Source organism: Astatotilapia calliptera, chromosome 11, assembly GCF_900246225.1.
Source record: "Astatotilapia calliptera chromosome 11, fAstCal1.2, whole genome shotgun sequence".
In the NCBI taxonomy this organism is placed as follows: Eukaryota; Metazoa; Chordata; class Actinopteri; order Cichliformes; family Cichlidae; genus Astatotilapia; species Astatotilapia calliptera.
Window position 1 is genome coordinate 19,122,285 of NC_039312.1, and position 129,230 is coordinate 19,251,514.

Here is a 129,230-nt window from a genome sequence, read left to right on the forward strand (position 1 = left end):
AGATACACTATACTGTAGGCCTTTATTATTATGATAACGCTGCATCTAATTATGCAAATTCAGATCATTAATATGCATGAGCCTTGCTGCCGCCAGGGAGGAGCCTGGAACAGACACAACAATGAAACGGCAAAATAAACTGAATCTATGAATTTAAAAAAAGGATTATTTACACCCATCTGTCTGCTTACTGTGCCTACTGTACAAGAAACGTATGTGACCCATTAAAAAAAATCTCTGTTGCTCTGTTAGGTTTTTTGTTTGTTTGTTTTTATTTAGTTTTTTTAATTCTATGCAATTCATAGACACACAGCCTGATTTTATGCTGTGATTTAATGGAGCTGTATTAATCTTATATTTTAAAATGTCCTTTGTGTGCCATTTGCACGTTTACAGCGCTCCGCTGTTGCGCTGATGCACAGGAAAGCTTTAAAAGAATGAATTGCATTTTAAGATATTGTTCCACAAAGGATAATTTCACATCATCTTCCTTCTCATAAACTGCTGTATACTAACAGGGTGTTAACCTCTAATTAATTTTCGCAAGAAACGCCTGAAGAAGAAACCACTCAATTTAAAAATTCTTCCCAGGGCTGTTTCTTGAAATAGGAAGAAGTTTTTACTGAATGTGACTGATTAAATAAGCATTTAAAATGCAGAAATATCTAAAGAGAAAAGCACAATTGTAGCTTTTCTCTCTTTTCTCTCCTTTGTTCTGCGTTTAAAAACACCTTCAAACGCAGCACACTTTAATGACTTGTTATATATTTAAGTCCCAGCAATTATTTATATAAATTTGTAAAAATGATCTGAAGGAAAATGACAGTCAGAGCTGGAAAGAAAATCAGAAGAAAAGCTGATTTTCTCAGTATGTCTAAAAAAACAAAACTATGTTATTCATGTTTTTTTCCACATAAATACATCTGTACAATAAGAGCACGCAGCCGCTGCTGTTAAACGATGATGAAAATGCAATATGACACTTCCTGTCTGCTCACTGTCCCTGATATACAGTACAGGTGCATCTACACGCAGTAAAAACTGGGTGAGCCATCACGGTGCATTTGGATATAGCACACAGAATTAAGCTGAAACGAATCCATGAATAAATATCGAAGTCCTCAGAGGATCATTAACACCTGTCTGCCTGCTCACAGCCACTACTGTATGCTAATATGTTGTACATTTATGACCTGCTAGTAGTGTTTAAAAGTGGAATAATGAAACTCGGGTGTATTGTGAAGCTGCAGAGACGGGATAAAAAAAAAGTCTGAAGATTATTTCTAGTTAAATCCAGTCAAAAACGGTGACCAAAAGTCACCGTTACATTAAAAATTTATAGACTGAATCTATGAATAAATATATCCCCTCAGTAGATTGTAATGATCACATTTTCCTGTATTTTTTAAGGAGAAGAGAAGAGAACAGAAAAAGGAAGGAAAACAGTGGAAAACAAAGACAAACAAACACAAACATATCCCGCGGCCATATTTAAATGACAGTTTAATCACAATCAAAACCAACAGTTTCATCAAGAGGTGTTTTGATGAAACATGTGAATTAAAAGTATGAAAACCCAAATAAACAAAGCAGGCAAACAAACAACATTTGTCAGATTATTATCATTCTTCTGGGAGAAATAATTGGGTGTAGTGGGTGTCAAAGTCGCGGTTCAACCCCCCCGCACGCTGTCTGATATTGGCTGTAAATTTACATTAATGAGTAGAACATTCTCAGAAGAAACCAAGCCAAGCGCATCAAATCAGTTTACGCATATTCTTCAGAAACACAGAGCTGAAATAGCTGAAATCTTGACATTCATATTTTCTTATTTTCCAGGTTAAGTGAAAAGTATAAATCCTTAATGAGACAAGTTAATTTACCTCAGAACAAATTCTGAAGGAAGAAAGACGGCCTTTCAAGTATGACGAAACTATCGAGTTAAACTATGTGAGAGAGTAAGCGTGTGCTTTGGTTGTTTTAATGAGCATCTGTCAACAGACATGATAACCACGGTTACACCCGGGGTGATTTTCAGCCCACATTCGCAGCCACCCTCAGGCTCTACAGAGGGGTCAACATCTGGACTGAAAGAAAACAGCCCTCACACCCTGCAACACTTCTATCACTGTCATCATTAAAAATTTCTGCCAGGGTGCTCTCATTTTGTCTGAAGCATTGGTCAGTTATGTTGGTATAGTTCATATTAAACGGTTTTGCCAAATGCTCTTTTGACCGTCCGGCTTATGTTTGTTTTGTCAGACTGAAAAGAGCGTACTGCTTTAGGGAGGGGATTTTGGTGAATGGTACATAGACCTAGACTAAGCAAACGTATTAGAGAGAAGGATTGTGGTACTAAACGGTCCCTCAACCAAGTGTAAGTTGCTTAAAGCTTCAATAATGCTTTAGAAGCTATCACAACAAAACAAAGACATTATGCACTTTATTAATTCTGCTGTGCTGCTCCTGGGTTCGACTCTCTTTTGCCTTCAGAAATGCTTCAAGTCTTCATAACACAGACAAGGTGCTGAAAGCATTCCTCAGAGATTTTGCTTCATGTGATAGCATCACACAGTTGCTACAGATTTGTCAGCTGAACATCCATGATGAAAATCTCCTGTTCCGCGACATCTCAAAGATCTTCTATTGGAGCTATGGAGTCATTACAGTACACTGAAACCAATGTCATGTTCAAGAATCCAGTTCGACAGGATTTGAGGTTTGTGGTGGTGTTAAATCCTGGAAGCAGTGATCTGGAGATATTGTGGTCATAAAGGGATAGACACGGTCAGCAACCACACCCTGGTCAGTCGTGGCATTTAAGCAGTGCTTAAACTTCAGCAGGTCTTCTAGGCCGCGTGATTGGCTGATTAGATATTTGTATTAACAAGCAGTTAAACAGTGTACCTAATAAAGTGGCTGATGATTATATATGACTTGTATAAATTATCATTCATGTAGAGCATCACCCTGATTAGATTATGTAGGATATGTTCTACGATGCATCTGAAGTTGCAGGTTGCAGACAGGTTGTGCCTGATCATGAAGCTCAGCTGTCACAGTTGAAAGCAGCAGATAGAATTCACCAAACCATCAGCCAGACCCAAATGGGAGTGACAAAAAACACCCAGTGCATGTCTTTGGACTGTTGGAGGAAGCCAAAGTTACATAAAGATCAGGGTTTGGGTTCTTTACCTACATTATTTACCCACAAGCCATTATAGCTGGATGACACTAGCATGGATATTGCTTTTAAAGTCCAAAAGGAATATGTTGTCAGTGAATAGCGAAGTCTCTGATGCACTTGAAACTCTCTCAACACGTTAATTAACAACATTTCCTCATTATGTTAAAAGGAAACAGAATCAAGTTTCAATATAATGACGTGCTCTTCGGGGAAATACACTGAACACCATTTGTTGCAACTAGAAAGTCTGTGATGAGTAAGGATATTCTTTGAAGAGGCTGGCAAAACCATGGGAGCAGCACTTTAGCTATCAGTGCCTATAAGATGGTGTTTTTATATTTTTTTAGACTGAGTCACCTCTCAGCATTTCATGACTCCAAACTGTCACAAAAGCTGACTGAAGATGTTAGTTCAGAGACACCACTGACATCTCAGTTCTTCGGTGGCTGTTATATTTAATGTTATAATTAGTTAAGTTCCTCTTTTGATGACATGGTTATGTTTTGAGCTGTATGCGGATAAAAACTGAGTTATCCCAGATAAACACATATGATGTGTCACTTGTGCTAATCTGTACTTTCTGACAAAGTCCCCCTTTTTGTGATGTTGTGTGCATGTGTGAACACTTCATATAAAACCTGTGTGTGTGTGTATCAGTGGATTTGTTGGAAAATGAGGGTTGTGTTTGTTTGGACACCTGTGTGGCCGGTTCTAGCTAAAGCCCCTGGAGATAGAAATGGATGCTATATGTCCCTCTGTGTGTATGTGCATGTGTGTGTCATGGGGGCAGGGTAATGTGCGGTGGTTCATGTGTGTAAATGCTGTAGTTTGTGTTTCCATTGGTCCATTAAAGTGAGCAACACAGGATGTCTGTCAGTTTGAAACATCGCAGGGGACGGTGTGTGTTATCCCAAAGGTATGTGTGCCTGCGTGGTGCACAGAAGCGTGACTGAGCCAGAGGCAAAGGAAGGTCACCTCACGTGCACAGCTCTGTGAAACAGCGCCTGGCGACTGTGCACGAGAAGCCAAGCACCAGCAGTCTCCCAAGGACAACAAAGTGCTTATCCAGGAGAAATAAAGAGGAAGGCTGTAGAGCTCTCAGATCACTCACACACACACACACACACACACACACACACACACACACACACACACACACACACACACACACACACACACACACACACAGTCAAATAATTGTTGCAAAGGCCTTATAGTGTTTGCCTTGGGTAACTTTGGTGTAACATTTCACATTAAGCATGCAAGATGTTACCATGTATAAAATCAACATTAAATTACTATTTCTACTTACACAAAATCATTTCAGATTTCTTCTTCAATTCTTTATCTAAGCAGGACGCTGAGCTATAAACAGTATAACTGAGTCCATTCAGTAAAATAGGACAGCCCTTTATTTCTTGTGTATAATGTCATCCACAGTGTGGCACCACATTTCAGGATGACTGGATGATATTTTTCATGGTGAGGTACTGTTTGGACAGCATCAGGTGGTATTTTTCCTTTAGCCTTTTATTATGAAATACATTGTTTTTGTCCTTCGTATTAGACACAGAAAAATAACACCATAGCTTTCTTTTACTTTCTTTATCTTTCCTTTACCTAAAGGAAAAATTGGATTTGATTTACAGCAAAGAGGAAGTACACCAACAAGTACAGCTAGCTGGAAAAGTGGCTACGGTAGCCATTGGAGTTACAGCAGCTAAAACTGTCTTGTGTGTACAGATAATGAGCATTTTATTGAACATAATATCCACATAGCAGTTCATAATACATGGGAATTAATCTCAGTGCCTGTATCTTAGTTGTTCAATTAATTCTTTGAATTCTTTGATTCTAAAACATACAGAGAACACAAGCCAAAAGCTAACTGTGGCTCAGCTAGTCTGAGGTGTTCAATGGATTAATCTTAAAACTAGGACCAGACATTCATTTCAATTCAATTTTGTTTATACAGCGCCAAATCACGACAGCAGTCGCCTTTATATTGTTAGATAAAGATGCTGCAATAATATCCCAACAATGAGATGACCTGCTATCAGACAGCACTTGGCAACAGTGGGGAAAAAACTCATTTTAACAACACTTGAGCAATGTGCACATGATGTCACGAGAAACCAATGCGATGCTAAACCAGAATAACATAACAGGGTAACCATCTATCTATTCTATTAGTTATGCTGCATTTTGCAGTTTGATGTGTACATATATCTTCTTTCCTTGTTGATGTAGCAATTTCTCAGAGAAACCTTGGCTGAAGCAACAAAACATTCTGTGGACTCGGGTCGGGAAGCATGCCTACTCCATGGTCTAATAATCTTGGATCTTGATGTTGCAGACACATCTATATCTGACACCCATCTGTCCAGCTGCATTTGATCTTCCTGAAACATTGTGGCCACCATCAGAGTGACAGCTCCTGCTTGTACTTCAGGCTTACAGAGCCTGTCATTCTCTATCTGCTTATTTTCTGCTTTTTTATTTAAAAGAAGGGCAGGAAGATTGAGGTCATGGAGTTAGCCTGTATATTTGAAAATGTGTTTGTGAATGAAACAAATGTTTGCAGAGTTATGCAACAAACTTCCAGTAAAGATTAAAAACAGCAGTTGGCTGTGGTTATTTTAATTTGAACCATACTATTACAGAACAGAATGAATGAATTAATGCAAATCAGAACATGATGACATTTGACAGACACCAGTTAGGCCTCTATTAAGGCACTGAACCACAGGGCAGGGCAAAATCTTGAAATAGTACTGAAATATAAGCAAGTACAAAATGTCCAAACTATCTGATAGAGGACAAGCAAATTCAAAAGTCACATTTTACGGGTTATTGGTGAAATATATTTATTTTAAATAAAATAAAATCTTTTTCTTTTTCTTTCAGCTGCTCCTCATAGGGGTCACCAAAGTGGATACTCTACCTCCATCTCATCCCATCCCTTGCATTCTCCTCCGTCACATCAACACTCTGCATATCCTCCTTCAACACATCCAGAAACCTTCAGTCTCTCTTCCTCCTGCCTTGCAGCTCCATATTCAACATCTTTTGCTCAAGATATACGATTTGCCTTCTCTGTACTTTTCAATCAAGACTTTCAAAGCAAACGTCACATCTGTAGCGTTCTCTCTCAACATGACAGCGTACTGCTGTTCACTGATTGCCACCTCTCTTCTTAACCTGACTTTAACAACTCTTTCCCAGGTCTTCATGGTATGTTTCATCAGCTTTATCCCTCTATACTTATTTCATCACCTTTGTTCTTGAAAATCAGTGCCAGTACATGTTCCCTTTTCAATAGATAATTCCATACCTCCACAGGTTCATCATCTTTATCAACCATGTTTCCTCTTTTTGTCCTTTTCATACCTGACTGGCATTTTCTGATTCACTCTCTTTTCTCTCCCCTCTCTTTCATATTCATTTTGCCTTCACTCATTGGTACATTTCCATCCTTGGGTTAATCATTCTCGCCTGCTGCACATCCTTTCCAGCTTGATCCTAGTGTTCAGTTTCACATACAATTCACTATAAGCTGTGCCTTTTGGATGCATCAGCAGGGATGATGAGACAGAGTACCGGGCTGTGGTCGACTCCTTTGTCACGTGGTGTGAGCAGAATCATCTGCAGCTCAACGTGGCAAAGACCAAGGAACTGATCGTGGACTTCAGGAAGACCAGGAAACACTTGACCCCTGTTTCAATCCAGGGGGTCAGTGTTGACATTGTGGAGGACTATAAATACCTTGGAGTACACATGGACAATAAACTGGACTGGGCTAAAAACACCACAGCACTTTACAGGAAGGGCCAGAGTTGTCTCTATTTTTTGAGGCGACTGAGGTCCTTCAACATCTGCCAGAAAATGCTCAGGATTTTCTATGAGTCTGTTGTGGCCAGTGCGATACTCTATGCTGTTGCATGCTGGGGGAGCAGGCTGAGGGTCGCAGATGCCAACAGACTCAATAAACTAATCCGTAAGGCCAGTAATGTTGTGGGGATGGAGCTGGACTCCCTCAAGGTGGTGTCGGAGAGGCGGATGCTGTCCAAGATAAAAACAATGTTGGACAACACCTCCCACCCACTCCATGACATGCTGGTCAGTCACAGGAGCACAAGGTGTCTTACCCATCATAGGTTCCACAGCCCTCTACACTTTCTAAACTTATGCTCTATCTTATATACCATTTGTAAGTTATGCTAAGTTGGGAGTAATACTTCTTTATTGTATTTATTTTATTTATTGTCTTTATTTCTCTGTATTTTATTTTGTTTGTTGTCCTGGTTGGTCAGGGGTAACATCAGTAATACCAACACTGAATTAGCACTGAACTCCTCCTGTGGTTTTCCTGCTGCTAAAAACCTAAAAACGAAAACAGCAACAAAAAAAATAGACTGTGAGAAAAAGCTGTTTCCTTCCATGCAGTGTTTACCTCTGTCAAATTCTCCTCTCCAGCACATTCGATTTTTTATTTATATTTATTAAAAATTAAACCATACCGGAAAAAGATACATTTCTTGCAACATTTTCTACTTTTGACTCACTTCCATGCTCACAAGACTCAACAGATGAATAAATACTGTATAGTAAGCTATACAAGCCACAATTAAATAGATTATGGGTCAACAGTGAGCTTAGTCTTCATGTGACCATGGCCAGAGTTGTAAAAACCTTTCAGTCAAACAAAGAGAATCACATCTTAAAAGTACTTAAATTAAACCTGATTTGAAATTAGCTGCTGTGCACTTCGAGGTTGTCGTTTTGTAAAGTGTAGCCCACTTGCAGGAATGTGACCACAAGCATGTTTATCTTTTTCTCTGTCTTTTTTAGGAGACAGTCTTTGCACTGTGAGTTCAACCCCAACACCGAGTTTTCCTATAAAATCCACAGGGATCCGAGCGAGAACATTTGGTCCCATTGACCTGAACTGTGGTGTGTGCCATCATGCACCACTCACAGCACATTAAAAATTGAGTACGTGACAATTTTCTAGCTGTTTTTGGGCTTCCAGTCAACACTGGTCTAACCGACCCTACACACTTCAAAATATTAGCCTTTACATCACTTTTGGATAGACGTTGCATCTTACTCCTTTGGAAATCTTCAAAGCCACCTTCAGTTTCTTTTTGGTTTAGAGATGTGATGTCATTTCTTAAATTGCAAAAGATAGGCCTCGTGGCGAAGGGCAAATACAGAGAATTTTATCATATCTGGGGCCCCTTCGTAGACTATTGCAAGTCATTAAACGCTCTACTAGCTGATTAATATCATATCCCCCCCCCCTTTTTTTGTGTGTGTGTGTGTGTGTGTGTGTGTGTGTGTGTGTGTGTGTGTGTGTGTGTGTGTGTGTGTGTGTGTGTGTGTGTGTGTGTGTGTGTGTGTGTGTTTTGGGGTTTGTTGTTTGTTTTGGGTTTCTTATTAGGTTTTGTTTTGTTTGTTTGTTTTTTCAATTTCATTTAAGCGTGTGTGGGTGTGCCTGTATTATCGTATCTGTTCATGTAAGAAAAACTAAAAAAATATGTGAGGGGAACAGATTGTATTGTCATTGTAAACTAATGTACACTTGTCTCTCAATAAAAATATGAAAAAAAAATTGAGTACGTTTTTTTTTTTATCAGACCAACACAAAGGTTGCTCACCAACAGTCATACCTGCCAAATTTGGTTCCCTGCAACTACACTGTTGGCCCCAAGTGCATTGCAAAAGCTCAGCAGTAAGCAATGCAGCCTCAGAGGGATATAACCATGAAGGGGACAGTGCTGTTAAAGTCAGGTTTAGAATTCAATTCAGTTTTATTTATATAGCATCAAATCACCGAGAGAGTCACCTCAAGGTGCTTTATATTGTACAGTATCTACAAAACAAGTTTTTACTTGAATGGATGGTTGGACTTCAATTTAATTTTATTTATATAGCACCAAATATCAACAACAGTCAAGGTGCTTATATTGTAAGATAAAGACCCTACAATTATACACGGAAAACCACAACATTCAGATACCCACTAACAGCAGGCACTTGATGACAGTGGGAAGGAAAAACTCCCTGCAGAACCAGATTCAGGGAGGGGCAGCCGTTTGGAGGTGACGGGAGGAAGACAGGACAAAGTCACATACAGGGAGTGCAGAATTATTAGGCAAGTTGTATTTTTGAGGAATAATTTTATTATTGAACAACAACCATGTTCTCAATGAACCAAAAAAACTCATTAATATCAAAGCTGAATGTTCTTGGAAGTAGTTTTTAGTTTGTTTTTAGTTTTAGCTATTTTAGGGGGATATCTGTGTGTGCAGGTGACTATTACTGTGCATAATTATTAGGCAACTTAACAAAAAACAAATATATACCCATTTCAATTATTTATTTTTACCAGTGAAACCAATATAACATCTCCACATTCACAAATATACATTTCTGACATTCAAAAACAAAACAAAAACAAATCAGCGACCAATATAGCCACCTTTCTTTGCAAGGACTCTCAAAAGCCTGCCATCCATGGATTCTGTCAGTGTTTTGATCTGTTCACCATCAACATTGCGTGCAGCAGCAACCACAGCCTCCCAGACACTGTTCAGAGAGGTGTACTGTTGTCCCTCCTTGTAAATCTCACATTTGATGATGGACCACAGGTTCTCAATGGGGTTCAGATCAGGTGAACAAGGTGGCCATGTCATTAGTTTTTCTTCTTTTATACCCTTTCTTGCCAGCCACGCTGTGGAGTACTTGGACGCGTGTGATGGAGCATTGTCCTGCATGAAAATCATGTTTTTCTTGAAGGATGCAGACTTCTTCCTGTACCACTGCTTGAAGAAGGTGTCTTCCAGAAACTGGTAGTAGGACTGGGAGTTGAGCTTGACTCCATCCTCAACCCGAAAAGGCCCCACAAGCTCATCTTTGATGATACCAGCCCAAACCAGTACTCCACCTCCACCTTGCTGGCGTCTGAGTCGGACTGGAGCTCTCTGCCCTTTACCAATCCAGCCATGGGCCCATCCATCTGGCACATCAAGACTCACTCTCATTTGGAGTAAGACAACATGCATGAAGAGGATGATGTGGACAAAATACTCATTTGCCTAATAATTCTGCACTCCCTGTAGTGGAGGAGAGATAAAGATTAATAATGATTACATGCAGAGTGGTGTATAAACACACTATTTTGTTTATACCTGTAAAGTGCTATTTTTTTTTCTAAATGTCATCTTTCAGCTTTTTTCCACAAATAAAAACTGTGCGCAAAAGACCCGCAAACTCTATGTTTTCCAGTGTCCTTAATGTCTACTTGTCCTTGATTAACTGTGACATCATCCAACCTATTCATAAGAGCCAAGACAAAACAGCACAATTCATCTCGAACTCCTGCATTACCCATCATTTGCAGACGGACATTTAGTCAGGGATGTATCAGACCTCTTCACTTACCATACTTTGTCAGCGAGTATATCATATAACAACTTTCTATTTCTGTGCAGAACCTTGTTTTGTACAGTAAGTGGAGCTGTCCATTGCCCGCAACCCTCTTCACTCTCGTCTCTGCCATCGGTGGTTCAGCTGTTGTTTCTCATTATAAAAACCACCTTATTGTGTTTCCTATTATCCCAAGCTGCTCCGAGCAACCAGTATACTCTGTGCATCGAGGGTGTGAGTGTGTCTGTACAGTAGCTGCCAAATGGAGTCTTCATTTGCCTCCAACCTTCTCTCTCTCTCTCACTCTACTCAGGTGTTTGTCTCTTCTGTCCCCTCATTATAAAGCCACATCACCCCCATCTAACCCCTTTCTCCTTTACATCTCTCTCTCTCCTTTCTCCTTCGTCCTCTTCATTCCCTCTCCTTCCACTCATCTCTCACCCTCCTTTTTCTCTCCCCCCCTCCCCCCCCCTTCTCTTTACCTTTCTCTGACTCATTATCCAACAGCTTGAAGCAACCAGTCAGCCATATGTGAGTGAAAACTGCCACCTCACACTGTTAGCTTGTATTATATTGAGCCTTCTCTCTGCCTTTAACTTTGCCCGAAACCTTTGGCTATTTCTGTTCTTTTTAACAGTCAAACTAATTAACCGAGCAGCTCGCAGCCAGTTTCCAGCCGTGTGAATCTATCTCACAATTCTAGCTGGTTTTAAACTCGTGTTTGTGTGAAAATCCTTTCTCTATTATCCTTTTTTCTCCTTCTCAGTGTAGCCAATTAGTGAACAAAATCACCATCAATCTGGCTCACCGAAACCGTTGGCCACAAATCATAGGTGCCATTTTAAATTCATATGTCTCAAAGTAGTAAATTAAAATGATTATCTATCATTTAACAATGGAGCAAATGACTGCAGTGTGAAAGTTATTCGTTGTGGCACTCCCACAGAGAATTCTTTCCTTCTCTACCTTCGCAGCAGGTAGCAACTGGTGAGAGATCACAGTGAGACATTTAATGGTTTAAACATTTGGTATAAAGCAAAACCAGAGCCAAAAACAGTAAAAAATAAATAAATAAAAATCCTGGATTTGCATCTGTGAAGTCGTAAGAAAAAGTGCACAGAAAAAGTCTGCTTTAGCTGTTGGACAGATGTCCTCCCTTCTTACTCTAGAATACTTTGGTATGCAGAGGAGCTCATGGTCGACTCAATCACTGCAAGGTGACGTCCTGTGGATACAATGCAAGCTTTAATCATCAGCGCTCCGCCACCGTGCTTAACAGTTGGTATGAGGTGTTTGTGCTGATAGGCAAACATCTCTACTTTGTTCTCATCTGTCCAAAGAACATCATTGCATTATCAAATCAAATCAAATCACTTTTTTTGTTATTGTTTTGTTATTTGTTATTTTTGTTTGTCATTATGTGGTTTGTTCAGACACAACTTTGCAAACCTAAGCTGTGCTGGCATGTTCTTTTTAGAGAGAAAAGTGGGTTGTTCTGGTTCACCTTCAGTACCTTCAGTACGTTTTTAGTCTTTTTCTAACTGTACTGTCATTATCGCTACCTTTAACAAGTTAACTGAGGGCTGTATAGTCTGAGATGTTGCATTTGGGTTTTTTGCTGCTTCTCTGAGCATTGGGCGTTTACATCTTCAGTTATGCAGAAAATGTTACAGTTCAAACCAGAAAACCTAGATCACCAAGGATGTCCAGACCCTTCCTGTGAACAGTGCCTCTGCATTCAGGTTCAGAGACAGGACCTGGGACAGGGCTGACTTGAAAGTACACATCAGGAAGGCCTAAAAGGACTATAAGAGGATAACTGAAGACCACTTTGCTGACAATGCCCTCAGGTGGGCTTGGCATGGTACACAGAACATCATTAACCACAAGGAAAGCATTCCCACAGTCACCAACGTGGACACCACACAGGCAGAGGTGCTGAACCGCTTCTTACACTTTGAGTTTAAAAGACCCAACTCAGACACTCCATCCACCCACTTACTGCACACCCATAATCATTAAGTACTTTGAGAGGCTGGTATCAAATGACATCAAATCAGTATTCCACTGACTCTTGATCCACACTCATATTATGCCAACAAAGTGAAAAGACCCACAAAGGATGCCATCGCCACAGCTCTGCATTATCCCTTGAACTATCGGGAACATAGTATAAACTATGTGAGGTTGTTTTTATGTTGACTACAGCTCAGCATTTAACACAATCATCCCAGAGAGATGATCAGGAAGCTGTCTGACATTGGCCTCTCCTCTTATACCTGCTGCTGGGCCAAAGACCTTCTCACCAACCAAGTTTGACTCCCATCTCTCTTCCACCCTCACTATCAGCACTGGCTCCCCAGAGCACTGTGACTGACTGCCCCTCAGTCCATCCCACTAATGCCATTATTTAGTTTGCTGACAACACCACACTGGTGAGATTCATAAATTCATATTTATAATGCAATGACAATAAAGAAAGTCTAAATCTAAATTTGCTTCAGTTTCCCCTCCTGGGAAAACCGTGCTATTGTGTTAATGCACAGCTGAATAAACCAGACCAGCAAAACACCAAAACCTCCACTTTTGCAGAGATGACTACACTTTCTGATGTACATTTGATTAGCAGCACCTGGGTGTATTAGCTTAGGTTTTTGTATTTTATTTTTTCACAATACTGCAAAGGATGTTAGATGTCAAGCTATAAAGGCTTTTTTAGGGTCCCAGTTGGTTAATCAACATTTTATTTTATTTTATTTTTTTTATTTATTTATTTTTTTTTGCTAATGCACTATAATTATTTATGTACTGGAAAAGACAGTTTAAACAGATCTTGATCCATAGTTGATGAGAAAACAGAAATGCATCAGTGATTGTTTGACTCAGATATGAGAGATCTGTCCGCTGACAGAGTCACTCAAGTGAAACTGTCTTGCATCTCACTGCCACTCAGGTTAACAAGATGATTCTATTTCTTAAGCAAGCAAGTCAGCAGTCTTTGCAAAAGTCCTCTCCACAACGATGACAACGCTGTAATTCACTTCCTGTGTCCCAGAGGGTCAAGCGTGACTTGATCCAATCAGAAATCATGCCAATTAGACGCCTCAACTGGCACTTAATTACCACTCTGAAGAGGCTGATGGGCCATTAATTAGGAGGACATTAACAGGACTGATTGTTCATTAACAGCAGAGCATATTAGAGAAGATAAGACCCGATGTTGTAATGGACTCTGGTTGGGGAGGAGAGAAAGGCTGACGTTGCCTCCAATGGAATTAGGTGACCTGCTACGGTGGTCAACTCTGGGATAATAATGTTAGCAATGGCTATTTAAGGGAAATACCACTTAATTTTAATATTGGGACTATATCATTCATATTGCTGAGGTCTGTGTTAGTGCATATTCCCATCTCATAGATATAGGAGACACATTAACCCAACAAGTACTTGCAAGGCACTGGAGGTGGCTAATTACTTCAGGCTGTAAAGCTGTCACAAACACAACAGACCAGGAAAACATGAAGATGAATCAGAACAGTGGAGACATTAGATTTCTGTCAGAGCTGAGGAGGCATATTGTACACTGAAGATATGGGGAGTAGGGGTCCAAAGAAGGATGTTTGGGCCACAAAGTGAATCAGAAGATAAAGTAAGGCATATATTATTTCAAACACAAAATAAGAGAAAATGGAAGAGGGGTTTATTCATCAAAGCTAATGATCAGTACCAGGCTAGATCAGTAACTTGCTGCTATTGTAAGTGTACATTATATATGACTAAAAGAATATAACCAAAATTAATTGTTTGTTAAGTTCTATTTACCCACAACTTGCTTTTTGTTCCCCCCCCCCCCCCCCCCCCCCATAAATCAAATAGGTGTTAGCCTCTTCAATGCAAACCACAAGTGACTTTTGCAAACTTCTAGGGTTCAAAGCAATGACATAGATGTTTACTACTACCCATATGTCCCTGCCCGTTGGTACCAGAGGTTGGCAGCAGGTCGCTCACCTGTGTCTCTGCCTGTGTGACGGAGACTTTAATCAACACATATATTTGATTTGATTTGCCATTAAAATATGAACTGGCTACCACACCTTTTGTGCTGGCTGAATATCAGTACTCCTGGACTAGGATGTTCCCTCTGATTTGTTAAAGGGCAAGAAACACAAAAAACTCATCAGCTCAAAGTGGCAAACATCAGTATGGCACAAGACTTTGTAATCTAGAGAAAGAAAATGAAAAATCAATCCTACATTCTGTTTAAGTTAAAGAAGAAGACGTAAAGTAACTCACAGATGTTCTTAACCACGCATATCATGCTCTACCCACCAGGGGGCGTATTGATGCAGTGACATTAACGGTTTGATTTCGTTTGTCCTGATCTATCTTGGCCCGGTCTGTGTCAGTCCGCTGTAGAGGTTCCCTGGGGAAGGAATGTTCTAACATTTCTGACTCTTCATTTCACGCTTCATTTACCACCACAGTCTCCTAAAACACTAACTGTGGTGCATCTCTGTGTGTGTGTGTGTGTGTGTGTGTGTGTGTGTGTGTGTGTGTGTGTGTGTGTGTGTGTGTGTGTGTGTGTGTACTTGAGCTTGTTCTTTCTCTCCTTTTAAATACTCTTTGTCTTTCTCTTACTGTACATATGCAAACACACACACACCCATACGTACACACCATACATAAATATATATGGATGGACACACACTTTAAAGGGTAAATTTTAATTAGTGAATGAGAAACCAGCTTAGAGGAGCTGGAGTCAATAGGTACTGTGTTGTTCTCCAAGGGCAAGCAGAGCATAAGACAGAATGGGCCAGAGTTCTCTTTAATGCGCACTGATATTGATGGTTGAGAGGTTTAAACACACATTACACACAAATGCACACCCACTAAGTCTGTAACTGTTGTTTTACTTCTAAAGTGAATGCAATTATCTCTTTCCTCTCTCTGCGGTGTATCCAGTGTGTATGGCTATGGCTCGGAGACATGCAATAAAAGTGTGTCTCAGAATGTGTGTGTGTGTGTGTGTGTGTGTGTGCGAGAGAGAGAGAAGGGAGAGTTTTTATATTGGAGACACTGTATCTCATAAAGCCTCTGCAGTATCAATATCAGCTTCTTTCATACAGCCACAAAATAGAGAATTTTGCAGCTAAACGTTACTTTTTACTTTGAGTTAGTTTTTGCTACACGGAAACAATAACTGTGAGCGTACTGCTCCCATTTATGGATTCATTTGTATAGATCTGAGTGCATAATTGTGTGATAAAATCTTTGCACCCTTTGGAGAAACCGAATATTTCAGTACAGGCAAATCCTTCTGAGATTATTTTTCCAATTTGGCAGCAGAAATTTGCACAGTTTGGCTCAGACAGTGAACTGCCTTTTGGAGCTGAGCTGGTGGTAAAACATCAGATTTGGGACACAGGTTTGAAATTACACACACACACACACCTGAAAGCAGACAAATCTAGCCTTGATGTGTAATAGCTTTTAAGCACAGTGAGGCATTGAGTTGTGTCACCAGAAGCAATGTGAATGGATGGACACTATCATTACAAGCAAACACACACACACCACGCTTGGTTGGTATGAATAGATGGTCTGTCTCGGATTTGTGAGATTGGTTCCATCTGTTGTAGAGAAGGTTGTGGGGTCACACCCCGCCTATTACCTTTTTCTCTGTCCAATGACACTTTATTCACCCGACTATAGGTTTGGCAGTGTTCGATGGATGGAGCTAATCTGAGAAGGAGAAAGATGGGGAGGAGGGCAAGTAAAAGTAGATACAATATATGGACAGATGGATGAAAGTTACACATACAAACAGGACTGAGCCAGAGCCTTTCGATATAGGCAGTGCTTGCTAAGATTGAGAGAGAAAGAACAGCAGAAGGCATATCAATCAGAAACCCAAGAAGATTCGGCAGAGGAGAAAGAAGACGGGAAAGAAGTTGAGGAGAGATAGGAGCAGACAGGACACCAAAATGAAGAGGAGGAGAAGGACGGAGAGGAGACGGCGAATGTGGCCCACTGAAGGACAATCATTGTCTATCAGCATGAAGAATTGCCTTTCTTTCTGTCCCTTATGCCCACATGTGAGCGCACATACACACAGAGGGGAGCAAGCTGACCTGTGAGGGAGCACTGATTGAATCTTCAGTGGGATTAACAGGGATTTAGCCCAGTGTAATGATATCTGAACGAGTTGATTAGCTATCTGATGACACTGTCGTTTGACCTCTGCAGCACAAGAACACCTGGTAATTCATTGCATTCACTGAGGCTGCATTCAAACAAGGGGGTGAAAAATTGCTACCGTGGGCCTCCTTGAGGCAGCCATCAGGGCTTCTTCTTAGCTAAATGAACCATGAAACTGTGTCACTGTGTGGGCAGCCACAGCATGATCAGCTATGGTTAAAAATCTGTTTTCCCATGGTCTGTCCCTCTTAGGACAGTGCCAAATCACACAAGCAGTGGCAAAGGGCAAAGGCTTCCCAAGAAGGTGAATAAAATCCCCCCAAAAAACAAAAGAAATTTTGGTAATGATAAAAGGAATGCGCTGATGAGTGCTGCTGCTGTCTGCCTAGCCTGTTCTCATTCTCAGGACATGAAATATTGCCGTTTTACTGACCACAGATATAAACAAGGTGTCCTTTGGTGTCAGCTCCATAACACACCAGGTTTATGGCAGCAGTGAGAAGGGTCTCATTCCCAGCTCATCCCATATGTCAACTTGAAAAGGACCCTTTGGCATCACATTTAAAAGCATTGTGTAAGCTTTCAATGTGGAGGTCTAAATTATGATATTCAAAGTCATTTTTGGTCCTAACAGCTAACCAGCAAGGAAAATCGAAAGACAGTCCTGACTGAGAAACTTGTGACTTATTGCACCGGCACACCTAGAAATGTCCACCGTAGATTTTATTGCTCTTCGAAAGAGGACCATCATCTCTCTTTGTCCAATGCTGAGCAGCCAGTGCATCCAGGCACTGAATACTGTCTGTATATGTCTGCAACAGTAGTGGCATCTGACAGAACGGCAGAACTTAAGTTCACCAGTTAGCACATTATATCTGTTTATTCTTCCAAGACCAAAGCAAAGATGAAAAAATGTTCGTTTGGTTCTGATTATTATATGTGTGCTTATAGACACTAAACACTGACCCGTGAATCATTCGAGCATTAAAAAATGGACTTTTCTACTAGTACCTCATATGGTACTTTTCTATTCTACCTGAGCACTAAAAGGCTTGTGATACGACATGCTTAATTCACACAAGCACTTTTTTCCCTGTGCTTAAGAACTTTCTAACATTCACACTCAGAACCAGGCATCAGAAAGCAACTAACCTAACCAAAGATATTTGAGCTACAGCCACTTCAAGGGATGCATCAGTGTTGTGTCTACACATAACAGAAAATTTAGCAAAGAACCAACTTTAATTCCTCGCTTTGTTGTTAGCAGACGGTCACAAAAACCTAGTTTATTCCTATTTTTTACATTTAATGTATGAAAAATTCTAATAATAATACTGTTTGTTATAAAATGTTATAAAATATTATATAAAACAGCATTTTTGCACCAATAAGGTAATTTGCAAAGAGCTGTTAGCTGAAAACCTGGGATATCTCTGCATGGTGTCCAATATGGCCTTAAAGAAATTTGAGGAAATTGGACAAGTGGGGCAGATGAGCAGTATCAGAAAGCTATATTGCTGAGCAACAGGCGGGAAAATTCTCCATCATTATCCACAAGTTGTTATGTGAAAGACTAATAATCAGTTAATAATGCAGATCCATACATATGCAATAATACTAAGTGCAATAATCCTTTCTGTCATCGTTGTATTTTTACTCAGTTGTATATAGTATTTGTATTTGTATTCTATTTTTATCTTATTGTATATTTATTTTATTTTATTCTACTGTATATAGTATTTTTATTTTATTCTATTCTGTACAGTTGTGTACTGTATTTATTCTTATTGTATTCTAATTTTTGCCTCATAACTTTTGCACTGTCCACTCCTGCTGTGACAAAATAAATTTCCCACGTGTGGGACTAATAAAGGTTATCTTATCTTATCTTATCTTATCTTATCTTATCTTATCTTATCTTATCTTATCTTATCTTATCTTAGAATGTAAAAGATGTTTTAAAAGATGAGCACAGTAAATTACAAAATGAGAAGGATTTTGTAATCAGTAAGATGTGAAACTGGTGACTGAAACTATAACCTCATCATGAACGGTTTTTTATTGTCTCCCTGATTTCCAAATGTCTTTTTAGACCACAGTTCGTGCCTCCTAACCAGAAACAATGTAGTACATGTTAGCTTTATTTTTAGCTATGTCCATCTTTTTATACAATCTATACTTGATACGTGGGCATTTAAGAGTTTCACTGCATTTCAGATACATTCTTTTCACATTAAATCATCATCCCGAGGACAAGAAAGAGCTTCTATATATAATCTCAACAAGATCAAAAAGAGCGACTCTCGAACTGGAAGCCGTCTTCTTAGTGAAGAAAATCCATAAACAGACAAGAGAAATTAAATATTGCATTTACAGGAATGGTCCACAGGCAGCTTCATTTTCTGGTGTGTGTTGAACGCCAGCTGTGATGGAAAAAGAGGCCGTCCGCAGAGAGTTTGTCTGTCATCACCAGTCAGATCTTTCCAATCTGTTGTTTAGAACTTGATTTGGATTCAGTGGCACTACTCACATCTCTAACAGTGTGGTTACGTGAAGATTGAAACTAGAATTTAAGGACATTGGGAACGTCGCCCTTTTTAAGATCTATCCACATGTGATCAGCGTGAGAGCTGATTTCTAGAAGATACAAAAAAAATCAAAGCTATATTTTTCTTTAGTTGTTTTATCTCTGTAATTTTTTAGTACTTCAGCTCTACTAAATTATTTTGTCTGGAGAGAAGCTGTGGAATCAAAATGAATTATTTTCATCTTGAAATTTTCCAATAACAGTTGATCACTGTTATCGGCATGATATTTACCTTCATGCTGAATCTACTGTGAAACTGATATCCAATATAAACATTGTGCTTCAACAATAATTCAGGTGTTGAAGTAGCATCAAACGGATACAGACTGCTAAGTCTTTGTTTACAGGGAGTAAAAAAGTTCACTCTGCTACTTTTGCTGTTCCAATAGGTCAGAAACATAAATATGAAAGTTTCCCTGCTGACTCGGCAGGAGCTGAAGTTTGTCTATTGATCAGCCTACCAGAGCTGCTAGTCCATTTTTCTGACCTGGCATTTGAGACTAGCTCTCTTGAATTTTTCTTATATACTTTAAGATTGCAGATGAATAATGTAACATGACCGCTATCATTAGAGCTTTCCCTGTCTGTTGTGAAGGGCTTGCCCATGTGTCCACATAGTTCTGAGGGCTCCTCTCTGAATGTGAGAGCACAGGTGAAGCCAGTGAAGCTGTGAATCTGATCTGGTAATAAGTTCTGCAAACCTGGACATATGCGGTAACAACTATGTATCCGCTGAAGAGTTAAATGTCCCAAATGATGCTTTCCTTGCTTCATGTCCTGTTTACGTTCAATAGGCCCAATAACGTAGGCGAAAAGCTGCCCTGTAAAAAAAATTCCATGTGCTGGATGTGAAATAAATAAGTACAGCTCCACCACCACTAAAATGTGACACTGAAAAAAAACTGAGACAAACTGGATGAAAATAGACATAAAGATGATTTTAGATCATAGAGTGTGTCTCCACAGGGTATCAGAAACTTTCAGAAAACTGCAAAAGTTCAGCGAGGGAAGTACTAGAAAACAAAACCGACAGAGAAGTCACTCATTGACTTCAGCCGGTGTGTGTGTGTTCTCCAAAAACGCACATTTTATGCAGTGCAGCAGGTGCCAAATCCTCCATCAAAGCGAGATGAGCCTTTTTAGGCACATCACAATCAATTTCTTAATGACGGTTATTATATGATTGAGCTGTAGTCCTCGATTGCTTACATCCTTTGCCATGCCCATACTGAAATTAGTGATAATTATCATCAGCCTGTTTAAATCAGTGTGCTCGTGTTTATTAAAGTCTATTACATGCTTTAAGGTAATTATGGATTCTGTCTGCATGGCGGTCAGTGTAAGCTTTCACTCTGTTGTGTCTTTATTAGCCCAACTATAGCAGAAGTATTTCTAATTTTTCCTTATACTCTTCTTAAACTTGAATTTATGACGACCTCTCAGATGGTAGTGTTTATCCTCCACCACCACAGTGGCTGAATAAGTTCTCCTGCCGCAGTTCGACTTAACGAAGCCAAGGTTTTGCTCAGAAATGGACACCCTGCTGTGACATCCATGACTCATCATGGGACACAGACTTGGCAGAAAGGGCAGAGCTCTGGCGCACCCAAGTGGAGATGAACTGTGACTGCAAAGACAAGTGCACCACAAAACCTGCTGGTTTCCATTTCTGTTGCGTGAGATACGCTCACTTATGCATGCATATGTCACAAATATTCATATATAAGTCATGCAAAAAAGCCTCACATAGCATGTTTGAGGCCTTCTATAAATCCTAACTCTAAGCACAACATAATACTGTGTAGCTTCTGGCATGTGAGCGCAGCAAAGAGGGCCCGAAATGTAAATGCACACACGCATGGAGACACTCTGCTGGGCTGTGTGCTTGGGTAGTAGAAAGCTCTGATGACGTTCATTAATCACGGTGTTGAGGTTTTGATGCCACAGCAGGAACGGCTCATGGATAAACTATACTGCCTTCATCAGCTTCACTCCAGCCCAGAGCTGGAAGAACACTCAGCCACGAGTAAGACGAGTCTTTTGCAGAAGGACTGAAGCATTGTGTTTGTTTTTCTGGAACATACCACCCAGTGTGATAGTGTTATTGGTGTTTTAGCTGCTGTTAAACAGCAATGGTGATCTTACGAGAAATAATATATGCTTTATATACAGGTTTTAGCTGAACAGGCAGTAGTGGGATCCGTTTATCTGTATAGAATAGATATCAGCTTGTCCTTCATTGATAACACATGGTTTGTATTGGGCTTCAAGACTGAAGGGAGGATACAGGGTAAAGTGTAATTACACATCTTGAGCAAATTTAAAAAAAAAAAAAATTAAATTTAAAAATCAAGGAGGAACTGAAGGAAATTATTTATATTGTTGCACCTGTTTCGCTGTCTCAACAGGTTGGACTCACAGCTTAGTGGTTCTTGTCGTATTCACGTATCCTTATTTGTGCTGTTTAGCCTGTATTTTTATTATTTGCATAATAGGAATCCCTCTCATGAGAAACACAACAGAATTTATTCTTTAATTTTTCATAAAGCACCATGAAATATCTTATGAAAATGATTGTGGCTGCCTGCCAAGTGCGATTTCTAACTCAGGTAGAGGGGTAAATTGTACGTAAAATGCTGCTTGTGGAACCAACGCTATATTTTTGTAAATGATGCGTGAAATTAAGTCCATCTGATGATTTGCTGCTTATAAAAATATTGATTACACCTTTTTGGCTTCATCTCTCTTTGACTGTGTGACTATCCAAGATGTAAATGAAGATGTAAATTTACACAAATTTCATTTACGAGAGCGCGGGTGGAAAAGAGACTCAAACTTTAGTACCACATTCAAGCTAGTTTTAATAGGCACATTATGAAAAGTAACTGAGTCAATGAAAAAGATGGGGGGAAAAAAACAGGTTAAACATTGCTCTTCTACTCTTCATTTCCACCAATGAAAGCACAGATCATTATAACAAAGTGGAACACAGAAACTTGCGTGTAAACAGTTACTACAGCAGGGAGGAAGAAGGGAGACGTAATGGGAACATAACATTTACATTTGAGGAGATTTTTTTTTAACGAATAAGCAGAAGCACATCCTGTTGCTGACTTCTGAATGAACTTTTCCCACTGGCATATTTACAATGTAACATCCAGCTACTGACAGAAACATGCCTCATAAAAAGAATAAGCAATTGCCCAACACAATCTTTCTAGATGAAAGGAAAATCAATTTTGTTTAATTGATTTTGTCACATAGTAACAATTAAGATGTAGTTCACCCTGCTACTAACAACGGTGCAAACGGTTAGCTACAGTCAGCTTTTGATCTCCAGCAACTGTCTAGACTACCTGCTCTCCTCGCTGGCCTGACAGCTTCCTACGCTGACATGAGGTGAGTTCAGGTTTGAACCTGTTTTAGCTTTGAAGCCTTGCTCGACTGTCAGGGCACAATGCACGTTGCCTTTCGAAGAGCGAGATAGCCTGTAACAACATCAGTGGGCAGGAGACGGATGTAGGAGAACTCCTCAGAAGATGTGAAGCGCAGCTTTGTCTGTGGGTCTGTGTAGTTTGCCTGAGGAAAGACAAGAGAGATTACTCAGTGTGTTCTTTGTACAAGACTTGGCTAAAGTAATACTGTCCAACTTAAAACATTTTTTTTAGCAGAACGGTTACTCACAGGGAGTCCAGAGATGTCTGAGTATTTCTTGGCTGGTTTTAGGGATGGCGGAGCATCAATGTTGTAGTCTACAAACACAAAAGGGTCATAAGATGAACTACAAATTTGAAATGTACTGTTATCTGCACTATTTTCACAGAGAAGTGGCTTTTAAAGTCTCATCAGTCTCATTACTAATGCAGCAATTCTCAAACTACTGCATTAAAGATGAGAGTCGCTGCAGGTGGGATGCAGATGACTAGAGCAAAATACAGAGCAAATCTTTGTTGGACAAAACAAATCCTTTTTTTTGGGGGGGGGGGGGGGGGGGGGTAAGTGGTAATTTGTGCTTTTGCTTTAAAATGGCAAATCATTCTCTTTTTATTTAAAATGTCAGCTTTGTTAGTCACATTTTAAATACAAAAAAATGTGTTTTGGTATTAATTCACCACCATTTAATAAAATGGAAATGGAGCTGGAATTGTTTATAGCTGACAAATGCAAAAATGACTCCAGTTAAAAGAAGAAACTCACAGTTGGGATCATTGAGCTTCCAGGGTAAGGTACGCTCCAATGCCAGAATCTGTTTGAGGTTCTTCCAGGTCCGGTTCTTTTTGCCTGCTGCTGCTCCGCCAATTCCCGAATGCTGCCAAGATTAGAAAAGCGGAGGGAAAAAAGAAGGAGAATAAAAATTTAAGGAGAAACAAAGGAACAGGATGAACTCAGATTCATGCAGACATATGCACCCACCATGAATGTGTGGTCTTTAAATGGTGGAGGCTTTACAGTGGACTCTGTGATGGTGCTGGTTGGACCGCTGTCCGCCGATCCCACGGCCTTCACCTCAGCCACCGTCTCTACTGTTGTCATCTGATAAGACACAACAGTTAGATATACAGCAAACATGTTTGACTTAATTCACATGTTCAACATGTTATGCATAAATGGCAAAAGTTGGCTATACCCAGCTTAGACTGAAACCTCAGGTGCTTACAACAAGAAAAATAGTTTACAATCATACCTGAGCAGGAGTAACAATGCAAAAGAGAATTTGTTTTTTTAAAAAGAAAATACAAAATACAAACATAATCTATGACAAAAAAAAATTATATCAGGAATGTCTCAAAATCATTTTTACACAACTAAAACAAATGAATAAATCCAAAAGTCTAAAAAACTTTAATTCACTGAGAGTTGTTAAACATCAAATTTACTAGAAATGCACTAGTTGATTGGCCAGGGCCCAGGACTGGATGATTTCCAGTGGTTAAGGCCCTTTTCGATGACTGATCAGCCTCCCACATGACCAGTTGTGAGCCATGCGTGCACACACAGATACACACACACAAACTCTCTCAGCCACACAATGACATGTCGTTAGCGTGGAAGCTCCTCACTGTGATCGAGGACATGAAGATCACCAAAGTTAACCACAGGGGGACTAGTATGAAAATCCTCATAACAACAAACCTAATAACAGGTGTCAAAGCTCAGAGCCTTGGTATGTGCAAAAGACCAAATCAAGTATGAGCAAAATATAAAAAAATGAGAGAGGAAAGAGAAAACGGATGATGTCCTATTGCCTGGTAAACATGCTGGAAAATAAGAAAAGTACATAACACTGGTTTTGTCACATAAATCTGTTGCAGCCGCTTTCTTTGGTAAACTAAAATCTGTCAGGTAAAGCTTGGTCTGCATCAGCTCATTTTCCTGTTAATCATCTGTACCCGTTTCCAGCAGCAAAGCACTTTATTTTTCGTTGTGTGAGTGAGAGAAGATCCTGTAGCTTGCTGCCGTTTGGGGCAACTATAAACTTTAATCACTTCTCGTATTGTGAAAATAATATTTAGAAGAAAAGAAGACTTTAGTTTACATGTGCAGTCAATTATAGTTCTGAGAAGGAAAATCGGAGGTCACAATTTAAAAATTGGCAATCCGAGTCGGTGCATTTCTGCCTTTGAAGTTTGATCGTGCTGATTGTTGGTTTGTTTGTTTTTTTATGGACATATTTTTTATTATTACCTAACTCTTGGTGCGAGTTTTTGATAATGACAAAAAGACGTTGCAACACACCTGAGGTGTTTTACTGTGCCTCGGTTAGCTTTTACCTGTGCCTGGGTTGTTGCTGTAGTAACCACTGGCTGCCCTTTCTTCTTCTTGCTGCTGTTCCCGGTGATCTGCTGAGTGGCTGAAACAGCGGGACTGCCGGGACGTTTCTTCCCACGGAAAGCGGCGGTGCTGGCGGCTGGCGGGGGAGTCTTGACGGTTATAGGGATCTGAGTTGCCATAGGTGGTGATTCTGGAGCAAAGTACCTATAATATATAATTATAAATGTTGTTTTCTCCCTCGGCACTTAGCATGAGCCAACCACTATCCTGATCGTAAACAGCGTTTCACCCGGATGTGGAATCAATTCATTTCCGCCTACGTAAGCCGCTAAATAGTTGACATTAATATTTATTGATGATTATAAACTATACTGTGTTAACCACTAATTGTAAAAACATAACATATATATGTTATTAAAATTATATAAATAATATACAAATAAATATATATATTTATGTTACCTCCACCCTCCACATCTTCTTGAGCTCTTCTGTGAGCCCTTAGTACTTTTCCATCTCCTGGTGTTCCTTCTTCCTAAGGTTCCTCACGTCAAGTCAACTCAAAATTTATTTCTATAGCACATTTAAAAGACTAGTGTACATCAAAGTCCTTCACAATAAAACCGCAATGTGGGCAGAACAAGGAACAAATAGTTAAAATTACATTACATGGTGTAGTGCAGGCTGAATGAAAGTCAAACTAATTTGCATCGAAAGTGAACAGGTGAACGATTGAATTGATTCCGATGTACGGATATCAACTGGGAGATTATTCCAGAGTCTAGGGGCAGCAATGGCAAAAGCACGGTCACCTCTGGTTTTTAAACGAGAACTTGGTCGCATTAGGAGCAGTTGGCTGGAGGATCTAAGTGCTCTCTTTGGGTTGTACAGATCAAGGAGATCAGTTAGGTACCTAGGGGCCAGGTTATTCAGAATTTTAAAAGTGAGCAGAAGGATTTTGAAATCAATGCGATTCCTGGTGGCATAGCTACGTTTATCACTACGACTGTCTTCTTCTGCTTGTCCACCACTACTATATCTGGTTTGTTCGCCATCACCATTTTGTCCATCTGTATCTGGAACTCCCACAGGATCTTACCTCGGTCTCAGCTATCTTAGCTAGAACTTAGAACTTAGACTTCAAACTTTTTTTAATTGTCATTGTGCAGTTTCTGGCACAGCGAACTTGGATAACAGGACCACAAAGGTGCGAAAGTAAAGAAAACAATATACAAAGAAGAAGAAGCAATATATATGTATATGTGAGTAAACTATATACATGGTGTATGTGTAGAAACATTGAAACAGAAACATTGTGGGACTGTATACAAGGGGTCTGTGGTCATTTAGGATGGGGATGGTAATTCCACTGAGAAGGGGTGTCTCCCATTTTTACCTCGGGACTTCCAGGTCTACTCGGCACAGATGTTCTTGTATACTATCCCGGCCACTTGGTTCTGGCGTTCCATGTATGCCGTGCCTGCTATTTCTTGCACCCTGCTGTTATGTGCTGGATTGTCTCAGGGGCGTTTTTACACAGCCTGCCTGGGTCTTGCCTGATCGTACTTAGGGCTTGTTCCTGTGCTGCCATGATTAGCGCCTCTGTGCTGTCTTTCCGTCCAGCTGTGTTTAGCGACTGGTAGGATTTCTGGATGTCAGCCACTTCCTTCATCTGCTCGTGGTACATACCGTGCAGGGTCTTGTCCTTCCACGATGGTTCTTCTCCTTGCTCCTATTCTTTCTTGGGTTTCTGCTGATTGAGGTATCCACTAAGCACACGGCCTGTTGTGGCCGTCTTCCTGATGTACCCATGGATGTTTGTTGGATAGTGGTTCTGACACGCACTAGTCCTCTATGCCCTTTCTTTCTCTTATCATACAATTTCAGGGTGCTGGATTTGGGGTGAAACCATGGCCAGAAGCTTCCTTGACTTGATGTCACTGGCTTCTATCTCCTCCTTTGGCCAGCTTATCATCCCAGAAGGGTACCTGATTATCGGCAGGACATAGGTGTTAATGCCTTAATCTTGTTCTTTCCATTCCAGAACTTGCCTGACCCACTGCACGTATTTGGTGGTTCCGGCTTTTCTAGCAGCTTCTTCATGGTTCCCATTTGCCTGTAAGTTTCGCAGACCTCAATGTCTGCAATGTTGCCTATTGATAGTGCAATCCCCTCAGTTCTGACTACCTTTCTTCTCTTTGTTACCATCCGACTGCACTTCTCAAACCCCAATGACATTCCAATGTTGCTGCTGTACATCCTAGTGGTGTCGATGAGTGAATCAGTGTGTTGTTCATTCCTGGCAAACAGCTTGATGCCGTCCATGTAGGTGCCTGATAGTTGCTCCATTCCATAGTTTGTATCCTTAACCACTCGTGTCAATGATCTCACTGAGCTGGTTCAGAACAGAACAGAATATGCAGAACAGCAGAGGGGACGTGTCTTTGGTAGATCAATTGGCTTGAAGTTGGCCTCTAGTGTTGTTCACCACATCCCCATTGAGTTCCTGATGAAGGCTGTTGGGGTTCCTTTGATCTTGTATAGTTCTTTTATATATTTATTAACTCCAAAGCTGTCTAACTAATGTTTCCCCTTTTAAACATTGTAAGAGCCACTTTGCATTCAGTTGAGCAGCCACAGGTCCTGTATCTTTTTGCAGCGTCCTTGTTCTTTAATAATGTAGTTGTGCAAGATTTTGCATTTGTTTGTTCCCCTGAAAGCCTGTGTTCAAAAAATGTTTGCATTCTACAAGTACAACCACTGGATATAAGGTCACTGGTGACTCAGAGGCTCTTTCTGAAATGCATGGCCTCTGAAATAAGAACATGTATTACTTGAAAATATGTGAAGTTCCCATATAATCAACACTGACTTTTAGAGGATGGAAAAATGACAGTGTTCCCCTTGCTGTGGCCTACCTTCCATATATTCCACAGAAGGACTTTAAACGAATAATAAAACAAGCAGATTTTACTGTGACAACATCATAGAGCCACTGAAGCTGACGCTGAGAGGAGAGATTGATTCCACCAAGAACATTAAAAGCCTACAGATTTTATGGTCACGCTGCTAATCCCGAGGGGAAATATAGTGTGGCCACACTTCTGTACATGGACATGAAAACGACACAACAAGAGAACTGGAGTCTCATAAACCACTCACCAGGTCCTTGCTGTGTGTAGTTACAGTATTTATTGCTTCACCAGTGAGCTGCCCTAATGGATGACATCAAGCTTCAATCAGTATGAAGCTCCAGCATTTACTCCATTTAACCTGTGAGCCTCATCAAACTCTTTTATCATTTTGCATTGTAATAATTCAGTTCACATGTATTTTTGAAATTATGTAGAAAGGATTCTGGAATCATGAAACAAAATTTCTCATTTACTCAGAAAGTGTAATAGTTTTTAAAAAGCTATGGATCTGACAGGGGGGGGAAAAACCGAGACTGTAAGGTTCTCTGAATTAAGAATTTCAGTTTAATATTGTGCTTTCTGTGTTAGCCCTGTCATAGGCTGGCAACCTATCCCCCTGCCCTGTCAAGCTGCAGGTTCTAGCACCCCTGTGATTCTGTACTGGGAGAACAGATACCATGGATGGATGGATGGATGGATGCCTGCAAATTAGTAGAGACTCTGTTAGTCTCCGCTAAGTATAAGTATGAATCAGCCTATTTTATAAGATGGAAAAATGATAATGTGTCCCTTTTTGGGCCTTCTCTAAATTCAACTTAATTCCTTTGAAGGATTTTAAAATATTGCTCATTATTTTCAACCCTGTACTAAAAAGAGCAGTAGTAAATTATTAATATTGAACATTTTAATGTTAAACATTACAACTATTATCACAAAGGGATGTCAGTACTGTTGTCAGTGTTCTTCTTGAATGTAAGTTAACATATCCACTGTATCTGAAAGAAGCCAAGAAACAGAATGCGTTATTATTTGATTGTTAGACTTGACTCTCCTAAAACCAATACCACCTTCAATATAGCTGTCAGTAGGCTTAGCAGTGACAGAAAAAATCCTGTCAGTGGAACATTGCTGCCACCATGTGTTGTTCAGGAGGTACCACACAACTGGAGGCAAACCATAAAGAATCCCTATAAAAAGGGGTTATACTGAGTGAAAATACATACTGAAGGGCGGCCAGGTGCCCAGTATACGTGGGACTGTACAGCATCTTTAATCATTGTGCCCCTTTGCACTCATTGAAACAATGACCCTCATTTTTATTAGCTCTAACTTGCAAAAATACATTTATGAGTTGCATCCGAAACTCAACGGCTATTATCGCACAACAGTTGCTGAAATAACAGCTAATAGTTATTAGAGATGGACCGATCCGATATTACGTATCGGTATCGGTCCGATACTGACCTAAATTACTGGATCGGATATCGGAGAAAAATAAAAAATGTAATCCGATCCATTAAATATCACGAAAGCACCTCACAAAACTTGCAACACGCTGTAACTCACCTCAGAACGTTAGCACGTCAGAGCAGTATGCATCACGTGATAGAGCGGCTGTGGCATGCGGGACCTGTCGGTGGTCTGGATAGCATTTGGAGCTTCGCTAGCAACCCAGCATTTCATCTCCGACAAAGTTATCCCCGAGAGAAGTAAAGCAAGTGTGTAAGTCCATCTCTGAATGTAAAGCATTCCTGCGTTAAGCTTAACAAGCGATATATGGAGCGACTGCCTCTCCTGCTGCTACTTCAATCATGAAACTGCTTAACGATCAGCTGATCGGCTTTTCTGTCGCGAGTCCGTCTCTCTAGTTTGTTTTTGGCCCACTTTGCACCAGAAAGAGTAAACCAGCGGCTGAACAACAGCAGCACGTTTAAGCTTGATCAGCTATTGTTAGAATGTATTTAATATTACTTTCTACTCCAGGATCTTTTTCTACGTAGCTGACGCTGGTAACTGTGCAGGGGCGGATCTAGCAAAGTTTAGCCAGGGGGGCCGATAGGGCATTAACAGGGAAAAGGGGGCACAAAGACATACTTTTCTTTCTTATTCTCATTTAAAATGTCTAGCTTTTAATAAATAATTATCTGACACCCAAAGTTTTAATTTGATGTAAAATGAATAGAAGTCAATTACTGTATATAGTAACTATTAAGTCTAATATATATACCCTAGTAAGCTATAGTACTTTTTCCTTTGGGAAGGTATCATCTGTGCAGTCTGCAATTTTGTTGAAGAAAGATGTTGAATCTATTTAATATTTCTTGAAAAATAATTGATTTCTGTGCATTTTTTTTCACACTGCATCAAATTAAGGTTGATTACGTCGATTAAGCATCATGAGGTGGAGCGTGAGGGGTGGTTACCTATTTTTTATTTTTTTATTTTTGTTGTTGCTGGGAGTTGGAACCCTATTAGTTAGGTTGCTTAATATTTATGCTAAGTACTCTTTAAAATACCAGAATAGGGAGGATGGTGTAGGTTTAAGTTTATTAGATTGATCAGTATTGCTGAACTATGAAATCTTTTTTTTTGCATACAGGTATAACAGAATAGCTTTAGTGTAGTTGTTGTTTTAAACTTGAGTATGAACTTATACAAAATGCAGCAAGATATTTAAAAAAACAGTTTTGTTGATTAAAAAACACTATATCGGATTCATATCGGTATCGGCAGATATCCAAATTTATGATATCGGTATCGGTATCGGACATAAAAAAGTGGTATCGTGCCATCTCTAATAGTTATTGAATTATTGAATTAGAACCAAGGAATACACAAATGCACAAAGACACATGTACATACTTGTACATGTGTACGTAAGACCTTTAATGCAAATTTTAGGCTTTCTTGAATACTTCCTGTGGTTTCTTAGTGAAAGAGTTGGGAAAATTGCATTCAGATAAAATGCAGTACATTTGTTAAACCTTTAACTTGTATAATTTTGTTGTTTTGGGTTTTTTTAAGTTAGAGATTGGAGATTTTTCAGAATAGCTCTCAGCAATAGTAACATGTCCTATATTGCACCACATAAATAGTCTGTGGCCCACATTCAGTTTGTTGGTATCCGGTCACCCTATTTAAGGAAAGTTTCTTTTTTAGATTCTCAGTAGACTCAAATAATAATGCTGCAAAGGGTTACAGTGAGTTTTTCGTGACCTTGTTTCATTTTACTTTGGAGGCTTTGATTACACTATACAAACTCGTAATCTTTCCACACTCAGATGTTTTATTCTCTATTTGAGCTCCAGATATGTTCGTACAAATTTCCAAAGACAACAGTATTTCTTTCTTTCTTTTCTCTTTTTGGCAATAAGATTACATGAACTGTGGGACTAGACTTTCTCTTATTTCCTAAGAAATCCATAGTACTGCTTGCTTAACTTTTTCCTTCCTGCAAAGATTTCTGCACCAGCTTACAGCCTCTTATCTTGAGTCATAAGGTTCTGTGCTGCTATCTGCTCTCATTCTACAAATTACATACAAACATATAGGCTGATGTCTGTACAGATTATCAGGCATCTCAGTCATGGTATGTCCACAAGAGCTAGGTCAACCGCAACTGCTTTAGATCTCCAAGCAATCTAAGCCCATTTGCTCTTTATCATATAATGTGGTTTCCAGGCATTCTCCCTTGTGAAATGAAGCACTAACTGCTTGCAACCCCGTCACAGTATTCCACTGAAATTCCACAAGAAAGGAAATATATTTATGCAGCGGTTAAAGAAATCCAAAAATGTAATCGCCTTTACTTCCCATACATTTCATTGCCCCTCACATGTGCCTATCCAAGTGAGCATGGTAAAATAATAATAAATTTCTACTGAACAGTCAAGGGCACAATTTGACCCAACTCATTCAAGCAATTCTTATGAAATTTAGTTTATCACTATATGCTTATCATTCAGGGAGAATACACTGGGACATTGGGAACACTACATCAATGTTATTCACTTCACCTGATGGTGCTTTTAATTATGTTGCTGTTCAGTGTGTGTCTGCAGCCTGAACTGGTCTACAGTAATCTACTTGTTGATCAGAGCATTATGCCATGCCTTGGGAAGTACATGCTTGTGCTCTTGTCATTCAGTCACTGTGTTTTACACAAACACCTTTGAGGGGGAAGTGCCTCCAGCAAATCCATCATTCTGTGCTGGCCCACCAGGGAAGAACCTGTCAGCATTTAGCCAGCTTACACAACAAAGATCTACCACATCCAAATTCAACTCGGTGCCCTCCGAGCTGCTGGGAAGACCTTGATGAACTCAAGCTGTGTGTATGTATTTTAGACACACACAGAGGAAGACTGCTGCTGCTCAGCTACTTTTCTTTCCCCGTCCTCACTGTGACTGGAGGACGAGGCTCACCAGGGAAATGCTGATTCAGAAGGTCTTTCCAAATGCCTCATTCATTTTTCAGTACTGAGACACTGCTGCTGCCAGCTACATCAATAAAGTATATCTAGAGACTCTACTTAAGCTCAATTGCAAACATATATGAATGTTTTATGGCTCAAGTTATGAGATGTAGCTGTGGGGCACTGGACCTGCACAAGCTACTTCTAATGAACACATCACCTGCTGTATTTGGTCAAACAGTCGTCTGGAGCAGCAGGGCAGAACCACCAACATCAAAGTAAAAGATTTGGCACCAGCTGTCAAGCGTACAGCCTAAACTCACCTGGGTGCCACACAGAGCTCTTCTTTTCAACAAGGAAAGCTGTTTTCTGTTGCTCTCAAGTATCCTGTTGCTAAAAAAAAAACGAGAAAAAACAAAAGCTTTTATTGGGGATTTTCTGGTGGAAAAATGCACACATGCTGTGAGCAATTTTATAGAACGTTGTGTAAGCCAGTGAGGTAGCTCTCTGCTCTAGTGGCTCTGTGTGGTATGGGAGGCAAACATGTAAGCCGCAACCTGAAGCAAAACTTATTGATCTATGTAAGCAGGCCATTGACTGGTGCTGGGTGTGTGTCAATGTCTCTAATGGGAATGGATAGCGTTTGTGTGTGTTTGAGCACAAGCAGGCCTGTACGCCTGCCTGGATCCTTCCTAGCTTATGTGCATTTGTATATATTTGATTATCACTTAGATATGAATGAGCGCACGTGTTGAAGCAAAAAAAAAAATGTACAGTTGAAAAAAAGGCTGCTTTAACCATCATAAGATCCGCAAGATCACCGGCAACCTGTTGTAAAGGTAAAGGTAGGTTTTGTTTATGTTTACATCTAACTTTTAATGGATTTTTACCATTTGGCATACACAAATGGAAATCATATAAGAGAATAACTCTAAGAACCAAAATGCATGACTTAAGACTTAACTTAAAAGATAACATCTTCTACTTTGTGAAATGATGCTGGGTTAGGATACAATAATCAATGCATATGCAAAATCTCCAAAACTGGCCAATGTTGACTGTGGTATCAGTAGAAAACTGAATAAAACAAAACAAAACCACCCCCTTTCCCCCTTAGTTATACTTTGTATTGCATAAACAAATGCTTGCATTGCATTTAGTGTCATTCTAAGAGGTGCATCAGTGATATTTTAGCAGGTGACATTCTCCTTTCCTACTCCAAGGTTTGAGTTTAAAACAGCAGTGTCGTCCCCCCCCAATCCCACAGGCTTTAAGCTGGGGTTTTTTTGTTGGTTTATTTGCATCTCATGCTGATTCAGGCTATTTATCTGTTTGTTTTGTTTTGTTTTTTGGGTTTTTGGTTTTGTTTTGGGGTTTTTTTTTGGGGGGGGGGGGGGGTTGCACATGTGAGATTTAAATATAGAAAAGAAAAAATAACAAGATTGTAGGAACTTTTTGTAAATGCATAATGACTAACACAAGATGGCAAGCTTGTCCGGGGAAAATGCAAATAAGTTGAGCATGTGTGTGTGTGTATCACATATTTAATCATTCACTGTGCGCAATGCTGCTTTTTGAATACACCGTGCATGTCCTGACCTAGAAGTGCAGCTGTATTGCTATTCACATCTCATCAAGTCGAGGCAGAGTGTTTTCTGTCTGTGCAGGTAGAGCGATGACTCATAAAAATGAGACTCGGCTCCTCGCTGACTTCATTAAGTCCAACAGGAGTTTGGCACCCGCGCTGACACAAACCAATTTGCATGTGCAACCCTGAGAGAGTGGACCAACACCATATCTTGCACAACATATGTTGACCGCGGTGTATCTTTCAAAATTACACCCGTGTCTGCTTTGCCAATGTGAAACAGAATTTACCGTTGTAGGCAATGTGCGAGCAATAAATTGGTATGAGTTGAAGAAAATGAACTCACTGAGGCAGACAGCTAGCTCTGCCCAGCACTGGAAATGGTGTGAGCGCTCCCAACTGCTTCTCTTGTTCTGGTAATAAATTGTGACAAAAAAGGTTATGTTTTCAGTCAAGGCATCTAAACACTCTTGATGGAGCAGGTAATGGTGAGCAATACTGTTGACATCTTATTTATAGCTTCTTGTAACTGAGCGTGTCCCATTTCTCCCTTTTCCTTTTGCCAGAAAAGAAGCGCCCATTCACCTTTCTCTGCTTTTCCTTCTTTTTTCTGTGCAGCTTTTTATCCTCTCTATATAGCAATACATGAAAAGCCATTAGCTGGATCTGAGGTCTCACTGGATTGATGGTATGTGTGCAAGTAGTGGCCTATAAAAACAAGCTGAGGTAGCCCTCTTTTAAAATTACCTATTAGTGCTTCCCATCAGTTCATGACCAATTTGTTGTTTATTCCTATGTATTCATATAAAACTGTATATTTTATTAAAACTGTGACAGAAAGGATGAAAAATGTGAGTAAATGGCCTGATACAATATATTGCTTTCAGCAATATTTCCCAGTTGATATTAAACTTCCCTGCATCCTCAAGACACTATTAACTAACGTCCTGATGGAAGCAGCTTCTATTATTAGGGATAGATACGTTACGGATATATACTCACTGGTCATTTTCCTAATACCTATTTGGACCCTTTTTGCCTTCAGCGCTACTTTAATTCTTTGTGGCATAGACTCAACAAGGAGCTGGAAACACTCCTGTGTGATAGCATCGCACAGCTGCTGCAGGTTTGTTGGCTGCACGTCCATGATGTTAATTTCCTGTTCCATCACATCCCAAAGGTGCTCTCCTGGATTGAGATCTGGTGACTGTGGAGCCCATTTGAGTACAGTGAACTCACCACAGTGTTCAGGAAACCAGTGGGAGAGTTTGAGCTTTGTGACATGGCTCATTATCCTGCTGGAAGCAGCAATCAGAAGATTGGTACGCTGTGGTCATAAAGGGATGGAGGCAGTCAGCAGGCTATGGTGTTTAAGAAGTGCTCAGTTGGTGCTAAGGGGTCCAAAGTGTGCCAAGAAAATATCCTCCACAGCATTATCATCGCCATTCTTGTCTGACCTCTGGCATCAACAAAGGCATTTTCACCCGGAGAAAATGACTCACTGGATGTTTTCTCTTTCACACACCATTCTCTGTAAACCCTAGAGATGGTTGCAAAATCCCAGTAGATCAGCAGTTTCTGAAACAGTCAGACCACCTCCTCTGGCACCAACAATCACGTCACGTTCAAAGTCACTTAAATCAATTATTATTCCAAACTTTCTGCAAAGCTTTAGTTGAAAACAAAGGGCTTTCTGCATCTGCTTTAGGCTTTTGAATGTCTTGAATTTGGCTTACTAAATGTAAATGAACCCACCCAGTAAAAGATTAAAGAGCTTGTGCTGATGAACTAAGGGCTATAACAGTAAGTAAGGCAGGTTTTTAACATTGCAAAGTTTCAGAATGTATTTTTTCCCCTACTGATGAAACAGCAAAAAGGGTTTGCTTTTAAATTTTGCTCACCGACTGAAACCTAACTATGTAGATTTTGCATGTTCTCCCTGTGCCTGCATGGGTTGTCTTGCAGTCTGAAGTTGATTGCCTTTTCTCTGTTTTGGTCTTGTGACAGGTTGAGATAGGATCAATTGAGTTAAAAGAGCTGTTTTTTGAAGGAAACACAGTAGCTTTCCTGACAGGTGTGTTGCTTAAAGCTTCCTTCTTTGGTTAAAATAATAATGATAATAATAATAATTTAATTGAAATTTTAAAAAAAAAAAGTCCATGCCTTGCAGATTTACAATACTCAGTGCTTTCTGACTCCTGAGTTGGACATTAATTTCAAATGAGAAACAGACATTTACTTAGTTTTCTTCCTAAATATGAATATTTCCCACAAGGGAGCTGTAGGAAGGAGAGGGTCAGTTAATACCGTGTTACAAGTGTTGCAGTTCCAGAAGTTTTCACAGGAATCACCCCCTGCTCATTTATACCGCGTGGTTAATAATTATAGGCTCATTACAAGCACCATCTCACTGATCTGACTTTGGGCTTATTATTAAAATCATTATTACTATAATTATGACCTCTATAATGTTTGTTTTATAACACATCACTCACGTCACACGAGCTCCAAAATGCATCATTCACACTAACAAGTAGGTTTCAATCAATGAAAATATGCGTAAATAAATAGTGGTGATCAATGAACTGAAATTTTCTCTTTTTTGGACTGTGTAAAAATAAAAACAGGGATCAGTTACAGTATTTCTTCCGGGTTGTGATAGTCGAAGGAGGGATGAGCAGTGATGCTGCCTGTGTTTGCTCCGCACATCAGCAGCCCTGCTCCTCTCTCTCTCTTTCCCTCTCTCTCTCTCTCGCACAGACCCAGGCAGAGGTTGTACGTCCGCTCCGGGAGAGAGAGCTCACACCGCATAGCGCTACAGCCGCCTGACACCGACAGTCCTACCGCACGCTCTTTTCAAATGGATGTCTCCTCCGTTCACGCCTTTTGACACCGGAAGGTGCTCCTGTAGCTGCGTGAGAAACACCTCATCCCTTGCTTGTTTTCTTAGGTAACTGCCTTCTCTCGACGACACAGAGAGAGCCATACTCACCCCCCTTTTCTTTCCATCGTTAGCCCGCTAAGCTAGCTAGCCCGCTAACTTAGCGGCGATACTTTGTATCGAGTCGGTATCAGTTTTCTGCCTGCGGACTCTTTGCGCCACGGCTGATTGAGGTGACCAGTCACTCTAGGTAAGGTGAAAATACTTGTTTTAACACCAATTGCAGTGATTGTTGTTTCCTCTCTTAGCCACATAGTCATTTTTGGAGGGTTGCTTCTGCCCAGTGACCCCCCTACGGTTATCTGGTAGCAGGCAAGCAGCCGCCGTTATGGCAAAGCGGGGCTTGTTGACAGAAGCAGCCGAGCAACAGGGATGCGATGCGACTCTCCGCTTAAGGCACAGATTGCCACTTTGCTTTCAGGTGAATTAACCGGTAGATGCTGTTCCACAACCGCACCGAAACACGCCAAGTGAAGGGAAAGCTGCTTCCCTAATAACGGTGCTCATAAATACTTTTTTTCTATCCATCCCGCGTTAGCGTTCAACCGTGACTGTTGATTTGTAGCGCGAATGGGCCACTGCCGGGGTCAGTGCTATCGCACACTTGCCGCATTTGACTGCAGCGACTTGTTTCCCCCTACTAACGGTCAATTCAAATGAGTGCTAGTTATCAAGTTTTCCTGACTGCTCTGTGATCTCACCCAGTGAGATCAAAAGAAAGCGTCTGTTTAAAGTAGAGCATAATGGTTACAGTGGAATGTGTATCTGCTCTTCCTTTTGCTCTTTTCCTCCTTTCTGAACATTTTAATGCTTCATTGTTGCATCACAACCCGAAAAAGATGATGTGTAAACCCGGAATTTAACCTCTGATTGGTCTGTTGTTGTGCGCCTAATACAGGTCAGATGACTTTAGCTGGGAAAAGAGAAGAAAACTAGCCAGTGCAAATTTGAAGAGGTTAGTCACTTTGAATGTAACGCAGTCACTAAAAAGACTTTGTAAAGGGTTACTTAAAGCATGTGGGGCCTGATGTGTGCGTGTATGTATGAGTGAAAGAAGAGAGAATGTGCGGGCATTAACAATGCTGTAATTATCTCAGAGATAAGAAAATGGATCCACTATCAATCCTGCAAGACTCGGCAGCTCTGCACAGCAGAGCTGATGAAGCTGTAGGATTGACAGGGAACCAATTAAATTAATCTGTCATGTTCCTTAAAGGGAGAGAAAAGAGGAAGCATGTATTATTTATCCTCTCTCTCTCTCTCTCTCTCTCTCTCTCTCTCTCTCTCTCTGTGCGCGCGCGTGCGTGCGTGCGTGCGTGCACACACTCGTGTGGCATTGCCTGTAAGAGTGCAGATACGCTGTGTTGCTTAAGGGAAGCTGTGCGGTACCTTGTTCACTACCTGTAGCAGCGGTCCCATGGTGCAGGCGAGCTCAAGGCTTTGATCATTTTCAACAGGATTATCTGTGTGGTAGCGCTGACTACCAAATAGAAGAAGAAATAACCTGACCACATAGTGCTTGGCTTCCTTGAAATCTATATGGGAAGTTGAAGTTGTGGAATCATAACTGGGGTTTTGTGCCATGTTGAGGATCTTTGCCTCAGAGCTGGATATCTAAACTTAGGCTTGTGTTATAAGGCATGACTATCCAGCTCTGAAAGGAAATGAATCATGTTCCTCATTTCAAGGCTGTGGAGTCTGCATGATGTGTTTCCTGCCCTGTGTTGCATTGACTGTGTGTTCAGGCTGTAGCAGATTTGCATCCGTGTGTGTGTGCTTGTGTAACCATGTTTGTTATGGCTGACTTGAGAGTCTTTCAAACTGGGAACATTTTGGCCAATCTGTGGGACGTACAGCATTGGGAATATAACAAAAATAGTTTTTTAGTGAATGAGATTAATTGAGGAGGGGAAAAAGTGTGTGGGGAAAGTACGTCACTGTGGTTTTAAGTCATATAGTGAGTATGACTAAGTAATGAGTTGTGTATGTTTTTTCTGCAGGTGGATATAGTCATTGCAAAAGCATGTTTTTACAAAACATCTAAATTATAAGGGACAGTTACAAACAAAGTGTCTTAACCTTTTCCCTATTTTTAATCACAGTGAGAAATTAGTAGCTCACGTTTTCATTGGCTTTGCTGCTGAGTAAATAATCTGGAAAGTGAAGGCGAAAATCACTGCCGTCCTGTTTGCGTGTTTGCTAGTGTTTGTCATCAAGCGTGGCTGTGGCGCATTTATTACTCCGAGCTGCTCTGGAACAATAGCTCTATTCTGATCTGTGTCTCCGGAGGGAAGCAGCAGCATTCGGGGACCCTGGCGATCTGTGTGCCAGTGAGGCTTGGTTTGGGATTGGGTTTCCACAGCCACCTGGAGCTCAGAGCACAGGAATGCCATTGTTCCTACTTCCAGACTAAGACCGGATCGCACACATGCACATAAAGAGATACATGCGAGAGGACTCATACCAGCCTGCCTGTTCCCCCCCAAAACCTGGGTCACCCTGCTTTGTTACATTGGCATTACTCACATGCACAGCCACCATGACCTGGCAGTGGCTGCTGAGCGTGTGAGTGCTTTAAATATCAGTGAGCAAAATTTATTGCACTTCCACTCTTTGTGCGTTGTTCATCTTGCTTACCACCTAACATAGGCCTGCAAAGTAGGTGAGAAGTATTTAATAAAGTGTAACTAGAACTGAAGAAATTGCCCAGTTAATCATTTTGTTATTGCTTCTCACAAGTTGGCAGTCTTTTTGCCCGTCATTGCAAAATTCTGATAGCAGCTTCTCTAGTGTGCACAACTGGCAGCCAAATCTGTGTCGTCTTTGTATTTATTTATTTTAATTAACTTCTAAGATTTGCTGTGCTGCTTAGACAAAGACGAGACATCACCTCAAGGATGCCATAATGAGCATTTTTCAGTGTTTTGTCATTTTCTGCTAAAACAATAAGTCATTTAAATATGCATAATGATGGTAACCGTTTATTTGCAAGAACAAGAAATAACTGGGACACTTTAATCATATGGATGCATATTGTCATAGACAAAAGCCACTGGCGGCGACAGATTTTGTGGTATCTGTTGTAGCTTGTCAAATGTCACTTTTGCTTTCTTTAATGGAATCTCGCTCTCACATGAAAAGGACTGCACAAACATCAGCTGTCAGTGCATGAGGTGATTACTGCCTGCTTACCAACCAGCTACTCCACTAAGATGGGTTTTGTTGTTAATAATGTTGTCTGATCACACTCACATCAGACAGAATTATCTCTACCCTCTGCAGCAGTTGGTTCTGGCATTGGCAGTGCAGCTGAAAGCTCATTTTCTTGTCACAGAGCAGAGTAGAGTTGCCATAAATTGGAATAACATCACCAACTTGGAGCTATTATGTATAATATATGTTTGTTTTTTGTGGTGAAACAAGTATGGGTTTTGTTTTTGTGCTGCCAAAAATCTAAAAAGTATTTTTGAAAAATAGACGATGGTGGTCGAATTAAAGCCAGTTTGAGCATGCTACAAGATTATTTAGCCTGTATTATATCTATCCCAATATCAGAGAGAATTAGCAAAAGCCGACATGTCAACTTGATTGAGGGGGTGGATCTAAACATCTGTTCTGCTCAAAAAAGGCAAGTGTGGCCCTGTAGCTAGTTTAGCTAGATCAGATAGCAGAGACCTAAATGGCTGATCTTCAGACAAGTAAGAGAAGCTGAAAACAGAGTGTAACGAGAAGGAGAGAGAGGGGATATTGGCAGCATTTAGCAGATTTTTTTTCCCTGTTTCTCAGTCCTCTAGGGTTTAGGCAGACAAGTTTAGTTTTGTGCTCTTGTGTGTGTGAATGTGTGTGCTGGTGCTTGGCTATACGTGTGTGTCCTCTGGCTCTACAGTGGGTCACTTTAGGGATAGAGTTGCATAGAAGTGGGTCAGCCAGTGCCACCGGGGAGTCTTGCCAGCTCTCTGCTCCTATTCAGCATTGAACCGACTGAAGGCCTACACAAAAAGTGTGCGTCCACATATGTAAGGATTGTTTCTGAGAATTACATGTTAGTGTGAAAATCACACCCTTCACACTCAGCGACCTTTGCTGGATCAGCCATTTACCGAACATGTTCCTTCCTCGTTTGTTGCACTTTGACTCCTCATAAATATGCTTTGGTGGAAAAAAACTGTAACTGTGAAGGCAAAAAGAGCAGCACGCCTATATGTGGCGCAGTATGTTTAAACTGCATATAGGACCTCTACAGATGATTCAGAGCCTGTCACAGCCAGAGTGTCTCAGCTGGATGGACACAGTGTTTCTGCTGGCTTAATGATAAGGAAATAGGATTTAGCCCAGCATTCAGCAGAGGTTTATTTCAACTCCTAGCTGCAGTCTCTTGTTTTCTGCTCTGGCTCTCCTTTGACAAGGAATTAATGGTCTATTTCTGTTTTCATTTCAGTTGCGTATGTAAGTCTTCACAAGGTAGCACCAAAAAACCCAAATATTTGCATAGATGAAGACTTTGTTTGTCACGGTTTGTCGGGAGTCACCCGCGACTTTTATCAAATACAAATACAAAAGCTAGTGCTACAGTAAACTCAGTGATGCTTAAAGTGTTGCAAAGTGCTTTTTTTCCGTTTTGTGTTCCCCACAAGATGCTACAAATATCCATCCAACATAGCGGCTCTGTGTAGAAGCTTTTGAACCATGTATTTATGCACAATGTGACAGTGTGCTGTGTAAATGTGTTAATGGGTGTGGTAAACTCACAAAATATGATCTGCCAACTCTGCAGTTTTTCTCTCTGCATGGTTTGTTACAGTTCATTGAGTCTGGTCTATAGTTCACAGCTGTTTTTTTTTTGTTTTTGTTTTTTTGTTGCTGTTGCTGAGCAGTAGTGTTTAGTCAGTTAATTAATTAGTCAATAAAAAACAACTTAACTGACAATTACTTTTATTTATTCATAAGTGTATTTATTTTTCTGATGAGCATTCTAAACATTTACTGGTTTCATTTTCTCAAATATTCAAATAAGCTTCAAATATATTTGAAGCTTCTATTTGTTCAAATAATAATCTGTACAGTTTGAAATGTTTGAAAAAGTTTTTTATTATTGCTATTATTACAGAAATGTAACACAAAATGGCAAACTGGAAAAAGGCTGGTCAACATGTGGACCATTGTACAGCTAAAAAGCCAAAGATTTCCCTCATGACTTGGTGAAGAACAAAAAAAACCCTGAATGTTATAATTAATTTATCAGGTATCCAGAAATACACTAATGCAGTTTCATGTCCACTGCATGCACGACTGTTTGATTTTAAGTTTGCCATACACATCAACTTAAAAGATGTCTATGTCTATGTCTATGTTGTGTTCGTCTTAAGTGGCGAAAAGAGGAAGCTGGAATACTGAGGCTGAAACAAGTCGGTTTTTGGGATGTGAGCGTTTATTGGTTTTAAGAAATTGTGGCAACTTAAACGCCTAATGACAAGTGCCGGTAGCCTGCTACTGTTTGCTGCACAGACAAAGTACCTAGGTTTAAAAGTCACCTTGAAAGTCTCAGTAGAATGAGCTAATACAGCATGCAGCAGCTCAGCATAGTCACATTGAGTAACAGTATATGCTGTTATCAGCTTTGCTCTGACAATTCCCCTCTTTGTAAAAGTGTCCTGTTCATGTGTGTCCGTATCTCGCTCAAAGCATCTGTTTCACTCTGAGATACTACTCGACAGAGGTAGTTTCCATGGTGACAGTCGTGCTCCTTGCCCCCCCCCCCCCCCCCCCCCTCCCCCTCCTTGCTCGCCATAGGAAGAAGTGGTGTACGTTCAATTGCTGCTGACTCATGGAAAAACAGTAGTGTGGTCCATAATTAGACAGACACGTCTCTTCTCTGTCTGGCTTGGAACCAGTTTGTGTCCCTTTTAATATTTTACACTCTGTTTGTTTTGCGTGTGTTTTGGCTTCTGTATTCGTCTTTCAGAGTTGTTTGTTTTGTTAGACTTTTCTGCTAAGGGAATTTTCTAGACAGTTTTCCCTGCTTGTTTTGACTGATTATGCTGTTAAAGTTAGAAAAAGATTTCTGTAAATTTGGTTTAAAAAAGTGGGACACACTGATGTAACATGATCTTCTAAAACTGTCAGGAACTTAAGGAAGCTAGCAACAGGGTTTTTTTTTCTTTTTCTGTTTATAGCGTGAATCTGATAAGTATGCACGTTTTTCCTGTAGGAACTTTACAAATTATAAACACCAGTTCTTCTTTCACAGTACACAAGTTAGACAAACAGTGCTAGCTTTTAAGTCCTTTCATGCAAATTCTCTCAGCAGTTGGAAAGTAAATTTAATTTGCTGGAGTCCTAGTGAAAAGTCCAGAGCAAGGGAGAACCACTTGGAGAAATAGTTTTGCACATGTGCAAAGTCTAATTTGAGAGAAATACCAGTGCAAACCTGAAAGCTGTAACTCCCTTTAGGGCTATCTGGCCTCTTGTGAATAAGGGAGGACTTATTTAAGTAGCTCCTTCTTCTATCAGATTAGATACTTATTTGCGACAGTATTATGACAGCACGACACAACCCACCCAGTGCTTCTAGGGCTGGGTAGGTTTTGTCAGGAAGCATCTGCTTAGCCAAGCACACATACAGTCTATGTCAGGGGTGTCAAACTCAAATACACAGTGGGCCAAAATTCAAAACTGGAACAAAGTCATGGGCTAACGTTAATATTTATTGGAAAAAAAAAACTTCCTCCAGATATAAGAATGAATCTTTTCTTATGGACTCAAACACGTTTTGCTGAAAAACTGAATATGGAACAAGCAAAGCTTAATACTAAACAATATATATTTTATATACTGCAGGAAAAACAAAAAAACAATCCTATGATGCAAATTTGCAAAGAAAACAGCAGGTGCATCAAAATAAACTATTTCCAGCTGTGCAATTCGAGTTCTAAGCATCCCAGAAACTATTCAGAAAAGTCAAACATGACCAGTAGAGGTTTTTAAGGTCTACAAGTAAAAAACTACATTTCCGCGAAAATGACGTCACTTCCGGTTTCGGGCAGGAAATGGCGGACATGAGACAGTTCGCGCTGACGTCTGTTTCACTGTGGGAAGTGTTATGAACAGCTGATGGATCGGCAAAGCGTGTTTCTGGAATATTATGTTTTTGTTCCTGCAAGCGCTTTTTATGCACTTTTTGCAAAGCTATATGTGGAAGGAAACCGTGACCGAGGACAAGCTGATGGCATCAGATGTAAGTACAACTCCTCCGGTTTCATATGCAAAACAAATTATTGCGCTAGCTTACGTGGTTCAGATTCTACAGGGATTTAAAAGTAGTTTTAGCTGTATAATACCAGTAGGCCAGCTCTAATAGTAATTTGGTATGGCTTCGCGGGCCAAATGTAATTAGGCTGCGGGCCAAATTTGGCCCGCGGGCCAGAGTTTGACACCTATGGTCTATGTTATACACCTCAAGTCCACCACTTGGTGAGCATGTGTAGGTGGTGCACTGTAATGTAAGTTCTCAGCATGATCAAAAAACAGCCAGGCACTTGGATATCTGCATGGATGCTTGTGTTAAGTGGACTATAAAAAAACTGTACTATAATCCCTGCTTAAGTCAAAGGTGTTAACCCTGGATCCACTGAACTCGTGCATTTTCTCACTGAAATGGTTGAAAGTTCTGTCATCCAAAAACTAGCTCAGAGAATCTCTAAACATTTTTATACTTGCTGAAATTAACCAGGGAGAAAATCTGTCTTACAGTCATGAAACCCACAGCTGATGAGCTCAAAATGAAAATTGACTGAGAAAATCATTCTGACTGCTTCCAAGAGCCCGGCAGATGAGTGCGTGCGCATGACTGCTACTCAAGATATCATATTTCATGTTTTACTTACATCCGAGAAAAGGCTTCAGTCTTATCGTCCACTTCTAATCAGGGTACTACATTAGAGTCAGTCCAGTGAATCTCAAGCACAAAATAGGCCTCACAGAATAAGCGTTTTAAATACTCTTGAGCAGTCTAAGAGTATTTTGTGTGTGCACGGTAGCCTAGCTAAATTGTGTATAATTGACCTCTGTGGGGATATTTGTTTTCAGCATTTAATCCAGCCTCACTGTCCTGGAGCAGCTGGCAGCTACAGTCCACTGTACAGAGTAACTCCATTTCTGTAGTCTGTGTAGTGCCTCATGGTCTGCAGTACTGGCTAAAGCAGGGCCTGTTTGTACTCGGATGACAGCTCTTAATGTGTCTTTGTTTGCAGCGCTTTGAACAGTTAAACGAAAGATCTTGTTGTGGAAAAAGTCACCCTCCTTAAATGATAGTGATTAAAAGCTTTTAGTCACTCTTATTACCTGACAACAGCAACCAATGAAACAAATAACAGTTATCTCACACTGGATGTGGGTAAAGAGGTTACAATTCAAACAAAAGTCAAACAAAATGTATAGAGATAACAGATGGATTGCCAGTGACTACAGTTGGAATACTGTAGTCACTGGCACTATTAGTTGACTGTAATTAATATTACTGTCAACTAATACTGCCAGTATTAGTATTAGTTGACTAATAACAGTATTAGTTCATACTTTAATTTCCTTCAGGAATGTAGATTACAAACGAATTGAAATTTGCTGCCAAATATGCTTGCTGTTTGAGTGTTATATAGTTAATTGCTGAGGAATCTTTTTAAAACCCTGGGGTTTTCTCTGTGTGCTTGTATATCTTGTGTAATAATGGGTGGGGGATATAATGTTTGCTTCGTGACATATGAATATGGTTATATGAGACCTCAGGCAAGCTGTTTGGTGGCAATAAAAAATACTCAAATGCTTTCGCTTTTTGAACATTTAGCCGCTAATTTTCATTGTGTTTGCCTGTAGGCTGATGTTTGTCTTGGCCAAATTATTCAAGGGCAGCACAGGTAGTAAAAATATAAATAAACAAAGGCAGTCTGATACTGCTCTTCATATTCTTCATTTAAATGTTTTCAACTCCACTGGGAGTAAATTGTGCTTGTTCTTGGCTTAGTTTCCGCATGTTTCTACAGAAGGACACTACACTCTCAAAGGTGTGACCGCAGTGCCATTCTCAAGGTTGTATAAATAATTAATTGATGCAAATATAACTGAAGGCAACATTTGTGTCCTATATGGAAATTTGTCTGTAAGTTATTGGTAAGAGAGAGAAGCAGAGGAGGGCAGAAAGGACTGACACTGCTGTGGAAGCTCTGTGCTCTGTCTTAGCCATGTGACAGAGTGAGCTATCTGCCTGGGGCTCACCCTCACGAAGGCACAGCTCTCCCCTCTGCGCAAACATACACAAAACTGTCCATCTCTGCCTCTTATCTAGTGTGTGCATGTGTGTGGGTCTGTGTGGTTTTTTTGTGCTAGGTCTCTGAGTGAGCTTGTTGTAGACCAGGCACACTGATAGTCATATCAACAGTTAGTCTAGGCTGATGGACTGCAGAACTACTCGTCCATTGTGTGTGTGTGTGTGTGTGTGTGTGTGTGTGTGTGTGTGTGTGTGTGTGTGTGTGTGTGTCTGCTAAGCTATCAGAAATTGCATTTCTACAAGCCACGAATGTCAGATGCACTGTGTTCATGTATCTTGGGAATGTGTGTGTTGCATGTGATGCAGTATAATCTGCCACAGGCTTGGATGTGGGTCACTGTGGCTGCAGCTCCACGGGTCAGAGAGAGACAGCAGCAGGGATGCTGCCTCTGTACTTGCTGCGCATGGGCTAGCCTGAAATATATTTCACAACAGTAGAAAATAAAAGAAGAACCAAGCTGCACTTGAGATCTGATTTGAGTTTTCTTTTTAACATAGCCTCAAGCAAAAATACCATGGTATTTTTAGTTGTTCAAGCCGTTTTCTGTATATTTACATGATTAAAAGTGTTACTTATGGGCACCTAAATTTCTGTGTGGTAGATTTTACAAGAATAGAGTCTACAGAGGCATACTGAGATATAAATAGAGATGAAAATTTACATGACTTCTTAATAAGGTTAGATATGAAAGAGGATGACCAGATTAGTCATGCCTGCCGCTCATAGTGGATTTCACCTGAAGTAATTAAGCCAAAGTTATTGCTGAACATTTAGAACCCACAGTGAAACTTATTGGAGGTTATGTAGTGTGACGAGGGGTGTTAGGAGTGAGTGTGTGTGTGTTTGTGTGTGGGTGGAGGGGCTATTGACCTCATGACAGAGTTGGTTAAATGAAGTATTGATACTGCTAGCTTTGTTAGTGTGTGTGTGTGTGTGTGTGTGTGTGTGTGTGTGTGTGTGTGTGTGTGTGTGTGTGTGTGTATGCGAGTGTGTGTTTATGTGTGTGCGCATCTGCAGAGTTGTATGTGTGTATTCAGATATATTTACCCTGTGATGGATTGTGCATTTTGCAGATGCCAATAGGCAGTAGTGTGTCATAGATCAAACAACTTGAGTTGGCCCAGTGGTGTTAAATTTGTCTGAGGATTATGAGAACAAATCATGCAAACAGACAGGCAGGTTATGCGCCAATCCTAGAGAACGATTAATAGAGAATGTCTTGGGGGCGATTGTGGCTCAAGAGTTGGGAGTTCGCCTTGTAATCGGAAGGTTGCCGGTTCAAGCCCCGGCTTGGACAGTCTCGGTCATTGTGTCCTTGGGCAAGACACTTCACCCGTTGCCTACTGGTGGTGGTCAGAGGGCCCGGTGGCGCCAGTGTCCGGCAGCCTCGCCTCTGTCAGTGCGCCCCAGGGTGGCTGTGGCTACAATGTAGCTTGCCATCACCAGTGTGTGGATGTGTGTGTGAACGGGTGGATGACTGGATATGTAAAGCGCTTTGGGGTCCTTAGGGACTAGTAAAACCGCTATATAAATACAGGCCATTTACCATCTTTATTTTCTTGTTTAAAAGTTGCTTTAGTGAAATTTTCACTTTATTTTGTAAAAGGTTTGCTTTTTGCTGCAGCCTGAGGCCATAGATACTGCAACCCACATCTTTACAACACAACATTGTTATCATTTTAGTGACTTTTTCACATCCTTTCAACCCCCCCCCCCCCCCCCCCCCCCCCCCCCCCCAAAAAAGCAGGTAGTGATAGCAGATGTCTTGCTCTCCGGTTCTCTCCATCTTTTCTGTTCACCTAGTGACCGAAAGCAGAGAGCAGCAACACCTACACAGAGGCTGTGCACTGTCAGAGGAGGACATTAGAAGGGACAAAATGTCTTTGTTAACTTCCTTTCTGAGATGATTTCTTTCATGCATCTTAACCTCAGACTCTTTAGTTTATGTGTTTTCTAATTTTTGTCAGAAAGTGGTTATAAAAACATGAATGTTCGGATTTCAGTTATCGCTATTCTGGATCCGATTGTATTCATAACAGCCTTACTTCTATGGACCAAACATGCTTTTCCATGCCACCTGTGCTGTTTATATGTATGTATTGTAGAGAAGGGATCTTTTTTATGCCACCAGAACTGTTTAGTTTTCTGCTGTTTTTGTGCTGATTTGCACTTCCTTATGCTAAGAGTAAGTGAAGCCAACTGCTAAAAGAGAAGAACATTTGTGAGTGCAGTTCAGTTGTTCTCAATGCCAAAAACACAGCTGCAAAAATACAGTCAAATTGGAAGTCTGCTGCTAACATTTCCAAAAATATTTTCATCCAGTAGAGTTGTTAAAAACACGGCGTAAGGAATCAGTCAACAACATCACCAGTCCAACATCCCTGCTGTTGAATTATTTTCTACAGGGCTGCACTGTATTGTCAGGCAGAGCTTATTTTCAGAAAGAGAGAGAGAGCGAGAGAATGGATAAATGAGAGGCAACTCTCTTAATGTTAGTCATATGGTGGTTGGAAACCAAAATTATTTTGACCGTGTGCAGTCCACTTTTGATCTTGATGCCTAGGTTGCTTCGAAATGGTTGGTTTGAAGACAGGAACCAGGTCTGCAACCACTTGCAGTCAGTTGCTGTCTTCAAAGCAACTTGTGTGACAGTGTTAAACTAACGTGGCAACAAGACAGAGTCAGTTTGCTGTCAGTTTGATATTGAATGGAACTAAGTTGGCAGTTATCTGCAATCTCTTGTGATAATACAGCAGTTGTAACTGATAAATTGGCAAAAATTGCATTTCAATTGGAAATTTCGTACATTCTGCCCAAACCAAAATGAAATGAGCGCTTACCAGTCTTGATTTTATATAGGAACAGAACCACAACACAACAAGTTGGCAACTAGTTGAGTCGAGTCTGTTTCAAAGAAATGTTTCTCACAAACTGCACTTATCTAAACAGACTGCCTCACTCTTATTGTGATGTGTTAGCAGTATGTTTGCATTTTTGAAGTAGACACCAAATATTGGCAACCCATCGCCAGTCTGTCCTTCAATGACTGTGATCAGTGAGTGGGGCTGCAATTGGTTTCAGGCAGGTTGTCTCTTACTAGGTTACCTGTATGCTTGCATTGCTTGCACTCCAACAGAAAAAAAAGGCAACCACTGAGTCACTAGTCATAAGGAGTTTGCCATCCTATTTTTACTCTAGTGTGACTGAATCATAAGATAGAAATGTGTTCTAAATTTCATAAAGTAATTATAAATACTTCTCATTTTTCTTTTCAAGTGTTTCCAAAGATATTTTTCCAGAAATTACAATGTAGTTGCAGTGAGTGTGGCTAAAAGCCAGCTCATGTGATAGGAAACTGCATTAAATCCACACTTTGACTAAACCACAAAAGCAGTGCATTGCAGCGCCACGTGGAATTGCTGGGAAGTCTGTCTTAGATTGGTGAATGTTGCCGGGAGCATTTGTGCACACAGCTGGGGGTGTGCATGCGCTTAAGCTTGATCCTGTTAGCACGGCGGCTGGCTAGAACAAGGGCAGGAGGGAGATAGAAACCAAGAACAAATCACAAACATGCAGATGTTACCAAGATACACAGAGATGGATGGGGAAGTTGATGATAAATCTGGCCTGTCTAATCACTCAGGACACAGAAGAGGGAAGGTAGTGTGTATCTATGCTGTGTTCTTTGTCACTACTGTTAACAGTCTTGTGGCCTGGTGCTTTGTTTCCTGCAATCTCTGCCGTCAGTAAACAGGAAGCAGATCTCTGTCTTTCTGTTACTCGCTCTGTCCTTTTCTGTCTGTCCTTTGGTTCCTCTTTCTTCCTCTTCCTACACTCGCCTTCCTCTGCAAGTGCAAGCTGTATGTGTGGAAGGAATAGGCATGTAGGTCCCAATGCACGTCATTAGTAAGGTAAGCAAAAGAGGCAAAATGGTGAGCTGTGTCATCCAGGATAAGTATGACATGTTCAGGGATGTTGGGCCAGCTGCTTCTTACCTATTTTCTCCTCACGCTATTCTTGGCATTCCTGTTTTTCCCTCCTGGGCTTCCCCTGGAAAGATGTCAGAAATGGTGAGCTACGGCTGCAATCACTTGTGATAATGTTGTTGTCATCTTTTGTTGCCTTTCCTCTAGTCCCTATTTAGCATTGATTTGGTTTTTGTGTGTGTATGGTGTGCTTCAGGCCCTGTAAAGCCTTCCTTTCCCACACCACTTGAACCACGAGGTGATTGACAGAGCAAGAGGTCAAAGGGAATGCTGAAAGGATTTGGACGGAAGTTGTAGTTTGTTCAGGATTGGCACAGCACTGTTTGTTGTTGCTAAGACCAAAGATGCCATCTTTAAGCTCCCATTGTTACAGCATATGCTACAAACAGAGTCGCATATCGCACGCACGCACGCACACACACACACACACACACACACACACACACACACACACACACACACACACACACACACACACACACACACACACACACACATTCTTCATGCTCTTACTAAGCTATCACATAGTCTAAAAGAAGAGGCCATTCTTCCTGTCTATGAGTGTCTCCCCTCTACTCTGTGACTTTCTGTGGCAGTCTGTGGAGAGAGGGGAACAGTTAGGTCTAATGCTTAGACATGGCTGGTTGATCACAGTGTGCTCACACTGAGCTTTGGGGGATTGTGAAAGACTGATTTGACTGTCTGTTAGTTTTAGCTGCACCCACACTACACTCTAAATTGTCCAGAACAAAGGTTGTTCCAGAGCTCCTCAACCTTGTTTGGCTGCAGCTGTCACACTTAAGCATGCCAGCTTTATCTTGCAAGGTGTCATGTTGACCTTATGATATTCTCTTTCTGCAAAATGTCTTGCTTACAGAGAGAGAAGCTTTTATGCTTGCGTGCAGAAATCTCTTCATTAGTCCGCACATGAGCACCTCCTCACCTCTGCATTTGTTAGTCCGCCTGAGTCACTGGTATTTTGGATTTACGACAGGAATTACGTCGGGTCAAGCTGAATGGAAAGAGGCCTAAGTGGGAGAAGAGACTGTTACACTGAATTAATAACAGAGGGTGTTCTGTAGGGACTGAGATAGAGGCAAGAGTAGGGTGGGATGAAGACACAGCCTTTTGGCTCCTATCCTGCATTCTCTGGTTTGGTTCACAGCTGGAACAAGGAAGAAGGGAGGTGTACAAAACAAAGGAATGGCAAAGACTGCAGACAATTCGAAATGCACAAACCTTTTGCCTCCTGATACTGATTGTGGTGTCTGTAGTAGGAGATTTGCCTTCACAAAAGCTTACCTTTGGGAGAGGAATTTCTTTTGCCAAATTCACTCATTGACATCCTTCATATATTAGTACTAAAACACCAACTTTCAACTGTACTTTAAATTTTTATGTATTTTTTATGTACATGGTGCAATTTGTTCTTTCTTTCTTTTTCTTTTTTTTTTTTTTAGCAGGAACTCCAGCAACAGTTGAGGGAAGATGAACAATTTTAATATTTGACCAACGCGTTTCGGCTTGTGGCCTTCATCAGGGTCATCATGACCCAGATGAAGGCCACAAGCCAAAACGCGTTGCTGGAGTTCCTGCTATGTTATTTCTTTCATCCTCTCCATGCACCTTGGAAGCAGGTGAAGTTGTGCCAGAAAAAAAAAATTTTGCTGCTTTTTTTTTTTTTTTTTTTACAATGCATCAGCCATAATCAGATACATTTTTCCATATTTTTATGTAAGGCCTTACAGCGATAAAATTAGCTCACTGCAGTAAAACTGGCTCAGTCACATCTGGCTCATGTGCATAGCAGTGTCAGTGCTACAATATATGCAGGCCGTGTTTTGGAGTTATCTCATTTCCGAAGGTAAAAGCTGGTATGATTTTGGTGCAGCAGGAAAAAATAAATGGCTATATCCCCAAACATAAATAAAAAAGTTCCTTACTATAAGTACACATCACACCTCTTAGCATGCAACAAAGTGGACACTCACGGCATAGACTTCTCTTTCTGCTCTCTGGATTAGTGGAGTCGAACCCCCGACCTTCCGATCATGGGGCCACCACTCTACCTACTGAGCTATCCCTGCCCAGATTAGGGTTCCTGTGTTGGCTTACATAATGTCAGATTTCACTGGCACAACTGTGTGTTTGCCAGTGTTTGGACGGGTCCTTGCATGCTCACTTTCTCTGCCTCATACTTCTGTCCATATGTAAGCCAAAACAATGTGCCACTATATTTTATGCCTTGTGAACAGTGTGTTTGTGTTTGTGTGTGCTTCATTTCTGAAATGGGGCATGCCTTGGTAGCAGGAGTATCTATTACGAAATCATTTTGTGGTTGTAAAGGTACAAAGTCAAGTTTACATTTGTAAAAAACAGTCATTCAAAACTTCATGAACACTGAGGCTAGTTTATTATCACGAGCGTAACAAAGGGCACTACTGCCAGACACTTTTCTCACAATATTCATTCTCTCATCATCACTGCTGTGCTTGCTGTCTGCCGTCTTGGGTTTTGTGGTTTTTGTCATCTTTTTTTCCACCCAGACATGTAGAGCTCATAAACTCGCAGAGAATGAGACAGGTAGAAAGCATTCTGACTTTAAAAAGAGCAAGAGGTTTGCACAGACAAAGACAGAGAGCGTTGCTATTTGCACTGCAGTGTTGTGTGGTCATGTGTGAGTGTGTGGTGGGTGTTCTGTAGTTTTATTTTGTCATTGTCAGGGGAATCTGATGAGTATTTTTAGAAGCTCTTGCTTGTCCTGCTTCCAATTTGCAGATGAATTACATTCCACTCAAACTTCATGGAGGCTCATTTAAATCATGTAAAGAGTGAGAAAAGAAGGGCAGACAGAGACGGCTTACGACGTATATGAGAGATAAAGTAAGAGAGAGATGAGGATTGATGACTCACCCAGAAGGAGACAGGCAGACACCTTTGGTGGCCACGACTCTTCTCATACTGAGGCATACCTGCACTGCAGCACAGCCTCCTCACACTCACTAATGCAGAAGTGTGTGGGCTGGCAGGAAGAGATTTATGGTATGGCTGCTTTTGTAATACAATTCCTCAATATACACATATATACACTGGCTGGCAATATGAGGCCCCAGTGGACCAGAATGATGACTTGGCTTTAAAGTAGGCCAAGGGCCGGATTGAAGGACACGCAGACCCGCATACACACAGGCCCACTCTGAGTCATATTCGCTCTCATCTCTGCTCTCTGTGGACTTTTCAAAAATAGCAGATTAATCCAGTGAAATGAGCAGTTCTGAGAATTCGTCAGTTGCCTATCCTTGCTTCCCTCCACCCCATCATCCCCATCATCCCTCTGTTTCCCCGCTTGCTTTTTTTTATCCTGCTGCAAAGCTGGCGGCGTCTTTGGTCATGTTTGACCTTTAGATTTCCGCTGGAAAGAGGAACGATGATTGGTTTATGACATAATAAAAAGAGATGCGGACCTTGGATGCCAATTTTTAATTGACTGAGAACTTTCCAAAGTCCACTATACTGGCACGTTTGACTGAATCTTGGCTCATTTGCATAATTTGCTGAGTGGGAGCTTGCCCTGTGAGATTGTGTCGCTAACTTTGTAATCTTGCAGGAAAGAATAGCACCGTTGTTGTACATGCAAAGACAAGAAGTATGTTTTTGGCTTCCTGTGGTTTTTTCATAGATCAGAAAATGTCTCCTTTCCCAGGCATTTGAAAAAATACTCTCCCTATGTACGATGCATGAATTTTGAAAACAATAAATAAATGAAGAGCTGTTTTAAAGCATTTCCTTATTCTAGTTTCAAGATTGCACAAGAGTTTCCTCTAGCCAGCATGTTTGGTGTCTTTTAACATCCTTAGCACAATAAATATTTATTCTAAATTTATTTCTCTTTTCTCTTCAAGGAGCATGTATGAGTGACGAGCAAAAGAGAAAGTGGGATCTCTGAAGCTCCGCCCCCTCTACTGGTGGAGCACCCTGCACATCTGACCAGAGACCCCTTAACTCACTTTGAAAGGTACGAATTAAGGAATGGCTACACAAAGTGATGCAACAAAGAACAGTTAACACAACCGTTTTTGTAGATAGGGTTGTTCATATTGAAACCTAAAGGGCTGAGATTTTTTTTTATTGTACTGTGTATTGAACTGGATATATTAAACAAATTTACCGGTTCATGCATATGCAACTTTTTCTTTTTTTTTCTTTTACTGACCTCAGCCCTTTCTTTGTTTTAATAAGCCAGTCTATCTTCTGGCTGAAAAATCCAATTTCTTTAACAAGAGAAGTTCAGTGGATAAAATTCAGTCTAAATATAACCTTTTAACATCGCACCCCATATGATCCTGATGTATACTACAAACTAGATTTATTCACCTACGGGCAAAATCAAAATGTGTGCTTAAACTATTTTTGAGAAATTACATGTTACATTGTCAAACATAAACCTCAGCACGCCATTAACAGCAAAGTGCCTCTTTTGATTTTGTGTGCTGACCCTTTTGATTGCAAATTAGGCACATTTGCATTCACTTTGACTCAATTCTGGTGCTCATGTTGCATTTCTGCTGCCTTTGTCAAAGAGGTTAGCAAAGTGAAAGGCTTTCCATTGGAGAGGTGGGTCTGCCTTGTTGTTGCCTGAGTGAAGCGGGAGCGGTGCATGCAATTCTTTGTAAGCTTCATGGTGGGGTCCCCATTTATTAGCCTCATTCAGCTGTGCAATCATGTAGAAAGCCCAAGTTATAGCAGCTATATTTAACGAAGAATATACATATCTACACAGATAGATACTTTATTGATCTCACAAGGGAAGCTACATTGTTACCATAGCAGGATAGAAAAAAAAGGTATAGTTTGAAATAAATAAACAAAATAGTTAAAGTGCCACAGGCTCATTGTGAGGGCAAAGTCTTTATATATACAACAGTGATTAAAAAAACCAAAAAAATAAAAATGAGGTCAAGTTAAAGAAGAGTAAAAAGAAAGAATGAGAAATGAAGATATAACAAGAATAATGGCTAGAGTATTATTACAACTGTAAAATGCATGTAGGAGAGCACTGCTTCATCCGATCTCATATCACTTATTTCTCTCATTTTTTACTATCAGTAACTCATTAATGCGTCATAGAAACAGCTTGTAACAGTTATGTAACTGTCTCGTATTGTCTTCATATTTCAGACTTTGCTATGATCTATTGTTTATGCTCTGTGTGTTGAACCCTTGAACAAATCTATGCCATTGTCACACATTATTATACTAGCACACTATTTGTATACACAAGTTTAAGTATTCTAATTAAAGTGTTGTTAAACAATTGTTGAAAAACAAAAATTAAGGGTCATAGGTACATAAGTAAGGATTGAAATCACCGATTAGTTTGTAAATTGCTCCTGTTATCAATTTTGTGCCTATAAATGTGTCAAAACTAAAAGAAAGTCCCCAAAATAGTGACGCGTGTCTTTGCAGCACGTTGCTCTCTTTATGACTATTTACTGTCTGGTGGCTATGCGTGAAAAAGGGTAACGTGCTAAATACAGAGATGAGTAAAATCTGAAAATCCAAAGGCAAAATGTGTCATATTGTGTCAGTGTGGGAAGTTAATGTTAGCAGAAGTTTCATTTGCAACACTAGATTAGTGTTATTGGCTTCTGTGGTTCCCTGTTCCCCCCTGTTGCTGACATCCAGTAATGCCCTTCTCTAAAATTTACAAAGCTTTATTATATCTGATTTGTTACCATATTTGAAAAATCCAAACTACCTTTGGCACATAACTCTGTTGGGATGTTTCTTTGATCTTATCAGCTGCTGTAACAGCAACTATAAATCAACTTTTATCAAGCTTTTTCTGTTCCAGGAAATTCAGTTAATGTGAAGATTGCATTAGAGTTTTCTTAAGGAATTTTAAACGACACTTAAAGCGCTGCTGTTTTTGGTTCTAAAATGAGAATGAGAAAGTCAGAACACTGATCATCAATAATGCTAAAAATCGTAACAATGGCATAACGATGAAAAGAGGGTTGCAAAAGAACCATCAATGCAACATAATGCAAGGAATGCAATGCAACAATACAAAGTATTTTTCCTGATTCCTTGTTGTTGTTGTTTACTCTTGTATGTCTGTGTGCTTTATAATACAGATTAGAAATTGTGTAACACAACAGATACTTTAATGCAGTGAGGAATCAGAGCCTAGTTAACCTTTGATTTTTTGTTATTGTGTGTTACCTGGGGGGCAGCTAAACATATGTCTGCACATTGGTTTTTACACTGTGTATGTATGAAAATTGACCAGTAGCTCCACAAAAGTCCAAAGAATATGACAAATATATCACATATTATGTGCTGGGGAAATAGATATGCTGACATTGTACAGTCTATTAAGAAGTCATGCTTAATAGACAGCAATGCAGTTCTCTTCCAAGTAGCTTCAGATATAAACTTTAAAGACATTTTCTTTCCTTTTTTTTTGCCTAAGGTACTGTAAGACGTTTTACAGATGAAAGCAGCCACAAAATTGCGAGGTTGCACTGTAACATAGTCTTAGAAATATTAAAATTTTTCATATTTTTATATGAAAAAAAAAATCAAAGCATATTGTTAAAGTGGTTAGTAGGCAGAGAAATCCAGCTGTGCTGTCAGAGACTCGTTAATCCCTCCTGCTTGGCATGAGTTATAGTAGGAATAGCAGCAGCTGTAATAGTAGAAAAGAGCCGCAAACATACAGGGGAGACCAGACACACAAACCCACTGGGCCTAATGGTTCAGACTTTAAGTATTACAGGGTGATTAGGGAGTTTCTGTGTGAGTACGTGTTAACACCAATTAACACACAGCCTGCGATGATGTTTTAATTGTGTAAACTGTTGTATTATTTGTGCCAGCCAGTGTGATCAAAGCCTCCACTGTGTGTACCTTTGCATTTTTGCGAGGCAAGTGCAAAAAAGTTAATAGTTGTTAAAAGATCATTTACAGCATACTAACATCAAATGGACCACCAGGATGATGCAGTCATTTATGTGTTCTTAGGTGTGTTGTGATCAATTTATTTTAATACGTGTACAAAAAAAGCTCCACTCTCTTTCCAACCATCAGGGGAACACCCCTCGTGACAGTAATGCATATTGATTTTGGCCAAAAAGGCCCCAGTGATTGGAGATTGAAGTATTTAATTCCACTTTGCTTGTGAGCCAAGTTTTGCATTGGTAATCAATTTTAGCTGGGACTTTTACGCTGCCATGGGCAGTTCTCTCTGTACTCCTCTTTGTATTTTAAACTGATTTTTAGAACGTTTAACAATGTTTAATGTAAGTAGTAGGGATGAATCCTCTGCGATAATATGGGGAATACATTTTTATGGGATATAAAAGGCATCTATGTTCCTTAGTGAACACAACAACTTGACAAGAACAGGCATGTCTGACATAGAGAGCTGGATGGCAAACTCTGATTTTGTAAAAAGGAAGCTATTTCAACAAACTCCAAAAAAAAAAAAATTCTTTGCAAAATATACAAGAAAACTGTTCCTGATAAACGTGGAAACTAACTTGTTATATCACTTGGGGCAAAAAGACACCACCATGTAAAACCAGGGTATGAACGTACAGGAGGAGGAGATACTATCAGGTGGTGATGTGCAGGTTGTGTTATACTTTCACTTAGAATTACAGGGAAAACTCCACCACCAGTATTTGACTTATGCTGTGTCACTACTATTACGCTCTAATGCTGCTTCTGCTTTCACCTTGTGGTGAAAGATTCACACTTTGAATAAGGTAGTTTGTCTTCAATGACAGTAGCTCATTGGAAAAGAAGGATGGAAAACGTTTTATCAGCATTTTATTTGTCCAATATTGTCAGAATGATCATTATTGTAAAATTACTTTAAATATTGTAATATGATTTTTGAGGCTGTATCACAAACCCCAATAGATAGTTTAGATAGATGCTGCAGGTCCCTCAACTAACAGAATCAGCTGTTTTTCACTGTTATCCACCTATGCGAAGATTCACAAACCAAATTTGGCTCTGATATTAATTGTTATATTTTAAGAAGAACTGTTCTGCGGTGCCTCTTCCTCGGTTCATAGGCCAGCTTTCTTGTGTCACTGGTTCTCTGTGACTAGACTGTGTCCGCTTAGTCTGTATTTCATCAGGAACTGTTTATGTTTTGCATTTCAGACAGTTTATGCTACTCTACCAATTTATATTCATGCTTTAGGGACAATTACAAATTGCATTTGATTTACCTATTGTTCTAGATACACATTTTTTTTATCACTTTAATAATTTAGTTTACTTTGATTTGTTTTTGGAGGAGATACAAACCCAGCCTCAGGGGGTCACAAGCTAATGCACTCCTAGTGCTGGTCCCAAGCCCAGATAAATGGGAGGGTTGCTCCAGGAAATCTTTGCCAAGTCAAACATGCAGATCCATCCACTGTGACAAACCCATGGGAAATAAGGGAGCATCCAAAAATACTTTCTTTGGTTATTGGAAGGCCATGTTGGTCTGAGGTTGAACAGTGTTGAGGTTTATTTCAGTAATGGTACGTTCTGACTAATACACTTCTGGGGGCTCCCCAAGGTTTAACGACTCACAGGTGTGGTCCCCTGAGAACTACATTTCTAAAGAGTGTTTTCTGCTTGCATTCCCAATGCCAGTAGGAATCCCAACATGATTAAATAGCCAGTTGGGAGTTGGCAGTTGGCATGGCTACAGCTAGGCTACAACCACAATAACAAGCCAGGGAGTACCATGATTGGAGGTGTGTCTTTGTTGTGTTTCATGGTTTAAAGTTAACAGTTGAGTTGGAAATGAGACATGCAACTGAAACCAATATAACTCAGCATTAAAAATGACTTATTTCTTTGTGTGCTAAGTTTACAGGTAGCTGTTAACTGTAGACAGAGGCTTCCTCCCTGTACTACTTACAAAAGCCAGTTAATAGATCATTTGTGCCTGCAGCTTATGTTGATCCGTGACCAAGGATTGTGTCCAAAAAATTATGCCAGATTTAATTTGCTTTGATTTTCATGTTGATGCCCCATGTAGTTTGAAGGAAGTGCTAAAGGTCTTTATGTCTTTAGAATTGTAAAAAAGGTTCCTTTGGTCCTTGTTCATTGTGACTTCAGGTGTTCTTTTTTCAGTGTTGCTAATCAGTGGGTATTACCTGGGATGTTTATTATGGACCTGCAGTTTTTTGCATGCAGAACTCTGATGGGTAGCTGACATCTAGTGATCTCTTAACAGCTGATGGTCCGTCCAAGACAGGTTTGACTTAACTTGGGAGATAGCTGAAGTTTCTGATTTTCTCCTAAATGCCAAAAATGCTTTTTGTTTCAGTGCATTCACTGCCAGATGATAGTTTACCAAAGCAGTGTTTTTAAACGCCAGGTACTGACTGCATTGGGTATTCCCTAATTTGAATTTCTATTTGTTTTCCTGGGATTTGGGCTTTTTTTCTAAGCTCATGATTTTAAATTCATTGTAGTTGACTGTCAATACTGCTGCCGGAGGCTGAAGTGCTGTTTTTGTCCCTGCTTTTTTTTTCTTCTTTCAATTTTTTCCCCTTCATTAGCCTCTTCCAATTTTTTTCCTGCTTTTATTACTGATATGAGCCCTGTTTGCTCAGGATCGGTATTACCAGCATAACTTGTCCGATTTAGAAATTACCCTCGCACATCTGTGTGGGAGGGACACCTAGCACAGGAAAAGCAAGGTCTGTGTTTAGTAGGGCTGCACGATTTTGCATAAAATGAGAATCACGATTTTTTGGCTTAGAATTGAGATCACGATTCTCTCACGATTTTCTTTTCCAGTATAAATATTTATTGCACTTATTAACTGCACATCAACTTCGCAACAGTTGAGACTGAACATAAAAACAATAAATAAACATAAAAACAACAAATGTCTCACGTTTTGTTGTTGCTGCAACATGTTGTACTGCTTGAAATTCCGTCTCCACCGTTGCTCGACGCTGCGTGTATAGAGCAGGTAGTGCAACAATAGAAAAATAGTTGCGGGACAGCACTGTGTAGCGTTTGTCTAGGGTGTTGATCATTTTCCTAAATCCCTCGTTTTGCACAGTGTTGATGGGAGCCATATCTTTGGTCAGGTGATAAGTGATAGCCTCCGTAATTTCTTTGTGCCTGCGGGAGTTCGATGTGTATAGGGAAGCGCTGTATAAGGTTCCCGTTATTGATGTTTGGGTGGTTGACCGGGACGGATTTTCTCCTGTCACTTTCTCCTCATCCCTGACGTGCTCTCCGTTGGTTTTCCCCTGCTAATTCACACGGCACAGCCTCTGTATCACGTGGTATAAGGCTCCGCCCTTGTCATTTGTTGAGAAGGAAGAGTGAGCGCTTGTTTTCATGCAGAGTACGTCCCGGATCAAAATGCGGTACAATCGTCGTAGTCTTTTTTTTTTTTTTTTTTTTTTTTTTTTTTTTTAATCGTTGTCATTTGGAAATGAGATCGCACATAAGTATGAATCGAGATTGCGATTTTCTAACGATTAATCGTGCAGCCCTAGTGTTTAGCTTGAAATAACTAACATTATGATGCCCAAAGGGGAATTCACACGCTACCCAGCAGTATGTGAAATGGTTCAAGTCAGCCCCACCTTTACCTGCAGGAACATTAACATGAACCTGTTCATGCATCAATAACTAAAATCTAGTTGTCATCCAAAAACAAAGTAAACATCAGAGTGAAATGGGTTATTCTTCACAGCAATTGCTTTTATTTCTGGTGCTTTAAAACATTAATAATACTTAAACTTGTGAATCTTATTTTATATTTTGAATGCAGGCCTTTGACATTAAGCTTGAATAATGATATGAGTCCTCAGGCTTATATGTGGGCTATTTTTTGACAAATATTGATTGAAATCTGTCTGGCCCCTCGGTGAAGACTGAACTATTTATAGGTTGTCACATAAAACTGTTGAAAGATACTATCATATATATCAGCCATTCCATCCTACTTGAGAGGTTTCATCTTGACCTTTATGTGAATGACTTTCCATGCTGTGTTTAAAGAAGCAGAAAAGAAGTCTTGATAAAATACCAAACACACGCAAAAAAGATTTTCTTTAACATTAGAAATTATGGATTAGGATTATTGACAACCTCTGCATTCCTCATGTACTGATGGTCATTCGAATAAGACTTTACGTCGACTTAATTGTTTTCAAACGTCTACCTGCTGTGCTTATTCAGAGAATGTTTTAATTTAAACCCTCTAGCAAAATGGAATCGAAAGCCTTTCTAAAAATCAATAAAGCATGCAAAGATTTTACCATTGTTTTGTGGCGTACGTGCTGATTAATTAGAGTGTGTAGAGTGTAAATGTGGCCAGTAATACCGTGATTTGGTAAAAAGCCAATATGGGTTTGCTCAGGGGAATGTTTTCAATAAATAAGGCCAGGAACCAGGCATTGATAATACTGGGGGATTGACTCTGCTTACACAAGTGGCTTAGTAGTACGTGCGGTCTGATATTTCTCAGCTCTGTAGTGGGGATAAAAAAAGCCCCAGGCTCCACATCTCAGGAAAACAACCAGACTATAGAACTGTCGGGAGAATGAAACTAAACAACTGAAGCAGGGCCTGTTTCAGCTCAGCGCTGCTGTGTTTAAGCACGTCTATTGGCTTGATTTAGTTGTTGTTGTTGTGAGTGTTGTGAAATTGGAAATGTTGTGTCTGAGATGACGACAGTTAATCTTGACATCAGCTGATGTTGGGCACTCCTTTTCTGTACTCAGGTTAATCTTAATTATTAGATGGTCTGTGGAAATCATGAAATGTTCTCTAAGTGGCACCTTTTTCTTTTAGTGAGGTGACTTTCATGCTGAAATGCCGCGACGCTCACAACCATCACTGCAAAGAGAATAGCACCATTTTGATTTTGGTGTATTGATTTCTTTTAGATCGTTACTAATATCAGTATTTAGGCCAAAGCAAGGCCATTATCAATAATGCTGTTCAACCATATGTTATATATCATCTGTGACATCAACAAGGCATTTTCACCCAGAGAACTGCTGCTCACTCAATCTTTTCTCTTTTTCAGACCATTATTTGTAAACCCCACATGGTTTAGTGGGAAAATCCCAATAGATTACTGTTAAAGCAGGTATACCTAATGAAATGGCCGGTGAGTGTATATAAATAATAATTATTATTATTATTTTAAGCCCCAAAGATCACACATGAGTAAAAAAAATAAATAAATAACAAAACAATGAACAATAATGTCCACCAAGTTAAAATCATTAAGGATTCACGTGACATGTGGAAGGCAATCAGAGTGAGTAAGCCAGTTTGCGGAGCTGCTTTAAAAAACGGATTGAATAAAATAATAAAAGAGTTTTTCTAAATAAACACCTAACACTGATCATTGAGACCCATTCAAATTTAAAATATATTAGTCTGAATGAAAAAAAAATTAAAAACTGAGAAAAAATGTAGAACATAAATCGGTAATCAATCCCAGAGCCTCGCTCATAACCTATTAATAACGCAGTCCTGTCCACCTGCAGAGCAGCTGCCTGACTCCTGACATGCTACATTAATAGAAAGTTGAACCTGTTTTAGTGCCTTAGAGTTTGTAGCTCTTAGTTCAGAAACTAGTTTAGCTAACTTTGCATGTATTTTCCGCTGGAGCAGAGAGCATCTACGCAGCAAACAGGATTGAGTTGACCTCCTCTGCCCTTTTCTGACACTGTTTCCATCCCCCTTATCTATTTCCACTGATGCAGCTAAGAGCATGTCGTGATTCGACGGGGAAAATGATATCTTGACTCATGGGGGATTTTTAAGTGATGATTGAATTCTTCGAGCTCTACAGGCTCGCACTAATATTAACTAAAACACTGTCACCAATGAATCTTGTGGTTAATTAATTATAGATTGCAGCCTAAACAAATTCTTTGTGTGTGTGTGTGTGTGTGTGTGTGTGTGTGTGTGTGTGTGTGTGTGTGTGTGTGTGTGTGTGTGTTCTGGGTTGTTCATTAAAGTGTCTTGGATTTTGCATTAGTCTGAATCATACAATGTAGCCTGTAACTCATGGTGAAGAGAGCAACATGCCAAAGAGGTACAGTGCTCGGTATGTTTTTTAAGTCCACTGTCAGATGGGCAGAGCGTGTATTTTCTCTCCCTTTTTTTTTTGTTAACTGATGGCAGGTCTCTTTCACTCTCTCTCAGTCGTGTCCCAGTCCTTGGGTTTTTTATTTCCTCGACGGGATCAGTCTATATTCTGCAGTCAAGGTTATGATCTGGATATTAAGCGAACCCAGCTGATTTGCCTCAGGCGACTGTGTACTCCTTAGAGAAGCATGAAGACGGGGCTTCAGGCCACCGTGTTCTGTTTCTATTTCCCTCCCCTAATGTTAGCCTGAGCCTTGTTCTGCTCCAATTGAGATGCATTACGACTGTTCAGAAAATCAGCGCTCCCATCAGCGTTGTCTTGGAAACTGTTGAGCTTATCAAGCCTATATGACCCAAGGACAACTCGTACACCTGAATAGCACCGTCTCTGGTTTTCCTCTTAAGGAAGCTTCAAAAAGGCAGCATGTTTTAGACACTTTTAGAAACAAAATACACCTGGTTGTATATTATGATTTTTAAAAAACAAAACAAAACAAAACTGCTATACAGAGGGTTCACATTTGTCGTTTAACATATTTAGCAGGACAAACTTTGTGTTTATTAGTAACACTCATCATCTCTTTCATTTGCCCTCAGTCACGTACAGTATTATCTCCCTGCCTTCCTCTGAATATTCTTTTATACATATAAACATGAAATCCCTAGAAGGGAGGATCCTCGCTCGCAGTCATAAATTCTAAAGCGAGTGAAGTGCTGGATCCTCTTGCTGAGTTTTTCCAAATGGTTGTGAGAAATAGTGGTTGTGCAATCTCTAAAGGGGGATTAAGCCTGTGGAGAAAAGGAGAGGAGGGGAAGATGAAGAGAGACACAGAGAAGGATGTGAAGGAGGAAATTGTGTTTTTGTAGGGAAGTAGTGATGGCAACCGCTATTGAAAGGAGAAAACATCACTAAGAGAGAAACGGGAGGGAGTGGGGGTGGGGCGGCTGGGAACAAGAGTGCATGATGACCAGGATGGAGGTTTAAAAGAAAGATGGAGGAAGTGCAGTATGCTAATGGCTTAATAAGAACAATGGAGAGTTGTGGGTCTGTTTAACGTCATATGAAACCAGGCTGTTTAAAAGAGACTTCAAAGAGACTAGCACCCAACATAAACTAAACTGACAGACACTCACACAGAGAGGCAGAGCCCAGAGCACCAGGGAGACCGGAGGTGTCCTCTGCCATGCCTGATTAGAAATACAGTGAGTGGAGAGGCATGGCTGAGAGACAGCAGTAAGCAGGAGTGTGTGCGTGCGCATGCTTTTATTTAATGTATCTGTTGCTTGAAGCACTGCTCTCTACATTCGCTGTGATCAAATGGCATCTCCGGAAAGAAGCTGACATCCATCCGACAGCATTTTTGACATGATGCTGTGAACAGGAATATGTAAGTTTTTCTGTGATGGAAAGCTCCGATGTTGGTGTCCTTATTCATATAAGAGCTCTGCTATGTATGTGTTGCACCAGAAATGGTGAAGAGAGAAGTATATCCAAGATTCTGCTACATTGTGTGGTTTTGTGTTGTTGTTTCATAAAGGTCAAGCAAGGCCGACGCAGTCTAGCAGCTGTCAGTGAAACAGAAAGGACGGAGATTGCAGAGCGAGTACTGAAATTCAGCCTTCCTGCTAGTCCTGGAATTTGAACAAGTTTGAGAGGACGGAAAAAAGTGAGATAAACAGTCTGGTAAATTCCTTCAGGATATCCGGGGGAATCTGAATTTTCCAAATCGTTATTTTCCAGGAATCTACTAGGAACGATTTTATAACTGGCATGTTTTGTTTTATGATGGTTTTCAGTCCAAATTGTGACAAAAGACCAAGCTGGGTTTGAGTTTAAAGTGCATTACAGATGTGGTCGGGTCCTGCACTGTGGCTTACAGGAAAAAACAACAGAAGATAACATCAACGGTAAAGCAAATGTGAGAGCTATAAAGAGATACAATAACACATCCTATAGCATGGTGATTTTGTAAGTGCGCTCAGCTTTTTCACCAATATCGCTGCACAAACCTCTAGCACCTCTGCTGTGAACCATAACTAATGTTAGTAATGTGAACATACTGCACAGTTCAACACTCAGTACGGTAGCAGCTTTACAGAACGCAGCAACCCCTGTAGCCCTCCTTCAGTCACGCATGAGTGCAGACTGCCAGATGCCACAATGATCACCTATTAAACATTAGTTTCTTGTATAACTGTATATAAAGATGTTAGGGACAATAGCAAGACTGTATATAAAAGATAGACCTGGAGATGATTTTGAAGTCTTGGGTTTGGCATTTTGCCCATTGTGTCTTTGGCGTTTTGGAGCCAGTTAAAAGAGAATGTAATGAATGATTATGTTATTATGGTAACTAATGCTAGAAAGGTTTTTTGCATCCACACTCACATATGTGTGCTAATTAGTTTTAACATCTTACTATAATACAAAAAATCTGTGCAAACAAATTTGCCACACAGATGCATTGTAGGCCCCTTGACGAGCTTTATCCATATCAGACATCATGGTGTCATTATGTGTCCTAGCAACCACTAGGCTAAAGTGGCCCATTTTTAGCATGCAGACCTTATCTAAGCGACCATCTAAAGTATATCAGTCTGCAGAGAGCATGAACAGGTCAAACTGTACAGTAGTGTGAGTAAAACAAAACTAAAAGATTCTCACACTCTAAATGGTTCTATTTCCCGCTGTCAGAGAAGTGCGGTAAATTTGCTTTAACACCACAAACATGATCTAGAAGTCCAGTTCTGTTACTTGATTAGCTGCAGTCGATTAGCCCGTCAGTAGCCACCAGTAACTAAAGGCAGCCACTGCATTAATTATGACTTAATTAGACCCTAATGGAACATAATTTGTTGGTTATGTAAAGATTCGCTTCCTGTACACATGCTGCCTTTTCAAAGAAAAGTAACGGAGACCAAACATTTTCTTTGTACCAGATTGTAAAGATGTTTATTTCTGGTATAGCTCTGGAGGTTTTAACATCCAAAGAGCTTCACTTCCTGGTTTGAGTATTTGTTTTTTCATCCCAGGTCAGGAAGTTTCCATTTGATGACAATTAAACAGTTTTTATTTGTTATATTACCGGTAATATTTTTCTATCATTCATACAGAAATACGACATTTACATTTTTATTCACATTCACATTTTTTCTGCTGTTTAGTGGCAATATTTAAAACACAGTTATTTTTCTACGTCTTAAAGTAGTCCTTCACAAATATGATAGATTAAACAGTAATGATATACACAAAACGTATTTGTCTGAAGTGTGTTTTATGTATAAATATCTATGATTTACACATCTATGTTAAGCTCTATGTTACTAGCTTACAATATCCCACTTACTATATCCTCACAAGAGAGTTTCCCTGAACTTGCTTTTCCCCTACAGATATTTAAAACAGATGTTTAATGTTTATTTTAAAATGTTTTTATTTCTTATTTTAAAAAAAATCTTGTAATTAATATTTATTTTGTGTGTCTGATGTTATCTAACGGAGCTGCAGAAGTGATGGTCAGGAAATGTTTCTAAAGGCTGATATGAGGTGGTTTGCAATAAGTGCTTTGTTTTCTTTTATACCTTACTCAAACTGAAACTGGTCGAGTGGCTAAGTGGGAACGTATAAACTGATGTAACATGTTACATTTTAACCTTGTCAAAAGTTGGTGGTGGTGCAGCAGTTCAATAGATTTCATTGGATGTTTTTTTCTCTCCCCAGGGGGTGAGAGATCACAGTTAAGCATGTATGTGCTGGTGGATGGATGCCCTGCACCAATTTTTTTTTCTTTCGCGTGTGAACCTGAGAGATAAAATCTTGCAAAGTTACAAAACGCTGTGAAGTAGAAGACAAGCTGACAAGACCTTTTTAAATTTACGCCTCCAGTTGAGTCAGCTTTTAATCCGAGAACAGTAATTTGCCCAACTCTGCTGGAGAGTACATTAGTGATGATTATTGATAAGATTTCATCAATACCAGTGTCATTATTGATTCTGCTAATAGGCCTTATTCTTTATCTATTTGCTTATCTATTCGTTATCAATTTTCTGTGTGAGGAAAAGGCCCACAAATGTTTTATTATTTGAAACAGAAGCAGGATAAAAACGGCTTTCATGTGTGCACTGCTCTGAGTCTGATGCCATAATTTCTTACTCTGGAGCTGCATCTGATAGATTAGATATTCTAGTTCTCGAATCCCATCCCTGGACTACATATATGCACATCATATACGGAGAGTACAGCTCTAACCTGAACACTAAAACTACTTGACTCACAGGAACAGAAGTCTGAGGAAAGACAAACAGTTAAATCTTCCCTCTTGTTTTCTGCTGTACACGGCACTTTGTGCTTCCAGAATCCTATCAGGTGGAATTTAGAAACGCTGCTCTGCAGTTCTCTTATTTCCCTGGCTGCTAAGCAAACCTAAACTAAGCTAAGCTAAGCTAGCTGTGCACAAACATCGTTTTTTTTCCCTCCCGGGGGCACGAGAGAAACCACCGTGGCCAAATTAATTTTCTCCCTTCTGCTTGTGCTGCTGCAACCTGAGGGATCATTGAGGCAGAGAATCAGCCAAAGAGAAGGGAGATGGTGCTGAAGGAGAGAAGGAAAGGGGAGCAGTGGAATTTTAATGTGGCTGTGTCTTGTCTCTTGCTGCCTGCCAACGAAAAGCAATTACTATCATAGCTCCCCTCTCTGCTGTGTGTGTGTGTGTGTGTGTGTGTCCGTGTGTGTGTGTGTGTGTTTGTGCTTACCTTTGAGTGGGTGTCTGACTGCACTTTAGAACACAGGGATTTGGTATGTTAAATGTACAAAGGGTAGATTGGCTCATATCCTGCAGGGTATTTGGGAACACTGATATACTAGATGGTTGTTGTGTAGAACTGGACAGTAGTTAGAGTGTTGTTTAGATATCGTAAAACATTGGTTTTTAAACTTTTTGTGCCCAAAGGGCAAGACAGATTTTCAAGTCACACCTGTATAACAGCCTCTGAGTGTCATCTGAGATGTCATCAGTTCTTTTGATTGCATTTTTTTGCACCACCTGGACCTACCATACAACACCTGTAATATTCTAAAAGAATGTGTCACAAGGTCCTCTGGAATGCAACTTGCCTCCAACACCTTATCAGACACGTTCCCGCAATCCAACAAACAGTTTAGCTTCCTTTGGTTCAAATCCAGCTCTCTTTTTGAAGCGGGCCAAGCGACTCTCAAAAGGGATGTTTGGTTTCCAAGTGCCTCCTTAACTTGCTTGGCATGTCAACCTTAGCCAACTTCTTCTAACAGATGACGCACGCAGGCCAGAGGGCAGGGGGTTGACACAATGAAGCTATAAGATGGCCAGCTTACAGGACACCATCTACATGCAGTTTTCATTTTTCCCTTTTGTTTAGCTGTGGGGTCCTTGGCATTGGTTAGTTGTGGCTAGCTTGCCATAAAAATGAATTCCCCCCCCCTTGCTGTCAGGTTTTGATGTGTCAAATATTTGTAATATGCACCATCTAGAAACTGTACAAACAGACTTTTCTGGGATTTTGTTTTTTAGTTTATTTTTTAGTGGATAGAATTTGTCAACACACAGGAAATTAAAAATTCATTTGTTTGTCTTTGTGCAGTTGTGTAATGCAATATTTATGTATGGTTGTCACAAAATCCCAAGGCACACTTGGACTTAGTACACTGATGTTCTTTGGCAGCCCCATTCTGGAACCACTGCCTTTAAAAAACAAAAAACAAAATCGACTCTATAAACAATTATAAACGTTCATTGTTCTTAGATTTATTGCTTTGTTTCTCCAGTAAGACAGGAGTCCGTCATTTTGAGAATCTCACTGAGTGTAGAGACGACCACTTAGAGGGGCCCTGATAAAAAGCTTGACAGATAGGAGACAGGAGTCAGGCAGACTGATGGACAGGTGGAAGTGTTTCCAGCACTCTGAGGCTCAGAGCTGCAGGAAGGCTAAACGCTGAGTGGACTGAGTAGAAAGGTGGGAAAGATATGAGAAGAGTTGCCTCCTCTACCATGCTTTCAAAGAAACCCTCTGATGGTAACTACCCCCCACTTCACACTCTACATTTTCAGGATGCGGAGGTTCGCCTACTGTAAGGTGGTTTTGGCCACTTCTCTGGTCTGGGTGATGCTGGACATGTTCATTCTGCTCTACTTCAGCGAGTGCAACAAGTGTGATGACAAGAAGCCGAGAGGACTGCCCGGGAGAGACGGTGAGGGTGTATCACCACACAAACCCATACACAGACACATTTTTATGGCACTGTCAAGCATCAAGTTTGAAAAGCTGAATATGTATCCTCTGTAGACACCATGTCCAGACCACGAGATGGGCCTGGTGAAGGAGGGAAACCTGTGGTGATCCCTAAAGAGCAGCAGGAGAAAATGAAGGAAATGTTTAAGATCAACCAGTTCAACCTCATGGCCTCGGAGATGATTGCTCTCAATCGTTCGCTGCCTGACGTCCGCCTAGAAGGGTGAGCTGCCTCTCCCAGCAACAAGTCCTGTGTTTTGTCATGATAATAACAATAATACATCTTTTATTAGTGTTATTGTTTTTAAATGGCATGACCTATACAGTATAGCAAAATTAGGTAAACTTTAGATAGGAGATTTAAAGAAATGTCTAGTAAAAATGTCATATCTTAAAATGGAATAACATACAAAAATAAATGTAGGTTAGAAGCACCTCTGAGTATTCATTAGGAAGTTATTAAACTTTGATACTCGGAGAGCAGAGAGGGTGTGGTGCCCTCAAAGATCTCAAGGGAATTTGAACTTCCTGAAAAACAGTCAGGAGTTCCTAATTCGGTATTCATATTGTATGAAGCAGGGCCTAAATATCCTCTTTGTGTTATGTTGTGTAGTAAGTATAAACATAAATCATTATATGTTAATATTAATAACAGGAAATTGTACATGTCAAATCTATCCAGTGCCACCTAAACATCGCACAGACAGCAGAATGTTTTCCAAAGATGTATGATGTTTGGGTTTTGTTTGGGTTTTTTTGTGGTGTTCACAAAGCTTCCCACAATTCATATTATTATTTTCTTTCCAGTTTCAACCAGCTTCTGTTTTTCCTTTTTGCAAATCATTTGAAAATGGTTTTCATGGAAAAAAAACATTTAAAAGACAAATGTTTTTGGAGAGCTTTCACACTGTGTTAAAACAAACTCTGCTGAGCACCATTTGTGTTGGTTTCAAAACTGCCAGTTGAGCTCTGGTGAGAATCAGTGTGCAGGATTTCATGACAGTAGATACGGTCATGTGAAAAGGAAAGTTTACACACGGCTCTGTGATTAAATGGCTTATAGGACCACCTTTAGTTGTAGTAACTGGAAGTAATCAGTTTTTCTATGACTGTATAGGTTTCTCACATCAGTGTTTAAGAATTATTGCCCACAATGTTGCTTCAGTTCATTGATGTTTGTGAGGGTTTTTTCACAGCTGTCTTAAGGCCCCACCACTGCATTTCAGTCAGGTTGAGGTCTGGACTCTGACTTGATCATTTCAGCACCATGATCCTTTTTTTAATGCTGCTCTATTGTAGATTTGTTGCTGTTTTTGGATCATTGTCCTTTAGCCTGACCCAATTTGGGACAAGTTTTATCTATCACACAGATGTCCTCACATTTAACTCTAGGTTACTCAGTGACTGCAAGGTGCCCAGGTCGGTTAAAGCAAAACAAGCCCAGCTGTGCTGATAGTTGCTGATGTGCTCTGTTTGGTTTTCAACAACATAACTTGACCATTATGGTCAAACATCTCCTCATTTGGTTTGCCTGTTGAAAAGATATTGTTCCAAAACAATTGTGTGGGTTTTTTTCTCTCAGATGCAACTTTGCAAAATTACCATATTTCCCGGACTACAGAGCGCACCTGAATATTAGCCACACAAGCTAAAATCAGGGGAAAATCCTGTTTTGTACATACATTAGCCGCACCTGACTAAAAGCCGCAGGTGTTTCAATGTTGACTTATCATATGTAAGAGAATATGCACAAAGGGAATTGTCAGGAAAGAGATGGCTGTTTGGAGACACACCCCTTTTTTAAAATATTTTGAAAAACAAGTTATGGGTACATATTTGCATAACTTTTTAGGTATATGTACAAGTAGTGGTAATTACAAGTAGGAAACATGTACTGTGCTTCATAAATGAGTAACAAATGTAGTACATAACAATAACCTACAGCACACCAGAAAAATAGATTCAGACTACCTTTTAGGCTCAGGTGCAGCGACACGGCTTTAACAAGAAGAAAAGTCAGTCATTCACCACCATCTTCCTGCGCTCTAAAACCACCAAAGTCCTCTTCTCCAGTGTCGGATACGAACAGGCTCAGGACGCCTACGTCCTCCACTCTCCGCTTCTCTCCTTCGTTGTCACTTTCAAAACAAAAGAAATCCTCGTTGTCAGTGTCAGAGTCGAACACCCTCTGAAGGGCCGTGGCGGTGTCCTCCTCTTCATCATGCAGCAGTCCAGCCCTTCGAAATCCGTTGGTGATCATGGATGTTTTCACACTTTTCCACGCTGTCAGATTCCACCGGTGGAGTTGAGCATAACTTGCTTTTCGCAAGTTTATCGCCGCTCGTCATCCACGACTCCCGCTGAACGCATAGCGCTACTTTGAAGTTTGTTTTTCACGCTACTTGTACAGCACTATGTTGCCTGGCGGATGGACATGTGACCAACATACCACTCTTGAACCCCGATACTGTGTGTCTGATCACATGCCCTTCCGCCAGGCAACGTAGTGCCGTACAACAGCGGAACAAACAAAACAAATCGTCTTACGATATGACAAAAATCATGGACAATCCACAGAAAAGCCGCACCTGACTAAAAGCCGCAGGGTTCAAAGCTTGTGCAAAAAGTAGCGGCTTATAGCCCGACAATTACGGTAAGCCATGCTGCAATGTTCCCTTTAAAGAGAAGCAGCTTTCTCCTGGGAACTAAATAAGCCATACTTATTTAGTCTTTTAGTAATTGTGCTGTCATGAACTTTAACATTCAGTATGCTAACTGAGGCCTGGAGAGTCTGAGATGAAACTCTTGGGTTTTTGCCAGTTTCTCTGAGCACTGGCACAGTTTGACCTTGGGGTGAATTGGCTGGGTATCCAGTCCTGGGAACATTGTACACACCTGAATGCTCCAGATCAACAACTCGAGTTGCTCACACTCACACTTGCTGATGATCAGTTAATCAAGTGCACCCATCTGCTATTTACACTCTTAATTCCTATGGAAGCAGTGAGGGTGTACCTAGTTCTTCACAGGATTGCGTGTGAATACCTGTGAAAATGTTCTTTTTGGGACTGCATGTGGTTTTAGAGCGATTCATTCATTCAAGGCTGCTGTTAAATCCAGCTGATGGTAAAGTGCTACCAGAACAGTTTTCATTAGCACATCACACAGGGATTTTTGTCTGATTGCTCACGGTCACAAAGAAGTAAAGCAGAGCCGTGCTTGTGTTTATTATATGTGTTGTAAAACTGCTTGACATAGCCAACCTAACAGTAATTGTGTCTTAATATTGCAATCAGTGAATGAAAGCACCATTCTGAGCACCTTTATTCTGCAAGGTTTCTGTAAAGTCATGAATGAACATGTGGTGACTGTGGGCAGTCATATTTACACAATTGCTGCCCATAAATAAATCCTAAACCCTGTCACAACAGCTAAAGCATCATTTTAGTGATGTAATGTTTTTTTCAACAACACTTTTATAATATAAGTTATGTGTGTAATTCATATATCATGTGAGCAGAATTTCAATGTTGACTGTGTCTGTGTGTGAGTGCAAGCGGTTTTAGGTTGAAGGTTGTTCAGTCTTCAGACAGGCAGACGATGTGCATCCAGCCAACAGCTGAAAAGATATGTCAAGGTTAGCTCAGGGAGGTGGAAAGCAGCCCCCCACCCCCCCCCCCGTCTTTTTTTTTTTTTTTTGCTTCAGTAGAGGAACATGCATCAGAAATGAAGGTTTTTGGAGCGATGGAGAGGAAGACTGACTGAGAGGCGCAACAGTGACAGGAAGGGGCACATGCACAGTAGACAGGCAGGAGAGTAAGAGGACCTTGATCCGTGAAATGGGTTTTAGTCTTTGAGCGAGAGTTGATTACTAGGTGTGTTTTCACTCAGCCTTCCCCCCGTCTATCTGCTTTTCCAATTAGTAGATAAGACGGAGTCAATATCGTGCAAGGGAACGTGTGGCTGCGTGTGTGTAGGAGTGCATGCATTTGTGTCTATTTCACTGCGTATTTGTGTGTGGATCAGCAAGTTTAGGGAAACTGGCTGAATTCATCACAAATGAGGTTGTCATTAGCTGATACTTTAAAGGGGGGAAAAACTCACTTGTGGTTTTTTAAGGCCCGAGCACTAACAGTGCGAAGGCCATATTGTAATTAATTTGTTGCATTATTATGTTTCTGTCAAATGAATCTGGGGATTTTACTTTAATAAACTCCTCATAGTTTAATGTAATCATCTTCATATTTGATCAGTCTTGAACTAAAGACTTTGGTCATGCTAAATTGTGAAGCTTTTGACTTTCTTTTGATTGCCGTGTCCGTGATGCAGTGGTGAGTTTTAGTCATTCAGCATTAAATTTTAATGTGTAATTCACACATAAATTGTCCAACTAGCCCCAAGCTTGACGTGATTTATAAGAGTTCATATATGACAGTATTTAACATGTTTTACACTCTGATCGAGGCAGGATCAGCGCATTAAATGTTGACCAGATAACCCTCAAAGAGTTGATGTTACGTTATTATGAGGGCTGTGAGTTTTTATTAAATGGTGGATCCGCTGGTGGCATTCCAGACTTTGATGTGCTGCCACGAGGAGCCAAAATAGTATAACTGAAATAGCTTTTGTTCAGTCTGTTCCAAACTTGACACTTAATAAGATTCAGACATCTATATCCCAATAGTCAATGATATTTTGAGCACCAGCTAGTGGGAACAGAAAATGTCAATTTTAGTTTGATGAACTCCTCACAGGTTCACCATATTCACCTGAAAGGTTCTGCGAGTAAACTTCAAGTCTTCAGTTCAGCTCAGCTTTATTTCCATAGCACCAAATCACAATAGTTACATCAAGGCGCTTAAAGCCTTGATTATGCTTTAGTGTGAAGATTATGGCAGTCCACCCTAGGGCCATGGAAATTCTCCATGAATCACCTTTCGTGCAGTTTATATTTAATGGCTTTTACACGTCAGTGTGGCAAAATGGCTGTTTTGTGCCACCTACAATATTTCAGTGAAGCCACCCCAGCACCATATTTAATCTGCATTTATGTTGTTTTGTCTTAAGATAGACAAAAAGCCTGGAGCTTTGAGCCATACCTTAGGCCCAACAGGAAGTCAGGCATTTTCAATGTAACATGCAGTCTTGGCAGAATTATGACCATTTTCTTGTCTTGGACTTTAACAAACTTGTGCAAGAGATTTAATTTGATGAGCTTTATATTTTGTCAGGTCACTCTAAAGGGCACCATGTAGTCGGCCAAGGAAATGATCTGGATCTTTTTTGTGCAGCAGGCCTTATGACATCCACACGCCCCGGCCAAAGATCGCTACTTTCTGACGTTATGGTCACGCCTGTGTGTGTGTAATTCTGTATGTGTCTGGGTGGATTTACAGTATGTGAAAATACTTTTCATGACCACACCTTTCAGAAAAGCTTTTTTTTTTTGGTGATGACTACATTGTTGTTTTTGTTGTTTTTTGAGAATGCAGACTTTTATTGGTGTGTGTGTGTGTGTGTAATGTTGCAACAATAATGCTGTTTAATTAAAGCCAGCGCGCACGCCCATGTTTAAATATCCCCACAATTCCCTGCTTGAAGACGCAGCCTGTAACTCATTAGCTTGCTTTGCCGTTGCCAAATGTTGCTCCGCCACCCTGACTGTTCGAGTGCACAGGGCTCCCTACAATTGCTCTTTAAAAAAAAAATGCTAATACAAATAAACATGTTTGCAACTGGCTGTGTATAGACACACGGTCTTCTTTTTCCTCTGCTACACACCAAAGATCATGCCTTAACTCATGTTTTTTTCATGTGAGCGAGAAATAATGAGCCGCCTTAGAAAAACATTAAAAGACTCAAAGGCTGTCTCTGTTTTTACAGTGAATCATCTTGTGTGCTCATCGACCTCCCTATTTTCGAGCATACGAACATGCACACCCCAAACACTGAGAATTACTTCATGTTTTTAACGTGCTCCACGGGCAGCTGCAGGAGAGAATACACTCTTGACCTCCTCTCCTCTGTCGCTCTTGCATTCCTTGAGTCAGAATCAACCGCAGAGAGAGCGAGGAAGCATTCCAGCGCTCAGGATGATCACAAGCAGGAGGGGGAGTTATAAAGATGGAGGAAATCAGATCCTATTCCATTTGGCTCTTGTAAGAGCTGAATTTGTTAGAGGAAGGATGTCGGGCTGCTTTCAGTTTCGTCCTCCAACACTTAGAAAACACTTAGAGTGTGAGACAGTTTTATATCGGGCTTGCATGCAGGTGTCATGGCAGGCTACGATTTTTGCTTGACCTACAGATGTGTGTACAGATGATTCGGTCTGCTCTAACTCTAACCAGGTGACCCACAAACCCATACTTAATATATGTTATTCACAGGGATTTTCGTGGAACATGTTGCTTAATTTTGGTAAACATAAACCTGTAAAGAAATTACTTAAAAAAAGAATATTGTATGTAGTATGAATAGGTAGTCCTCTATGCAGCATTTACTGTAGTCTGTGTAACACTGAAGTAAAGCAGTCAAGGCCAGCAGTAAGGAGTTTTAATGTGACCCCTAAACTGATTTTGATGGTTTTTATAAACTCAAGGCAACCTAAAACATAGTGGAAGAATTTCTGGAAATTCATTTTAAACGTTTATTTGTAGGAGCGGGTATCTGTGCTGCTTTACAGCTAGTGCAATAAAACGTTATGAGCAAATAAAGGCAGCTACAGTGAAGAGACCGTGTTGGAGTAGCTACATCAAGCAAGAAGGCTGACAAGAAGACATCGGAAGGCTGATTTTCATACTGAACTGAAATCAACCTTGAAATTGTCAGATTTATTTAAACGGTGCAAACTTAGTGCCTAAATCCTAAAGCGTCAGACATACAGGCCAGAACTCAGCCGACAAAAGGTCCAATCCAGGGGACTGGATTGCTTTGCGAACTGGAAATTGCAGATAAGAAGAGAATAACTTTTTATTGTTTTGCACCAGGAAGTATTTTGTCATAAATCATTAGAAATGGATCAAGTCTTGAGGGAGATTGTCTGAACTGTTAATTTCATAGGAGCCACAGGTCTGAATCATCATCAGTTTTACAGCCTGACAAAGACATTACCTATGGCCTGCCATGCCGCACTGAAGCGGGATGCTTCAGCCAAGGAGCCGTGCCCACACATTATTTTGATTTACGACAGGAGCGTTTCTTTGTAATGACAGTGGACTGACTGAACGTGAATCATCTGTTTTATAGCTGGATGGTTCATTAAGTGTGAGCCTTTTCAAAATATGTTTGGACTTTTTTGCACTAAAAGAAAGGGGCAAATCTGGGGGTGTTTTTTTTTTTTTATATATAATTGGGTATTATGCAATGTTTTTACTGAGATCAAAGATCAAACTGCGTATGTGTGAGGCCCAGCCATGAACAGAAATAAGCTTGACACCTCGCCTAAGGAGTGTATACCTGACAATTTGACCATTTAAAATGAAGTGTTTCTCTGGAAATACTGTGGAGAGATATTTAAAAAGATGTGACTGTCTTCACTGTGCTAATATTTGTCGTCTTGTGCCTGTTGTCCTGTGTTAGACAACTGCATCCTTCACTGTCTCTCAGTAAGAGAGTTTGATGTGTGCACTCAACACTGCAACGAAAATGACTCGCACTCTAATTAATATCACTAATCAAGTGTGATCATGCTGACCCACTAATTCTGTCTTTCTCGGTCTAAATCTGGGGATTTACGCTCGGATACTCGTTTATTATTCACTCTCAGTTTTCTTTGAAGTTGATTACGATGATTTTTCACAAGAAGCAAAATAATGATCTGAGTGATTTTAGGACTGTCTAATGCGGTTTAGTTGATTTTTTTTTTTAACTCTTATATAAAGTCGATGTAGCTGCAGCTCTCACAGTCGCACAGAGCCCGGATTGTTATGTGTCTCCTAGGATTTTTCTTTTTCCTTTCTTTGTTCGGTCTCTGCAAGTTCATGTTTGTCTGTTTAAAATCAAGTCTGCGTTTTCACTTACTGCCTGTATTGTTGCCTTTTTTGAAGCCTTGTCTGCTTTTAGTTTTTGATGCATCTCGCACACCTTTTCTTTTTGCTCCTTTGTATTTTTTGTTGTTTCTGCTTCATGTTGTATGTTCAGCTGTTTCATCATTTGTGCTGTGCAGTTATGCCCCCTTGAATGAGCTTGCCTTGTGCTAAGCAACTTTGTATCATTCTACACACAAAGCATTTGGTGACATTGAAGCTTTTTGAAATTTAGAACTAATTAAAATAAGCAGACTGTAGATTAATAACTAATTTAAAATATAATTCAATCTCTGAAATAATGCCGTCTGTTTTATAGATACAAATTGTTATACATTGTATCAACCTTTTTCTAACCAGTTCCAAACTTTTTGGCCCAAAGTCTTTTAGAATACTGTAAATAAATGATGTACCAAGCTACTCTGACATCGTTCATTAGTTTTTCTTACTTCTGTTTTGGGTTGAGCGTTCTACTCTGACACCATTTGAGCTCGTTTCTGCCTCTTCTGTCGGGAGTCTCATTCTCTCAGTCACTACCCACTGCCTGTGGCCTTAGGTAACAGTAGCAGCGTAGATCCCTAAATGGGCCAGACAAATATAAAATAACATCATGCTTGTTTGACCGTCACTTTAAACATTTGGCTTAGACCATTAACTCATGAGGAACATGTTTAATGAAGTATTAAACAACGTGAGACAATCTATTTTCTATTCTCTAATAGACTTCTTTTTGTCCATTAGGTTTATTTAACTTCTGCATTTCTGACTTCACTTTTCAGACCAAGAGTCTACATCTAAAAAAAATTGAAGGAGTTTCTTTTTGAATCATATCTGTTGTTCCAGAAGTAGATGAAAGCTTCAGGTTGATATCATATATTCTGTGTACAAGATTCTGGCTTTAATATCATGTCAGTTCTACTGTATGTCTTCTGGACCAGTTCTGTTGTGGCATCTCTTTGAGAGATGCAGTTAGTTAATAGCATGTCTCTGGGCCTTCTAAGTTTTTCTTTCTGCTTTAATTCATATGGGTAGCAGACCAAACTTGCAACCAAAGATTTATATATGTAGAAATATGCTTGTAAATATTCTTGTATTCTTGCAGCATGGAGTTGACCCTTTTGATTATTTTTTCTATGTTTTTGATTACTCGCTTTAGGTGCAAGAACAAGTTATACCCCGATAATCTTCCTCGCACCAGCGTTGTGATTGTATTTCACAACGAGGCGTGGACCACGCTGCTGCGAACCGTCCACTCCGTGATTGACCGCTCTCCACACACACTGCTGGAGGAGATTGTTCTGGTGGATGATGCCAGCGAGAGAGGTAAACTCACACACACGCACAGTAACACTCACTGCAGATAATTCCTTCAGTCTCTCTCTAGTTTGAGGCTTAGCCTATTTTTTAGAGCTATGATTTTTGCTGGATTCTGCGTAGGTAGATGTTTTTGCACATGTGTGTATGTGCCTGTGCTGGTGCCCAAGAGAGAGTCAGTGCATGTATGAGGGCTGTGTGTGCCACGCCACCCTGTGCAATACTGTTAATCCCTGTTTGGGGGAGATTAGGTCTTTAATTTGCCAGACGCAGGGATTACACTCTGTTATTACCCTCAATCCCCCACCCCAACCAACTACCACCAGCAGAAGCAACCTTACGAGACCTCAGGTTAGATGGTGCAGGTCACGGATTGTGTGTTTATGTTTGCACTTGTGTTCAAGCTGATGGAGAAGCTCCTAGCAGGTACAAGAGGTATCGTATGAGAAGGCCACATACGTGAAAGAAAGCACGCAAGCGCACAGTTATCTCTGATCCCTGCTGCTACAAATGGAGTGGGTTGGAGGAACAGCTTGTAATCCAGCTTTTGTTTTGTAGGCGCCTGTTTTGCATTCTTATCTGTTTATATATGCATTTATTAGATTTCCTCAAACAGCAGTTGGAGAGGTATGTGAGAAAATTGGAAGTCCCCGTCAGAGTCGTGAGGATGGAGCAGCGGTCCGGGCTCATCCGCGCACGCCTCAAGGGAGCGTCTCTCTCCACTGGCCAGGTGTGTGCGCATGTCCACATACGAGACATCCACAGCAACTGCTCTCCATATTGTGTTTGCACTGTAGATTTGTCTTATGTTTTCCCTCCATGTTCTCAGGTCATAACCTTTCTGGATGCTCACTGTGAATGCACAACAGGATGGCTGGAGCCTCTGCTTGCCCGCATCAAACAAGACAGGTAAGGCACACAAACACGAAAGATACGCAGACCATTGGCAAGCCTGGAAAAGAAAATCAATAAAGTATTGTTGAGCCTGCAGGGGGCTTGCCCTTGTGTTTATCTTACGCTTAATTACTCATTCTCTGTTTACTGCTACCCGTAAGCAGGTATACACACACACTCACACCAGCACATGGAGAAAACGCACAGGGTTTACAAAGGTGTAATGAGAGATGAGTGACAGCTGGTGAGAAGTTGGTTCTGGAGGTGACACATCTTGCAGATGAGCTTTTAGCCTTGGTTGATGTCCACCCAGGGTTATGAACAGCAGGTTGATGTACTGTGTTTGTGTGCTGATGTCTTTCTGTTTACTGTAGGAAAACAGTGGTGTGCCCCATTATCGACGTTATCAGCGATGATACCTTTGAGTACATGGCAGGCTCTGACATGACATACGGAGGATTCAACTGGAAGCTCAACTTCCGCTGGTACCCTGTACCTCAAAGGGAGATGGACCGACGCAAAGGAGACCGCACGCTGCCTGTCAGGTGGGTGGTACACACAGCAAGATGAGTCTTTAAATTTCATTGCTATTATCCTTTTCATACTTATAAAACAGACTGACAGCAGTTTCTATGCTTCAAGTTAAGTCTTTTCATTTTACCAAAGGACATCTATGACCCTGGGCTAGTCCTGACCTAACTAAATTCTGCAGAGAGGCCCTTAAATCTTACCCTTTGATCCATGTAAACTATTACTTTTGCCATACAGTCACAGCTGATACCACAGTCCTCCTACTGCAACCCTCCATCCTTTGAAACAGTTTGCTCCATCTTTCAACCTGAAAATGAGTCCGACACTCAAAAGCCACTAAATTTGGTACACCCCATCAGAATAGGGAGAAAGGGTGATTTAAGTGACTTTGAAGGAGTATCTGCTAAACCACCATCTGGTTTACACAATATAGAGCAAAAAGGAGAAAACGGTGAGTTTAAATTATCTGGGGAAAGTGCCTTGTTGTTGCCAGAGGTCAGAGGAAAATAGACAGACTGCTTTGAGCTGATAGGAAGGCAACAGTAACTCAAATGACTAAGGTATTTTGGAAGATATGCAGAAGAGCATCTCTGAATGAAGCAGATGAGCTGCATCAGCAGAAGACAACACCGGGTGCAACTCCTGTCAGCTAGGAACAGGAAACTGAGGTTACAGTTTGCTTGTGTTCACCAAAACAAGATTGGAAGATTGGAAAAATGTTGCCTGGTCTAATGAGTCTCACTTTCTGCTATGACATTCAGTTGATGATAGGATCAGAATTTGGTCTGAACAACATGAAAGCATGGATCTATCCTGTCTTATATCAGCATTCAGGCTGCAGGTGGTGATGTAATAGTGTGGCAGATGTTTTCTTGGCAAACTGTTTTCCCTTTAGTACCAACTAATAATCATCAAAAACCAAAGCCTACATGAGTATTGTTGCTGATCATGTCCGTCCCTCTATGACCACAGTCTACCTATGCTCTCATCACTGCTTCCAGCAGTTCACGATAGTATATTGCGGCATTAAAGCCAAAAGTTTATTTTGTGCAATTGCATATGGACACGTTTACACACAGGAAGCAGTTATCTTTTCCAAGTTGCAGTTGATGAACACAGGTTACCGTTTCAGGATACTAGTTTATTTCTGTATTTCACACTCGCTTTTGTCAGGCACAAAGACACAGAAACAGCACAGCGGTTGAAAGCAAACAGCAAAGTGTTTGTTTTTTTTTAATCTTTCTTATCATGACTCAAAGGATAGATAAGCCTCATCCCGTTCATAGATGTTTTAAACACTGACACCTGCTTTTACGTAGAGAAGGAGCCACCCAGGACCTCTGCTCACACTGTGAGCTCCGGGCTGCCCAGTTCTGCATAAAACTCACTGATTGTGATATGTCGCCTAAAGGCCTTTACATTCTTTAATCAGAAACACTTAGGCACTGCGCCTAAGCCTTCCTATAGCAGACAAAAATCCTGAACTCTTTATCTTTTTCAATCCCTGTTTATTCTATGGCTGCTACAACAGTGTATATGTTACCATTCAGTTTGCTGCTGCAGTTCATCATAAGAGGTTCTCAAGGCAGGAATACTGAAAGAATAGAGTGAACTTTCCACTTCTGTTCAATGCAAGATGTTTATGTAAGATTGTGTTTTTTGTTTTGAGGGGCTTTTTTTGTTGTTTGTAGACCTTGGAACTAAAATCAAGAGCTTATTTTTGCCTGTCTATCATCTCTTTTTCCTGCTCTTGTTTCTAAGCATGCTTGATGCCAATATTCAAGGTCACACACACACACATAATGTAGCTTATGTAACACCCCGCGCCCCCGATTTCGGTTGTTTTTCTCAGTTCTGCTTGACAAAATTTTCCTCAGGGTGTCTTTTAAGTGGCCTAAAAAACAAAACTGGGTTGTTGTGTCAGGGCAGAAAATTAATTTCCACTAATGACACGATTTACATAAAAACCCTGTTCTGCCACAGAGCGCTTTCACATTATTGCACGTATGGAGTTTGCAGAATGAAAAAAACTGTAACGAATAATGCTGATGTGGTTTCAAGCTTCCACGCGTGCATTTGCTGGGGGAATTTCTCTTCATTAGACGATGCAAACTGCAGGTCTTTTGCTGTCACTCTCTGAGGAGCTGCATATGTTGACAGCAGAGGAGGAAATCAGCAGCTAAGCTAGTTATTATGGGCTCATCTACCTTGTAATTTACGGCAATGTGCAGAAGTCTACTCACTTGGGAAGGTTGTATTTGCCACTGTTGGACTTTAAAAAAATACAACAAACAGAAAAGATCTGAAGAAATTCTCTGAACTTGCTAAATGTGTCATTTTGATATTGTATGCTTCAAACACAAAGCTGAGTATTACCTGCCTTTTGATGCTTTATACAGTGGCAGTGTTTGTTTATTTCAGTCTTGTGATATGTTGAGATGATGAACCACGCTTTTATGTACGTAAGGGCCGGTCCCTGTTTAGATAAATGACTTTAATTAGAATCCAGGATTTGCTGTAAATTAGTGGGTTTTCTTTGTTTTACTGCGACGTGTTTGAGTGTCATAGAAAAAAGTGATTTATTGTAAGCTGGGGCATTTAGAAAGCTTTGATATCTCTTCAGGAAAAAAGGAAAGCATACATAGATCTGTTGTGTTGGCTTCGTCGTTATTGTCTTTTGTTATAAAGCCACATTTTACGAACTGTTTGACGAACTGTTTTTCCATTTCTGGGTTGCTTATTATTTCCCGCTCTTAGCCAATTGCTGGTCATACACCATCAATCTGTGCACGTTCAGGATATGTTTGTCTGTTTGTGTTCTTGTAAGAGATTTTAAGCAAAAGCGAAAACAGGCAGTGGAGAAGAATAAGCTCTAAAGAGGAGGAAGCCGTTCTGTAAGCGGGAGGGAAAATGGAAAGAGGTCTCGAGGCCGTTTAACTCTGACATGACTGTCACAGCAACAGAGAAGAGAGGAGAAAAAACAGGAAATCAGCAAATAACAGGGAGTGAGAGGAGTGAAATATAAAACCCTGATGGAATGTGTACATACTGGATGACCTTTAAAAGGCCGGCCGTCAGTGATTTAAGTGGCACTAACCTGCCTTTCTCCTAATTTACCTTTTCTCTGATGTCTCTGTTCAGGACTCCCACCATGGCAGGCGGCTTGTTCTCCATAGACAGAGATTATTTCCAGGAGATTGGCACATATGACGCAGGCATGGACATCTGGGGAGGAGAGAACCTGGAAATCTCTTTCAGAGTGAGTGAACACACCCACTGACAACTGACATGACTCTATTCTTCCATTCAGAAGTGTCAGCTAGGGTTCAAAAACACACACAGATGTTACACCTCTAGATTGACTTCACTGAATAAATTGTTGACCTGACTAAGACTTCGTCAGACGTCATCCCGGCTGGCGTCGAGTCAAATTTATTCAGACTGGCACAGCACAGCCGTGACCAGTCTGCGTCATCCATCTCCCAGCTGAGTTCACTGGTCTGTCTTAGCTCGTTCAGCGCCCAGGACTTACAGTGTCTACTCTGCAATTTATTCTCTAAATTAGTGTTGACAAGGCTTGTTTCTCATAGATTTGGCAGTGTGGCGGGACGCTAGAGATTGTCACGTGCTCTCACGTGGGTCACGTCTTCAGAAAGGCGACGCCCTATACGTTTCCCGGAGGAACGGGACAGATCATCAACAAAAACAACCGGCGTCTGGCAGAAGTTTGGATGGACGAATTTAAAAACTTCTTCTACATCATCTCTCCTGGTGAGTTTTGCCACATTTTGTGTGTTTGTGTGTGCGCGTGTTTGCGTTCATGTATGTGCTCGTGTGTGGAGGTTAATCTCTGTGACAGGTGTGATCTATCCATTAACCCGCTGACTGCGTGATATTGCAGTGGTGACCCAACAGTGCAGGATGGGGGGAGGCGGGGAGTAATTTCACGCTACAAAGCATGCGTTAACTTGCATGAACACACACACACACAAGCTTGCAGCAGAAAAGCAACCAAAAGAGAAGCAGAGCTACTGAAATGAAGAATATTTTTAGATGCGAAGCACCTCATGGAACACATTTATACCTCTCTCACTTTTGTTGACAGGGGGCGCTCTTCTGTTTTTCTTACGCTTGTTTCAATAACCTGACCAGTTGTATAATAGAGGTCTTACAGAGCTGGAAGAAAGCATCAGCCCTAATTAGATCAGTTCCCGGGCATAACAATGAGATCATAATTCAGTTCTGTTTTATTGAGTTTTATTTATATATCACCAAATCACAGCAACAGTGGCCTCAAGGCGCTTTATATTGTAACACTACAGTAATAGAGAGAAAACCCCAACAATCAGACGGCCCCTATGAGCAAGCACTTGACAATAGTAGGAAAGGAAAACTCTGTTTAACAGGAAGAAACCTGCAGCAGAACCAGGCTCAGGGTGAGGCAGCCATCTGTTACGAGTTGGAATTAGACAAGGAAGACAGGACAGAAGAGAGACACAGATTAATAATAACTAAGAATTAAATGCAGAGTGGTGTATAAAGAAATAGAGTGGAAAAAAGTGATTAAAGTTAAGAAGAAACACTCCAGCCCTAACTATAAGCTTGATCAAAAAAGAAAGTTTTAAGCCTAATCTTAAAAGCAGAGAGACTGTCTGTCTCCTGAATCCAAATTTGATGAGCTTTTAACCTGAATGGATACATGAAAGCACAGATATAAGGGAAAGTTATAGTTGTAATAGTGGCCCAAAGTTAAAAGACAAAGCTAATAATTGAAGTAATTGAGTGCATGATTTCCCATGGTCCCGTCCTGCTGACTGAGTATGTAAAGGTACTGTACTGAAAAAACAAGAAGTGGACTGTCTTGCTAGACGGGCCAGACTTCACTGAATTCAAGCCAAAGGGCCGCACCGTTTCTAAACACAATTCAATCATAACTCAACAAAATGATATGAGTAGCATCTCAGCGTTACAGGGTTTTTGTTTTTTTATTTGTAAGCATAAAACACATAAGTAGAAACTGGACCTCCACAGTGTGCTAGCTCCATTTTCGATGTAGTTACTATCAGTTATTATATGAAAAAGATGATTGACCTCCATTGCTCTTCATCAGGCACTGTTGTTGTCATTGTTGGGTCATTTTCAGCCCAGGTGTTACAGCTTACAGTATTTCATGTTCTTTTCCAAAAAAAAAAAAAAGCGATTTAGCAGTTTTGAACGTTTGGCTGCTTCAGATCAGCATGTGGGTTTTTTCTGCTCAATCCTAACACAGTTTAAATAAAGCTTATACACACGGGGGGAATGGCAGCATGCAGTGTTTTGTTTGACCTTTTTGTGTGTGTGTGTGTGTCTGCGTGTCCAGGTGTGACCAAAGTAGACTACGGTGACATCACGTCTCGCACTGCTCTGAGGCAAAAGCTTCAGTGTAAACCCTTCAGTTGGTACCTGGAGAACATCTACCCTGACTCCCAGATCCCTCGGCATTATTACTCCCTGGGAGAGGTACACTCGCTCACACAAGCAACACTTGAATCTGTATGGATCAAACGGTGTGGGTGTATATTCAAGCAATGAACCTGCTTCCTGTGTGTTTGGCTCAGATCCGTAATGTGGAGACTAACCAGTGTCTGGACAATATGGCCCGCAAGGAGAACGAGAAGGTCGGCATTTTCAACTGTCACGGGATGGGAGGCAACCAGGTAACAGAGAAATAACAAAACGCTGTAACTACACATGAATTAAAGTGTAAATGTTGATCACTGTTGACATCAGAGTTATTCTCGGCACAAAAAGAGAGAAAGTCTGTGGGTGATGTGTGCAGGTTTTCTCCTATACGGCCAACAAGGAGATCAGGACAGATGACTTGTGTCTAGACGTGTCCAAGCTAAACGGACCCGTCATGATGCTCAAGTGCCATCACCTCAAAGGCAACCAGCTCTGGGAGTACGACCCTCTGGTAAGTGGAAGACATAATAAAAAAAGCATTTTCTCAAAGTGATTCTGAAAAGCTGGTTAATATGTTCATCACCTGGACTGTTAGAAGTCATTATTATCATCTTATTATAAAAGCAGCCTGAAAAGCCTTCAGTTAAACCACAACACTACAGTTAAAGATCATATTTCTCCCATATTAGCTTCTCTTCAAAGTTTAAAATCTTCCTGTTCATGTATAAAACCTTGAACAATCAAGGTTTTGCCTACTAGGGGTAATTCTTATTTCTTTTTTCTGAACTGAGGGGTTTCTGTCAGATTTCATATTTATGCCTGCTTCCAAAATAAAACAACAGCCAATGAGGGTGATCTCTGCCTGTACAGCTTACCTGGGCTACCAGTGGGAAAAACATTTCTAATGGTCGACAGAGCATTTCTGTAGGTTTGGAAACTCTACATTAAGGGTACAGAGGTCAGATGTTGTCTTTTTGTGAAAACTGGAAGCTGGTGTCAGGTGACCCTGAAGACTTCCTTAATTATGCAGCAACAGGCCTAGGATGCTGGGAGGTTCCCATGATGCACTTTGTCTTCTTCACCACTGCTGTATTTAATCATTAGTAATTATTAAACTCTGGTTCTCTCCCATAGTGTGTCCTTCGTCCTGCCTCTCTCTTTCCTTCTCCCTGACTGTTGGGGTTTTCTCCTGAATGCTGTAGGGTCGTACCATTATACTGTAGGTTTATAGCTTACAGTATAAACACACTGAGGTTATTGTTATTGGGAGTTGGTGCTATATAAATAAAACTGAATTAAATTGAATACTGTGAGCTCTCACAAAGGTCTTGACAGGCACAGAAAATAGTTCATTTACAGCAGGAAAACCTAGGACGTTAAATTCCCTTCCAACTGTATTTTTAAGGCACTTTAAAACAACAACGGCTGACACAGTGATGTATATTAGAAATAAATAAAATAGAAAGACAATAAAATATAATGGGCACAGCTCTGCTCTGCTGTGCTCTGCGACACACTGTCGACCTGTCCACGGTGTACTCTGCCTCTCACCCTTTGGTAGCTGGGATAGGGTACAGCCCACCCAGCACGATAAACAAGGATGGATGGACAGTAAAATGGAACTAAAGGGTGCAAAACGACACAAGTAAAAATGACCATCATACTATAAAAAGCAAATGAGATCAATGTGTCACACTGGGTCAAAGCCCAAAGGGTATAGACAGTATATTGTTGGGCAGTGTAGCTTCCTGTGAGGGTCCCGGGTCTGAAACCTAGTGAGTTTTGAGGTTTATGGACTTTGTAGTTTTATGTTTCTTGGTTTTGTTTGAGTTTACATTCATGCAATTTTTCCATTGTTCTGTTCTTAGTGTAGTTAGTCTCTAGTTTTGTATATTTTCTCTTTTGTGTCAAGTCTTCATCACCCCTCTTGTTAGGTTTGTTTAGTGTTCAGTTTTACTTCCCCCAGTCTCAGTTCCCCCCTGTGAGTTTCAGTTGTGTTCCCCACGTGTTTCCTCTCTGCCCCAATCACCCTTCTCTGTATTTATAGTTGCAGTCTTCCTCTTTGTCGTTGTCTGATCGTCTGTTTATCCCTGGTTTTGCTCTGTGTTCCTGTTCCTTTCCCTCATTAGCCTGTATTCCCCAGTGTAGACTGATTTTTAGTTCCTAGTTTTCCAGTTTTCCACTTTTTGTTTACCTTTTGCATTCAATACCAGCTCACTCTAAGTTCACCTGTGCCTGCGTCCTGCCTCTTCACAACATGTAGTCTCACAGAGCCTATTTAAATTGCAAAGACAATTTAGTCCATTAAGATAAGATAAGATAAGATAAGATAAGATAAGATAAGATAACTCTTTATTGTCATTGCACAGTCATACATAGTACAGTAGTACAATGAAATTGGAAAAACTGTCCTACGTCGGCACTACATATAACACAACACGACACGATATGACACATCACAACGTAACAAACAACACAACACAGTATATTAACTTAGTATAAAAAAGAAGAATAAGTGTATGTGTATTGCACACTGTTATTATTGCACATTAATTATTATTGCACCTTGTTATAAATATAAATATTATTGTTATCGTTTTAAACATTGTTACCTCCCCCTAAAAAGTCCAGGGAGGTATCCAGTCAGGTCAGCTATTTACATTGATCAGGGCTATTGCCCTGTTGTAAAAGCTGTCCTTGAGTCTATTTGTTCGGGACCTCAGCAGCCTGAACCTCCTGCCAGACGGCAGCAGCTTAAACACCCCGTGTCCTGGGTGTGTGCAGTCCCGTAGGATGCTGCGTGCCCTCTTGAGACAGCGAGTGCTGTACAGGTCCTTCAGGGAGGGAAGAGGATGTCCAATGATTTTTTGGGCCATGTTGATGACCCTCTGGAGTGCCTTTCTGTGTGCTGTGGTGCAGCTGGAGAACCACACACCGATGCAATATGTCAGCACACTTTCAATGGAGCAGCGGTAGAAGACGGTCAGCAGCTCCTTCTTCAGGTCCATTTTTCTGAGGATTCTCAGAAAGTGGAGACGCTGTTGGGCCTTCTTTAAGACCGCAGAGGTGTTAGAGCTCCATTGGAGGTCTGTGTCTATGTGCACACCCAGAAACTTGAAACTGGAGACCCTTTCCACGCACTCCCCGTTGATGCTGACAGGCTGCAGCTCGGACTTCCTCCTTCTGAAGTCAACTACCAGTTCTTTTGTTTTGGTGGTATTGAGGTCCAGGTTGTTGTCTGCACACCAATCTGACAGCCTCTGAACTTCAGCTCTGTATGCAGTCTCATCTCCCCCTGAGATGAGCCCCACCACAGTGGTATCATCTGCAAACTTGATGACTGTGTTGTCTGGGTGGGAACTAACACAGTCATGTGTGTACAGAGTGTACAGTAGGGGACTCAGTACACAGCCTTGTGGAGAGCCGGTGTTGAGGCTGAGGGCTGAGGAAAGATGAGGCCCCACTCTAACTCTCTGTACATGGTCTGAGAGGAAGTCTCTGATCCAGCGGCAGGTGGTGGAAGGAAGTCCAATTTCCAGCAGTTTATCTATTAGTCTGTCCGGGAGTATCGTATTGAAAGCAGAGCTAAAGTCAACAAAGAGCAGCCTGGCGTAACGGCCCTGCACTTCCAGGTGAGAGATGGTGGTGTGGAGCGTTGTAGCAATGGCATCTTCAGTTGATCTGTTAGCTCTGTATGCAAACTGGAGCGGGTCGAGTGTGGGTGGCAGGCAGGACATGATGTGACGTCGGACCAGTTTCTCAAAGCACTTCATTATAACAGGTGTTAGAGCAACTGGTCGGTAGTCGTTGAGGCTGCTAATGTTAGTACGCTTTGGCAGTGGCATTACCAAGGAGCCGCAATAGAAAATGCTCTGAAAGTTATAAAAGCTCATTCTGATTCTTTCAGAATGAGCTTTTTCCAAAGCTGGAAAATGCAATATAAACAAACAAATAGTCACATTGTTAAAAATACAAATTAATGTTCATGTAAATTCACATAAACACGCTGCTTTGCAGCAGTTTACAGTTAACTGTGAGCAAATCTATCAAAATGGATTTTAAATTAAAATATAAATAATGAATCTTTTCTAATCCCAGTGCACGTAATTCAACCTAGCATCATTTCTTGCCACAGTTTGGAGATATATCATCGTTGACTCGTTACCCAACCCAACCACAGCATTTACACCACAGAGAGCTAAAACTGAGCCTCATAGACTCGCACAGCAGAATTTGATATTCAAAGTTTAACAAAGTCCATGTGCTGTTTTAACCAAAAAGACATTTACATGTTCCTTTAAATGAACCTTTCTAAAGAGTGATTTGTGTTTTTGTGCTGTGCAGAAGCTGACCCTGATCCACGTCAACAGTAACCAGTGTCTGGACAAGGCCAGCGAGGAGGACAGCCAGGTGCCCAGCGTCAGAGACTGCACGCACACACGCTCCCAACAGTGGCTGCTCCGCAATGTCACACTACCAGAGGTCTTCTGACCACACTCCTCACACTTCCAAATGCGCACATTCACACACACAGCGGCCCAGAATAAGAAATAAAGGCGAACGGATGTGATTTTTTTTTTTTTTTTTCCAGCACCAGGAATGAAAAAGACTTCCCTACACTGGGATTTGGGAAGGAAGGAGGACAGATTGGACGGTACTACCTCTGCCGGACGTCAGAGGGAGGAGTGCGTACAAGCCTCCTTAAAGCGAGAAGAGAGAAAAGCCTCCCTCTGAGAGAGACGATGGCTGTTGTTTTACATTCATTTTGTTTTGGGGGTTTTTTTAAAGAAAAAAGAGATTTTAACCGCGGAGAGTTGACTCGCTCACATGCGCGAATACGAGGAACTAACTGGTGGAGTCATCACAGCTTCCCCCGGACAAAGCAGTCCACCGCTCAACTCATCACTTAACGTTTACTGACTGCCTCTTACGAGAGTGTGTGCACTTATTTGTGTGTGTGTGTGTGTGTGTGTGTGTGTGTGTGTGTGTGTGTGCGTGTACTGAGATGAATGTATGCTTTGAGAAGGGGACTGAATTCCTTGTTGATTTTCTTTCTTTTTTCATGTTTGTTTTATTTAATTTTTTATGGATTTTGAAAATGTACTCCTGTGAAGAAGGTTGTGCACGTGTGCATGTGTGAGAAGCTGTGATGTGTGTGTGTGTGTGTGTGTGTGTGTGTGTGCGTGTGTGTGTTTGTGTGTGCGTGTGCGTCAGAGCCAGTCCTATGGTCTTGCAGCAGTGTGTGTCTCCCTCTGGTGTTACAGTTTAGCATTTCATCTTACAGGCTGACGCCTCCGTGCAGAGGGACGACGCATACACACAAAAAAACAAACAAAACAAGAAAGCGATCACGAGGACCCGACGTCTGCCGTCAGCAGAAATCTAGAGATAGAGAATTATGATGTTTGTGATATCTTAAGATTTCTATGTCCAGTTTTTACATGGCTTGTCTGTTTCTACTGTTTCAGTAACCCTAGTTTGTCTGTACGTCTCTGTTGTCTTTAAAGATATTTAACATAGAGCTAACACACACACACACACACACACACACACACTCAGAGGATACATGAGTCTGTTACTGATGTTCACTGCCTATTGTAGTGTTCAACCACGTGGATCTCCCCAGTAAGGCACTACATTGCCACACATAAACACACAGACAGACACACATGCTGTATACATATAGGAAAAAGGCTGCCTAAGCCTGATACTTCAGTCCATTTTTGTCATATCGTCTTCTCAATGACCTCTTAAAGAAAAACAAAAACACTCCAAGGGCTTCTTTCCTCCAGCGGAGTGTGTGGATGTTTGCATTTGTGTGGGTGTGAGCGTGTGTTTCTTCAGTACTAATCCCAGCCCATTAGCTCCCTGTTTACTAGAACAAACGGCACTCCGATTCCTCGCTATTGGACAAGCAAGCACCCGTAGCGTAGACTGGCAGCAGATTAGCATACCCCTGCTTCCTCCGCCGTACTAAAGGAGCAAAACGCTGTTATTTTTTACACAGAGCCGGGTTCCCTGCACTCCCCCTGCGGACATATCTACAGCAGGAACGTGGCACCGCTATGAGAATTAATCAGGGACAGAATAAAAGCTGTAGAGAGCCAAAAGGAGGGAAAGGGTTGAACTGTGTGATTACAGAGAGCACAGCAGATGACATATCTTAATCCATTACTACATTTCTCTCACTTGGCAAGCGCACCTGCAGCATTTCACTATTCATATCTCAGTCAGAGGTAGACAGCGTGTCTTTTTCATTTCCACTATCACGCCTTCTTTATTCTTATTCTTTGTTTTTTTGTTGTTGTTTTTTTTAATCGCTTCTGCCGCTGCGAGTCAGGGCACCAGAGGTGATTTCAAAAAAGGATTTTTAAACATTTCAGCTTCCTCCAATGGAGGAAGGGTTTACACAAAGGACACGACATCAGTTCATCTTCGCCATGGACATGGCAGTGAGTGGAGGCCATCAACAGGTTGTTTTTTTGGGGGTTTTTTTTCATGTCTGATCGAGTGACTGTGGTGAAGACGTGAGAGTTTTTTTGATTGTAGGACAGACGGGGGAGCGTATCGATTGTTCTAAATTCGGGCGTCGGGTTAAGGGGTGGGTTTGAAATGAACTGACATGTCCAGGCTTCCACACTGAGCTGATCCAAATGTAGAAAATAAAAGTGAAAACGTTTACAGAAAACTTTGAGGTGCCTGGTGATTTCTGCCTCCTTCTGTCTCCACAGACGCACCACAAACCCTAACCCTTAATTACGTAGCCCAACCAATACTGAACTTTTACAATGATGTTTATAACCGAGAGTTTAAAAACATCTAGCACTTAATTAAAAAGTAAGTGTGCAGACGCTCAGTAATGTCATAATTACATATACAAAAATGGAGGTTCGTTGTCTGTGTCTTGAAATTTGTGTCTACGGTTGGTCTCCCCTGCCAAAACACATTTTTATTTACTTTAATATATTTCTTTTTTACTTTATAAAAAAGTGGCTTTTTTTAATTGCTTTGAATTGTGTATTGCAGTTTATTCTTATGATGCTTTTCCTGATCACTGGAATATTCCATTGCTCGCCATGTGCACCGTACAAATAACTCACTTGTGTGAAAAGGCAGGTAATAACTTGTGGGATCTTAAGCGCCAGCTGCTTTTTAAATTCCCCACGTTCCCCAAACTAAAATGGCACAGGAGTTCAAACTTTGGACACATTGCACAGTACTGTATTTTGCACAAACTGCTGTCCACAACGATGAGTTCACTGTACTTCTTACTGTTAAACTGAGGAAATCTCGGGTCCTGGTAGTCATGTGCTCTGGAAAAGTTAATGATCCAGAGTTCCTGGATCCAAATCTGCTCTGATGTCCGTGAGAGTCATGGATGTGGAAACGGCTAGGTCCACCTCACAAAGGCCCAGTGCCCTTATTCTGATGGGTAATAGCTAATTCACTGACACTAGGACCCACACAATATTACAGATAGCGGAGAGTGGTTTTAGTGCAGCTGCCCAGTATAGATTAGCTCAAAAGCTCTAGAACAGGGACGTCAAACTCATTTGACATTGGGGAGCCACATGCAGCCACTTGACCACTAAAAGTCCTGTTTGTATCAACGTAAAGAGATATTTTAGTATTAGAAAGAAAAGCGCAATGGCAACAGTACGTCTCAGTTTCTCTGCATAACAAAGAAATGCTGCTGCAAACAAATGAAATCTCACTACGACTCTTTTGGGCTTAAATAAATAAATGTGTTTTTATTAATGACAGAAAATCTCCTACTTTTAAAATGACTACAGGTCTTATCCTACTATGGATTTAAACATTGAAAGTTTTTAAAACTGAACATTTTTAGTAATATAATAACAAAAGTTTTTGATTTCCTTCAAGAACACTTTTTTATAGTATCTGAAATATTTGCTGATTCTAGTTATTGCTATCATAGTTTTTATTACATATTGATTATGTTACATAAGAAATCCTGAATTAACAGTCTGTTGCCAAACCCCTTGAAGAACTGAGTGGTTAAAAGATGGAAGCGTATTCACAGACTCCACTGTTCACTGGGTCTGAGCTGAGATCGGCGCTGCTGAAGACACTGGTGGGTGTTGAAAAGATACATTTCTGCTCTGCTAGAAGTGCTGCAGGAGCGGTGAGTCTGGACCGAAACATCAAGATAAACCTGTGGGGAAGAGGCTGTCCTCGGTCCTGTTCATAAACACCGCACGGTAGTGTGAATGTAGCCGAGTCGGGCTGCAGAGTGTTTTGTGGAGAGTGGATTATTTAAATTCCTCCACTTGATCTGCTGAATTATTCATTTGTCAGGATTAGGCCCGCTGAGAGCCACCAGGAAGACATATTAGACAACAGCGCGTTGCATACTCATCTTTGATAAACGCGGCGATGGAATTTGTTTCCTGAAAGCATCTCTGTGGTAAATAAAGCACCGGGGCGAATTCATAATAGCGCAGCTTCTCTGTCTTCAAGAAGCAGAAAAAGACAATCAGCATCTCAAAGTTTTGTGGTTTTGACAAAAGTGAGATTATGAATCTCTCAGCTGGTCAGAGAAGCAGAGGCTCAGGAGCAAATCTCTCTGCTCACGTCAGGTCCAGCCTGAAAGGAGACGCCTGTGCTGTGGTTCTGAAGTGATTGTGCCGTTCAGGAGATTTCGAGCTCGCAGAGACTTTGCTCCAGTTTATGTGCAGCGTTGTGAGTTCATGGGAGCTACGGGAGGAGTCTTTGATCTGAAGAAGTGAAGCTGAATTGAAGCCCAGAGGGAAACCGAGAGAAAAAACAGAATATTGAAGTGCGCTTTGAGCAGCAGAGTGAATTTATTAACTTAGAAGTCTGCTCATCAAATGTGTTTGTTTAAGGCTTTTGTTGATTTTTATCTATGGAGTCGTTTTTTTCTGTTTTCTGTTTTGTTTTTTAACCAACACGCTACATTTTTGGATTTTAAATCCCATAATTATGCAGAGGGAGATGTTGCAGATGTTATTGAAGTGCTGACTTTCAGCTTTAATTCAAGGGGTTTAACAAAAGAAGAATTGCATTAACGGTTTGGGAATTACAGCTCTGTTTATACACAGTCCCTCATTTTTATAAGAAATGGGAAAATTACCATAATTATAAGAACTGCTTTTAGTCTTGGACTCACAGACATCACCGGGTGCTGTGTTACATCTCTGCCAGGCCTTTACTACAGTTTCTGCTTGTCTCTGGGTCTCTCTGTCTTCAGTTGTGTATTTAGTAAATGAAAAGCATGCTCTACTACAACTCTTCAGTTACGATTCATGCACACGCCATTACAATTCCTCCACCATGTTTGACAGATGATGTGTTATGGTCTAAGGATCTTGGACAAAAAAGTGTCTGGACTTCTTTAAGTTTCTTGAAGACACTTCTTAAAGAAGTCCTGATGCTTTTCTTTCCGAGCTCCTTGGACTACGATGACCCGGATGACTGAGAACCTTCACAGACATGATGTGTTATGCTTCACATCATGAGCTGTTTCTCTCCTGCATTCACACTGATGACACTGTCTCTTGATTGGAGACCCCCTCAAGAGTGCTGCTGACTCAGTTAGATGTTGTGAAGTTGCTTTTCTTAACCAGAATTCTGTTATTGTGCACTTCAGTTGTTGTCTGTGGTCTTCCAGACCTTTTGGAGTTTGTCGGTGCATTCATTCTTTGTAAGGATGCGCTAGATTGTTGTTTTGGCCTCGTTTAAAGTTTCTGACAGAATTAGTTTTTGTTTGTCAGCCTAATGATGGTCTCTTTTACTTGCACTCGACATGTATTTGGACCTGATATTGAGATTTCCAATGAAAAGACAGCAAAAAAAACCGCAAGTTTAACACTTAACCAAGTGTTTAACACTTAAACCAAGGTAAGAAAAAGAAAATCTGTTTTCTCAGTTTGGCCCAGGACTGAATGAATTCTGTTTGTTTTTTAACAGATAAACAGTGTAAACCCTGGAAGCCTGTGGTTTCAGTGAAGATCAGCAGTCTGGTGGGGGGGGATTATATCTGCTGTCATTTCAGATGTCACTCTGTGCCTTTTGCTACAGCACATCAAATGCTGTGCAGTCTGCGTGTGTTTAACACTGACACTTTAGAAACCACCTTTATCAAGTGGAATTAAATTACATATTTTCATTTTATGAAGAGCTTCTTTTCTTTCCAGTAACAAACAGGAAAAAACCAGTGTTACGATTTCACTATGATTTAAGAGCGTGACGACAGGGATTTAATCAGTGTGTTTAAATAGACCGACTGTTGGCTTCAGCAGCAGCCGGAAAAGTGTGGATTTGATATTTATTCTGTCCATCTGTCCTGAGCTTTGCTGACACATTGACAATCTGTAAAGCCTTCACAGAACAGATGACACGATCTGACTCAACTCACACAAACACAGAGGGAGGATTTCATGTCTGTTTATTCAGGAACTTTATTCTTTCAGCTTCTTGGCTACTTGATTTCCACGCAAATCCCCCCCATCTTACTTTTTAGACAGGTACTCATATGTTACCAGTAATTCACTGCTTGCGATTGACTCTTTCTCAAATGTGTCTCAGAACAAAAACAAGTTCAAAAAAAAGAAAAATTCCACATATTTTAACATGAATTTTCGAGACTAATATCAGACACTGTTTGCTCATTGATCTTTTTCTGCCCTCTCATTCAGCAATCACACAACCCTCCACACAAGCTGAGTTAATGTTTGCTTGAACTCCGTGATTTTTGCACACGCAGTAGGAACAAAAGCCAAAGCAAATATTTTCTTTAAAGAACAGATCTGACTTCATTTGAGGGCTTAAAAATTAAATGATTCATCACTTATATACACTGATACCATAAAAGCCTCCAAAATAAAACTGCTGATCTGCTGGGATTTTCCCACACATCTCTGGGGTTTACAGAGAATGGTCCAGAAAAGAGAAAATACCCAGTGAGCAGCAGTTTTCTGGGTGAAAATGCCTTGGCAATCAGAGCTGATAAGAAGGTAGCAAAAACTCAAATAACTACTTGATACAAGAAAGTTATGCAGAAGAGCATCTCTGAGCACATATGTTGAATCTTGAAGCAGATGGGCTACAGCAGCAGAAGACCAGACCAGATGCCACTACTGTCATCTAAGAACTGAGGCTACAATTCACACCCCACCACCAAACAGAAGATTAGAAAAGAGTTCCCTGATCTGATGCAACACTGGGATAGTAGGGTCTGAATCTGGTGTAAAAACATGACAGCATGGATCCATCCTGCCACATATCAGCAGTCCAGGCTGCTGCTGGTGTGATGGTGGTGGGGATATTTTCTGGGCACACTTTGAGCCAGCCGAGCTTAATTTAAACAGGCTACCCAACCATGTCCATCCCTTCATGACCACTGTGTGTGCATCTTCTGATGGCTGCTTCCGGCAGAAAACACACCAAAATCAATTCACCTCAAACTGGTTTCTTGACCATGACAGTGGGTTCACTGTGCTCAAAAGGCCTCCGCAGTCCACAGTGAGTCCCATCAATCTCAGAGGAATGTTTCCAACTGCTTTTTGAATCTGTGCCATGAAGAATAAAAGCAGTTCTCTATCATATCAAGAACAGAGTGGAGAGTCTCTCACTCAGAGAACCAAGGTTACAATGTAACAGTACGATCTGAAGGCAAAAGGAATCCCAACCCAGTACTACCAAGATGTACCCAATGAAGCCCCCGGTGAGAGTAAATACATATTATTAAGCTTTTAAAATGAGTGTGATAACCAGTGTTGGGTAAGTTACTTTAAATTAGCAACTGAGTTACATTACTAGTTACTTCTATCAAAAGTAATTCAGTTACTTCAAGTTACTTGTTACTTTCAAAGTAACTAGTTACTAGGGAAAGTAACTTTGGTTTTACTCTGAATTCTCTTGTTAATGTGTTTCTTCCATAACTTTGCCAGTCTTCTAGCTTGCTTACTTGCCACAAGTGCACTGCGCCACCTACCAATAGAAATGAAAAAATAATGTGCACATTTCCACGAGAGAAATCCCACGCCTGGACCGTCATTGTGGGCGACCGTGGCTCAGGGGGTTGGGAATCGCATCTGTAACCGGAAGGTCGCCGGTTCGATCCCTGGGCTCTCTGTCCTGGTCGTTGTGTCCCTGGGCAAGACACTTTACCCTACCGCCTACTGGTGTTGGTCAGAGGGGCCGATGGCGCGATATGGCAGCCTCGCTTCTGTCAGTCTGCCCCAGGGCAGCTGTGGCTACAACTGTAGCTGCCTCCACCAGTGTGTGAGAGTGAATGAATAGTGGTATTGTAAAGCGCTTTGGGTGCCTTGAAAAGCGCTATATAAATCCAATCCATTATTATTGACTGCTGCCATGATTCTAGCCTACGTCACAGCGTCATGTGCGCCTTTTACATCCAACACAAAAACTGCAGTCGAGGTGCTTTCGATTGTACTCAGAACTCGGAAATTCTGCCTTCCGAATAGGAAGATGTAGGCAACACCAGACTGCAGATGAGCTGCATACAGGGCTGGACTGGGACAAAAACTCGTCCCGGGCATTTTGACTGGAGACCGGCCCACCATTATAGGAAAAATCATAAAGCCTTTGAATGAAAACAAACACTGTTGTGACAGTGATGTACACTGTTCTGATGGTATATATATGCATCAATCTATCAATCGTTTGTTGTAAAACTCAGATAATTATTTTTTTAAAGCTAGATATTTTAAATGAGAATAAGAAAGAAAAGTACTTCTTTGTGTTGTCTCCCCGTTAATGCCCTACATGGACCCCCTGGCAAAACTTTGCTAGACCCGCCCCTGCACAGTTACCAGCTGTCAGCTACATAAAAAAATGATCCTGGGGTTATTTGTCTCTCAGAAACAGTTCATAACTTCCCTTCAACTCATTCATGTCACCTAAAAGGTAAACCTGTTTCTCCATCACCTGTTCAGCTCTGATGATTCAGTAAGGACATCTCCTGGTTTCATCTTCATGTTTCCCTCTCACCACATAACCAAACCGACATCATGACCAGCAGCTTTACAGCTGTGGCTCCAGCAAACATCAGCTGATACTAGAAATTAATATTAAATAAATTCTAACAACAGCTGATCAAGCTTAAACGTGCTGCTGTTGTTTAACACGACCTCCACTGGTTTATTCTTTCTGGCGCAAAGTGGGCGATAAACAAACAAGAGAGAAAAGCCGATCAGCTGATCATTGATCATTTTCATGATTGAAGTAGAAACAGGAGAGGGAGGGGAGAGAATGAGAGAAGAAGAGGCAGCTGTGCAGCAAAGACAGAATAAGTCCAGCTTTGTGTCTTTTTCATTGTAGCTGAAGTCCGGGACAAACTGCATTCTTTTTCACCTCAATACGAAACGCTTAATATTTTCTCTTAGGGGACGGTTGGCAACTCTAATAATTAACCTTATGAACAAAATAAAGTTCAACATCAGTAACATCATAGCACCCACCCAGCTGTATAGAAACTCAGTCAGGCTCGCTAGTACCCAGTATGAAAAAGTCAGCATAACGAAAATAAACTCCACCTAAACTTGGTTCATATCTGACCCAGATGGACTGCAGGTTATAACTTCTTACCTGAAGTTCAGTTCACACTTGGACCAGCGGCTGCCTCGGGTCTCTGCTCCTCCTGCCTCCCCTTCCCTCATCCACCTGCTGGCCTCCACCGCTTGCTGATGTTACTGAATCTGTGGAAGCTCCGCGACAGCCACCGCACGAAGTAACGAATAACGAGCCTATCTAAATCCCAGTAACGACTAACACGTTCCTGATTTTGGCATAATAACTAGTTGCCGTGCTCGTTACCACAATAATAACGTCGTTGCTGTAACACGTTACTTAATAACGCGTTAGTCCCAACACTGGTGATAACACATTTCAGATAAACATTACACATTTAAAGGGTGGGCCTTTTATATGGATACACGGTAATAAAATGGTAATGCTTGGTGATATTAAAGTCCTGTTTGTGGCACATTAGTATATGTGAGGGGGCAAACTCCTCAAGATGGGTGGTGACCATGGTGGCCATTTAGAAGTCGGCCAACTTTTGTTTTTTCAATAGGAAGAGGGCCATGTGACACATCAAACTTATTGGTAATGTCACAAGAAAAACAATGGTCTGCTTGGTTTCAACGTAACTTTATTCTTTCATGAGTTATTTACAAGTTTCTGAGCACTTATAAAATGTGTTTAGTGTGCTGCCCATTGTGTGCTGCCCACTCTTCACACACTGATAGCATCACCGCAGGAGAAATGCCAGCACAGGCATCCAGTATCCGTAGTTTCAGGTGCTGCACATCTCGTATCTTCACACCATAGACAATTGCCTTCAGAAGACCCCAAAGAGAAAAGTCTAAGGGGGTCAGATCGGGAGACCTTGGGGGCCATTCAACTGGCCCACGACGACCAATCCACTTTCCAGGAAACTGTTTATCTAGGAATGCTCGGACCTGGCACCCATAATGTGGTGGTGCACCATCTTGCTGGAAAAACTCAGGGAACGTGCCAGCTTCAGTGCATAAAGAGGGAAACACATCATCATGTAGCAATTTCAAATATCCAGTGGCCTTGAGGTTTCCATTGATGAAGAATGGACCCACTATCGTTGTACCATTCACATAAAAGTTTGCCTCATCACTGAAGAAAATCTTCTGCGTGAACTGAGCGTCCTGTTCCAATTTTTGTTTTGCCCATTCTGCAAATTCTGTGCGCCGATCTGGGTCATCCTCGTTGAGATGCTGCAGTAGCTGGAGTTTGTAAGGGTGCCATTTGTGAGTAGCTAATATCCGCCGAAGGGCTGTTCGACTAATGCCACTCTCCAGTGACATGCGGCGAGTGCTACGCTGTGGGCTCTTGCTGAATGACGCTAGGACAGCCACTGATGTTTCTTCATTAGTGACAGTTTTCTTGCGTCCACACTTTGGCAAATACAACACTGAACCAGTTTCACGAAACTTAGCAAACAGTTTCATCTATTTAATCTAAAAAGGACAATACAAGACAGTCAAAGTCACTGCAGTTTAGATCATGTTTATTGTATCAGTGCATGTCCAGTATTAATAAAAAAACAAAACCACAGCATCAGTACAAAAGGAAAACTACAGTATTGGGTTGAAACTCATAGCACATCACACTGTCCCACTCTCAGACAGCTAACATGGTAGCCATGTCTGATCAGTCACATTGCATACGAGTCATCTGCTTCTTTATTAAAGCTTCAAGTGACCTGCTTTACACTCTCCTCTCAGACAAGTGCTCTGACTCGAGTTACAGTGTGGCGCACGAAGTGCAAGAGCAAAAGAGGTTAAAATAGGATTTGAGGTGTGTGAAGTCTAAACTGTCAATGAAATCTTGTGACCGGGACAACAGTCGCAGCCCTAAAAAAAACTTCAAAGGAAACAAAAAAAACTTGAAAGTGCTTCACAAAATCACTCAATCAAGATTTTCTGAGTGCAAAGGTGAGAGATCAGCAGAGAATGTAAGGAATTAAAAACTTGGTTTCACACATATGTGTACAAAACAATCTTAATCTTTAAATACATTCAAAATAAAATAAAATAAAAAACATCCTCTGATAATGGAACCAGACTAAAATCTGATTGTAAGATGTGTAATCTGATCCATTAGAAGTAGTCATCATCATCAGTCTAAACCTGTAGCCAATAAAAATAGATTATTTTTATTATTAATAATAACTGAATCGTACAAACAAAAAAAGACAAACAGTGGTAACAAAGCTTGGTTCAGTAAAGCAGGAGTGAACACCGTTGTCAAAGCTGAGAATGTCACAGCTACGATCACGGAATCGTGAATAACACAGTAACTAAAGAGTAAAAATTAAAACGGTTAAATGGGACCTATCCTTATTTTCTATCGGTCGTGTATCATAGTGTTTATACTACTATCCAATTACAGTGATCATATTAAATGTGCATCAAAAAATGAGGTAAATGTATATAAAACTAATCTTTATGAGAGGCAATCATTTTGCCAACTCCTGACATCAGCTTGGCACAGATTTCCTTGTATGGTGATTAGGAGGCGGGGTTTATGAGCACTGGCTTCTGTGTGGAAGCCAGGCGAGGGGAAGCCAATCAGAAGAAAGAGGGCTTCTTCAAACAGCAGGTGAACTTAGCAGCTGTGTCAGGGTCCATTTATGTTCCTCGCCCTTGTGAACAACGCCGAGCTTTGATGTCGTTTTGGCCAGTGCTACACCGCTTAACTTATGTAACCTCGTGCAGCAGCTGCCACAGATTACACAGAGGGAGATGTTACAGCAGGTTGAAAGGGAGAAAAGAAATCTTCTGATTTCTTTGGTTCTGGTTTTGACTTCTTACCAGCACTGACATGGACTTTTTGTCTGAGTAGCGACACCTATCGTTCAGGAGAATACTGTAGCGAGTCCTTGCACCCTCGGCGCTGGTGTAACTGGTACAGAGCTGTGGCGATGTCACTGCACATACAGTGGCCAATGCTTCGAGAGTGTGATGTCAGTTTTAACGAAATACTCATTTATAGTCTCACAATACGAATATGTAGCTAGAAATAAGCATAATAACAGGTCCCTGTCTAATTACTCAGTTACTTGAGTCACATGAGACAACAACTGTGGCAAGAAGTTTTGTTTTTTTTTAGAAAACCTGCCTTTACTACAAACTCTACTTGAGCCTCCATTAGGAGAGAGGTAGGGAGTACAAATACTGCACAACCACGTACGGTAGCACAGATACAGCCAAGGAGTGCAGGCTGGAAATCAGGGGTCTTGTAGATAAAATATATCATCTTACAGTTCACCACAAATGACACAGTAATTTTTAGGCATTTCTCAATATCACAAAACAAATTAGGCACTGAGTTTTGAGCGATGATGCGATTAGCATCGATGGCTCCGCCTTACACAATCGTAAACCCAATGTGATGTCATTGGTCCAAGTTTGGGATTAGGGTGCATGCTTACAGGAGTTTTTGTGTGCTGCTGAATGAAAGGAGCTGGTGCCATATCGCTCTGAGAAACCGTTCAGCTAAGCACATAGCATCATGGGTGACCAGCTGCTATGCCTCTTTTTCAGTCAGGGCGTCCCCCTATGGAGTCAGGCCACACAGGGAGGAGCTTCAGGGAGGGGAGCAAGTCCCCTGAGGAATCAGCCTATAGGAAGCTGGATGTCGTTTCCTCATGTGCTCATTCACAGGTCTTCTTCAGGACAGAGGGAGTGGCGTCCGTAAAGGTCCTACTAATCACAGACAAGAAGACAACTGACTGGTTGGTTTGCATTTTTTTAAAAACATCTAATCTGCTGTTTGTTCTTCATGCGTCTTACCTCATAGGGTGGGGAGGCCAGTTTGGCTGCACTGGTGTGGGCACTGCAGAGCTGGGGCTCATCAGCATAGCGCTGTAGATGTTGGCTGCCACCACCAGGATGCAGAGGAGGATAGGCCCGATAATAGCCCCCTCCAGACCCAGATAGTACGCACCACCTGCCACCGCCAGGCCTGTCAAATATGGGTGTCCACCTCTGAGACAAAGACAAAAGAAATGGTTTAAAACACAGTGGAAAGGCTGGCAGGCAGCTACTGTATCAGTGCACACATGTGATGCAGCCGAAGGCTAAAACAGGCTAAAAAGTTAGCTTTCCCCAAACCGCAGCTGTGGTCAGAAGTTTATATACACCCATCAAGGTTAGTTTGAGCTTTTATCCATTCCACAACCAGTTTTGATGTGTGTTTGAGGGTCACTGTCCTGTTGAAACAAACCACTGTGTCCAACGATTGATTTGAGGTGAAGAATTTAGAGATCCTCCTTCATTATTCCAGCCACTTTGTGCAATGTACTAGTACCACTAGCAGCAGAGCAGCCCTGGAGCATGACAGCTGGTACAGCCTTCTTAGGTTTGTAAGCCTCGCTTTCACTCACTACAAACATACCTCTTGTCATTGTGGACAAAAACTCACTCTTTGATACGTCTCACCATCAAACTTTTCTCTAGAAGATTTGGCGTGTCCATGTGAGCAGCTGAAAATTTCAGTTGAACTTGAAGACGTCAATTTTTGAGCACTTCTTTCTTGGTCGTCATCCTCTCAGTTCATGGTAAAACTGGCTTCTCTGTGGAAAGTGACGCTGGTGTGCCTCCAGTTTCCTACAGGCTTCAACCTTGATAGGTCCTGGATTGTTCTCAAACATCCTAACCATTTTCCTCTCATCTGAGGGTGGCAGCTCGGGACTTCCTCCAGACCCTGGCAAACTGGTGACACATCTGAATAACTTGTACTTAGCTAGAACTACTTAAACTGATGATCTTAGAATCTGCAGGTGTTCGGAAATAGCTCCAAGAGACCTTCACAACTAGTGTAAATCTATAATTCTCCTACTTAGATCTTCATTGAATTTTTGGGATGTTCCCATTTGGTCAATCCAATGAGTGCTGTCAGTCAAATCCTTTTTAAGCTGGTAAAGAGAAACTGCCAGATGTACTCAATCATAATAACTAATGAGAAATTAATAGGCCTTGGCCTTATCAAGTTACAAGACATTGTAGAATCTTCAGCACTGCTTATTAAAAGATTTGAGTTGATGTATGCATTTGAGTGTGTATGTAAACTGTATGTAAAGATAGTAGGGCTTGAAGCTCGAAGACAGGAGCATTATCTGTCCACAACAGGGAGTTTATGAAACAGAGGCAAACAGAGACGCTGTTTATAGACTCGTACAACTGTACAGTTTTCTTTCAAACCCACATTAGGCCAGCAAGCGGACTTGTATGTATTATGTTAACAGTCACAGGTGGTTTGGTGCGATTTGTTTGTCAGATGTCCCAGTGCCATAAAGAGAAGCTCAAATAAGCTGGTCACGCATACATACCCTGATATATCAGAGTAGATGGCTGTATCCACAAAATATGTTGGGAGCAGGTGGCAGATGAGCAGCAGCAGGGCCTTGACACCTTCACCCTGCGCCAACCACAGGTCACACACTGCCGGCACAGCTGCCCAATAGGTCCCCAGGAACGGCACGGCACCCAGGATGGCAGCCAGAGCTTCAGGCCAGGAAAGAGGGATTCAGAGAGTGACAAAACACTGAGTGTGGCTTGGCAGGTGCGAACATAACGACAGCACAATCTGCTGCGGACACGCTGACTCACCAGAAGGAATGAAGACGATGTTGATGCCAAAGATAGTGTGAGTGAGCCAAGTGTAGAGGCCGTAGAATCCGGCCATTTTCAGAGAGGCGTCAAACACTCCTCTTCAAAACAAACACAAATATGGTCAAAAATAATCTCGCCAAGGTACAAATTTAGATTCTGTAGCTTTTACGCATGCGACTACCTGATGGCCTCTTCAACAGACTGGCCGATGATGTTACTGGAGGGTCCCGGCTGAGAGAGAGGAGTTAAGCTGATCACCCATTTAACCGGTTTGTAGTATTCTCCACTGGAGCTCAGCAGGTAGAAGAGAGTAGTCAGGAAAATCACCTACAGGAAGGAGTAAAAATGGCAGCTGTGCTAAATATAAGACTATCTGATTAGCTTTTTAAATCTTTAAGAGTAAATGTGGCAGGTCTACTTTATTAAAATAAGACAGAAAGAGCAACACCATTAAATATACACAGTTAACAATGCTCAGTAAAGTCCTGTATTGTGGTTGAGGAACAGATGACATGTCCAAGCCCCACCTCGGTCACTGTGGAGTTGACACGCTTCCAGGATGCGTGTTTGGCTCTAATGTCAGCTCACTATTTTAGTCCAGTGAATGTTTCCTGGCCTCAGTCTCCTCTAACTTTAAGGTGATTTTGATCTTTGTAAAGGTCCATGGCCATTCCAGACTACTGCTCATTTGTGCTGGCATTATTTATTGAGGAGAAAAAACTCAAGGCCAGTGTCATCAATTTAAACTGATCTCAGGTTATGGATCATGTTTTTTTTTGTTTTTTGTTTTTTTTACACGACCTGGCAAAATACTTATTTAAGAAGATGTTTCAGTGGAATGAATGCCTTGTTAAGTTAGCTAATGATAGCGCCTCCTTGAGGTGCCCCGGGCGGGTCATCTACTAAAAGGAAGGTCGGTAATTTGATCCCAGGCTCCTCAAGTATGCATTTCAAAATGACTCTGGACAAGATACTAAATACTAGATTGCCCCTAGTGCATCCATCAGTGTGAGTGTGTGCTTAATATGAAGGAGTTTAAATGTACCACAACAGTTTAAACAATGCTTAAAAGAAGCACTGCCTCCATTGCAGAAAGCACAGCAAACAAGCACACACCACTGACACGTGTTAGTAAGCATTATTTATAAATCAACCTAAGCACACAGTTGGGAATGATCTTTAGCTAAACATAAGTCTGAGAACATTTTTATGGACGAGTCTGCAGGACATTATTCGGCCTCAGATTTCTATAAATCTATTAGAATATTTTTGAGAAACACTTGCAGTTAAGCTGAACACTTTCTGCTTACTTTTGTGCATTACAAAAGAATAATGATAATCAATTTTGCAAACAGTTGGACTTTATAAAATGGAGAAAACGACGTGGCTGTGATCAGCGTTTCATACCAAACTCAGTGCAAAGTTGAGGAGCGCCGTGCCGCTGTGGAACAAGACGGTGAGGAGAGTGGTCGTGGTGGAGATGAGGAGGCCAACGTTCCTGCTCATTACAACCCACAAAGACTCCAGGATCTGCAAAATGACGAGGCAACAATAAACACACCATCCACAGGAAACTGTACTTCTATCTAAGACGCACACAGTTGTAAATTTGCAAATGCTGCTAGTGGGGCAGTGCTGGCATGGTGCTCTCATGGCTGATGTCCTGATCTAAGAAAACAAAATGGTCTTGGACTGCAGAGGTGGGATCTTATCACGGTATCATGCTGGAATTCAGAGCTCCTGAGAGCGACCCATCCTTTTGTAGAAGCGGTCTGCATGCATTGGTGCTTGATTTTATGCACCTGTGGCCATGGAAGTGATTGAAACACTTGGCATTATAGTGTACGTTACATACGTTCATACTTACAGACAGTAGTGTCTCGATATTTTCCTGCAGAAAGGAAGCAATGTCCTTCCAGTCCAGGATGTCCCCCAGCCAGCTGTTCTGTCTGTGAGTCATCTTATTCCCACGATGCCGTCCAGAGTGGGTTACATTCTGAAAAATGTGACCATAGTATTTTATGTAAAACTGAAGAATACTGAAGAACAGACTTTGGGAGACATTAAACACAAAACTCTGACACTACCTTCACAAACCAGGAGTGATACAGTCGGTCCCAAAGTTCTAAAACTTGCTTCTCAATCACTGCAGTTTGGTTCACCTTATCTCCTAAAATCTTATGAAGCTGCACACACAAAGGAAACAGATTGGTCACATTCCTCGCTGTCTGGCTGTATTCCATTATTATCAGTGAAAATTACTGTCCTGACCTTTTGTGTTATCCATTCTCTCCCATGCTGGTAGACATTAGTAGCAGCTGAATTTAGAGCTTTCTGGACCACGCGGGCTTCTGGAAGGAGGCTAACAGAGGACAAAGTAAGGTTGTTTTAGCAAATGAGAGGAAAGTCTAAAAATAAACACAGAAAAACAGAGTGGACTGTCCTACTTGGCCCATTCTGGATGGTTAGATACGGTCTCATTGATGAGGTTACTGGTTACGTCGATGATGTGAGCACTTTCGTGATGAACCTACAAAGATTAATGTTTATTTTTTTTATCCATCATCAGTGCAAATGATGTGAAGTCAGGTTAAAAAACCCAAAAACCTACCATAGCAGTGAGCAGCAGAGCCATGAGCAGGGTCCCTGTGACCAAGAGGAAGATGATGAAGATACTGATGATTTTATCCAGAGATCGCTCCAGCCACACAACCATCTGGGTGCACAGATAAAAAGGAGAGGAGGGCAAAGACAGGGAGAAGGGGGGGGGGGGATAATAGGAAGATGGCAAAATAGACTCATCAGTACAACTTTAAAGGAGGTAAAAACATGCACATGGAGAAACCTGTGTCCTTATCACTTGTGAAAAGTCATTTTAGACGTAAAAAGTCCTCACAGAGGACAATAACAGCATATCTGTATTCATACAATGCATGCACCCATTCTTGCACTGAAGCATTAAATCATGCAAGTGGCTTTTTGGGTTGTTGGTTTAACGACAAACAGACATAACATCACTTTCAAAGTGAGCTCTCTGTTCTCGACTCAGGTTTCTCAATGCGCCAAAACTGCATTAAAATCAAAGCTCTGTTAGCAGAACTCTCTCTTTTTGCACTAAGGCCATGGCGTAATGGTTTATTATATTGATGGTGACATGACATGGCATTTTCTGCAAAGAGTCTGTGTAAAACCTTAGGTGAGTGAATCTATAGCGAGTCTTATACCTTCCTCTTTAACATCTAGCTTACCTGAAAGAAGAACAGCAAACAGTTGTTTAACAAAAAAATGGAAACACCACTTCAAAAAGATTTTAATACTGAAAGAAGTAATTAAATTAAAGAAGTTGGGTAATATTGAGCAGCGAGAGGTTTAGAAGAGGTTTCAGTCACTATCACAACAGGGAGCATGAGACCTCTAAAAAGTTATACACAGGCCGCACAACGACAAACACTACATTTCCAATGCAGCACATCGGCACTGTATTAAAAATATAAACTACATCATCAGAAATGACTGAACTGAATCAACACCTGTGATAATTCTAAATAAAAGACACTCTAGTTCATAAATAACAGCCAGAATCAGAGTATAAAGTGCCTTGAGGCAACTTGTGTGATTTGGCGCTATATAAATAAAACCGAACTGAATTGAATAGATTGTAAACACTTTAAATTTGTACTGAGGTCAAGACAGAAAGCAAGTCTTTTTCCAACCATAGTTATTGTGACCTGGTGGCCTTCAGATGCAGAATGCAGGCTTGTAGGTACATTGAGGTCAACGGGAGCTACAGCCATTCTGTATATAGTTCAAATTGAGAACTACAGAGAGAGTTTGTGGTCTCATCAATAGTTTCAAGCCTTATTAAAATACAAACAAAACAAAAAAACAAAACAAAACAAAAAAAAAGCAGAATGTTGTATGTTGTACAATATGGTCAAATGTAAGAGTAAAACAGATGACAAAAAAGGGTTTGAAATTTGGTCCTGGCTGCTGACTGAGCATGTAGTTTCCACAAAAATCTCAATTTGAGCCAAGCCTCTTTTCTGATGTCTTACTTTAAAACTAAAAGAACAACAACAACAAAGACCAAACAATGAGTGACAGCCCAGTGCTAATCTCCATCTTTTATATACAGTCTATGGTAATAACCAGCTCCACAAAGCCAAATGGTTCAAAGGTGGCCAATATATTCACTAAGTTTAGTTCCTCACATTGAATAACCCTGTTTCCATTGTTTTGTCCAGTCCCTTAGCCACACCTAAAAAATAAAAAAATTAAAATTTCCAGGAAAAAAAAAAGGAAACACCCCCCCCCCCCCCCCAATTTAACACTACTCTTTGAGGCAGCTCGCACACATACACACACACACACACACACACACACACACACACACACACACACACACACACATACATACACACTCAAGACAAACTCAGGTCAAAGCAGAGAAGATACAGTCTGGGCTGAGGGATTATTGAGTGCAACACCCCGGCTGTAGCTCACTGTCAAAATAAAAGCTGGAAAGAAGCAAGAGGACAGATGTTTAGACAGGATGGCAGAGGTGATGACAGTGGATGGGTAAAATGCCAGTCCAAGCCGCTACAAGGTGTGCTCACGCTGTCACACACACCCGCACATAAATACAAGTTATTTATTTATTTGCCCTTGTTTTCTCAATGTCTCTCACACACAAGCCCACTTTCTCTCAGTCTCGCTCTCTCAGCACTCTGCTCCTCCAAATCATTACCTGCTTGTTAAGCCAATGCCAGAGCTTGGGGAGGAGACAAAGAGACATTGGGAAAATTATTATTGGAAAGAGTTTTGCAGCAGTCATCACATGTACCCGTGCAACAAGAATACAAGCTCTGTGTGGGTACAGGCTCTGAGGGGTCAGAGCGGTGTACTACAAAGAGGAATTCATGTGTTAGCAAGGTATGTTGAGACTATAGCCAGAGGTTTCAGAAGGGCAGCTCTCGTTTTAAAGCTATTTTCAGAAGTTTTTGTCTAACATCATCTCCAAGTGATACGGTTTCACTTCTTTTCCAAACAAGTTGCCCTAAGAGTGATATAGATTATCAGCTGACATGCAATCTGTTAAGCTGTACATAACAGCACTGAACAAAGTCTAGCAGTTAAGTTACAGCAGTGCAAACGGTACAGCTGTGGTCAGTTTACATACAATCACAGGTCATTTGGGGCTTTTAATGATTTCTTTGAACTCAGTTGTTTGTATTTATTTTGGCTCTTCTCTAATCCACTAAGGGTCAAAATATATACATAAATCTCCACTATTATTTTGTTTAAATGTCTCTTAGCAAGTCAACCAAATGCTTCCGGTAGCCATCGACAAGCTTTAGGCATAATTCCTGGAGCAGACCCAGCCTTTCAGCATAGTCCATGAATATTCAAAGGGTTGAGGTCGGGGCTTTGGGAAGGCCATTCAAGAAGCTCAATGCTAGCCTACTTTATCTATTCTAACACCAGTTTCGATATGTGTTTGGGATCATTGTCCTGTTGGAACTACCAACTGTGTTCAAGTTTCAACCTTCTATCTGTTCATTTAAGATCAAGTTTAAGAATCTTCTCTGTAATGTACCTTATGCCACTGGCAGCAAAACAGGCCCAGAGCATGATGCTACCACTACTATGCTTGACACTCAGTACAGTGTTCCTCATGTTTATACTTCTAGTCATTGTGGCCCAAAAGTTCAATCTTTATCTTGCCCGACCATGAACTTTTCTCCAGAGGGCATTTGGCTTATCTGTTTGAGCAGCTGCAAACTTCAGAGGAGCTTGAATGTGTTGATTTTAAAGCAGGGGTTTCTTTCTTGGTCAACACCCTCTCAATCCACTGCGATGTAAAATTCACTTGACTGTGGACAGTGATGTTGGTGTTCCAACAGTTTCCAGTTCTTGAGCCTCGGTGGTTCTCGGGTTGGGCTCCTTTGAGTTTCCTATTGGTCTGAGGTCAATCAAATGAGTCCTGCCAAGCAAATCCTTTTTGTGCTGGCAAAGAGAAACTACCAGCTGTAGTCAATAATTAATGAGGAGTTAATAGGCCTTGGCCCTGTCAGATTAAAAGGCACTGTAGAACCTTCGGGACCACTTGAGTATGTGTATACATTTGGGCGTGTATGTATATGTTCCAGACTATTTGGATGAGAGAAAATCTAAAATAAGTTCAAACTCATGCTCCCATTTCTTTTTTTCCTTAAAGTCATTAAACATATATGGTCTACAATAATACAAGTCTGGAAAAAGAACAGCTCAAAAAAATCGTTAAAAGTCCAAATTTACTATGACGTTTATGCCTGTGATGAATGTAAACTGACAACAACTGTACATGTTGTGTTTTCACAGGAATTCCCAGGCACTGAACTTGTGTAAATGCTACGTTTTACACTACTGCGATAGCAGTCTACTGGAATTTATTACAGAGGTTATTCAATTAAGAAAATTTATTTAATTCAATTTGGTCAATAACAAAAGTTATCTAATTACAGTGTCAAACCTGAATGCACTTCATAATGAAACGCATCATGATTCTAATTTGTAGATCTCTACATTAAATAGCAGCACCAGGAGTGGACTGAGTGGTAAAATAAATATAGTAATTTATTAATTTATGCGATTATATTTTTCTGCTGAATTGTTCCATCTTGAGTTATTGGCAGCACCAGTATAGCTGTTGCAGTCCATTTTGTGCTAAACAGGAGTCAAATGATGCTCCCACCACCAACTCCCACTTTTATGTAAGCGAGGACAGAGCCTGTCACAGAAACCATAACATTAAAATTGGAAATACCCGTCAGGTTTGAATGAGGTTTTAGGTTTCATGGGACCAACTAATGCATGAAAACAAAAAAGTCAAACTCTGCGGAAGCTGCTTCGTAGTACACCCCTCAGGAAGTGGCAGGCAAGATACACTAACTACAGTGAGTGTGGACTGGCAATACAAGTGGGATGCAAATCAATGTGATTACAAAGACAGAACACAAATACATCCCAAAACTGTGAGGGCAAGGCAGAAAAGTGTATAAGATTACAGCAATGACATCATTATTTATAAAACCTGAGAAATGTAAACCATGTAGCACTAATCCTGTCACTCACTCTAATATGTCGGCAAAAAATTCTGCTCTGCATTGCTTTGTTTTTTGAGATTTTTAGTCTATATTGAGAGATTTGGAGATATTTTGCCTCTAAATTTTGATTGGAAACAAAACAACTGCATACTTACACATCCAGCAGATATGGGGCAACAACATCACTGATGCATGAGTATTTTCTTGCCCACCTGGTGATGCGGGCATCAGGCTAATATTCACTCTCCTTTTAGCTCTGTTTTTTAATGAACTGATTTTAAAGTGTTTCTCAGCTAAGTGCTAATTTTGTCTGTCTACCATTTGGTGCTGGGCAGTTTAGCGCACACTTGGTTTAATACAGCTTTTTGCTAAAAATAGCTTCCAGCTGTTGCCGTAAACGACACTGATGAGATTGTTGCAACTGGGTCAAAACTAAAAGGCTGAAAAACAAAAACAGCAGCTAAAATCCTCTGTTAAAGGTAAAGAAAACTAAAAAGCCCCCGTTTTTGGCAATTTAATATGAATTTACCAATTTCATTTTAATAAATTTAGGACCTGGCAGATCTTTACACTGGCTAAATTTAGACATTAAAAATGAAACTAACATATGTAATATGACTGATAACAACAGAGCATTTTGAGACTTTCAGTTTTCCTGAGATATTTTGATAAGTAATTTGTTATCAAGCAGTTGCAGATAAAGTGTGTCTGGATGGGGAAGTATAAAGTCAAAGGCAGAGGAAATAAGGACATCAGCTTCACAGGCAGCTCTTACATTACCTTAGTGTCGATACGTAGGAGGAACTGAGCCAGGCCTTTGATTGGTCCAGGGAGCAGTGCCTCTTCACGCTCACGTCCAAACTTCTCTAGCACCGTCCACCACGAGGTAAGAGTCCTCTCTGCAAAGCTCTTCATACCAAACCGGACCACCAGCTTCTTCAGAACCCACACTAGATCAGTGAGCCAACATGCACATGAGTAAAATCCGACTGACGAGGAGTAACTGAAAGTGTGCACATATCTGTTTGTATGTCTGTGTGTGTGTGTTACCGGCCACAGGAATAGGGAGCAGTTGTAGTATCCACAGGTTGAGCCAGACCTGCACCAAGACAATAGCCCAGACCAGCAGAATAAAGTAAATATCACTGGCTCTGTGGGAGCTTTTCTCTCTCTGGAAGAGGCCGGGCAATGTACGAGAGCTCCCAGCGAACCCAGGAAACCCAGGAGTGGAAGGCACGGGACCCACAGACTGCACACCATCTATGAGCGGATGAGGGAAAGCAGACAGAGGAAGCACAGAAGAGGAAGAGAAAGAAAGAACAAAGCAGTTGAGTTTCAGCCGCTGTGGCTAAATTGGTAAAGCCAAAGCAGCTACAGTAAAAAAAGAAATAAAGAATGTAAAACTGAAATTGCATATCTTGGGTTTTAAAACTTGACATTTTTCTGACCAATTAGCAATGCTCTGAACATTTATCGAACAGTATGTTCAGAGGTCTGATTCCCTCTGTTCAATCTGCCAGTTCTCTCATTTCATAAACCTTACAGCCCAGATATCTGGGACATCTGTATGATCTTCTTTAATAGACTGAATACAATGCAGCTAGCTTACCTGTGGAGGAGCTTCCACTGAGTTCAGTTTTGGGTTGAAGGTTGCTACAGGAGATTGCCATGTAAATAGTGTTAGCAGCAAATGACAGCACCTGCCCTGAAAGCTCACCTGGGGAGATCAAGAGAGACTGAATATAACGAAACACAAAGGCAGGCAGGCAGACCGGAGGATGCACAGTAGGAAAGATCAAAGCTGGTCTGATGAGCGTAGCCCAACCAGTCACCTCAAGTCACTTATATTTCACGTAAAGCTAGGCTTAGGCAAATGTGGCTAAATGCAACTTAATCTAAGCACATCATAGACTTGTGCTCATTTGACCATATTTATTACCTAGTTAATGGTGAGTAAAGGTATCTCATTTTGGTAAATGTCAATGTATGTCAGTGTATAGGTGTGATAGTATATTTTCACCTGTGCCAGGGACAGGTGGTTTCTCTTGGTAGCCCACGATGAGAAGCCCAACCACAACCACAAATATGGGGACTCTCCATGAGCCAGTCAGAGACACTAAAACAGATAGAGGAATTGTATAAGTGGACGAAGATGGATGAGTTACGGATGGATACATTTAACTAGATTGAGAGAAAGCTGTTGTAGTTAAACTGCAGGACGACATTACTGGCTTAACAGGTATATTCCTTGTCAAGCATGACTCTGCTAGTCTTGCCTGATGAGCTGAACCATATTCATAAACAAATATGACATACAATGTTGACTGTTGCTATGAAAGCACTTTTAAAAACTTCAAAGCAGAAAACATTTTCTCACATGTGCCCAGAAACCTCCTTTTAAGGCAGAACTTCTTCTTAACCAGCTTTCAGTCACTTTTTAAAACTTCACGCCTGAAGCTCAGAGCAAGTGTTAAGTGTGCTAAAAATACTTTCGACATCCTCATCTTACTCTGCGTGCCCTCTGTTTCAAAGACAAGTGGATTTGTACAGGCAGCAACTTATTGACCACATTTAGAAGAAATCTCCTGCAGTCCAAAGAGGCAGCTTGTATGGCTGGCTGTGGGCGCTGTCCACACTCACCGATGTAGAAGAGCAGGACAGCCCAGACAGGAAGTGCCAGAGTCCTCAGGTACCGCTCAGTTTGAGGACTCCACTTAAAACAAACCGCCAGCAAGTATCCAAACACGACAGTCCCCACCTGTGACGAAATAAAACAAAGATGCACAATAATGAAACAGAGGGTATTTTAATTAAATATACTGAGACTTCTATTCTCTTCCATTGCATCATAATCATCATTTGATGCTGAACCTTTAAACTTCATGAGTCTTAAAAAGTATAATTGAACAGTTTTTGTGATAATCACTTTGTGTTGATGTTTTTTCTTCCTAAACTCATCCAGTTTTACAAACGCTCTGCTCCTGTTTAGCAGTCAGCACTTAAGACTACACTAGAAGTTTAATCGACTGCTCATAAAGATCTCAGCTTGTGTCGCTCCTCACAAAGACATGCCTTGATGTAATTTAATATAGTGTCCTCCATCCTATTTATAAACACAGGCCCTCTGTCAGCTGAACTCCGCATTCAGAGAAAGAAGAACATTTAATGCAATTTGGATGAGGTGGACGGGTTCTGGCCCCTGGAGCTGTTTGGGAATGAGGTACCGATCGATCAGATGCTGGAACTGCAGGAAATTAGATCAACTTACATAAAAGTTTGCACACATATTCCAAGAAACACATTTTCTGTTTAGGTTAATCGAATAAGTCTTTATTAGAGACACACTGCAGCAGCCAGTCAACTTTAATCCCCCAATTATTCTTTATCAACTATTGCCTATTGCTAAATGGCATTTATGACAACATGATAATAACATTTATACATTTGTACAGTCAACATTTTAATTCTGAGTTCATTTTAATCAGACACACAAAACGGGATTAAGTAGGAATGAAATTCACAATTACTGTTATTACTCCCTCTGTAGATAATTTTCTGTGCAAATAACGTGATGTGAGCTTTTCATATTTGATTTTTTTTACCCAACCAACAATCAAAAGACTACTAGTTTGTTATCGTAAGATTACTAGTTTACTATAGTAAGACCCACACAATCAGGCGAGTAATAAAATCATTGACGTTTAAAGTATAACTTTTAACATTCTGTCCCAGATAATATTTAAAATATGTGCCACAGTTTACACAGAGCTGACCTAACAGCACCCACTCTGACGGACAGAGGGGCCCTTTGTCATTCTGTCAGAGAGAGGATTGTCACTCTACTGTCACTCACCCACATAAAGTGGAAACAGTCCAGCGCGTTCCCGATGACCCCACAGACGTGCCCGAGGATCACCTGCATACCGATGACACTCCAGAAAAGGTAGAGGAAGTAAACCAGCGGTGCCCCCGCCCCGATAACCAGGAGTATCGTGAGCTTCTCCAGAACTACCCTACCCATCGCCTCCACCCCGTAGTTGAGACACCACACCGGGACCAGCAGCGTCCCCACCACTATGGGCGTCCCGCTGTCCTGCAGGCCGCTGAGCCATGAACGGCCGAGACGAGCCAGGGAGTATTTGAAGGGGTGGAGGAAGGTGCCGCAGAGCACAGCCCAGAGCAGCGGGCGGAGGAAGGCCTCGAGGATGAAATAGACCAGGACAGCTGCCCCGCAGCAGATAGCCACAAATATCATCGCCCCGGTGTTGTAGAAGGCCTGTTTTATGTTCTTGTCAAACTTCAGGGAGGAGGGCTGGGTTAGCAGTTGGCTCATCATCCCGACAGCCGGCTGGAAGCTCTCCGAGAAAGAAACAAAGTGAGGCTGCCCAGCGTGAGGACTCTCTGGGGGAGAGACAGCGGCGGGATCCGGCGCCGAATCCTCCTCGTCTGCCATGTTCCCAGTTTCAGCTCCGCCAGCCCGTCCAACTGATCCACCGCGTGAGGGAGGAAAACAATGACGTAGCAACATCGAATGCCCAAAGGCCTCATGGGCAATGAAGTGTCGGTGATGTCGCGCGTTCCTTCCTGTTTTCTTTTTCTTTTCTTTTTTTAACTTACCAATTTTCTTCCGGTTTATTTTTTATTATTGTTTTATTAATGTTACAAGGTGATGTTATAAAGTACTTAATTCAAGCAGCAATACACATCATAGCTATTTAAAATATATAAATAAAAATAATTACATTACATTGTTAAACAAAGTGTCTTTAAGACAATTAGAGTCATGATGATCAGGTTTTCTGAAATTCCGAGATCCTTTTTTAAACATTTGTTTTTTAAATGGTACGGTAAGTTGACTTCAAGTTGACACCACACTAGCTTACACTTCCACTGGGTTTGAATCTCATGGCTGTGTGGGGCCTTTCTGTTCAAAAGCTGCATATTCTCCCTGTGCCCTACAGCTTCTTCCCATGGCAGGCATGCATGTTAGGTTAACTGGTAAGAAAAACAAAACAAAACAACCACGCATAAATATACAATGGTTTTTATATGAATACCATTGCATTTGTACATTCATTTACTTTTTTATGAGAATTTCTACAACCCCTTTATTTTTCCCACTGCCCATTTCATGTGCTTGAAAAGCAGGTGGTGTGTAAAAGGTGGTGTGTTTTTTGTTGGTTTGTTATTTTCTGCGCTTTCTTGTGTATTTTATCTTCTGCCCAGCCTCTCACGAGTGTGAATGTATGAGTAATTTGTACATTTTATCAGGCTGCACATCATACTACACGTAGCCACTGCTCAAAATCTAATTATGTTACATTCTATTAAAGTCATGCCCTTTGGCTTTATACTTCCAGAGTGAGAAGGCAATCTCTGCATTGACTACAGCGTCTGTATTTTGTATAGACTGTGTTCTTAGCAATAAGCACAGCAGCGACAGATGTTTCAGTGGGAGACATCTTAACATATTCAACCATTTTTAATACACTTCAAAAGCTACAATAGCAACCCAGGGGAAAAAAATATTACTTCATATAAGAGCAAAATGTTTCTGTTAACCGTGTTATTGCTTGAACAGGCAATAGTAGTAACTCTTCTCATCAGTCTTGCTGTAAGTCACAGTGTCACAGTACTGATAAACAAAGCAGTTACTGTGGTTGAGGAAGTGAGATGATGAAATCAGACAAGGATGTAAAAAAAAAAGTATACGAAAATCTTTTACATAGTAGATGCACCGGGTTGTTCCTGAAACCCTGCAGTCCATATTTCTAACACCAGCAAACAACATTTTTATTTTATTTTTTTAAGGCTGAGATCCACAGAAACGTAGCAGGGTGAGGAGACGGGAAGCATTTGTGAGAGCTGTTTTATTTTCCTTTCATCCTCAGAAACCCGTTGTTTTGGCAAAGTTTGACATTATTCACCAGTGCACGGTGGGTGTCTGAAACCATTCCCAGATTTTCCAGTGCATGCAGGGTTTCAAAGTCTTGTGAGATGTATTTGTTGGAATGGAGTCCTCATATTTTTATATAACTGGAAGCTATCGTTAACACTGAAAATGACTGGCCTATTTTAAACTACTACTACTACTCTGCCCTCTTGTCTAATACTCAGATCAGCACATATCACCTCTAGAGTGTTGCTTTAATACTTCAAGATGCTGTGTGAGTTATGAATATATAGTCTTTCATGTTCAATATATCTAACACAGTCTGTGCAAAGAGGGCACTTGTATGTGGCATCAGATTTAAACTTTTTTTTATTGCTGCTTCATCCTCTCTCTGCTGTGCTGTGCTGTGCTTCGTTATGGCGTCCCCATCAGCAGGTAGAAGGTGAGAGCTACTATGAGCAGTAAGCAGAGGGGAGAATTAAATGTCTGATAAGCTGTGGAGGGCATGAAGATGTCCACGTACTTATAGATGCTGATCATGTGCTCGCTGACTGGAGGACTGTCAATGTCGTGCCTCGTGATGGAACCTGTTGGACAGGTAAGATGAAGGAGATGTCACGGGCAAGGGCTAAAAAAATGGGCAGTGTAATCTGACGCTAAAAACTCATCGCTCACCTTGAATAGCAGGTCCCCATGCAAACAGGTAGTACCACGAGAGGTGTAAGTCCACAAGCGTTTCCTCTCGTGGGACGTATAACGGTCGCTTGAAACGGCAGGTGACGCGGTTGTTCTCAAATATGCCCTCTTCGTCTCGAGCCGGATTCCTCTTGATCTCCTTGGCCCACTGGCCGACGTTGTAGAAGTGATGTATCCGCACGCGCCCGTTATCATCGTGCACACAGGCCATAACATCGTCTCCTCCCTAAGGAGACAAAGAGTGTTATTTCCAAAATGTGCATAAATTTAGTTCTTGAAAAAACTGACCATTATGATACAGTCAAGGTAAAATATACACTTCCAGGCCAGTTCATTAAAAAAAAAATACCCATGAGCCAGTCACATGGCTCAGTGCATTTAAGCATTTAAACATTTAAGATATTAAGATGACCTTCTGAAGTCCAAAATGAACATCAGAATTGGGAAGAAAAGTGATTTAAGTGACTTTGAACTTGGTTGCTGGTGCCAGACAGACTAATCTGAGTATTTCAGAAACTGCTGATCGGCTGGGATTTTCCCCATGTAAACATCTCTATGTTTTCCAAAGAATTCCTTGTAAAAGAAAATATCCAGTGAGCAGCCATTCTTGAGATTGTTGCTGAATATATTTATCCCTTTATTGGCACACTGTACCTATCCTCTGATGGCTGCCTCCAGCAAGATAACACAACATGTCTTAAAGCTCAAATTGTGTCAAACTAAACAACAGTCGCACTGTTGTGATGTCAATGTTTTGACCTGGGGGAAAAAACAGCACAAGCTTCGCCTCATTGGATTAAATTGTGAAAGGGTTTACTTTAACCCAAACAATGTTTTTATTAAACAAACTGGCTAATAAATTAATATATGTTTTTTTAAGTTTTGAAACATTGACACAGAGAGTTTATTGTGGAGACCTGCTGAGTCACTGAATTTCATATTTAATTGGTTCAATCTCTTACAGTCAAAAAAATTCTTATCCATGAGTTTGACGTGGGACTGCTAATTCTTCTGTACCCTGAAGCGATAAAACAAAAAAATCATAATTATATGCAGCCCAAAAGATACAAACACATGGTTTGCTGTCCCAAATAAGACCTGTGTAACTTTTAGCAGTCAGAGATGTTGCAGAGCTGCTCACCATTTTCTTATCAGATGAGAAACCTACAGCCACCCAGCCATCCGTATCTGCGCTCAGCTCAAACTCCACATCTGTCCCGATGCGACGATAACTCAGAAAGTAGTCACACGTCTCTGCATCGCACCCCGGCTTCCCGTACCTGAGTGCAGATAAATAAATGCAAATGCTCACAGTCATTCACTAGAGATAAGATCTCAGCTGGGCAGACAGAGCTCATCTAAACAAATGAGGACACTTTTTAAAAGAAACTGAATCCAGGTTACAAAGAAGAAAGATTAGCTTGCTGAGCGTTCCCATGTTTAGCTCTGGCTCTCTGACGTCAGGAGCATCTGGGATGAAGGACCCCCAGGGATTACAGTAACACTCGAGCTCTTTTTAGAGAAAGACAGAGGTGGATCTCTAACCTTATGCAGCCCTTTGTTACTCCACAGTCGCTGACTTTGATCTTGGCAAAGGGGTCAACTGGGGGTGCTGTGGGGAATGGGTAACCTGCGAAACACAGCAAATAAGTAAATAAATAACGTGAATTTTGTTGATTACACACTAAATAGCTGATACATGTATTCAGTGATGAAGGCCAACTGAGGAGAGGCCATCTGCACTCTGTGTGTGGGTGAGGAGAAGGAAGGGGTGGGCAGCTACCATCGGGGAGCTGGCCTGGGTGCTGAAAGGCCTCATATTGAGGTGACAGGTTGGATGCAAGACAACACTGGCACATATTAACCTTTGTCCTGCCCGTGCTAGGCCCTGTGTGCTTGTGTGTGGAAAAAAAGCATGCAAACAAAACCACTAGCTGCTCATCTTTAGTGGACTGAGTGACATCCTCACCATCATCGGACAGATATCTGGACTCCAGAAACTCGGAGGCGAAGGTGCTGTAGGAGTCCTTGTGAGGCTCTTGGTGTCCAGGCTCTCCGTGCTCTCCGTGGCCAGTCCGGAGTGCTCCCTCATCGGTGGGGCTCGGCGCGACCCCCCACCATCCAGCGTGGATCAGCAGCACCGAAAGCTGCACAAGCCTCCGCAGGAAAATCATGACCAACAAAAAAGGGAACGCTGGTAAAACAATAAATACAAAAAACAAAAACGGTTAAACCGATCTGGAAGAAAACTGGATGTCCATCACTGTTTGAATTTCTGCATCTTCGCAGGTTTCCTTGCAGCGTCACAAAACCGTCTCCTCATCCTGTTTATTCGCAGGGATGCGAGGGGACACCGCGTCTGATTAGGAGGCTAATCCAGCTCTAAATTACCCAGATTCGTAATCTTACCATCGAATTCAGCTACACGCCCATAATCCTCTTTGAAACCGCAGTCCTGATGGCTTCTAGAGCTCATTAATCTTTTCATAGGCTATTTTTCGGTGTTGGGCCGGATGAATGGTATCGCCCAGCCGCCCTCTCCTCTCGTCTCCTCAGTCAATCACAGTAACGTCCAATGAGCAGACGCTACGTGCTGCTGTCACCATCGATCAATTGGAGATTGAACAACGTTTCCACAACAGCTGACACAGTATTTCACATGTTTGGAGTATAAGATGATGCAATGTAAAATAATTAGCCTGTAGAGTAAGATTTTATTGCCTCGGCTGCAATCGGAATTTTAGTCCTAGTCACTGACACCAAATATACCACAGAGCTTCTATTGTTCTGACGAGCTATGCGTTAAATTGTGTTTATTCATCCAAAATTTGGAAGTAATCTAATCTAACCTAACCTAAAAATTACCAATCATGTTTGCACTCCTCTCTCCGAAAATTATTTACTGAAGACACGAATTTAAGCTGTTCCTTTTACACTGTTTTTCCTCTTGTTTTTAATCTATATCACTCTGCTTGTTATATGTGCATATATGCGATTTTTAAAAGGTCCAGATTCTGTTCCATAAAAAATGGTTGCATATCCACTATGTTCACATGCACTCTCTGGGAGTATTATACGTCATTTCTAAATGTGGTGCTTAATGTCACTACGTGTCAGTCCAGGTAGCTACATATAAGTGAGCATTCAAAGTGAGCAGGGACTTTTTAGCTGGGCATGATCGTGGACATACTTTGAGTAGATATGTGACCTTACATTAATTTATCATAACAAGTACTTTTGCATCCACACATCCATTTTCTGCCAGGTATCTGAGTCCTGGGTCTACTCCGTGTAATCTTCCTGACACTTCCCCTTGGACAGGCGACCAGATGGTATCTTATGTCGCAGCTGACTATAGTCAGATCCTACAGTCGGGTACCTCGGCCCACCGAAAAAGAAAAAGAGGCTCTGTCCCGTTTTCTCTGTGAGTGCACAAAGTCACAGTCCTGCCACTTGATGGCGACATAAATCCACGGTTTGCTCTTTTTTTGAACTTTTATTTAGTTTCATCATAGAATCATACAGAGCATCTTACACTTTACTTTGCTGTACTTTATCAACAAATCTGTAAAGAAGAGCCAGATGAAAAAATTCTGGTAAGTCCCAAATTTAATGTCAAGTCGCTGACGTACAAGACAAAGACGAAAAAATAAATAAACCAGGAGGATCTGCAGCAGATGGGAATTATAAATGCCCGTAAATCATTCCAAGTGCCCCTAACGCAGAAGGGTGACATCAAAATGTTATGTCCATACATAAACACTTATCAAAAGTATCTGCAAATCTAAAGTTTATTTTAGAAAAACAAAATGGATAGTATTATTTTACATTTTTATTAAAAAATAAATCAGCAAGTGTGTGGTTGATAAAATTACCTAAATGTAAACACAAGGAAAGACCAAAAAGAGAAAGTCACTTGAATTTAATACTTCAGTGTTTTTGTTAAAACAAAGCAAGTTGAAATCCATCAGTTTAAGATTTTTGGCAGCAACAGCAGGTAAGGATTTCACCAGTAATGCTGTGAATCTTTGCTGTTCATGTCTGTGTCCTGTGGGTGATGCTGATGTATCACTGTGTAAAACTGACTAAAAGTGTATCTAGACTGCAGCGACTGTCAGAGATGTCTGAGTGACATCCATGGTCGCACAGCCTGACAGAGTAAAAAACATTTTTCTAAATAAATCAGAACTCCCAAAGTCAGACTGATATTGACTCAAATTTTGTTTCATAGTATGAACCTTCTGTGGGACTATGAACCTTTTAAAAGATTGCTTTTGCAGCCTGATCTTTCATGCATGTCTTAGTATGTCTTCGTGCATGTATGCATGTATGTATCTGTAAGCTTATGTCAGGTCTGGGTCTATAGAGCACCACTCATGCATGTAAAGCATGTGCGTGTCATACGTGTGCATACATACTAGAGTGTGTGACCTTTAACCTCTCTGCTCTTCACATCATCTCTCTCTTTGCAGACACAAATCAGCCTGATCAAATGCTTCTCTTGGTCTCAATCCGCCCAATTATCCCTTGTTTATCCTCCTATTATTTCCACCTCCACCTCAGCCCTCTCTCCCTGTCTCTCTCACCCTCTCTCTCTCTCTCTCTCTCTCTCCTTCCCAATTACCGTTCCATGTAGGGGGCATTGCTTGCTGGGTAATGAGGGATTCTGGGCATACCAATCTTAGCTTAATAGCCTTAAAGGGCCACTCATTAACACAAACACTTACTCTGACTCTCTCTTGCACACACACACACACACACACACACACACACACACACACACACACACACACACACACACACACACACACACACACACACACACACACACACGTGTCCACACTGATCCATCCCCATACATCATCCCATAGATAGAGATGGAGTGACAGAAGCAGAGAATGAGCGAGGGACTCAATGGAAGCGGTAGGAGAGAGAGAAAGGGAGAATGAGAGAGGAGAGGAAGGATATGTGGGGAAGGGGGAGTGGTGTGGGTCTGGTAAATGTCAGTGGTGTGTCTCCTGGGCCTGAGAGATGAGTTAGTGACAGCAGAACAATGGCGGCGGGATCCATTCAGAAACGCAGCTGCTCTGAGTGCATGCCTGGATCTTTCTTCTGCTTAGCTGTCAACCAGCACTTGTAAAGCCGCAGCTTTAACTCACACTAACAGAAAATATTGCATGAGTGGTCCATTCAGCAGCTGCACACAGCTGTGCATGTGGACACACAAGGTAAGCTCTGCATGTTATGGAGGATCAGCAGCAACGTGAATGGCTAAGTCAGGGCTGTCAGCCAATAAGAGTTTCTGCCGACTGAAAAGTGGCCACTGGAACATAAGTCTTGCATCCTTCTTCTTTCCCTCTGTCACCTTATAGCATACATCCTATGGATTATGGATGGCCAAAACCGATCATATATCTGATATTACAAGTATTGCTCATGTAGTCCAAACTCAATATAGCATATTCCTCATTTCCTATAGAGGTTTTTGTCCAACTGCGGTTTAAAAAGGGGTGAGATTTTAGGTTTAAGAGCTGTCTTTAATTAGGACAAATACGGGTTACTGCAAGTTATTCTTGAGTCTCCCACATACACTAAAGACCCAAAAATCTCAGATGCACACGGTTGTTTATGTTAATATTACCTTTATTTAACCAGGAAGTTGCATTCAAATTTCTTTCAAAGGAAAGACTTGGCCAAGGTAGATGCTGTACAATCTCAAAACATTTAAAAAATGACACACATAAACAACACAAAATGCAGGGAGTACAACATAATATACAATACAAAAAATGCCAATTACATAAAATATGAATGGCCTCACAAGAAAAACATCTACAGGTTTCATTCACTGCATTCCTTATGAAACTTTCACCAACAGATACAGGCATGTTCATTTATTGCTTTCTGGAAATTATTAAATGTCCAAGGTACATAGTAAGTGAACACTGTTTTCCACAGATCTGTCAGAACTTTAGTTATGTCTGAGCAACCATTTAGAGGAGCATATGGTATGCTGCTGGACTTAGAATCAGAGAAAAATATACCAGTGCTGTTTTTTTGTAAATAGTGACGGCCAGCCCATCAAATCACACAGAGTCCAGGGGTGAATGCAGTGATGATTGCATTTATAATAAAACATAGAGGTGTATGGCTCAGTAAAGCTGAGGCAGAAACATCCATATATCAAACAGTGAATCCATGTAACCATCATAGGTAGAAAAGTAGCTTCCACAAGTATTTTTATTTGAAAAAAGGGTAAGGCAAGAATTATTTGATTCACCATCAGATGTCAGATTTGTGGGTGAATTTTTGTGAATACCACAAATTTTGTTTTTAAATAAAGCTCTTGTATTGCATTCCCTACAGAGAGTGCATGTGTGAATATGATAATATCGTCAGCATAAAGATGTATTTTTGCTGAAATTTTATTTGCCCAGATTTTTTTGTTTAAATGAACCCTGTGGGACACCAGTAGTTATCTCAAGAAAATCAGATTTATGGCACTCTGCATATACAGACTGATTTTGATTTACAAGATTTCAGAATTTCTTCACAGCCTTAGGACCAAAACCAGCATTATTAAGTTTTTTAATCAACACTTCATTATCCACAAATAAGGCAACCCAATGTACTGTCCAGGACACCTATGAGATCATTTGTCACAGCTCTAGCAGCAGTAATGGTATGTGCCCTATCCTGAAACCAAAAATCAATTATGATGATACCAGACTACTACCAGATACTCATACTCGTACTGTAAACTGTAAAGCTGCTATGTTGGTCATCTAAACCACTTCAAAGCCACTTTAAATCATGATTGTAAATTGTACATTTTAGAATGTTATTGACCCCTTTACCTCAAAGTGTATATACTCCCCTTACCCCAGTCTTTATATTTATTCTTATTCTTACTCTTACTGTATTTATTGTTGTTCTTTTACACTGAAGGGAACTGGAGCTTCGTCGTCTCATCTCTCTATCTACTGTACTGTATATAGCAGAGATGACAGTAAAGTTTACTTTGACTTTGAGATAAAAACTGTTTTAACTGCAAAATTACCTCAGATTCAAGGATTTTTGTTAATATTGAAAGCTTGGAGATGGGATGGAAGTTGTTCATATATTGCTGAATCCCCACCTGTGATGTGAAGTCCTAAATGAGGAAATGCTTTTTAAAAAATTGTGTGAGAGAGAAAGTAAAGTAACCAGGTACCCTTTCATTGAAGTCTGCCCCATATTTGCCTTTTAACTATATCTCACCTCTGCGGCTATTAGCTTTATAGGAAAAGTAAAATAATAGTGTCATCCTTTTATTCCCTCATGCAGCAGCAGCAGTAAACCTGCAGGAGTTTTTTTTTTTTGTTTGTTTGTTTTTTACCTATTTTGGGGTCTGAATTGAATATCATTCTCTCATTCTCCACCCAGCAGGAGCTAGATCACTTATCGACTCGAGTCTGTTTATAACACCAAGCTATTACTTCTGTCTCTAACTTTCCCTCTCACACACACAAACAGTCATAAAGCGGGGCTGTGATCTAGCTGCAGGGATTAATTTAGGAGTTGTCAGAAATCACTTTACTCACAGAGGACAGTAAGCACTATTGGCATGCCTGTTCTGCAGGCTGACTGCACTCCAACCTCCTTCACACCTTCAAAGATGCTAAAAAGATATAAATTGTTACCAGTGGTGTGTTTATTGCACTTACTGGGTAATTGTCTGTAACAGAGTGTAAGAACAAAAGCTTGACTGTCTGGCTTATTTGCATACGTTGTTTGGTTTGTGCTGTTTGTCTGTTGGGTTCTCTGTGTGTACCAGAGGCTGAACGGTTCCATTGTCCTGATGAAATGTTTGCATTAGCGCTAAGGAGGCGCAGATGAGACATCGATCAGTGCTCATTAAACACCTCCAACTGTGGTGACACACACAAACCCGGTGGTGCATATTTATATTCACATACTGAGCCTCTTACATAGATACAGCTTACAAACAGAAAAAAGTATTTGAGCTCATTCAAGCCTCATACATTGGTCCCTTCTCCTGCGATTGACTCTCAAAGCTTCTATTGACCGTTGACTTAAAATGCTTGTTGTCCGTAGACTTATCCATTAAGCTGTAACACTGCTCTCTCTCCATATAGACATGACGACTGGCTGGGGCCTTAAGCAGTGATTATGGTGTTGGCAGTGGGAGCTGGGGGCTGTACTGTCATTAGTCTGGTTAATCAGAGCCTTGCTCCAGGTTAAGCTCCGCAGCCTCAAGAGACAGGCTGATGAGCTGAGAGCCGTGCCCAGCCTACAGTTCTTGGTTCTGGGCTCCAGCGGCTCCCCTGGCCCCTGCCTGCTCCAGCCAGTAATCTATAACTCTCCCCTGGAGCAATGGATGGAAGCTCAGCCTTCTGGACAACACTGACACACCATGCATGGTAATGAGACACACAGAATGACACACTGTCACACACACACCTGTTCGCACACACCCACACTTACCACTGATGCAGTGTTAAGGATCATCACTGAGTTTCTATGAGTTTGTTCTGCTTGGCCTCTAAGAGCAAGATTACAGACTCAATAACACTCGGAGAAAAAAACAAGCGGGTCCTCGTGACCTTGACTTAACGATTTGATATGACTTCTAAATGCTTTACTACCGATGTCTATGGGGACCAGTAGTAACCAGCTCAGCAGAATGAGTGTATAATGACCACAGGGACTGCTGATTTTCAAACAGCAACTACCCAGACGCACACACACAAATACTCAAATAAATTCCCATGAGGTGAAATGGGTTTCAGCTAAGCTGAGACCCTCCAGGGAGTGGTGTATCTGAACCAGGCTTGCCATTGGCCCGCCTCCTCTATCCCAGCATCCCCTGTGAGCTCATTAGCCCCAATCATAACCACTTCCCTGTGTTACTTTGCACACTCCATCCATCGCCCTCTTGCCACACACAAATTGCGCTTTCCATCAGAAATGGACAGAGAGTGTGAGTTTGTAACAGCAGGAGTACACGTGTGTGTGTATGTGTGTGTGTATGCATGTGTGCGCTAAAAGGACAAGGAAGGTCGGAGAGCCCCGAGAGCCTTCAACATCTCCCAGTGGAGTTTGCATACCCTATGGAGCAGAGAGAAGTAGGCGGGAAAAGAGACAACCAGGTAGAAGGAGGTTAAGAAGTGTGTTTTCAGGTGATAAAGTGGATGACCAGGTTTCACATCAGGGACCCCTTTCTGCTCTTTTTTGCTGTGTGACCCAGATGGGTGGTGAGGGAGACAAAGAGGAAGGAGTGGGAGGCAGGGAGAGATAAAGAAAGAGGGTATTCATTTAAAAAATGAGCATGCAATACAGACACAGGAGGGACCCAAGAGAACCACAGAATGGGATGAGACAACAAAGAGGCCCATCATCAGTTTAGTGAATAGATGTGTCTGTATATCTATCCCTTTTATTTCTCTCTGCTTTCTTTTTCTTTTCTTTTTTTACCATCTCATCTGCTCTTAATCAGCTTCTCATTGTGCTATTAGCCGAACCTGTAGTCTTAATCAGAGGCTTGGCACAGACACCATCACTATCCGCTGCCCTTCTCACACGCGCACAAGCACTAAATAAACAGATTTTAATGTGACACCAATCATGTCATCTACTCAATGAGCCCTCCTCCCTTTCCCTTTTGTGGCCCACACCCCAAACATAACACATGGGAAGCTCAGGTGCCCGATCCATCAGTCAGCCAACACACTCCCACTATAAAAATGTGTGTGTGTGTGTGTGTGTGTGTGTGTCTTTTGATGCTGCAGTATCCCAAAGGGAGGGAGGATGATTTTAACTGGGTAACCCAAATCACCTCCTATCCCAAATCCCTTGTGCATGAATACTGTACACACACACACACACACACACACACACACACACACACACACACACACACACACACACACGTCTGCATACTTTGTCTCTTATGCATGTCAGTGAGTGTGTATTGATAATGGCCATTAGCATATTTATGATCATTGCCAGCCTCTTATTGTTTGCTCACTCCATTAATCTTCATCTGCTGCCTGCCGACTGACAGCTCAATCTCACAGGCCATCGCTGGGCAGACATACACACACACTAACGCAGACACACATGCTCAAAATCCACAGTTGTACATAAGGCATACTTGCATCAACAACTGAGTGGTTTGTCTCACACATACATACACACATTATGGCAGCCAGCATGATTGACATTCACCCCTGCGAGTGTAATCACCGGAGGTTATCCTCCCCAGCTGCGCGGGGGTCTGCTCAGCTTCTCGCACGCAGTGCCGAGGCATCATACCTGCACGCTGACAGTTCCTTTTGGGGCATAGGTGAATGATGGCGTCCTTTGATGAGAGTCCACCAACCCCACCTCTATCAATACACCCCCCACACACTTTAAAAAAATACCCTTTGTCC

The 129,230-nt window shown here is 41.0% G+C and overlaps 4 protein-coding genes across 10 annotated transcripts; 1 reads left to right on the forward strand and 3 right to left on the reverse strand.

Annotated features, from left to right (window-relative positions):
• Window positions 1-22,242: 22,242 nt before the first annotated feature.
• Window positions 22,243-25,483, reverse strand: ino80c (INO80 complex subunit C). Its single transcript, XM_026184548.1, has 5 exons — window positions 25,178-25,483; window positions 23,820-23,939; window positions 23,604-23,715; window positions 23,091-23,158; window positions 22,243-22,985 (listed from the first exon to the last, which is right to left on the reverse strand). Exons 1-5 carry the CDS (start codon window positions 25,355-25,357, stop codon window positions 22,854-22,856), a joined length of 612 nt encoding a protein of 203 aa, XP_026040333.1. The 5' UTR covers window positions 25,358-25,483; the 3' UTR covers window positions 22,243-22,853.
• Window positions 25,484-36,762: 11,279 nt separating this feature from the next.
• Window positions 36,763-92,651, forward strand: galnt1 (UDP-N-acetyl-alpha-D-galactosamine:polypeptide N-acetylgalactosaminyltransferase 1). 5 transcript variants are annotated; one of them, XM_026183850.1, is made up of 16 exons: window positions 36,763-37,226; window positions 37,935-37,991; window positions 54,245-54,357; window positions 69,578-69,717; window positions 69,813-69,981; window positions 78,939-79,105; window positions 79,699-79,826; window positions 79,926-80,005; window positions 80,365-80,535; window positions 83,663-83,780; window positions 84,112-84,292; window positions 85,881-86,020; window positions 86,119-86,217; window positions 86,340-86,474; window positions 90,308-90,445; window positions 90,555-92,651. In XM_026183850.1, the coding sequence occupies exons 4-16, from the start codon at window positions 69,579-69,581 to the stop codon at window positions 90,564-90,566; spliced, it is 1,677 nt and encodes a 558-aa protein (XP_026039635.1). In that variant the 5' UTR covers window positions 36,763-37,226; window positions 37,935-37,991; window positions 54,245-54,357; window position 69,578; the 3' UTR covers window positions 90,567-92,651. The 5 variants fall into 5 exon arrangements, with proteins under 5 accessions (XP_026039635.1, XP_026039636.1, XP_026039637.1 ...); XM_026183851.1 differs by lacking the exon at window positions 37,935-37,991 and adding an exon at window positions 69,295-69,482; XM_026183852.1 differs by having other exon boundaries at window positions 36,763-37,045.
• An 8,344-nt stretch (window positions 92,652-100,995) lies between these two features.
• On the reverse strand, window positions 100,996-117,167 carry tmem245 (transmembrane protein 245). 3 transcript variants are annotated; one of them, XM_026184194.1, is made up of 18 exons: window positions 116,059-117,167; window positions 114,846-114,963; window positions 114,226-114,321; window positions 113,815-113,922; window positions 113,256-113,465; window positions 112,986-113,155; window positions 109,868-109,891; window positions 107,732-107,836; window positions 107,568-107,650; window positions 107,392-107,482; window positions 107,208-107,306; window positions 106,988-107,116; window positions 106,528-106,650; window positions 105,302-105,447; window positions 105,118-105,218; window positions 104,838-105,012; window positions 103,300-103,494; window positions 100,996-103,209 (listed from the first exon to the last, which is right to left on the reverse strand). In XM_026184194.1, the coding sequence occupies exons 1-18, from the start codon at window positions 116,731-116,733 to the stop codon at window positions 103,161-103,163; spliced, it is 2,697 nt and encodes an 898-aa protein (XP_026039979.1). In that variant the 5' UTR covers window positions 116,734-117,167; the 3' UTR covers window positions 100,996-103,160. The 3 variants fall into 3 exon arrangements, with proteins under 3 accessions (XP_026039979.1, XP_026039978.1, XP_026039980.1); XM_026184193.1 differs by having other exon boundaries at window positions 100,996-103,212; XM_026184195.1 differs by lacking the exon at window positions 109,868-109,891 and having other exon boundaries at window positions 100,996-103,212.
• A 484-nt stretch (window positions 117,168-117,651) lies between these two features.
• Window positions 117,652-121,342, reverse strand: frrs1l (ferric-chelate reductase 1-like). The gene is made up of 6 exons (XM_026184196.1): window positions 121,204-121,342; window positions 120,764-120,988; window positions 120,340-120,424; window positions 119,936-120,074; window positions 118,774-119,020; window positions 117,652-118,685 (listed from the first exon to the last, which is right to left on the reverse strand). Exons 1-6 carry the CDS (start codon window positions 121,280-121,282, stop codon window positions 118,513-118,515), a joined length of 948 nt encoding a protein of 315 aa, XP_026039981.1. The 5' UTR covers window positions 121,283-121,342; the 3' UTR covers window positions 117,652-118,512.
• Window positions 121,343-129,230: the final 7,888 nt, after the last annotated feature.

What these genes read in the sequence shown, in the direction of transcription:
- frrs1l (XM_026184196.1), bottom strand. Translation starts at nt 121,282, where the DNA reads ATGAAAAGATTAATGAGCTCTAGAAGCCATCAGGACTGCGGTTTCAAA. An exon ending in GTAACAAAGGGCTGCATAAG is followed by an intron (nt 120,075 to 120,339) that starts GTTAGAGATCCA and finishes ATCTGCACTCAG; the next exon opens with GTACGGGAAGCCGGGGTGCG. An exon ending in ATGGGGACCTGCTATTCAAG is followed by an intron (nt 118,686 to 118,773) that starts GTGAGCGATGAG and finishes CCTGTCCAACAG; the next exon opens with GTTCCATCACGAGGCACGAC.
- galnt1 (XM_026183850.1), top strand. Translation starts at nt 69,579, where the DNA reads ATGCGGAGGTTCGCCTACTGTAAGGTGGTTTTGGCCACTTCTCTGGTC. An exon ending in GGATGATGCCAGCGAGAGAG is followed by an intron (nt 79,106 to 79,698) that starts GTAAACTCACAC and finishes TGCATTTATTAG; the next exon opens with ATTTCCTCAAACAGCAGTTG. An exon ending in ACGGGATGGGAGGCAACCAG is followed by an intron (nt 86,218 to 86,339) that starts GTAACAGAGAAA and finishes TGATGTGTGCAG; the next exon opens with GTTTTCTCCTATACGGCCAA.
- ino80c (XM_026184548.1), bottom strand. Translation starts at nt 25,357, where the DNA reads ATGGCAACTCAGATCCCTATAACCGTCAAGACTCCCCCGCCAGCCGCC. An exon ending in TTAAAGACCACACATTCATG is followed by an intron (nt 23,716 to 23,819) that starts GTGGGTGCATAT and finishes TAATCTTGGCAG; the next exon opens with CATTCGGGAATTGGCGGAGC. An exon ending in CAGACATCTCTGGACTCCCT is followed by an intron (nt 22,986 to 23,090) that starts GTGAGTAACCGT and finishes GTCTTTCCTCAG; the next exon opens with GCAAACTACACAGACCCACA.
- tmem245 (XM_026184193.1), bottom strand. Translation starts at nt 116,733, where the DNA reads ATGTTGCTACGTCATTGTTTTCCTCCCTCACGCGGTGGATCAGTTGGA. An exon ending in ATCTACTCTGATATATCAGG is followed by an intron (nt 103,495 to 104,837) that starts GTATGTATGCGT and finishes TCTTTGTCTCAG; the next exon opens with AGGTGGACACCCATATTTGA. An exon ending in TGGCCTCCCCACCCTATGAG is followed by an intron (nt 103,213 to 103,299) that starts GTAAGACGCATG and finishes GTCTGTGATTAG; the next exon opens with TAGGACCTTTACGGACGCCA.